The sequence below is a fragment of the Schistocerca piceifrons genome, unplaced genomic scaffold (genome assembly GCF_021461385.2).
Source record: "Schistocerca piceifrons isolate TAMUIC-IGC-003096 unplaced genomic scaffold, iqSchPice1.1 HiC_scaffold_2171, whole genome shotgun sequence".
NCBI classification, from domain to species: Eukaryota; Metazoa; Arthropoda; class Insecta; order Orthoptera; family Acrididae; genus Schistocerca; species Schistocerca piceifrons.
This window is the reverse complement of record NW_025728088.1, coordinates 2,782,057-2,926,235: the sequence shown is the minus strand read 5'-3', so window position 1 is coordinate 2,926,235 and position 144,179 is coordinate 2,782,057. Positions and strand designations below refer to the sequence as shown.

The following is a 144,179-nucleotide window of genomic DNA, read 5'->3' as shown; positions in this document are numbered from 1 at the left end:
CATGAAGTAGGCAGTGCACTGACAAAGCAAGTTTAACCAAGGAACATAGAATAAACTGACAAAGCGAGTTTAACATTTAACGATGCCTGGGGCCGCATACGTGCCAGCTAGCGCTGTGATTGGTGGAGAAAGTTCGTTCTGCGCATGCGCATAAGGTTTCAGCGCGTCTAGCGCCGTGGCCTGGCTCACAAACGGCTCCCGTATTGTTGCGAAACAGTCGATCAGAGAAGCCGCGTTCTCCGGCACTAAACTGTGTATGCGGTCTCACTTAGGAACCGCAAAGGCTGCTTAGGAATACGACATGAAGTAAAAAAAGTACACGTTTTTCGCACGAAAAAAGTGATGAATTTGATTTTCACATTTTTATTCAATAAATTTACTCATTATTTTACACGATTGGGTGAAAGGTGGCCGCGGACCCCCTAGAAAGAGCCACAAGTTGGGATCTACCACATAATAAGTTTATTGTATGTATAAAAAGAAACATACATTACAGGCCACTGAAGATGCATCCCAAATAAAAGAAGAAAAATGCGTATGGCAATAAACAAACAGCCTTCAGTTTGTTTGCGTGGCCCTCCTCCGCTGGAAGTACAGAAATATTTGTTTTGTAAATGAAACCGCCTTTTCCTGCTGCCACTTAATTTATTTTTCCCAGACGCGTTTCGCCTTTTTCATGTTTAAAAGCATCATCAGTGCGCTCATTTGCTCTGATCTGTGTTTTCTCTCAACTGGTCTGGTGGTCGCACTACCACTTTTTACCGACATGTAGGCACAATTTTGAGTTTCGACATTTTTCACACTGTTCGCCATGTTTCAACCACTCGCTAACCGTGGTTAACAAGTAAGTCGGAAATAAAGTGGTAGTGCGACCTCCAGACCTGTTGAGAGGGAACACAAACCATCCCACTGAGGATGCTTTAGAATACGAAAAAGGCGAAACGCAACTGGGGAAAATAAATTAAGTGGCAGCAGGAAAAGGCAGTTCCGTTTACAAAACAAGTATTTATGCCTTCAGTTAGTGTATTTATAGCAATGAAGGGAAAGACGGAAAACAGAAAAAAAATGAAGACTTTACAAATGTTGAATGGTATAGAATTTTATTGTGGTAACTTTCACAATCGGTAGACGTGTCGTTTTGTAGCAAACAACCTCACGTAGTGCATCAGTACCCCCTTCCGCCACCAGGAGCGCCAACACATTGCACAATTAAAGTGGCTTCTTTCACTGGTGTGGAGCATGCTCTCGGAGTGTTCTGGTTTCGTGAAACAAAGTGTGCAACAACTGTCCAGCGTCAATTTCGCACTGAATACGCTAAACAACCTCTAAGCAGACTTGGGCATACAATTTCGTCGAATCCACGTTGACGTAGCACATACACTAGTCTCTCGCTAATCCGGCCTCTCAGTAACCTGGCGCACATCCAAAAACACGGGCACGGTGAATTATCGTGCGCAACAATGCTTTATATACTGTATTTGAAATTGTAGCTTTCCTTACAGTTCGAAATAATGTCTTCTAAAAGGAAACACGTTATGCTAGACCTCAAGCAAAAACTAGAAATTTTAGACAAGTTAAATCGAGGTTCTTCGCAGAAAGCCATTGCTGCTGAGTTCAATGTTGGACGAGCAACTATTCGTGACATCAAAAAGAAAGAAGATGTTATTCGACAGTACTCGACACAAATCGATAGTGAGTTGGGAAATCGGAAGGTTATGCAAAAGAGTGAGCATGAAGAACTGGATGTTGCTAGCTGTTTATAGACTGTTCGTACAACAATGCAGTAAAGGAATTCCAGTCAGTGGCCTGATTACAAAGGAAAGAGCAGCTGCATTTAACAAACGACTTGACGGTAGTAGCCGGCCAGTGTGGCCGAGCGGTTCTAGGCGCTTCAGTCTGGAACCGCGCGACCGCTACGGTCGCAGGTTCGAATCGTGCCTCGGGCATGGATGTGTGTGATGTCCTCCAGTGAGCGATGGTTGGCTGTCAAACTGGAAAAAACGACACAGCATTCGGCAGCTAACAGTCACCGTGGAAATTCGCTCAGCTAACGATAAGGATGTTGATTAGTTTGTAAATTCAAATAACTCTGAGCACTATGGGACTTAACATCTGAGGTCATCAGTCCCCTAGCACTTAGAACTACTTAAACCTATCTAACCTAAGGACATCACACACATCCATGCCTGAGGCAGGATTCGAACCTACGACCGTAGCGTTTGCACAGTTCCAGACCGAAGCATCTAGAACCGCTCGGCCACTAAGGCAAGATACAGAAGATAATAGAGGAACAAGATTTAACTGCTGATGAAATAGGACTCTTTTACAAGATACTTCATTCAAAAACGTTACCTGCCAATAAGGAGAGGAAACCCGTGGTTACGAGCAACAGAAACAGTGTGTAACATTAATGGTGTGTTGTAATGCAAATGGGAGTCATAAACTACCGCTTATGGTGATTGGAAAATCTCAACATCCACGTTGTTTTCAACACACTGACATAAATACTCTACCAGTGCAGTATAGCGCTCAGAAGAAAGCGTGGATGGACAGACAAATATTCTCTTGGTAGTTCCATGAAACTTTTGTACCAGCAGTGACAAAAGAGCTAAAGAAGGAAAAGCTTCCACTGAAAGCTATCCTTATAATTAACAATGCTCCCAGTTGTCCTTCACATGTTTCTCTAAAGTCCGATGGTATGGCGTGTAAGGGGTGAGGAATGCCATCCTCACCTGCTGTAAATTGACGAGGCTCTGGTGACCGAGTGACTCCCGGGATAAGGAGTCGCCCTCTTCCATGCCAACGTCCTCCTTGCAGGGCGGATGAGCGGTTAGAGATTAGGGCATTAAGACATCCTATGTTCTTGGGTTGAGAAATCGTCCCTAAAGGCGGAAGATCCAAAGATGGGCAACGACAAAGGACACCAAGGGTAGGTGCGACTCTTGGAGCCATGGTGAAGGCAATTCACCTATGAGAAAGCAGTTGTGATCACAGAGTGGGTGGCTCAGAACCGTGTCCGATGGACAAGCACTCTTTCTCCCACCCGATGTGACAGCCTAATTCAGCCCACGGACCAGAGACCAGGGAATTTTGGAATTAATTAAACGTCATTATCGAAATTCACTTCTCGTCTCCTTGATGGACGAAAGTGAAAACGACTCTATTGAGACTATGCTGAAGGCGTGGAAAGCGATTAACATACTTGATATAGTTTTCCAAGCAGCCAAAGCATGAGATAAAGAGGAGAGCGCTACCATAATGCAGAGCTGGAGAAAATTGTGGCCATCCGTTGATGCAGAGTTAGATCCAGTAGTGAGTGACAGCGATGAGCCAGTCAATTCGGAATTATCAGTTACTTTGTACATTGACATGTTCTACAACCTTCCAGGAGGAGAAGAAATTGATGATGAAGATGCTACTAAGTGACTGAATGAGGAAAATTGTAATATGGACCAAACTTTAACAGATGAAGAAATAATCAAAAGTATGGAAGAAAGTAATGATGAAAGTAATGAAGAAGAGGACACAGGAGGAGAGAGCATGAAGATTTCTCGCATTGCTGGTGCTGAGCTGCCGATGTCTTCCTGGAGTACATTATGCAACAAGCACCACCGATGTAATGCTTGTAAAGCGGTTGCGTGATAAAGCATGCCACCGTTGCGTATCGTGATCGCGACAGTTAAAAATTAGGGACATGTTTCGTAGTGAGTGACACGACTGTATAATTACGTACAGTATACACTCGAGGACTAAGTTTTCACTGAAAATTAATGTATTTTTGAATTTAAAGCATATCCTCTATGTACAGTATACTATATCCCCTATGTTTTCAAAATAAATAAGAAACAAAATAAATGAATAAAATAAATTTCAGACACTTCCGGTAATCCGGCACCCATACGTGCCAGGAATGGTGGGATTAGCGAGAGTCTAGTGTATTACATCCGATTTTTTGCAATGAGTGTGGAAAGAAATTTATTACTGGTGTGGGTGACGCATCTCAAATGGCGAGGTTATTTGCTACTAAATGACACATCTACCGATTCTGTAAGTTACGTCAATACATTCCTATATAATTCCAGAGTTGTAATGTCCTTTTTGACTCACCCTGCATTCTGCAGTAACTCCTCACTCAGCCCAAAAGCGTTCATTTCTCAAAAGAAAGTAATCAGAAATATGTGTGGGTCTCACACACGTACATCTTGCAGGTATCTCTTGAAGCAGTTACGAAGATTAATTACGTCCACCTCCGTAGCTGAGTAGTGAGTGGGGCTGACTGTCATAGGCCGGCCGCGGTTCAAAAATGGTTCAAATGGCTCTGAGCACTATGGGACTTAACGTCTGAGGTCATCAGTCCCCTAGAACTTAGAACTACTTAAACCTAACTAACCTAAGGACATCACACACATCCATGCCCGAGGCAGGATTCGAACCTGCGACCGTAGCGGTCGCGCGGTACCAGACTGTAGCGCCTAGAAAGGCTCGGCCACTCCGGCCGGCCTGCGCTCAGAAGAAAACGTGGATGGACAGACAAACATTCTCTTGTTGGTTCCATGAAACGTTTGTACCAGCAGTGAGAAAAGAGGTAATTCCAAAATTCCCTGGTCTCTGGTCCGTGGGCTGAATTAGGCTGTCACATCGGGTGGGAGAAAGAGTGCTTGTACATCGGACACGGTTCTGAGCCACCCAGTCTGTAATCACAGCTGCTTTCTCATAGGTGAATTGCCTACCCTTGGTGTCCTTTGTCGTTGCCAATCTTTGGATCTTCCGCCTTTAGGGACGATTTCTCAACCCAAGAACATAGGATGTCTTAATGCCCTTATCTGTAACCGCTCATCCGCCCTGCAAGGAGGACGTTGGCATGGAAGAGGGCGACTCCTTATCCCGGGAGTCACTCGGTCACCAGAGTCTCGTCAATTTACAGCAGGTGAGGATGGCGTTTCTCACCCTTACACGGCATACCATCGGACTGAAGGACGACTGGGAGCATTGTCAATTATAAGGATAGCTTTCAGTGGAAGCTTTTCCCTCTTTAGCTCTTTTCTCACTGCTGGTACAAAAGTTTCATGGAACCACCAAGAGAATATTTGTCTGTCCATCCACGCTTTCTTCTGAGCGCAGGCCGGCCGGAGTGGCCGAGCGGTTCTAGACGCTACAGTCTGGAACCGCGGGACCGCTGCGGTGGCAGGTTCGAATCCTGCCTCGGGCATGGATGTGTGTGATGTCCTTAGGTTAGATAGGTTTAAGTAGTTCTAAGTTTTAGGGGGCTGAAGACCTCAGAAGTTAAGTCCCATAGTGCTCAGAGCCACTTGACTGTCATACGGGGGACCAGGGCCCGATTTCCGGTAATACCTGGGCGGTTTCCCCCCGGTGGGGGGACTGGAACGGAGGGTGTTACACCTCGCAATTCCGACTGGGGAGGTAGTCGAGTCTGTAGCAGCGGCTCCGGAGTCACGAAAGGCGACGAGGGCCGGGGGAGCGGTGTGCTCACCAGGCGCCCTGCACGCCGCGTCTGATGGCACGGCGCACGGTCGGGCCAGAGTGACCAGTCAGGGCCAGAACGCGGAACTTGGGCTTATATTACGCACAGCCTCACAGCCACTGTAGAGACAGGCACGGAGAGTTGCATTAGACCAGTCTTCGGACTTAAGGGGAGTAGGGCGTCAAACGGGACGACTTGGAGCAGGAGAGGCACCACAGGACATTTTAACTTCCACTGACTATACTTTTACAAATAAATTCACAAAACTTTGTCAACACGACCAGGAAGCATTCAGGATTCACACTCGTAGCAGTGAAAGTTCAAAAACATAACAAAATACGTTTTTTTACATGTGAAACTTCGTCTTTTTTTACTTACTATTGACTGCATTTGTTGCTATAGGTACCCTTTCCTTCATAAGTAAGAGAGATTTTTGAACGAATTTTGCACAGCATACAAACCACGCTTACAGATGTATGAAACTCTAGAATTTATTCAATTTATGAAAAAATGAATGAGTTGTTACATTTTAAACTTCGTGTTTGGAAAAAAACTTAAATTTTATAGCTAGTTTTTAATAGATTTGGAAAATTCTAGTGTTTTGAATTAAGTAGTTTGTGTTTAATGAGCATACCAAGTTTGAAAGCACTAGGATATTTATTTTGGATGTTACATGTACCTAAGTACAGAAATTTGTGTATTGCGGAAAATGGCCGTTAAAGTTTCGGCTTGTATTTGGCATTCTTTTAGAAATGTCCAGTATCATAAACAGGTTCTTTTCCATTTTCTAAATAAGTTTTCTTCCTTTTCACACTCTTATGATGCACTCTTCCTGATTTTATTACCTCCAAAAATGATTTATCTGCTTTCACTACCCGCTCTCTGTCTATGGCATACAAAGCTTTGGCCTTCATTCCCATTTTCTTCAAATGTTTAAATGTGTGTGAAAACTGCTAAGGTCAGCAGTCCCTAAGCTAACACACTGCTTAACCTAAATTATCCTAAGGACAAACACACACACCCATGCCCGAGGGAGGACTCGAACCTCCCATTTTCTCTAAAACATATTTCCTGCTTTGCACACCATCATTGAAACATGAAACTGCATTATAAACACCAATGGCAAGTGCATTTCTTCCCACAAAAATAGTTTTTGGCAATCTTTTCCCATACACATTTGTTAGAACTTTCATTTGGGTTTTGGGTACCGCCACAAAGACATTTCTCCAGAGAAAGTATCGATATCAATAGTCTTTTCTTTCACGTATGACAATCTCTGGCGCAAATATAAACAATCGAATTCTACAGAGCGAAATACACTTACGTATGACATAAGAATGGTGTGCAAAGGGGTGAGGCGCTGCATCTCGGTACCAAATAATGTGCCTTATAATCTCGCAAATATACAGGGTGATTATAATTAAAGTTAAACATTCAAAACGCTTTAGAAGTAACACCACTTGTCAGAATGACGTCAAATTGCAACGGAATATTATCGGAGAAGGGGGAAAACGTATGGCATAAGAAAAAGAACAGTGGTGAAGTTGGTGTGAACACGCCGGGTACACGGCTTTTCCTCCTCTCGGGTCTGCGACGTTCGCCATAAATAAATCAAAGCAGGATCGCGATCTGCTTGTACAGCTGCATTACAAGAATCATGATCAATTTGCTGCCCACGTCGCTCTGCATAAGTTCAAGGCATTGAAGGGTTTGAAAGAAGGCGTTGATCGGATGACTGCCGTGGGTCTGGAGAAAATGATTCTGAAATTCGAAAAGACGGCTGGCTTCTTTTAGTGTGGAACCTGGTAGAGGGAGGAAACGAATTGATTCGACGTCAGTGGAAGCAGTGGCCACAGCAGTGCAGGAGAAGGCGAGTGTGCAAACGTGTAGTGCACGGAGAATTGCCCGAACATGGGACATACCCGTGAGCACGATGCTTAAAATCCTACGAAACATCCTTCTTTGCTATCCATTCAAAATTACCCATGAGCACGAGCTGCTTCCTGTTGACTTGTCAATAAGGGAGACTTTTGCTTTAGAATTTCGTGCTCGCATGGAAGTGGACAACGATCGGCGTGGAAGATTTTGAGGACAGACGAAGCCCTCTCCCTTCTGACAGGATTTGTCAATACACAGAATTGTCCAATATGGGCAACGAGAAATCCAACACGCACATCAATCATCCTGTGAAGGTCACTGTGTGATGCGGGTTTACGGCATCATTTATCACAGGGCGATATTTTATCGAAGAGACAGGTGCTTCCGGTCCTGTTACCTGTGCCGTCACTGGTAAGAACTACGACTGTCTTGTGCGCAACCACGTCATTCCAGCTCTCCAACAGCGTGGATGTGATCATTTTTATGCAAGATGGCGCACTTCCGCAGATCGCAAATCTAGTTAAGCGGCTGCTGAAGCGCCATTTCTGAAAAGCTAGAATTATCGGCCGCCATTTCCCTACAGCCTGGCCGCCCCGATCACCTGGTCTTAATCCGTGTGACTTCTGGCTGTGGGGGCTGTCTGACAGATGTTGTGCTCACTGTTCCGACTGCAAACTTACCAGCTGTACTGAAGGCACGCATTGCGCAACACATTCTGAACGTGACCCAGGAAACATGCTGTTTCTCGACTTCAACTTGTTGCAGAAAACTGTAGGCAGCAAATTGAATATGTTTTGCGCCAGTCACACGGAAACTAATAATCCGATTTGATTTTGATTGATGCGTTTTATGCGGTTTTTGGCCTCAGAACAGCTAAAAACCGAATTTTCTCATCCGATGTGATTTGTTCCCATAGGAACTTACCACAAATTTCCAAATTTCTATAAATATGAAAGGAAATCCCCCGACTGAATGGTTACTCATCATCAACCAGCCCAAACCGCCAAACTTTGGAGGTGTTGATCTTATACGGAAGACATCGTTTAAGAAGGGATTTTTCGGAATTCCACCCATGTGGGGGCGAAATAGGGGATGGAACGCTTCCTGACAACATATCGCTATTAAGGCAATTTTGAAGCTAGAACTACGAAAATTGGTAGGCCTATTTGGTTTCTCGGCCAGAAAAAAAAAAATGATGTTTCAACATTTTTCGAAATTCAACTCCCAAAAGGGTGAAATAGTGGGTGAATTTTTTAAAATAAATAATTAAAGAACTGGTAAAACATTTTAAAGCTACGTCTATGAAACTGTATTTAGCTTCTTGGTTGGAGATAAAAAAAAATACTTGTTTCAGCAATTTTAGAGATTCAACTCCTAAGTTTGGAAATGGGGGAAGAAAGTTTCTATGAAAATATTTCGTTACATCAAAACATTTTTAAAGCCAAATCTAGGAAAATTGGTATTTCATTTAGCTATTAGAAATTTGTGTTAGGAGATGTCATTTTCCAAGAGTATGTTAAAACAACGCAGGATTAACAAAAACCTCCTACTCCAGCTATCCGAATCGCTTTTTGTAGTGTTTAAATGGCAAAAGAAAGCCATACGGTGCATAGCAGGGCTTAAACCATACAAATCACGAAGAGATTATTTTAAGAAACTAAATATAATTACAGTGTCTGGCCTGTATATTCACAACTCCCTCGTCTTCGTTAATGAGAATTTGAGTAAATTTGACTTAAGGAGGACATTTCATGACCATAACATAAGTGGACATACAATTGATTTGCCATGTGTTAGGCTTGCAAAGACACACAACAGGTACAAAAATCTTGGTCCTGTCTGCTTCAACAAATTACCTAAAAATGCCTACACAGCGCCAGTAAATAAGGTGGATCAAAAGTAAATTAATTTACGCTGCTCAAGAGTTCCTCGAGTATGTGAAAAATTACCCACTTTCCCTATAAGAAAGAATAAATTAACTGCAAACTGTACATATGTTAAAATTTTTGGATGTGAGGTCCGCGTTACGCAAAACACCGTTTTTCTCAGTACTCAAACATGTTTCGGCACCATCAGTGGGTTTTCGTTTTTATTTATTCTGCAATGTGAACATTTTTGGTAAATGATTATAAAATTATGTGTATTTCTAGTTCAAACAACAGATCGTTTCTTTTTTTGTAAATACCTTTACATTTGGTGTGTATGAATTTTATGTACCACTTTTGTGTTAATTGCTACAGGTTGCTTGTCATCTGCAACCAAACGATGTTAATGGGAAAGTTTTTTGCTGGGAGTTAACCTATCTTTTAGAATGTAATTTAGTTTTTCGCGCCTATTTTCGTATTTACTTACGTTTTCATGTGGCAAGCACTTGCATTCTCCGCATCACGCTGAGATGTTGTCATGCATACGTAACTATTACAAGTATTTTCCACAAATAACGTAGTAAAACACTTTTTCACTACACCAGAACACAGTGTGATTGTGGTTTGTTGTGTGTCTCAGCCCAGAGCGTGTTCATTTGTTTACCAGAGAGTTCGGCGCCAAATTTGAATTTTGTTTGCATTTTGTGTGTGTGTTGACTTTATCTGTTGTGCAGTTTTTACTTGTAAAGTTCCTTTAATGTGTTAAATAGTGTGCCATTGGAGAGTGTAGTGTATCCGTTTAAGACCTGATTTCCTTCTGCTATTGCCTTCTGTGTATTAAGTTTTCCTCAATAGTCAGTTTGCTGTATAGGCTGTGGCTGGGTTTTTAGTATTCTTAAGTCTGTTTCTATTATGGTTGGGTGGTGATTGTTGACTATAAGGTGGTCAGCAAATGTGCTATGGGAGCTGTTGCTTTTACAAGCTCTGAGATGTTCCGAATATCTTGTTTTGAAGTTTCTGCATGTTTGTCCTACGTATACTGACTGGCAAGTGTTGCATGTGAGTTCATATATTCCTTATCTGTTAAATTTATCCATGGGTGTTTCTTGTGTTCTTATCTTTTTCTGTGTTGTGTTCTCTGTCCTGTATCCTATTTGGAGTCCCTGTTTCTTTAATATGTTGCCTATTCTGTGAACGATCTTGTTATTGTTTATTTATTATTTATTTGTCCCATAGGTCAAATCAGTACAATGGCTTGTACAACTGATATGGGATAAGTCAATACAAATATACAGTTTACAGTAGTCTAAAACAGTAAACAAGAACACAGAAGAATGATTATATTACATTACCTACAAATTATGTTACTTAAAGTTACAGCTTCACGGAGAATTTTTACATGATGTGACAAAAGTGACTTAATAACATTCAGCTTTGATACATTATCTTGCACTAAGGCAATTTTGATTCATAATATTCCTGGATGGTATAAAAGCAGTCTTTTATTAAAAGAGATTTCACCATCTGTTTGAATTTATTTATTTCTTGTATAAAAGTTGGAAGATGGTTATATAATTTTATTCCCATGCAATTGACACCATCACTGTATAATTTTGTTGAGTGGGGAAGTATTCTTAGAGAGGTTTTTGATCTTGTGTCATAATCGATGTAATCCATATTTTTGCTAATTTTGTTGATACTTTTTTTGGTAAAGAATAATAATTATAGTATGTATTGGCATGGGAGGGGCAAAATATTTAGTTTCTTAAATAATGGTTTACAAGTGTCTCTTTGGTTTTTGAACATAATTGTTCTGACTATCTTCTTTTGCAGTTTGAATATCTTAATTGATTCAGAATTTTGGCCCCAGAACAAGAAGATTCCGTAGTTAAGTACAGAGTGAAAGAGTGCACGGTACATAGTGGTTTGGGTACTTGTGTTAGTGACGTTCCTTATTGATTTAATCATGAAGCATACTTTATTAAGTTTTGTGCCGGTAATGTCAATGCGCCTTTTCCATGTGAGCGTATCAGTAATAGTGACCCCCAAAAATTTTATTTCATTTTCAAGTTTAACATTATTTTGTCCAGTGATATAGTTGGTAATAATGGATTTCTGTTTTGGCCAGTGTGGAAGGTTATTCCAATTGTCTTTTTTGCATTAAGAAGCAGGCTGTTACTTTGAAGCCATCAACTTATTTGATCTGTGGTCCTATCTATATTAGACTGGAGAATTTGTTCGGGCGCAGATATGAGTACAGAGGTGTTATCAGCAAACAAAGGGTTTTTGTGTCTGGTAGGCTGTGAGGAAGGTCATTTATGTAAAGTAAGAACAGCAAGGGGCCCAGGACGGAGCCTTGGGGAACGCCTTGCTTTATGGTATGTATGGAGGAATGTACAGTGCTAGCTGTACCCGAGAGCTTAGGTTCATTTAATTCGACATACTGCTGTTGATCTTCCAGATAGCTTTTAAACCAGTCATAGGCATTTCCTCTTATTCCATAGGAATTCATCTTTTGCAAAAGTATACTATGATTAACCATGTCGAAGGCCTTTGTTAGATCTAGGAAGATACCTATGGCTGGGAGTTTTTTGTCCACAAGCTCCAGTGCATGATCTAGAAATTCTTGTATTGCATCAGTTGTAGCTTTCTTACTTTGGAAGCCGAACTGAGCAGGTGACAGGATATTTTCTTTGTCTAGAAAGGACATGATTCTGGTGGCCATTATATATTCAAATACTTTACTAAAAGTTGAAAGCAGTGCAATGGGTCGATAATTACTCGGATCCTCTTTGCTTCCTTTTTTGTGGACAGGTATAATTTTTGCAATTTTGAGCATACCAGGAAATGCACCATTCAGGAATGAGAAGTTTATTATGTGGGCTAGGGGTTTACTGATAGTTACTGCAATTATGGAGGAGGAAGCATGGAATTTGATCTTGTCCAGCAGATGATTTTTTTTAAATTTTGCTATGAAGTGTCTTTTCTATTTCAATTTCAGATGTAGGCCTTAAAAATAGTGTCTCAGAGCATAAGTTTGGTTCTAGTTGCAAGGGACAGCTATTTTTAAGATGGTCAGCCAGGTTTTCTATTGTTTCTGTAAAGTAGTTATTGAATTCCTCTGCTGTTTCTTTCCCACTGGAGACTAATTTTCCTTCTATTTTTAAGGTAATATCACTTTGTAGTTGTTTTCCTCTATTAGTATTCATATTAATAAGTTGCCACATGCTTTTGCTCTTATTGCAGATGAGTATGTGCCATTTCGTTTCATGTGTGTGTTGTTGCTCTGTTGTGTTTTGTGTTGTTCTGTGCTGGGTGAGGATTTGTGTGTGTGTGTGGTGTGTTCTGTGTTCATTTTTGTACTATTTGCATATTGTTTGATTTAACTTGTCTACCATATGAGGGTACAACCATTTTCTGCTGCTATTTGTTTTATTTTGTTTAGTTCTTGTGTGTAGTTCAGATTCATGCTCCACAGATTAAACAGAACACCCATGAAGAAACAGAAGTTTGCATGCTTATGTGTCAATGGGTGGTTTGATAGGTTGTGAATGGTGGTGCTTGTGGTTGTCAGTTTCCTGAATATTGTGAAGTTGTGTGTGTTGTTTGTTTTTTGTATGGTGAGATCTAGAAAGTGTAGTGTGTAGTGTGTTGCTAGTTTCTGTTTCTAATGTGAAGTTAATTTTTGGTGTAAGTTGCTTATTTCATTGTGTAGCTGTTCTATGTGTGTATGTGGTTCATCAATCAGGCATTGACATAACGGTACCAGTATATAACCTGTAGTTCTTTGGTTTTATTATGGGTCTGAAGATTGTCCAGATTGTGATCCCATTGGCAGTCCTTCGTGTTGAGAATAAAATTATTTATTGAATACAAAATTATTTTGTGATGTAATGGTCTTGAGTATGTTGGTTATTTCATTGATTTGTGTGTCTGGTATGTTTCCTTGTTGTTTTAATATTTGTGTGATGACAATGATTGTTTCATTTATTGGAAGGCAAGAGTACATTGATGTGACGTCGAATGATATGAGGGTTGCTGTGTCCGGTATGTGTATGTTCTTGATTCTGTCTATTAACTGCTTTGAGTTTTCCAGATTCCTGTTGTTATCAAACGTGTACAGCTTTTTAAGTAGTGCGTGTGTTTGATGGGCTATGTAGTAGGATGGAGCATTTCGGAAGTTAATTACGGGTCTTAATGGGATATTATCCTTGTGAACCTTTGGTAGGGCATTTAGGGTGGGTGCTTTTTCATTTTCCTGTGTCATCCTCTTTACCTGGCTTTTTGAGAATGTATTATTGATGTTTTACAGTGTCTGTTGAATGTTTTTTTCCGATCAGTTTTGTGATGTTGTTGTCTTTGAGAAAATCTAGTGTTTTCTCTGTGTTTTCCTTTTCATTCATAATTACAGTAATATTCCCTTTGTCTGCTCTTGTTACTATGGCATTGTTCTGTTTTAATTTATTTTAAGTTTGCTGGCTGTGATTTCCTCTGATGTTTTATGATTAGAAATAATTGTGGATTTGTGTGTTCTGATTATCTGTGATATTTCTGCAGCTACTAATTCTCTTGTCTAGTTTGCATTAAACTCTGGGGTGCTGAGTCTTTCTTGTTCCTGTAAAATGTCTCCTGATTCCGTTATTAGGTTTTCTATTGTTTTGTGTGATATGTTAGTGTTAATGTTGTGTTTTGGCCCTTTTTCTAGTAGGTTCTTTTCTTGTTCGGTAAGATTTATGTCAGGTAGGTTAACAATTCCGTCATGGAACTTATATTGTTGGTTGAGATTGTTTTTAGTGGGTGTGTTTGTGCTGTTGATTATTCTGTTGAGTTTTCTGTTTTGTTTCTCTCGTTTTTCTTGCATTACTTTCTGAATATATGCCTTTTCTCTCTCTGTTATTTCCTCAAAGTGAGCTGGTATTGTAAATTTGTTGGCCAAATCTAAATGTGTTTCGTAAAGTTTAGTGCTAAGCAACTACTTTTTAGCATATAATTCCCTAATTTCATGCTTTAGCCACAAAATCTCCACTTTCTGTTACACTTTCTTTGGTGCAGATGACATGCTATTCACAGAGTTTTTGATATAATATGGAATTACATTATTAGCTAGGCAATTTTTATTAAACTGTATATTGAGAGTTGTCTTCTGAAGCTTCATTAAAGTGTTCCTGTATTTGTTGTAGAGCTTGCTGGGGAATGCCTGGCTGGGCGACGAAATATCCATCATTTTGATTTGCAGCTCCTTGTATTGGCTGTGTTAGCAGTTAAAATTTTTGGGCGTGAGGCCCGCCAGGTGCCGGGAACCCACCTGGCACAAACCTTTTTTAACGCCAACAACTTCAGTATTCTGCAAACACTTCCTTCCCTATCCCAATGTAGCGCAACAATTCGTTCACTCTGATGCGTCTGTCAGCAGTCACCAATTCGTTAACTCTCTGCACATTGTCTGGAGTGTGTGCAGTACGAGGCCTGCCGCTGCGAGGACAGTCCTCAATATTGCCGTGCCCGCTTTCGTCACGTAACCTGCTTGGCCACCGACTAACTGTACTGCGATTGACAGCAGCATCTCCGTACACCTTTTTCAATCTCTTGTGGATGTTTCCCACTGCCTCGTTTCCACAGCACAGGAATTCTATGACAGCACATTGCTTCTGACGAACGTCAAGTGTAGCAGCCATCTTGAAGACATGCTGTGACAGCGCCACTCACAGGAACAGATTGAACTAAGTTTGAAAACAAGTGGGAAGGTTTGTATCTACACACTGTAAAACTTTCACACATGCAGAATGAAAACTGTATTTTTACAGAAATAGTGTGCATTTCTTTTGGAGTGACCCCTGTAGTTCATTTATCTTGTAACTGATCTGTTACGAAACTTTTTGTTGTTATTGACATTTGCATAAATATGTGTTGTATCCATCTTGGATTATTATATTGTAGTTGATGACATTTGTCCAAATTTATATTATTATTATTATTACTATTGTTATTATGTTAACACTGAAAGCACCAATTGCACGTAAACATTTTCAGAGGTGGAATAAAACACATGTATTTTGTATTTGTATCTGGTGCCCTTACAACATAACGCATGCAGGTTTCCATTATGGTGGTTACAGAGGTTATTAATGTACCAGTGCTTCACATTTTCAATGGCTTATCTCAGGCTTACATTAACCTGTGATCTACCAGTGTTAATCACTTAAATATGTTACCTAGACAAATGTATTCCCGAAATTATATTACTCTACATCGATTACTTTTTGGTGTTGCAATTTTTTTTCCATCAGTATATATCACCAAAAATATTTTCTTTCTGCCATTACAAACTTACATATAAGTCATAATCTGTAAAACATCTCAGGGAAGTACTGAAGGCATTTTGATCTCATTTCCAGCAATAGGTAAAATGACTGACAAGAAAAGTTTGCGTGTATCACTCACAAATATTTTGTGTAATTGCCTGAGCTAAGACGAAACGAATTCCCTCGCCACTGTGAAATTAATACCGTCGCCACAACAGGCATAGGGCCACCCGACTACTGCGCTGACAGTCTACGCCTACGACACGTACAGTCTCCGTAACATTTCAAAGTAAAGTAGTACTGGTAATTGATGCAGGAATGCACTTCAGTTGTTTCAGACGAGTTCCAGTACCTCATATAATATTCAGAGAACAATTCAATGTTTGTGTAAAAAATATAGTCCTATAGCCAGCTGTACCATTTTCTTCTTCAGGGACTTCCATCAGATCTTACCACTAATCACAATAGGGACAACAGCAGATGAAGTCAGTGCACGTGCAATTGCGTTGGCACGGCATATTAAAATAACTCGAAAATTAATAAAATAAATGAGACATTAAAATAGCAAATGCAAAATTTCAAAAAATTTTAAAATATAACACAAAATCATTCTTAAAAGTGTTGGAGTTCTCAGGAACAGTATATGTCAGTATCAGTATTGATAACGGGCAAAAACTGTCAATTTTTTTACAGAGCTCTCAGTGCCCAAGTCCTACTCACACAAAATCCAGCCATCCAGATATTTTTCCCTAAATGGTTGGCCACCTGGATCTCCCGCTTGGATCACTCTCATTTTTGGCAATACCGAGGAGCACGTGCCATAAATCTGGACGAAATCAGTGGTGACGAGTAGGCGCAGTCCTTCGTGAGCTCGGATGACTGGATGACAGCTCCCTGCTGTTGCATCTCTGTGCCAGAGATTATCGGTCACTGCGTGTGGCAAGTTGTGGCTCAACAACCCGTAACCGTGTGTTTCCAGTGGGTGATTGTACAGACGATGTCTGACTGTTACTCTGACCGAGGTGAGTCAGTTTGACCCGTGGGACGTCGAAAGAACTGTACTGGCAGGTGCATGTAGATAGACAAAGTTCCCCGAGAAAGCCAACTAACAAAGTTTCAAAATTGAGCTTTAAGTGACAGCTCTAGGAATACACCACAACCCCCTATGTATCGCTGTGTCATTGGACTTGTAGGTACGAGAGACTAATTACAGTGTGTGCACACAGGCGTTTAAACAATTGTTCTTCCAGTGCACCAAATGATACTGGAATGGACAGAAGCACATGCAGTATAAAATCAAAGTAAGGAGAAAAATCAATATTACAAATAAATCACTGCACAAAAGAAAGAAAAACTACTGTGGCAACAAAATACATGGGGCTCACTATAATGGCTTTTCTCTTTTCTTTTAACTGACAGGACTGTAACAGTAAAACTGGTGCCATATTTCCAAAAATGTGTTATATGTTCACTGAGCAAAATACCAACCAAAATACAAAAAAGTCACGAGCAATGGCTGTACGAGTTTGGATATCCAGAAAAATTCAGTGTAATTCTGGGTTACCATCTTCAGTTTACAGTCTTAGTATGATGCACTCTTATTTGACGACACCGAATCATCATCAAGTATTGAACACTGGTGACAAGAATTTGCTCAGGTCATACGTGTTGCAGTGTGACGCGGTCTACAGCATAACAATGTGCACTATTCTAAACACATTTTCGCGAATGCCAGTACGTCACCACTAGAACTGTGACTGAACTGTTCAGGTGTCAGTGGGAAATATGTGTAACTGTCTCACCTCTCATGTGTGCTGGTACTTCCAAAATAATACTGGCCAATTCTGCATTCGTGTGTGCACAATATCTGTATCTGTTGTGTATGTTATTACTTACATGCATTTTTTCCATTACAATAGAAGTTTTCATTTCATTCACTTAAAACATTGCCAATAATAGGGTTCTTTCCTCTGTTTTGTGCTTACGTGGGGTATGACGTGTATACTTACGGCTGACTAGAATTTTCCCCTTTGGCACCAGTACAGTACAAAAAAAAGTAAAAAATTAGGAGACCGTACAAAGAAACACAACAAGGAAGACGACGATGTTCGGACAACCGGGCTTAATAACCTGCAGCTTATTGCTGTGAAGGGAGGGCCGGTGGTGAAGCCGTAGTGAAACCACCTGCGCAGAGACTGCAATGCGGAGACGAGGGGAACAGAAGAACTGGCGGGCCAAGGTACGAGGACTGCAGCCTCGGCAGCAGCATCAGCGGCCTCGTTTCCTGTCAGACCGACGAGACCGGGAACCCACGTATACGTGACGGTGGCTCCGTCAGGAGTGAGCGAGTGACAGCTTTCGTGGACCCGTCGCACTAAAGGATGGACAGTCTGCAGCACACAGAGGCTATGAAGGGCACTGAGAGACTCTGAGCAGATGACGCAATCGGAAAGCCTCTGTCGCCAGATGTACTGCGTTGTCTCATACGGGGAGGAGAGCTGTGCTGTAAATACTGAGCTGTGTTCCAGAAGCTGAAACCGAAAAATGTTGGTGCTAATGAGGAAGGCACACCTGACACCACGGTCACTCTAAGAGCAGTCAGTGTACACTGAGGTACTAATTCGAAGTTCTGTGCAAAGGTCACGATACCGAATGCAATAGGGCGAGGCCGGAGTAGTGTCCTTACGAGGCAAACGAAGGCCGAGGTGAACATTGACTGCCGCACGAAACCAAAGTGGTGAAGGGTATGCATAAACGAGACACCCACAGTCTAGTTTCTAATGGACGAGGTACCGGTACACATGGAGGTGTTCCGATCTGCTCCCCGGGAAGTACCACAGAGGACACGTAGGACATTGAGAGACTGCAGTGGGCAGCCAGGAAAGACACGTGAAACGAACAAGAAAGTTTCCTATTGAGCACGAGTGCCAGGAATTTCGTAGTTTCGACAAAATGAAGAGAAACAGGTCTGAGGTGTGAAGACGATAGAAGAAACCAATTGCACCGGCAGAAATTCATACAAACTGTTGTGTCAGTGAGAAACGAAAGCCACTGTTGATGCTCCACGAGTAAAAACAATCGAGATATCACAGAAGGTGCCGCTCGAGGAGGCGAGTCCGTGGAGAACTGCAATAGATGGCAAAATCGTCAACAAGTAGGGAGCCAGAGGTGCAGGGCAGTAGACAGGCCATTGTAGGGTATATGGTGATAGCAAAGAGGACGACGCTCCAGACGGAACCCTGAGGCACACCGTTTTCCTCGATAAAGTCGTCCGACAAGGCAGAACCCACACTTACTTTGAAAACTCAAACTTTTAAAAATTCCTGAAGCAAGTGGGGCATGCAATTACGGAAACCCCACATGTAGAGAGTGTGGAGAATATCAGTCCTCCAGCAGATGTGGTAGGCTTTCTCCAAATCGAAAAACACGGCCACAGTCTGGGATTTCCACAGAAAACTATTCACGACACAGGTGGACAAAGTGACGAGATGGTCAACTACAGAATGGTGCGCTCGAAAGCCACACAGTGCAGTGGTTAGTAAATTGCGAGACTCGAGCCACCGTACCAGCCGGACAAGAATCTTACATTCTGTCACCTTGCAAACCCTTGGTCCCAGAGAGCCATTGGAGGTTGGCCCACACAACCGAAGAGGGAGTAGAACTGTTAAAAGAACTACCAAAGAAAATCCAGGCATGTTCCCTAAGGGAGGGGAAAACTCACAGCAAGAGGGTAGACATCCAGCACGGAAGGGAGAAGATGTTGCAAAGGCTGGGGCCACATGGTAGCCAAGCATGAACTCACCAAAGAGCAGCAAGCCCCATGCGTGCGCGTGTTCGTGTGGGGGGGAGATCATGCGTAAATCACATTTGTATTCGTTGATGCAATGGCACAGGCTCCAGCAAGGTAGGTGATACATTAATGAGAAAGTCCAGATGATACGCTCCAGTTAACCTTTGTGGTAGCACTTATGACCCTATTAATCTAATGCCAAGCACACCTGCCCATAACTTGATTGAGAATTGGTGCTGATGCCCTCTTTCCTGAATTGCTTGAGGATTCAAAAAATGGTTCAAATGGCTTTGAGCACTACGGGACTTAACTTCTGAGGTCATCAGTCCCCTAGAACTACTTAAACCTAACTAACTGAAGGACATCACACACATCCATGCCCGAGGCAGGATTCGAACCTGCAACCGTAGCAGTCACGCGGCTCCAGACTGTAGCACCTAGAACCGCTCGACCACTCCGGCTGGCGCTTGAGGATTCACACCTGCCTATACATGCTGGTTATGGGAATTCACAACACCATCTCAAGTGAACCATGCCTCATCGGTAAATAAAATCTCTGATGTGAACAGTAGATCTGCGGCGCACTTCTGCAACAGCCACTGACAGAACCACCATCTGTCGTGATGATCCTGTGGCCTTAGGGCCTGAATGTGCTGTAGACGATATGGGTAAAGTAACTGTTCATGAAGTACTCCCCAGATAAGAGAATGAGACATGCCTTCTGCTGCAGCTAATCATGGCAACTAGTCCCAGGGGTTTCTTCCACCAAACATAGTACAAGCTCCTCCTTGTCAGGTATTCAGACTCTGTGAGGCCTTCCACTGTCAGTCTTCTGAGGCGCAAGGATACCTGTGTCCCTCAGGCGCCGGAAAAGTCTGTCTAACAGCTTATCGGAAGCCATTTTGCACTTTAGATGCATTTCAGCATAGAGGGCAGGAGCTGACAGGCTATCTCCATTTGCTACACAGTAGCAGAATATCGTATCGGCCAGTTGACTTGTCGAGTAGCAGACTACCGTTGCTAACAAGTGGTGGAAGTGAGAAAATGTAAATGTACTATACCATTTGCACATACAAACAGTGCAATAACAGTAAATACATAAGTGAATCCGCATTTGGAAGAAGATAAAACACCGTGATACATACCCAGGGTTGACTGTAATGACAATAAGCACTCGAACATTATGAAAACTAATGCAGCCTACAACACAACTCTAACCACACAACTGGCTGCGGATCACTTAACGGTAAGACAACATAATACCATGCCGACACATTTGACAGGGCACCAATGCGATGACAGTGCTAATAACCACAACCGAGCATCGCGCAGCCATTCCTATAAACACGTCTATCTCAGAAAATATCGTTTGCAGACCAGTGTTTATTGTTTCTTTTTTTGATGATTACTACCACGTGTCGAAGTATCTGAAACTTTTTTAAACACGCTATATATATTTTGTAACAAACTTTTATCTAAAATTGTCAGTGCAGCTTAGTAGTCCAGGTGTTAATCATTACAGTGTAGTACGCCAGAGAACCGATTTAGTTTTTGCTAACTCCACTACAGATGTGCGAGAGGAAGTTTACCTCAGTGACAGAATTAAGCACAGCAATCTCGTCTTTAGGAATACAGACTAACTGCGAAATTGCTTGGCTAGGATATCCAGATTTACAGATTTTGCTTTGTGTATTGTAAAACAACATTGGTGCACTTCATTGGATAGGTTTTATTTATACTCTTTGCTAGGAAAAAATGAGTTTGTTAAATCTGCATTTTTATTTGGATTACTACTCACTACATTTCAATTTCATTTTGTTTACAAATAAAAATGCCTAGGAAACAGTCAAGTCTTTCTGATTACACTAGAATGGCTAATAGACAGGTCTATGCCATCTGAAGAACCCAATAAAGATCATGACGCGAGACTCACTTCGGGTTGAGAACATCAGGCTTTGACTAGCTTTTGGAAGTTCCTTTCAAGAAACATAACTCCGATCGGGAGTGTTGTGCATTATCTCGCACCTCTGACCTCTTCACTCACACAGGCTTTAAGTTACTCGTCCCCAATGTAACATCGTACAAACAGAAAATTTGACGGGAATCGGCACAAACGAGGGACTTCTTACACCAAAAATCCCACTTATTCTTATCAGTTTATCACTTCCCTTTAAATGTGTGCAATTCACGGTTATGCCAGACCACAAACAAAACACAACACCAGATGCTGCGTGATGCGGGTGTGGACCTTGGCGTTAGTCGCTTTTTGCACGGGCAGCTTTATATGGCTCTCTCCTGTGTTAGTGAAGCAAACAGTCTCTTTGTGCATGTCCCCAATCACACTGCTTCAAACACTGTATACAAAAAAGTCTGATTAGTAAAAAATATGTATGTGGGCAACACCAAGCTTGTCACCTAGTCAAATAATGAAAACAAACAAAAAATATATATACAATCAGTAAATAAGATACTTTGATTTCCACAGAGCAGTTATCAGTGTACAAGGGGGGTCCCAGAAGAAACCGGATTGTTGTCATAAAAAATTTATTGATGAACCTTTTTACAAAATTACTTCAGTCACCTTCAAAATACTCTCCATTACATGCGATGCACTTGTCAAGTCTCTTTTCCCGCTGTTGGAAGCATGTTTGGAACTCTTCAACTGTGATATTGTCCAGTGCCCTTTGCGAAGCTGTTTTTACTTTGTGGAAATAGGAAAAAGTCGCACGGGGCTAGGTCCGGCGAATACGGAGTGTGAGGAATGACAGACCACCTCTGAGATGCCAAATAGTGGGTCATTCGTAAGGCCGTGTGTACTGGAGCATTGTGGTGATGCAGAAACCAGTCACCTGATCGCCAAAGTTCTGGGCATTTCCTCTGCACATCCTCTTGCAGACGCCTTAAAACATCCAAGTAAAAGTGCTGGTTAACAGTCTGGCCAGGGGGTACGAATTCCCGGCGCACAATTCCACGAACACCAAAAAAGACAGTGATCAGCGTCTTCACATTTGACCTCACTCGCCTCGCTTTTTTTGGTCTGGGAGAGTTGGGAGTCCTCCACTGGCTTGACGCTTGCTCGGTTTCTGGGTCATACCTGTAACACCAACTCTCATCCCCTGTAATGACTATGTTCAAGAAGTCTGGACCACGTGCAGTCTCTGTTTTCAAGTCCTGACACACATTCATGCAGATGGTTTTTTGCTCCTGTGTGATAAGGCACGGAATAAATTTAGCAGCAATGCGTCTCATGTGCAAATCCTCACTCAAAATCCGCTGGCACGAGCTCCAACTGATTCCTGTCTCAGCTGAAATTTGGTCGATCGTTTGGCGACGATCCTCGTTGATCTTTTGGCGGACCTTTTCAATGTTCTCCTCATTTCGCGATGTTGAAGGGCGTCCAGAATGAACTCGGTCTTCAACACACATCTCACCATGTTTAAAGCGCCCAAACCACCCGTAAACCTGTGTGCGGCTCATAGCGTCGTCCTGGAAAGCTTCCTGAAGCATTTGGTGTGTCTCCATTGCAGCTTTTTTAAGTAGGAAACAAAATTTCACACACACTCTTTGTTCTTTTAAAGTTGCCATAATGACTTTGCAGAGGTAACCCGCCAACAGTGAGGGAAACACAATACCAGACTTGCACGTTCAGCTCTACACTGGCGCCGTCTGCACAGCTGTTTCATGGAGGTCTGCACTAACGCCATCTAGTGTGAGAACCTTTACGTCTACGAGTGACAGCGAACTCGGAGTCCGGTTTCTTTTGGGTCCCCCCTTGTACATCAAGTATAATACTAACAAGTAATATCTTGGACCTCTTCCTAGATAAACTTCCCAGTACATTGACAACATTATGACTTTCCATCTCACATGAAACTGTCTTATGTCTTTCCATCTAACATTAAGCTATCTTACTGGCAGATTTCAAGAGATCAATCAATAAAGAGAATCCAGAATGGAATGTATCAATATTATGACAATGATAGTTGCTACTCACCACATAGCAAAGATGCTGAGGAGCAGATAGGCACAGCAAAAAGAATATTAGAAAGTGAGCTATGGGCCAACAAGGCCTTTGTCAGAGATAGAAAACACGCAACTGATAAACATATGAACGTGACTGCAGTCTCTGGCTGTGGCCTCAGGTGCAAGTGAGCTGCATTTGTGTGTGTGTGTGTGTGTGTGTGTGTGTGTGTGTGTGTGTGTGTGTGTTCTACCTCCAACAAAGTCCTTGTTAACTGAAAGCTCATTTTCTGAAAGCCTTTTGGCTGTGCCCACCTGCAACTCAGTATCTCTGCTACATGGTGAAGAGTGACTATCTTCTTCATAATATTGCTACAATCAATGAAGAGGGTGTCAGATGATTTCTGCACATCTCCGAACCAGTTTCAGAACACAAACTAAATTCAATTACTAACAAATTCACCTTCATTAACAGTTTTTCCATCATCAAATCTGTTGTAAATTGAACTATAGTAAGACACCACCTCTAAATCGTATGCTGCATCTCGACCTGAAATACGCTGCCCGATGACTGAAGTGAAGTGTCCAGAAGACGTGGCCGGATGACAGTGTAACACTAATTATTTACGTGACAGCCAGTGGTGCATGTGTGTTAGAGTCACGATTCTTTGTGACACACAGAATGACCACCAGAGAGTGTTAATCTCGTTCGTGCTTCACGTTGTTATCGGCCCGGAAGGATATATAAGGGGCATAAACAGTGTCAGAAGTCGAGTAATCTCTGAGGAGGACACAGATCCTGTGAGACAGCGCTATCAGCACGTGACAAAGTTTGAAAGAAACTGCCGGCCGGCTAGTCGAGTCGTGCAGTACAGAGATTTGCCGGTCAGTCACGTGTGACAGTGGCCCGATGTCCGAGTGCGTGGGAACGTGAGGGCAGACATACTAGTCTAGTTTCTGGCCAACCACAACCAGGGTTGCCACAAGTTTCCCCAAGTGAAATTCCCTGATATTTCCCCGATTTCCACACAAGTTTTAGCATTTTTCCCTGACAAATTTTGAGGTATCGAGGGTAAGTTAAAACTTAAGTCAACAACCCGTCATTGCCACAGTGGTACAAGAAATAATAGTGTAAACGAGGAAATATCTAAAAAAGCTTGCAAGCAGATGGCGTTTCCCAATGTGAGCAAAAATCTTAAGTTCTAACATTAATATATTTTGTAATGAACTGCTTTTAGATGGAGAAAGCAAGCCACACGGTACGTGTGTCTCATTAAGACCACAATATTATTTCATTTCAATGAAATGAAACACATTCGGTGACAAAAGTACGCATTTCCTCAGAGTCGCAAGACAGATTTAAAATAGGTTCACTGACTTTGGAAATAACCTCAGAAAAAAGTAGGCCTCTCAAAAGAAGTGTATAAGAAGGGGAAGAATTGTGTAAATCAGCACTGTAGGTGACCACCAATACAATGTCGGTTCTACTACGTTCGTTATTGTCAATTATTAGCCACTGCGTTATATCTATTATTTTACAGGTATTTCGAAAAATACACGAGTAAGTGGCATACAAACTACCAGCGACTGACACAATTGTCTTCTTCTCATTGTCCGCACTTTCTAATATGTTACCTACTTTTGAAGTGCCAAAATGTACTAGAATAAATAAAACGTCTATAAAACGCGACACTGTACAATGTGCTTGTGGTGAGACAGTTGCAGTTCCTGAAATCCGTCGCCCGTGGCCTCTGGCCCGCCGAGGAGCACCGCAGTCCCGGTCCACGGATAAACCGTGAAAATTCGCTGCGTTTAAACCACGCACAGGAGTTGACTGGCCTGCGGGCGGGTCGGTGGGAGTAGATGTGACGAGCAGGGCTCGCACACCAGGGGGGACCGAGCGGCTTCAGGTCGGCGAGACTCACCCGTTACAGGTACCCCACACAAATCCAGCTATTCACGAGCCGCAGACAGCGTGTCGACGAAATGAGACTGGGGCGATCGGTCCGCACGACAGGTAATTTGTTCGATTACTCTGAGAATCGATAATGATGAGGATAGGTGGCAACTCACTGTAAAGATGATTGCCGAGGCACCGACAGGACGTATAAAAGACAATTGTCCTCTCACAACTAAATTTTCAGCCGTAGCTTTTGTCAGAAAACAAGAGCGCACACACACACACACACGCATTCAAACAATCACACAGACACAACAAGTGCACACATGTTGTTGTTGTGGTCTTCAGTCGTGAGACTGGTTTGATGCAGCTCTCCATGCTACTCTATCCTGTGCAAGCTTCTTCATCTTCCAGTACCTACTGCAACCTACATCCTTCTGAATCTGCTTAGTGTATTCATCTCTTGGTCTCCCTCTACCATTTTTACCCTCCACGCTGCCCTCCAATGCTAAATTTGTGATCCCTTGATGCCTCAGAACATGTCCTACCAACCGGTCCCTTCTTCTTGTCAAGTTGTGCCACATGCTCCTCTTCTCCCCAATCCTATTCAATACCTCCTCATTGGTTATGTGATCTACCCACCTAATCTTCAGCATTCTTCTGTAGCACCACATTTGAAAAGCTTCTATTCTCTTTTTGTCTAAACTACTTATCGTCCACGTTTCACTTCCATACATGGCTACAATCCATACGAATACTTTCAGAAACGACTTCCTGACACTTAAATCTATACTCGATGTTAACAAATTTCTCTGCTTCAGAAACGCTTACATTGCCATTGTCAGTCTACATTTTATATCCTCTCTACTTCGACTATCATTAGTTATTCTGCTCCCCAAATAGCAAAACTCATTTACTACTTTAAGCGTCTCATTTTCTAATCTAATTCCCTCAGCATCACCCGACTTAATTCGACTATATTCCATTATCCTCGTTTTGTTTTTGTTGATGTTCATCTTATACCCTCCTTTCAAGACACTGTCCATTCCGTTCAACTGCTCTTCCAAGTCCTTTGCTGTCTCTGACAGAATTACAATGTCATCAGGGAACCTCAAAGTTTTTATTTCTTCTCCATGGATTTTAATACCTACTCTGAACATTTCTTTTGTTTCCTTTACTGCTTGCTCAATATACAGATTGAATAACATCGGGGAGAGGCTACAATCCTGTCTTACTCCCTTCCCAACCACTGCTTCCCTTTCATGTCCCTCGACTCTTATAACTGCCATCTGGTTTCTGTACAAATTGTAAATAGTCTTTCGCTCCCTGTATTTTACCCCTGCCACCTTCAGAATTTAAAACAGAGTATTCCAGTCAACATTGTTAAAAGTTTTCTCTAAGTCTACAAATGCTAGAAACGTAGGTTTGCCTTTTCTTAATCTTTCTTCTAAGATAAGCCGTAGAGTCAGTGTTGCCTCATGTGTTCCAATATCCAAACTGATCTTTTACGAGGTCGGCTTCTACCAGTTTTTGCATTCGTCTGTAAATAATTGGTGTTAGTATTTTGCAGCTGTGACTTATTAATTCGGTAATTTTCACATCTGTCAACACCTGCTTTCTTTGGGATTGGAATTATTATATTCTTCTTGAAGTCTGAGGGTATTTCGCCTGTCTCATACATCTTGCTCACCAGATGGTAGAGTTTTGTCAGGACTGGCTCTCCCAAGGCTGTCAGTAGTTCTAATGGAATGTTGTCTACTCCCGGGGCCTTGTTTCGACACATGACCACTGTCTAAGGCCACTGCGTATACAGTCTCTGAGAATCAGATCCGAACAAACCACTCCTCACGCCTCCTGTCGGGAGCTCCTAGGCTGGCGACAAAAAGTAGTGGCAGCACTGACTGCGAGCTGAGGGGAGTGGTAGGAAGGGGAGGGGGGGAGTGGGGAAGAAGTGCACACACATACTCAGCCACATCTGGCCATCGACGATGCATGACACCTCAGCAAACAAACCATTTCATCTACTGAGACGAAAACGAGATTTTTCCAGTGTTTTGTTTGTTCAGATTCCCCTGATGTGTTTGGAATTTCCCCGATTTCCAGAACCTGTGGCAAATCTGACATCTGACTGCCACAAGTTAGGATGACCCTGTGCACCGAGCACACGTGACCCCTTCTCAGCTGCGTCTGCCGCCTGGGACACTGGGGAACTGCTCTCCGTGCACGGGATGCCGTTACACAAATTACAACGGTTGTACGTAGAAGAAAATAATTTAACATTACTCTTTAGTGACATAGTCCAAACATGCAGCTGAAGAAAATAATCTCGTCTTTAATCCATCCTAAATTACAAACAGACAAGATATAATACTCATATTACGCAGCTGTGGTTATACAAAGTAAATTTTACTTTAATGGTCTATAGTTCACCAGATAATGCTTCACATATTTTATTTAAGTTAAATAATCTTACACCACATTTACACTGAAATAATCCTTTGTTTGTTCCTTCTTGTAACATTAATTTTTTTTCACCTCTGGAAACAGAAATACTCTTTAGATGCACTACTTTAAAATCTTTGATCCAACCAATTTCACTTTACCACTTACTTATCTTCATACCCGACAGTGACTTATCAGCCAAAAACTGGTTTGTGTAACAAATAATAAATGCTGTACAGTATTACACTAGTGATGTGTGGTTCATTCGTAAAAGAGTCTGTCGTGTATTTTAATCACAAAGTGGTTCCTCCAAATGAAATTTAATATTTAAAAATGGTATCTAGCAGTATCCTGATAAATATAATTAACACTTAAAATAACAAGGTAGCAGTCCTCATTTATTATTGTTTCACAGGTTTATAAAAACAAAGAAGTTTTTAAATTCGACTTACTGCAAAAAAACATTGTCAGTGCTATTTATGAATTGCTACCTGATCTGTGTAGCCATTTTATCATTTAAAAAATTTGTTTCATTGTGAATCCATTGTTGTTACAACAAGAATCAAACATTATTGCAGATTATTACAGCAGGTATTCAAACAACATTACTGTTTCTTCTACACATTTCTAAAATTATTTGTTATATTCCTTCAAAACAGTTTCCGCTTATGTTGACAAGTACTGAGAATTGTACTTTCCTATAAATTTCACATCATTTTTATACATACAGATATAGTGCTCTCAACCTCTCTCACTGTCACTGCCGCCGACGCTACTATCACTGTCGCTGTCTTCGTCACTCTCCGAACGGTCGTCCACCGCTTCGTCTGCTTCGCCGGGCCCTACATCCTCGAGTGCCTCGAAGTAGAAAGGCTGTAGCTCAGCGTGGATCGTGCCGCGGATTACGAGATTGGGCATCTGCTCGGTCAGCCCGTCTGTGGCTCTGGGGTCACCTCGGCACCCTTCGACACTCAGCTCCCTGTGACAGGAACGGGAGCACTGCTGTTACTGTGACAAACTGAGATCCTTCTGTACTGTGAATGTTTGTACAACAGTATTAAGTATATCTCCACTTCTTAAAACCTCATCAAGTTTTGACACTGCCTTTTTACCAAACAGCAAGCGTCTCCACAATATCGAGAGATGCTCGCTGCTTGATAAAAAGTAAGACCTTGACGAGGTTTTAAGGTGTAGAGATATAATTTTAGCAACAAAGATCCATATTGTAAGGGCTACAGTCTTTCCAGTTGTTATATACAGATGTGAGACCTGGACCATTACAAATGTGGAACGAATGGTGAAGAATAAACTGCTTTGAGTTGTGATGTTGGAGGAAACTCCTTAGAGCCCCGTGGACTTCAAAGAGAATGAATAGGTTAACATTAGAGCAAATAAAACCAGAGCACTCCCTGGAAGGTCTGATGCTAAAACAAAACCTGACCTACTTTGGAGACATCATGAGAAGATATGTTTCACTGCAAAAAACTCTAATGGTGAGGAAAGGCACTAGAAGAAGAGGATGTCAGAAGGTGAAATGAATCAATCGCATCACAGAAGTAATCTGCTCCAACCTGGAAAGCCTACAGGAGAAAGTGCAGGACAAAAGAAATTGGCATGCTTTGGTTCATGTGATCACAGAGAATTGGAACTGTCTAGACAAATAGAAATAGAAAGAGAGAGAGAGAGAGAGAGAGAGAGAGAGAGAGAGAGAGAGAGAGAGAGTGTTACAAAATTCTAATAACGTACATGAAAATTCATATTTACTCAGAGAAAAAAAATCTTTAGGTAAGTGAAAAAGGAGGTGTGGCAGGAGCGACCGTGCACGGAGAGGGGGAGGGGGGGGGGGGGGGGGTGCCAGCATGGTGGGTAGGGACAGTGGTGGCGTAGGAGAGAAATTGGGGAAATTGATGGCATGGTGGTGGTGGTGGGGGGGGGGGGGGGGGGGGGTAGAGAGGTGCGGCCCCAATGATTTGCAAAGATATAAAGCTACTGGAATTTGTTGTTCTTAATTTCACAATCCTTGGATTGTATAAATAACATGGGGAAAGTACTCAATTCTATGAATTTTGGAGAACATTCTCAAGTTCACACAAATAAAACAAAGTGAGTATGTACTTCACCTGAGTGTGTTCTCAGCTTGAGTAAATGAGTGGGTAACCTTGCTCAACATGAAGAACATTTTCCGATTTCATACGAATAAACACAGCGAAGTTTCTCACGAGCAGAGAAAATTCTCCCCTTTTTGATATGAGCTCTGTAACATAAATCAGGCTGATTAAATTCTGCAGACATTAAGTCTTACCAAGTTTTTTTAGTAAATTTAATAAATCTATGTTGCTCAGATGGAAAAAGAAAGATATACGTAACCCGAAGACATATTGAGTAGAGTAACTGTGTAAGTTTATATGGGTTTAACAGTAAAAACATTATTAGGGTGGTGAACTTATTTCCCAAATATCATGAAGAAAAAATGAAAACATTTTTGTGCTATTTACGAGACCCAAGTTTTCCCGAGTGGTGTATGGGAAGACCAGGTACAAACCAGACAAATATGTCACTGACCTTTTCAGATGTTCATCATATTTTCGCACAGCACAGATGTTCCATTTTGCTATGCTAGAAATAAGTAGGCAAATCATAAAAATTAAAAACAGGTTTATTACAAACCTAGTGAACTGTTTCTCATAACAAAACCGCAAGATGACTACTTAAGTACTTGACGTGCCAACAGAATATTATGTGCCATTTAATCGAGATTACCACGTGTCAGAACACACTCGTTTTACAATCCGGAGTAGACGATAATGTGACGTATTGTTAAAATTTCATTCGCATAATGCGTTCACCTAACATCAATAAAAAAAAGTTCCCTGCATGTCGAAAATTTGTCAAGATTATCAGAAAATGTATTTTCATAAACCATCCGTAATCTTCTTAATAATCTGTTGCCGCACAAAAAAGTGAAAACAAAATGAAATTTTATGCAACTCTTCCCAAACACAGTGATGCTACAGTTCCATATTTGTACACTGAATAGTTTGCATATTTCAGCAAGCTGAACGAAATGCAAGATAAAGAGTACGGTCTGTGCCCGGTGCAGACAACACAACGCGGAGAACAGATTCGAGCAGGTGGTGAGATAGTGAGAATGAACTCCCTCATCAGAAAATATGCTCTGAACATTTTGTTCATACGATATAAAGAACTTCCTCAGAGCACGTTCTTTCACTCAGAAAATCTTCTCCAAAGAATGTTCTCTTTTTTATCCGTACGACCTCTTTAGTGTTTGCACCCTTATTCACTTCCTACAAAGCCAACAACTTCTCCTCTCCACTCCAGAATCACCTGTTCTAAGCATCCTCAAGACTTTCTTCCTCTCCTCCATTACAGATAACTCAGTAGGCTTCAGTCCACACTGTCATCGACAGCCCGATTGCACCACACGGGCCACACCTCCAAAAGACTATCGGAACTGGTCCTTCACACTGTGTACAGTAAGAAGATTGGTGATGAGGAATGTGGAACAGGTAAAACGAAGCAGATGCCATCCCCAGAGCCCAACACTGACTTCTCGGTGGTTTTGTCCGGGCCAGGCAAATCGCAGGAGGGACCATCAGAGGAAGAAATACTTGAAGGAACTGCAAAAGAAATCAGCAGAACTACAGCATCGGCACACTTCAGGGAAGCAATGACATAAGAGTTTTAAGACTGTACATATAACACCGTATCAATGTAAGCTGGCTTCAGCTACTAATTCAGATGTTAAAGGCATCAGTGCGAAGGATATTCTTGTATTACTAAATAAGTCATTTAGTGGAGCTCCAAACTTAGGGATTTCACAGACAATGTGAATGCAGGATTTCAAGTAGTCCAATCAGATGACAAACCATTGCTACTTCACAATATCAGTCTAAAATTATGGCAAAAGCTACAGCAAAATTAACTGTCCGGGATAATTATAACTAGAATCGAGTGAATATAATCAGGGAAGAAAATTATACAGATAAGTGCAGCATAGGCTATTATGCTTGTAGGCCTGTCAGACCAGACAACACACAGGGAAAGCAATTGCATCATCGGTTAATCGGATAGATGAAGTTTAAAAATCATTCAGAGAGGCCGTCACCAGTGACACGGGCAGCACAACCGTGAGGTGCATCGAGACTGGTGCGGATACTGGGACAGGGTCGCTCCGTGCAGGGCCTAGCGAGTGATAGGATTCGGGCAGCTGTACGAAGACACGCCGATTAAATTAGGTTAGGCACCACAGCAGAAGAGGTGTTGAGAGAGGAAAGTGCCCTACTCTCCGTGAAAGAAAAAGGATCTATTCCTGAGAGTGAAGGAAGTCTAAACTCTAAGTAACAGAGGGAAGATGATGACACTGAGTGCAGATGGGTCACATGGCTAGAGACTGTGGAAAGTCAAAGAGGAACACGAGGGTAGACGGTGAAGGCAGAAGAAGCAAAAGGCTCTCAGAAATATTGTTACCACTGTGACAAACCAGGTCACACAAATGCAGACTTAAAAAGATAACCATTTGTGAAAAATGTGAAAGGCTAGACCCCAATTCTATGAGAAATTAGGGGCTGTGCCCACAAGTGAAATGGAAAACTAAGAGTGTGTTACACGAGGAATACACATCTTACTGTGACAAAATGCCCAAATGTTAAGAGTCACAGATTTTGAAGCAAGAAACAAAATTGCAGTGGAATATTGCTACAAATTAGGAAGTCAGTTACAGTTATCAATAGATATCAGGGCACATATGAAGTCGGTTTGATAAGTCATTTAAAATAAGCGAGAAAAATGTTTGTTTCGTAAATAACTCAACTTATTTCTCAACATATTCTGCTTGGAAGGATATAAACTTGGTCCAGGGATCCACCAACTTTTTCATCCCACTGCAAAATACTTGTTGATTGCAACTATCACTTCCTCATTTGATGAAAATTTCTTCCCAGCAAGCCAAAGTGTCAAGTAAGGGAACAAGGTGAAGTCACTTGGGACTAAGTATGGTGAATAGGGTGGATGAGGAACCAATTCAAAGTTCAATTCATGCATTTTCACCATTGTTATCGCTGATGGGTGGGATGGTGCACTATCCTGGTGAAAGGACCCTTTTTTGTGGTTAAACTTGGGTCTTTTCTCCACCAACACAAGTTTCAGATGATGCAACAATGAAGCATAAACAGGTCCAGCTACGGCTGTGCCTTTTTCCAAGTAATCCTTGGGAATCCCAAGAAACAGTGACCATCACCTCACCATCTGACAAAATGGTCTTTGCATTCTTCAGTGGACTGTTACCAGCCTTTTGTCAACTGTTTTGTCTGCCATTTCGACTCTGGTGTGTAATGATGGATCCAGCTTTCATCAATAATCGCAAATCAGGAAAAGTAGATGGCAAAAAGGATCTATGAATACGACGGTAAGCTCCACATGACAGACAAGATGAAAAAGTGTAAATCACAGAATGGTGAAGGAAAAGTTAAAAATGCAAATTAAAGGCAAGTTGTGAGACGACATGTTATGAGTTACCTATAAGGCAAACTAGTGGGGCATCAGAAAGTGATGTGAAAGTAGCTCATAGCAAAGAAAAACATAAGAACGTGTGTAGAAACAGGGTTGAATCCCAGTAATGAAAAAAAAAGTAAAGATTATTCCCAAACAAGAAGAAATGCCAAGTGTGCATACAGTCAAATTTATGGTACTATTAGAGCAAGGGAAATATATTTTCAGTGTACTAATTACAAGTGAGGCCAAGTGGAATCTGAGTACAATGAAAGTTTTAGGTGAACTGATAAGACAAAGTGACACCAACATGAGCCACACAGGGAGCAATTAACGGCATGAGCACAAAAGGAAATCTCACTGCACAAGTTAGAGAAATGATCTGAATGGTCAGTTGGATAAAGAAGACTGATATGAATTGTATGGCATATGGTGAGGTATTTTATCTAAAAGGTGACAATTTGGCATTCACATAAATGGTAAGGCAAGCATTCCCTATATTGCCAAAACAACAAAGGAAAGGTACATCCCTACAGAATACTGGAAGCACAAAAGGTGGTATTACAGGAGCAACTTGAGAAAATGGTTAATGGGGATATAATTGTTCAGAGAACCTGAAAAGTACCCACGGACACCTGTGGGATAGGGAAATATAGAATGAAATCTCAGTGGGGGAAACTTTCCCCATCCCCAACATAAGTGAGATACTGGACAAACTGGGGAAAGCCAAGTATTTCTCCACTATTTTAATAGATTCAGCAGATAGAGGAAAACACAGCATTCACTGCAAATTATCAGCACTAAGAGTCCAAAAGGATGCCAATGGGGCAAAGAATGCATCAAGTATATTTCAAAGACTAGTGAATGTTGCTTTGGCAAGATTGCATGGGACAAAGTGTTTCAATGTACTCGGATGACGTAACTTGCTAAGGTAGTTCAGTAAAGGAATGTGATGAGAAGTTGCAGGAAAATATTGGATGGTTTAAGGGCACCTAGGTTAAAGTTACACCAGATTGTGTGAATTTCTGAGAAAGAGGTAATATTCTTAGGACACAAAATAACAAAGAAAGATGTGGAGCCAGGTGAGCATAATGTGAAGAGGTGGAGAACAGTTCTGAAATCCATTACAGGATTTAAAGGATATTTAGGGGTGGCTGAATATTAATACTGTGAATCCATTGTATAATCGCTGAACTGGGATCTCTGCCACAAGCAGCATTTGAGGAACTGAGAGATTAGTAAATCCTCCCATACTGAGCTACCCTGATTTCAAGAAACCATAACACTGGTGCTGCAGATACCAGTGCAGAACTGTTCGGAGCAGTTCTGTCACGAAGGGAGATAGATTCAGATTTGCCAGTCAACTGTGCCCCACGGTTGTTGGATAAGGCTGAAACTAAGGTAGAGTGCTTAGCAATTGTATGGCCACAAAACAGTGCAGACCACACATTTAGGAAGATTTTACCATAGTAACAGATCACAAGCCACTGACATGGACTTTTGGTGTCGAAGGTCTGTTGCCGAGATTACTGAAATGGTGGCTGGAACTAGAGGAATATTTTTTTTACACTGTGTATAAACCCAGAAATCTTAATGCAAATGCTGATACATCAGTGGTAGCCAGTGGTATCTGAAGCTGGGTGTTGCACCAAAGTTTCAATGTTACATTTTTATACGAGATGGTTACAAGGAAGAAAATTCTTTTATCGGTGCCTCGCTTCCCGATATTTGTTACGATTTAAACATCCTGACAATTTGTGTGTATGAATGCCAGAAAATTCAATTTTTTAAATCCAAGTTATGATCCTGAAAAAAGTGAGAAATATATCTGACAGAAAAATATCTGTAGCAAAGAGCATGCTATGATTTATCAACTATCTAGAAAAACTATTGAATGAGCTACATTCCTAGTAGAACTGAAACACACTCATCATTTAACGAACTTGTCTTACTTGTATTGAAACTTTGCCATTCCATTTTTCACTGACAAACTCTTCAGTCACACACCAATTGCAGTCTGTAATCTGCATCGCGAGACCTCTTTCGGCGGAAAGCATCGCCGAGGCCGTCAACCTTTCCTCACTCGGAGTTATGTAAGAATAATTTTATTATTTTCAAAGTTGAAAAGCAGCCTTTCGATTCGACCGATGTCAAGGGAATTGTGAGAATTACCTTCAACAGTTTAGACTACTTAGTGAACATCTTCCCTGGGCTGTTAGTTGTCAGACTCAACTAGACTAACTGCACCAGATAATGATCTACATTCTCGTGCTAGGTAGATAAAAGATAGTTAACAATATAGTTTCAGCTTATCCAAAAATGATGACAATGAACACATTTCCTTTAAGGTATCTTCAGGATATCTTAAAAAGATACAAGGGGAACTTAACACGAAAAAACAATGAAGCAGCTACAAGATGATGTGAAAAAATACAATGATCTATAACATCAATCACGTTGCACAGCACCTTTGCCTTTCTTTTCTACTCACATCAGGCTATTCCAACTTCATTCTCTTCACTGATAAATCAGTAGATTCATTAGTAATCAACAGATTCAATGCCACTGGTGATACCAATTACTTCTCAAATCTCGATAACATTTATTTTAAATGTCGAAATGATCTTATGGGCCAGCACGCATTGATTCTCCGTACCGTAACTGACCAAACAGAACTCTGACAAATGGCATAACTTAACTAGAAAATTCCAACCAATAACTGAAACGGGTACCGTGTGGCCCCCGCTACATAAGTTCTGAGAGTGCTCGCATTGGACAAATGAAACATGTAAAATAAATAAAAATTACATGCAACTTGTGCCGGCTCTACAATTTTAATTTATAACAGTTGCTGTTCCCCTGCAGGCAAATGTCTGTGCTCACTGATAATTTAAGATATGATTGAAACGAACATTTTTATGGCGAAGAGCCTGGCAAATTGTAGTTTCACTTCTTATAGAATCACCTTCCAGTATGTGATTTATACATTGTTGGAGTAATGAACTGCGTTTACGAATTGAGATCGAAAAATCCACTGGACAAGTTCGAGGGAAATGCTTTCTCACTAAGTCACCGAGGATAGTGGTCCACTGCGCACTCTATGAAAAGAATGGACATATTCTCTGAAAACTCTAAATAAATAAATAAATCATACTGCAATTGATTGATACCGCTTTGCTCATTATAAGATTAACTTCATCAGCATAGCAATGTACACATTCTGCATTAGGACAATTTTTACACAACAGTTTGTACCCCACCCGAGGAAACAGCCATAACAGATGCCTCATCACAGGTCTGTGCAAGTAATTTTTGGTGAGTCTTTTTGCCTATTCAATTCTTCTAGCAAAGTCGCAGCGAACATCTGTGCACCGTGTTCACAAGGAGATAGGAAACTCTAGAACCTCTGGGTCTCAATACGTAACAGTATACAACAGCCATCTGAAATATGTTTGATCTGTTTGTTTTATCTGCTATAACAGCTAAAAATTATGATTCCTTATTTGCTTTGAAATTTCTTCTTGGTATACATCCAACATAATTTGGAAAAGTTCACTTTGAATAGTTTTGAAGGTTCCTTTGAAAACAGTTGCCTTACCCAAATTATCTTTCAATGCTGCATTCAATCCAGAAGTAAAATTAGTCAGGGTTTGATAACAATTCAGTTTTATCATGATCCCTTAAGGCCAATTCGAAGGAACCACAGAAATATATTTAGCCCAGACCTATTACACCCAACTTCTTCTACTACGCAAACTGACGGTGGAGGGAGGAGAAATAAACATACGGGGATGGTACTAAGATATCAGTCGTATCAGGACTTTGTGCAAAAGAAGTTGTGACGAGGGATAATGTGCACGCAACTGGGACTCAAACCTGGGATCTCCCGCTTACTAGGTAGTCGCATTAACCACTGTGTGACCCGGACAGACTGTTTATCACAAATGCACAGACTATCTCAGCTGACCTGCACTCCCACCTAGTACCTATCCACAGCCCCCACCCGTGTCGTCCACACTCACTACATTTAGATTCCTGCTGGAGATTGAATGTAAATGTGCATCTGCACTGAAGGTTGTGATTTCAGTGCCCATCATGGCAGATCGGTTATACAAATGTGTGACGTCTGTTCTTTCGGACACGTCATTCTCGGCAATTTTCCTTCTCGATGCACTACTCGGTTGTTCACCTATTTTGTATTTGAGCAGCTGAAGATTCGTGCTTTTACACTTTGGTACTCAGATGGTTTACGTCTGTAACCCTCACTTTTGTCCACAAGGGTTCAACATCATACAGGCATGGGAAGCAAAATAATGCATTTTTAAATTCACAGCCACACAACCAATCACTATTTTTACAAATATTCATTTTAAACGCTGTCCTAAACTGTCAATTTCCAGTATTAATATTTTGCACGGTGTTTAAAACTGGTTACACTTTGCAAACTAGGAACTGTGTGACGAGCTAGTTCTCACTGTACAGAACGTATTATATGCAACAGTGCACAGAAAAATGCAGTATCGAGAACCGATACACTCGATCACCTCGAAACGCCACAACGTATACACACGAGGTTCTCGGAGATAATATTTCTAAATGTGATAAGTAAAAACATTAGGACTTCAGTAACAGCTACAATTGCAATATTCCAGTCATTTTTCCAAATGCCACTACATTAAATCTGCGCTCAATTTACAACTGAAAAACTATAAACTCCAGTTATGCTGATGAGAAAAAAATTTCTCCGAATTTCTACCTTCAAAACTAATTTGTCAAAAAACAAAACTATCACAACCGATGTTAAAAGATCGGTACTCTGAACTTTGTGGATGGTGGAATGGCACACTCTAGTGGCCTCGATGACAAATGAATGAGAGAAAGCTGGCAGACACGTCGTCCATAGAGTGGTGCCTTCTGACGGGACATTAGGAACTGTCTCGAGTCAGGGAATTTGCATGCCGACTGCGTTACTCTCCGACGTCACTGGCACATGAGCCACCTGTTGCCACGGATGGGCGTCGACTCGACTCGTACCCGCTCCGAGTACGGTGGTGTGCACTGTCTGCACAGAGTTGGAGTAAGAGAGAAAACTCCGAGTTTGCTTCGAGCCTTGCAGCATTTTCACGTCTGTTATCGAGGTGACAAGATGTCAGGTAACCGAAGACTGTATATTGTAACATCTATTACAGCACATATTAGGCTTCCTAAACCAAATAATTACAAGAAAAGTGGACATATGACGTGTAAAATTACTGGGAGCTGGGCAACATTGCAACAATAACATGCGTCCTCACTGTGATGCATTGAGCCGAATGTGGTCAGACGATGTAGAGGGCACGAAAGAACGAGACACAGAGTGGTTAGGGAAAATTAAGAACGTGTGAAGAAAATGAACTAGACACAGAGGAAAAGGTCGAACTAGTGTTAGGCAGTCATCAGAGGATGCACAGAAACTTAGGCCAAATAGAAAACTATAATTAGTGGAAAGACATGAAAAGAGGAACACATTAGGAACTATTACAAATCTCAAAGAAATAAGTTCACACAGAGAAGAGGGTACATAAGTTATTAAGGATCCAGAAAACTGTGACGACAGCATTTCACTGACAAACGGGGTGCTCTAGAGAACTCGTAGGACACTGGTGGAATATTTATGACACTTCGTTAGAGAGGACCACTGTACTTGGAATATATGGGAACAGTATACTGTTTCTGTATTTAATATGCCTCACAGTAGCAAAGTATCAACGAAAATAATCAGTTTTTGAAACAAACAAGTAACTGGATAGAAAAAAAATTTATTCATCATGTGGTGGCAGGAGAACACACATGAAAAAGGTATTACAGTTTGCAAGCTTTCGGAGCCACTTGCTCCTTCTCCTAACAGAAGGGTCGAAGGGGGAGGGAGAGCAGTGAAGGATCCTTCTCCTAGCAGAAGGGTCGAAGGGGAAGGGAGAGCGGTGAAGGAGGAGGACTGGTAAGGTTTAGGAAAAGGAGTAGAGTTTGGAGGAGTCACGCAGAACCTCTGGTCGGAGGAAGACTTACCGGACAGGAGGAGACGGAAAGACTGACCGTTATAGACTGCAGTGGACAAGATTCAAAAATCTGAGAGCTTAAACACGGTAGATACAGTAATACGAGAAACAGAGAATACTGCTGTAACATCGTGCACGAGCTAATAAATGCGGAAAGCTAAGTGCACTGTATGTGGTACAGGTGGGATGGGGATTGCAAAAAATAGAAGGTTAGAAAATGAAAGATGTGGAAAACTAATCTATCCAATTACTTATATTTTCACAGTAGCAATGGCTATACATTGTTGGCATAAATTTATGGGAGACAAGTACACATTCCAGGAGTCATAAAGACAGAGGAATGAACTGTTATGCATATCAGCCAACTAGAATGCCGCAAGCAGCACATCCAGTAGCACGAGAAAGGATAAAAGAAATGAAGGAAACCAGTAAAGCTCACACGAGGAGTTGGAGAATCGAAGAATATTTAGGATGCTTCTTTTGTTTGATGAGACTGTAAGAAGGTGTCATTCTAAGAAGCTAGCTGCACAATTCCGTGGACCGTACAAAGTGATTGCAGATGACCTATCCGATGTGACAATTAAGATGTACAGAACTACGCAATGGAAGTACATGCGAAATCCCAAAATTAAACTTTTTCTGTGGTGTGTCCCAATGTCAAGTGTTCAGATTATTTTGTTCTGCTGAAGCTACCATAGCAGGGGTAGCTTATCTGGATATGTTACCAGAACGGCTCTTTCATCAGTTAAAAGGTGACCCCGAAAACTTTACTCGGCAACAACATCGGGCCCCTATCCGTCGGCACGTTTTTGTACGAGCACAGTCGAACATCGAAGCCTTTGACCGCTGGACTGGTGCTAATAACTGATATGACAAGGACACTGTTCTGCTGGCCTCGACCCCTGTGATTTTTTTCCTTTGGGCTTTGTAAAAGATTTTGTCTGCTTTGTGCCATTATCTAATGATCTGCCAGAGTTGAGACACAGAACTGAAGGGGCTGTTGTTGCTTCCATTGCTCTGGACTTATTACCCAAAGTGTGGGAAGAATTGTATTTTAGGTCGAACTGAATATTTGTATAAAAAACTGTTATAATATACCACTGAAACGGGGCATTCCTTTGCAGACAGACTGTACTTTAACACGAACTTTATTATCTACATTGAGGACAGGAACTGATTAACATCAGCTACGTTGTGGGCGACATGTGCAGAGCAGTTGTGTAATGTTATTCAATACTATAACTGCAGTGACAGGATGCAGCGCACACACACTGAACATCACTTGCTTCATGACTCAAAGCACTATGGAGATGCATCAGGACCATTATTTCAATGAGCTTCTGGATTTAAATTCTTTACGACAGGGTGTACATGCGGACAATTTGGGGGGGGGGGGGGGGGAAATAAATAAATAAGAAAAAAACCACGTAGATTTTCCCCTGTTAAAAATACACTTTTTCTGGGTGAAAATGTACTATACCCTGAGAGAAAGTACATTTTTCCTTGTTAAGTGCCAGTATATTTTCCTTTGAAGCTGTAAAACTTTTCAATTCTTTGACTGGTAAACGTTTTATACACCAGCACAGAACTTCCAGCATTTTAGGAAACAAAATCCAGCAAGAAAACAATGCGTTCTGGAAAGCTCTTTGCCGTGGGGCAACATAAACATTGTATAAACTGGTATTACAAAAGTATAAATACAAATTCCAGCACGTACAGCACAGTAGCTTTCGGAGCAGTGAAATTTAGACTGTGCTGCACAATGCACTTCCGTTAACCAATTATAGCTTGTGTCACACAACCTAGACAGCCGACGACAGCAGATATTCGGAGCACGGTACGGAGAAGATGAGACAATTTACTTGTAAAATGAGCAGGAAAGAAGCAAACAAGTATTGCTACGACTGCGACATATCCCCCTACATGTGAGAAAACTTTGACCCTTTCATTGGAAATCCAATTACGTGTGAAATTGCTGAACTCATCCTTCAATTTTTTTTTTTTTTTTTCGTTTTCTAAAGGATAATCATACTTCTGCCATTGTTTTTGCATAATCTGTAGTCTACGAAAGAACTGAAATAAATATGAAAAACTAACCTTGAAGCTTGGTCTCTTTTTAGCATGTGTTAAACACAAACGCACCATTAAAATTTTAAATAATGGCATAAATGGCTGGTCGTTTTTAAAGTGGCTGGCTCTCAAAATGTTTAAGTTTCGAATGACAGTGATACACTTCACAATTTAATTAATTCATCACATATTCTCACATGTCTTGTGTAAAAGGAAATTTACTTTGAAAGCAGGGCTTCTCAAATAACCATTCACAATATTTTCCCACAGCTTGTTAGAAATGTAAACACCTGTGATGTCACTCTCATCGAAAGCAATTTGTTCTTACAAAGTTTTCACAGTCTTAACTTTTGCTTTGGTGTTATTCTCTGGTTTATGTTTTACTGCTGCAGTATTATTCTGCAGGAGTGGGCTACAGTAAAATTATTTGTTAGAATATCAGTTTTTATCAGTCAAAACTACAAAAATTGATCTGAAAATTAAAACAATGAAAAATTCCCAAAATTATAACAAATTGCTGGACTTTTCCCAGATGAAAAAGTTCCCCCATTTTTTCTAGATTTCCTGGCCGTGAGAATGAGCACATAACTCCACAGAATACAGACTGCCACGCAACTGTGATACCAAATAGGAGAACAGCAGCTGTTGTAATTCAGAGAAGTAGCAGTGATTCTGACTGACATTTCTTCAAATGATCACTGTGTGTGCACGGACTGGAGGAGTACATCATCAACACTTGCCACACTTTGGGACGGTACCGTATCTACAAACATCTACAGTGACATAAATGGTTGCACTGGTGCGTCATGTCCAATTTCCTATTCAGACATAAATCACAGCACCCTTTCAACAAATCTAAGCTTTCTGTGCACCTTTCCTAGTAATGTTTTGCCTGATCACCATATTTCATATAACTTCTTACTATTACCCATTAATGCATATACAATGTGATACACTCAAGACGTTTGCTACTAATCTTATAAGCAGATACTACACAGCTAGCTCTCTCTCTCTCTCTCTCTCTCTCTCTCACACACACACACACACACACACACACACACACACACACACACACACACACACACACACACAGAGTCATTATTTTTACATTTATCCTTATTTAACACTGATACAGAACTGCAAGAGAAGTTATTTATTTCCCCCACATGCTATCTGAGACAGAACACAGAGAAAGCCTGAGTGCTTCTATATTTTTGAACCCTTTGCCAAACAAACGTAAACTGCAGGAAAAGGATAGATTACTATTCACCATAAATATGACATGTTAACATCTCAGTCCATCCCTATGCCACTCCCCGTCCTGGGCCACAGCTACAGGGATCGTATCACTGTGGAGACCCTGGTGCAGGACCAGCCCAATCCACCTCCCAGCACTTCCAATTCCAGATCCGTCACAGCCTCGTCCTAGCCCACCAGAGGCCAGGCCGTCCGAGAAAGCAGCCATGTCATCTACCAGCTCTGCAATCACTGCACAGCTTTCTATATCGGTACGAGACAAACGGGCACCGCCAATCTGGGGGGCGAGAGCGAAGTAGCACCACGTGGTACAACTTGCAGGTGAACATAATGTGCTGGATTTTGACGGCCGCTTCACTACTCGAGCCGTGTGGATCCTACCCTCCAACACCAGCTTTTCCGAACTGCAAAAATGAGCATTATCCTTACAAGACATTCTCCACTCCCTCCCGAAATTATAGCTGCCTGAACATACAGTAACCTACTGTCGCTACTGTTTCCATCCCCTCTGTCCTTCCACCTCCTCCATTTTCGTGTCCTCTCACCCTCGCTGTGTGCCTCCCTCCGCCAATGCACCTGACCATCCTTTCCCCTCCTCTTCTCCTCTTTTTCAATCTTCCCCCTCCCTCCACCTCCCAACACTGCACCTGCCAGTATTGCTGTACCTCCATCTAGTCCCTGCATGCCCCGCCCGTCTTCTTCTCTCCCCCCACCTGTTGTTGTGGTCTTCAGTCCTGAGACTTGTTTGATGCAGCTCTCCATGCGACTCTATCCTGTGCAAGCTTCTTCATCTCCCAGTACCTACTGCAACCTACATCCCTCTGAATCTGCTTAGTGTATTCATCTCTTGGTCTCCCTCTACGATTTTTACCCTCCACGCTGCCCTCCAATGCTAAATTGGTGATCCCTTGATGCCTCAGAACATGTCCTACCAACCAATCCCTTCTTCTAGTCAAGTTGTGCCACAAACTCCTCTTCTCCCCAATTCTATTCAGTAACTCCTCATTAGTTATGTGATCTACCCATCTAATCTTCAGCATTCTTCTGTAGCACCACATTTTGAAAGCTTCTATTCTCTTCTTGTCCAAACTATTTATCGTCCATGTTTCACTTCCATACATGGCCACACTCGATACAAATACTTTCAGAAACAACTTCCTCACAAATCTATACTCGATTTTAACAAATTTCTCTTCTTCATAAAAACTTTCCTTGCCACTGCCAGTCTACATTTTATATCCTCGCTACTTGGACCATCATCAGTTATTTCGCTTCCCAAATAGCAAAACTCATTTACTACTTTAAGTGTCTCATTTCCTAATCTAATTCCCTCAGCATCACCAGACTTAATTCGACTACATTCCATTATCCTCGTTTTGCTTTGTTGATGTTCATCTTATATCCTCCATTCAAGACACTGTCCATTCCGTTCAACTGCTCCTCCAAGTCCCTTGCTGTCTCTGACAGAATTACAATGCCATCGGCAAACCTCAAAGTTTTTATTTCTTCTCCATGGATTTTAATACCTACTCCGAACTTTTCTTTTGTTTCCTTTACTGCTTGCTTAATATACAGACTGAATAACATCGGGGGGAGGCTACAACCCTGTCTCACTCCCTTCCCAACCACTGCTTCCCTTTCAAGCCCCTCGACTCTTATAACTGCCATCTGGTTCCTGTACAAATTGTAAATAGCCTTTCGCTCCCTGTATTTTACCCCTGCCACCTTTAGAATTTGAAAGAGAGTATTCCAGTCAACATTGTCAAAAGCTTTCTCTAAGTCTACAAATGTAGGTTTGTCTTTCTTTAATCTTTCTTCTAAGATAAGTCGTAGGGTCAGTATGGCCTCACGTGTTCCAACATTCCTACGGAATCCAAACTGATCTTCCCCGAGGTCGGCTTCTACCAGTTTTTCCATTCATCTGTAAAGAATTCGTGTTAGTAGTTTGCAGCTGTGGCATATTAAATGGATAGGTCGGTAGTTCAAACAAATTTCGGGCTTGCAGCCGGTCGTCGTTCAATACTTCGCACGATATGTCAACTGGGCACCTGCCAGTCACCTTCAGCTGAGCTGTCGCAGACGCGAAAACGTCCTCCATTCCACAATATATAGCGTACTGTAACTATTCTGCGCATGCATCGAAAGCTTGATAGTTGAACCACACTGCCCGCCGGCCGCGCCCTCGCTGGTGAATAGCGGAACTCAGTCGCCCTCTGCGTTGCTGTTTGCCACGGCCGTCGATGCACTCGGTCGTCTTCGATTTGAGCAAATTGTGGAGATGACAGGATTCCATGCACTGTCCAGCTGGTAGCCGCTGTCACAGTTTAACAGATTTTCTGCCAGTCGTATTTCTACGGGTTCTTCAATAATGGAGTCCCAGAAAGACGTTGCTGTAGACAAAATCATTGTTTTCTCATACTCCATTGAATGTCCAGTAGAAATACCATGTTCAGCAGAGGATTCTTGCTATTTTAAACGAAGTGTTACCAACAAAAGGAAGAAAAGCTAAAGATGGTTCTGGAATGTTCTCCTCTTTATTCTCTTCCTGCTTCTTAGTTTTAATTGTTAGTGCCCTGTTAATCTGCCGGATGGAATACCCATTTTCGCTGAGTACTGTCTTTAGATGGGCGAATTCTTGAGGTAAGCTATCTAGATCTGAGACAGTATGAGCTCTATGAACAAGTGTTTTAAGCAAATTCATGGTTTGTGATGGGTGATGGCAACTCGATGCTTGCAGGTACAAATCAGTACAAGTGGGTTTCCGGTAAACTGAATGCCCTAGAGAACCATCATTCATCCTTCGACCAGGACATCCGAGAAAGGCAAACAACCATCTTTCTCTATTTCCATGGTGAACAGGATGTTGCTATGAATGGAGTTGAGGTGATGTAGAAACTCCATTAATTTATCTTCTCCATGAGGCCACACTATGAAAGTGTCATCCACATACCGCCAAAAAACAGTTGGCTTCAGGGCAGCTGATTCAAGCGCTCTCTCTTCAAAATCCTTCATAAAAAGGTTGGCCACCAAAGGAGACAGGGGGCTACCCATGGCGACACCATCAGTCTGTTCAAAAAATTCTTGATTAAACATAAAATAAGTTAAAATTCACAGGATAGATCGGTAATTTTCACATCTGCCAACACCTGCTTTCTTTGGGATTGTAATTATTATATTCTTCTTGAAACCTAAGGGTATTACTTACGCCTGTCTCATACGCTTTGCTCACCAGATGGTAGAGTTTTGTCAGGACTGGCTCTGCCAAGGCCATCAGTAGTTCTAATGGAATGCTGTCTACTCCTGGGGGCCTGTTTCGACTCGGGTCTTTCAGTGCTCTGTCAAACTCTTCACGCAGTATCGTATCTCCCATTTCATCTTCATCTACATCCTCTTCTATTTCCATAATATTGTCCTCAAGTACATCACCCTTGTATAGACCCTCTATATACTCCTTCCACCTTTCTGCTTTCCCTTCTTTCCCTGAGAACTGGGTTTCTGTCTGAGCTCTTGATATTCATACAAGTGGTTCTCTTTTCTCCAAAGGTCTCTTTAATTTTCCTGTAGGCAGTATCTATCTTACCCCTAGCAAGATAAGCCTCTACATCCTTACATTTGTCCTGTAGCCATCCCTGCTTAGCCATTTTGCACTTCCTGTCGATCTCATTTTTGAGACGTTTGTATTCCTTTTTGCCTGCTTCATTTACTGCAGTTTTATATTTTCTCCTTTCATCAATTAAATTCAATATTTCTTCTGTTACCCAAGGATTTCTATTAGCCGTTGTCTTTTTACCTACTTGGTACTCTGCTGCCTTCACTACTTCATCCCTCAGAGCTACCCATTCTTCTTCTACTGTATTTCTTTCCCCAATTCCTGTCAATTGTTCCCTTACGCTCTCCCTGAAACTCTGTACAACCTCTGGTTTAGTCAGTTTATCCAGGTCCCATTTCCTTGAATTCCCACCTTTTTGCAGTTTCTTCAGTTTTAATCTACAGTTCATAACCAATAGATTGTGGTCAGAGTCCACATCTGCCCCTGGAAATGTTTTACAATTTAAAACCTGGTTCCTAAATCTCTGTCTTACCATTATATAATCTATCTGATACCTTTTAGTATCTCCAGGGTTCTTCCATGTATACAACCTTCTATCATGATTGCTAAACCAAGTGTTAGCTATGGTTAAGTTGTGCTCTGTGCAAAATTCTATCAGGCGGTTTCCTCTTTCATTCCTTACCCCCAATCCATATTCACCTACTATGTTTCCTTCTCTCCCTTTTCCTACTCTCGAATTCCAGTCACCCATGACTATTAAATTTTCGTCTCCCTTCACTACCTGAATAATTTCTTTTATCTCATCATACATTTAATCAATTTCTTCATCATCTGCAGAGCTAGTTGGCATATAAACTTGTACTACTGTAGTAGGCGTGGGCTTTGTGTCTATCTTGGCCACAGTAATGCGTTCACTATGCTGTTTGTAGTAGCTTACCTGCACTCCTATTTTTTTATTCATTATTAAACCTACTCCTGCATTACCCCTATTTGATTTTGTATTTATAACCCTGTATTCACTTGATCTAAACTCTTGTCCCTCTTGCCACCGAACTTCACTAATCCCCACTATATCTAACTATAACCTATCAATTTCCCTTTTTAAATTTTCTAACCTACCTGCCCGATTAAGGGATCTGACATTCCACGCTCCGATCCATAGAGCGCCAGTTTTATTTCTCCTGATAACGACGTCCTCCTGAGTAGTCCCTGCCTGGAGATCCGAATGGGGGACTATTTTACCTCCAGAATATTTTACCCAAGAGGACGCCATCATCATTTAACCATACAGTAAAGCTGCATGCCCTCGGGAAAAATTACGGCTGTAGTTTGCCCTTGCTTTCAGCAGTTCGCAGTACCAGCACAGCAAGGCCGTTTTGGTTAGTGTTACAAGGCCAGATCAGTCAATCATCCAGACTGTGGCCCCTGCAACTACTGAAAAGGCTGCTGCCCCTCTTCAGGAACCACACATTTGTCTGGCCTCTCAACAGATACCCCTCTGTTGTGGTTGCACCTATGGTACGGCTATCTGTATCGCTGAGACATGCAAGCCTCCCCACCAACGGCAAGGTCCATGGTTCAGATTGCTATTAATGTGACAGTTGCGTTCCAGTCAGACCTACTGGTGGGAGTGGACATGTGTGCATGAGGTGTGCTTCTCTCTCTCTCTCTCTCTCTCTCTCTCTCTCTCTCTCTCTCATCGAAAGCTATACTGTGTAACAGTCTTTCTGTCGCGCATTTCTGCTTCTCGACAGGTCACCTTTGTTGTGAGTAAGAATCTATCCTTTTCCTTATATTATTCTTATTCCAACCTGCAGTTTCCAAAGCTTGAACCTGCAAAGTAATTATGTAGACACAGATCTTTCCTTACCTGAGACTGATGAGATTCTCCGGAAACTTATCAAAAGGCACTCCAGTAACATCCGAATAATCGAATGTCAGACAGCGCAAACCTGACAATTTGAGGATGCTGCTCACACCTGGCTGCAACTCTGTAAAATACGTGGTACCGAAATACATGGTACCCATTCGCAACGTGTGAAGTCGCGGTAGCCCAACGAGGCAGGGGAATAGGCCTCCGCCGAGTCTCCTACAACCTGTCACATCTAGTCTGGAACAAACCACAAGTGCACTATCGTTTACATGGGAACAAGTTGTCAGAAATAAATATGATGAATTTTACTCCTAGCTGTCACCTTTGAGACAGAGCATTTTTCATGTAAATCAAAATTATTGTACATCTTCAAGTAAAATTGTTCCAAAATTAAACTTAAGTCTAAGGTGAGGGTGATGACAAATACACCTACAAAGTGGCATGACTGTCATAAAGGAAAAGTCACAAAAACAACACCTTACACAAGATCTGAAGCAAAGATTTGCAACATTGATGACGATACCCTACTCCTTGAGATAGCCTGAACATCAGGCTTTATAATCAGCAAGCCATTGTTAACACAATGGAAAAGAGCAAAATGCTACGTTAGCCACTATCTCACAATGAGAAACTTCAGGGTTATGCATTGAGAAGAAAAAATTTTCTTTATTTCTTTAACAAAAACACACTTTTTGCCTAGAGAAAATACACTATCCCTTGGGTGAAAGTACATTTTTTCCATGTTAAGAGACAATATACTTTTCCATTGAGCTATAAAATTTATCAGTCCTGGGAACTGTAAAGGCTTTTATGCTCCAGTGCAGAGAAACCACCATTGTAATATTTCCTTACATAAAGAATGTAGGTAGAGGTTTCGCTAAGAATTTTGCACGATTGCACTGAAATGCCGATTCTTTGCATATACAAATGTTTACCGCATTTACCCGATTATAAGATGAGGCTTTTCCCAAACTCATCACTCCTAAACTGCAGGATCATTTCATCTCGTATTCACAGTCAACATTTTCACATTGTTTTGTAGAGCATATAGAGGTCATAATACATTTAGAGATGAAGCTTTGACTCTGAGGTCACATGCAGGTCAATTCTGAAGAATTTGGAAGGGCAGGGAAAGGGTGGAGGGAGGGATGACAGATGCCTTCTCAGGTCCCACCAAAACCTTTGAAATTGCAATGTATTCTGAATAAACAGGCAAATAATTGTGACAGCAAAGATATAAATTTCACAGCTGTACTGTCAGGATAATGATTAAAAACAGTGGTACCACAAAAAAACTGGGTTAGAAGCAAAATAGGTAGAAAAGAAAACAGTCCAAATATTAATGAAAACCATATCTTTTCCTTTATTTTAACTCCTTATCATAAAACCCTGAGTTACCTCGGTTTTATTATTCTGACAGATACTAAAAATCCATAGTGTACTTGGGCAGCTTATAAATAGACCTGTGAAAAAGTAGAACTCCATTTATACCTGTTTCAGCACTGATAGTTAAGTGTTCAGCCACTATAGAGCATCTGGTACTGCGTTTGCACCTGGCTGTCGTGGTGGTTGCCACTCGGTACCATCTTTACTGTGTGCAGCTTTAGATGCTCGACAATTAAACACGTGCATTCCAGCCTTTCTCCTGTATTGTTGTTTAGGTTTACTACAGTGATCCTAAGTCTGACATTGAATTTAAGCACGTTGTTGTTGTTGTTGTTGTTGTTGTTGTTGTTGTGGTCTTCAGCCCTGAGACTGGTTTGATGCAGCTCTCCATGCTACTCTATCCTGTGCAAGCTTCTTCATCTCCCAGTACCTACTGCAGCCTACATCCTTCTGAATCTGCTTGGTGTATTCATCTCTTGGTCTCCCTCTACGATTTTTACCCTCCACGCTGCCCTCCAACACTAAATTGGTGATCCCTTGATGCCTCAGAACATGTCCTACCAACCGGTCCCTTCTTCTAGTCAAGTTGTGCCACAAACTCCTCTTCTCCCCAATCCTATTCAGTACCACCTCATTGGTTATGTGATCTACCCATCTAATCTTCAGCATTCTTCTGTAGCACCACATTTCAAAAGCTTCTATTCTCTTCTTGTCTAAACTATTTATCGTCCATGTTTCACTTCCATACATGGCTAACACTTAAATCAATACTCAACGTTAACAAATTTCTCTTCTTCAGAAACATTTTCCATGCCATTGCCAGTCTACATTTTACATCCTCTCTACTTCGACCATCTTCAGTTATTTTGCTCCCCAAACAGCAAAACTCCTTTACTACTTTAAGTGTCTCATTTCCTAATCTAATTCCCTCAGCATCACCCGACTTAATTCGACTACATTCCATTAGCCTCTATAGCGTCCCCAGTGCCATACTACAAAAAGACAATATTTCTAAAGAAGACATTCATAATTTGTAAGAGATTTTTTTTTTCGTGTAGCCGTAAAATAATAATTTCTCTGTGTAGGTTTAGATTGCAAAGAAATAATTTATGACAGAATGATCTAAAGAGACGCCCAGTTACACTCTTTTGTTAATTTTTTAGTCGCTTTTCACTTCTTCTTTTGTCTTGAATGTGTCTAGAGGGACATCTTGCGTGTGCTGACAAATGTAAGCATATTTGTATGAGTTAAACATATAATATAACGATTTAATATTATTGTGCACTTTTAATTTGTAAGAGGTGATCCCGATTTCATGTCCACCTTCCTTGAATTAACCTGCATTCAAGTAATTTACAGCTCAACAATCGCAGCGGCCGATGCAGCCAACGACGCCATTACGTGGCGATATTAACTTATGAAAAATTAGCGGAAGCGGAAAACTCGCCCGCTATTAGCATAATATTAATTTTTCTCCACAGCCGCACGAAGTTGCAGAAATACTTAGCTTTAAGATTCTTATTTTCAGTAGCATAGCCGAGACCCAGAGCCAGGACTCTGACTACAATACAATGGTTAACGGAGGTAAGAAAAATACTCTCGCGCGTGTGTGGGCCGCAATTTTAATTAATAACTAAAGATTTCTTGCTTTAAAGTGAACTGACTAGCCGAGTTTATTACATTGTTCAACTTAAATATCATTTTTATTAAGACCCACCACGTAAGTCGGCAACAATCAAAAAATAATAATAACAATAATAATATATACATTAAATTACGACGGCCGACGGACGCGAGATTGGCGCCGCAACTTTGGGGCCCGATTAATATGATTCTATTGTAATGAATGTAATTATGTATGTGTCTAATTGTTGTAAAATATTAATGCTTGTATGAATTCTTTTACATGTACAACAACAAAACCACACCCTGAGGAGATCTGGAGAGGAAAAGTGTAGAAAAGAAAAAGGATTGCGAGAAAGAAAAATAAGTAAGGTAAGGCCTATTGTGCAAGCATCCTGTGTAGCTCTGTGCGGAATATCGATCCCATGTGCACATGAGATACCTTCGGTGTTTTGTGTATTTATGTGTTTATTTTTGGAGGGGATAATTATTCGTTTTGTGTATTTATGTGTTTATTTTTGGAGGGGATAATTAATCGTGTGTGTATCAGTGTTAAAGATTCGTCAGTGGCTTAAAGTGAATTTAGTATGGGTAAGATAGGACAACCTAAAGCATCCGTACCAGAAGAACAAAATTCTGTTAATATGGAAAGTGAGGATCATTTGCAATACGTAAACGAATCCCAAGCCACCGCCTCGGATAACATAATTTCCGGAGCGGGGGGCGAGGATCGGTGGTCGGTGAATGACGCTCCACAGCAGAATGGGAATAGAGTAACAACTCCACTGCCTGGGCAGGGGGGCCAATCGAGTGCTAGATTAAGCGGGGCACCAGTATGCTCACCGATTGCAGACCCATTTGCAGAATTTCTGCGCAGGTTAGAAGAAAGAGATAGGGAAACAGATCAGAAACTGGCTCAGATGCTCCATGAGCAAGAGCAACAAAGAGAACTGAAAGAAAGGGAAAAGGAAAGAATGTCAGAACAGAGGGAAAAACAAAGAGAAGAAAAATACTCTCGCGCGTGTGTGGGCCGCAATTGTAATTAATAACTAAAGATCTTTTGCTTTAACGTCAACTGACTAGCCGAGGAAATTTATATGAAAAGTTTATTACATTGTTCAACTTAAATATCATTTTTATGAAGGCCCGCCACGTAAGTCGGCAACAATCAAAAAATAATAATAACAATAATAATATATTAAATTACGACGGCCGACGGACGCGAGACCTCATTTTGCTTTTGTTGATGTTCATCTTAGATCCTCCTTTCAAGACATTGTCCATTCCGTTCAACTGCTCCTCCAAGTCCTTTGCTGTCTCTGACAGAATTACAATGCCATCGGTGAACCTCAAAGTTTTTATTTCTTCTCCATGGATTTTAATACCTACTCCGAACTTTTCTTTTGTTTCCTTTACTGCTTGCTCAATATACAGATTGAATAACATCAGAGGAGGCTACAACCCTGTCTCACTCCCTTCCCAACCACTGCTTCCCTTTCATACCCCTCGACTCTTATAACAGCCATCTGCTTTCTGTACAAATTGTAATTAGCCTTTCGCTCCCTGTATTTTACCCCTGCCACCTGCTGAATTTGAAAGACAGTATTCCAGTCAACATTGTCAAAAGCTTTCTCTAAGTCTACAAATGCTAGAAACGTATGTTTGCCTTACCTTAATATTTCTTCTAAGATAAGTCGTAGGGTCAGTATTGCGTCATGTGTTCCAACATTTCTACGGAATCCAAACTGATCTTCCCCAAGGTCCGCTTCTACCAGTTTTTCCATTCGTCTGTAAAGAATTCACGTTAGTATTTTGCAGCCATGACTTATTAACGTGATAGTTCAGTAATTTTCACATCTGTCAACACCTGCTTTCTTTGGGATTAGAATTATTATATTCTTCTTCAAGTCTGAGGGTATTTCGCCTGTCTCATACATCTTGCTCACCAGATGGTAGAGTTTTGTCAGGACTGGCTCTCCCAAGGCTGTCGGTAGTTCTAATGGAATGTTGTCTACTCCCAGGGCCTTGTTTCAACTCAGGACTTTCAGTGCTCTGTCAAACTCTTCATGCAGTATCATATCTCCCATTTCATCTTCATCTACATTCTCTTCTATTTCTATAATATTGTCCTCAAGAACATCGCCCCTGTATAAACCCTCTATATACTCCTTCCACCTTTCTGATTTCCCTTAGAACTGGGTTTCCATCTGAGCTCTTGATATTCATACAAGTGGTTCTCTTTTCTCCAAAGATCTTTAATTTTCCTGTAATCAGTATCTATCTTACTCCTCTTGAGATAAGCCTCTACATCCTTACATTTGTCCTCTAGCCATCCCTGCTTAGCCATTTTGCACTTCCTGTCAATCTCATTTTTGAGACGTTTGTATTCATTTTTCCCTGCTTCATTTACTGCACCTTAGAAAGTGAAGAAGAATGTGGCGTTATTTAATTCGAGACCGAAAGTGACAACAGTTTGCCAGTCGAGCGACAAGTACTTGCTGGTGGTACGAGATAAATACGTCCATTGTGCTCTGGCCAGCTTCTACGAGATTTCTGTTCACAGGAAACCGTTGTGAAATCCACACTTAGAATTGACAGCTGCACAGAAACCTAAAAATGACTCCAAGTTTCAGATATTTCAATCGAAGTCTAGTGCACCAGTATCCTCAGGATTTTACTATTGGTGATTTTCAAAATTTTGTAACTTATAATTTTGAGCTCTAAAACCCATCTTTATATTTCAGTATGTAATGTCTTTCAGTATATAATGTTTTTCATTAATAAAAAATATCATTTTTGGAACGTAATTTGAAAAAAAAAAATATATATATTAAGGGGTTAATTCTCCTTGTATTATCAAAATGTAGACAGTCAAAACTGGAATTTTAGGCAGATACATAATGTCAATAAAACAGTTTGTTACTCTGATTAGTCAGGGTATGTTAAAATAAATGTTTCTAAAGAAGCCTTTCGGATCGTCTTATACTTGGGTAAAAACAGTAGTAAACTTCATGCGTGTTTGACAATTGTTGCACTCTACCTCAGTCATATTGCAGTTTTAATGGCCAGCTGCATATTTTATTTAATGTCTTGACTTACAATTCTTTTTCAACACAATTTCAGTCACAACATTTATGAGTAACTCACACGATTCTGTACTACTTCACCAGTTACGTTTTCATTATTCAGCAAAATACTCTGTCTGCACTACACTGCAAAGCCAGCAACATCACTTACATTTCAAGATGTTCTAGACGGTCGATCTCCGAGAAGGCAGCAGGTGACAGCTTCGTAGCGTGAGTGACGGAGAGCTGCCGCAAACCGGGACATCCATGGCTGATGGCAATTACTGTGTTATCTTCCACAATGTATCCGTGTGGTAGATCCAGCACTTTCAGTTGTGGCAGTCCTCCATTCCTTAAAAATAGAATCGAGTACATAGTTTATGTTGTGTCACATTATTTTGTCTTTATAATGGGGGGAAGAAATAAGAAACAGCAACCTGACACATTCTGCTTACAATGACAGAACACACCCTGCTCACCAATTTTGATAACTTCAGGACACTGATCAGTTGCCACAGCAAAGTAACTCTCACGAAAGGGTAGGGTCACAACACTACATTTTTTGGAAACATCCACGTCAAATGAACCGAGGCGCTATCTGATTTGCACCAAGTACAATTTTAGAACACTAAAAAATAGGGAAATTGTAACTATATTAATTTTCCAGGTATCAAAATTCTAATTTAAATTTGTTTCATATATGTTCGACTGATCACGGACAGTGGGGACACGCGGATATTGAGGTGATCATTATATAGTATGGGAAAATAAAACTGGCCATAACACGAGAGTGGAGCAACATTGGCGACCTCGATTTGAGCAATAGAGAACCACGGGTCAGAAATGCACCGTCGGGAAGCTCCCGCTGTAGAACAGCAGCCGGTCAGCTGCGAGGATGTGTCTAGTTGTGTAATTTTGTCAGAATCGGTGCTACTGAAGTTGTTAGAATAAAAGTTAATTCAGGTTATCTCTACATGACAAAAAAACAAACATGTAGCCTATACATTTCAGTATTAACAACACTGGATCTTACAGTACCTCATGTCAACTATCTACATGCAGTCCTGTTTCTCCAGTACCAATTAGTATCTTATTATTGACATTACAGTACTATTAGCATAATTGGATTTAACAGTCTACCATTAAACAGTAAACATAACAGAAAATTCGTGTGTCAGGTAACTAGCCGTGGATATGTATTTAAAGTTTTACCAAGTTTGACAGACCAGCTGATACTATCATCTGCAGCTAATTTAAGTAGTAACTGTGCTCAGAGCACACACTTTTCCGTGCTCTCGTCACCGATCAGCTGTAGCTCCACAACGGTGCAGTTATGACCTACAGTTATTCAGAAAATGTTTGTCAATTCTGTGTCCTCTTCTGTGGTCTGAATCGATCAGTCAGGTTGTTGTTCTCTGTCTTTCATATGACCAAACAACTCAGTCATTTATGTCATACAACTGAGTCTGTGAAAATAAAAGTTTCTTAAAATGTATACAGCAGTGGTATGTGTCACGCCAAAGTTTCACCCGTTACCACAGATGTGCCTCGAGATAAAGGCCTCACTGACTGTGGCCGACTGGTACGAGACCTGTGTTCATATTATTTGTTTACTTTGATCCTCAGTCCAGATTCTGCTTTCTGTATGCTTTCTGTTTTTTATTGGCAACAAAGTGTTTTACAATTCCTATTGCTGTCTTCTAGGACTTGGAGAGGGGACTTAGTATGCAAGTTTTTAATAATGAACTCGCGCCTCTTGAGATGTAAAATAAGTTTGAAGATTAGAACACTTTTGAATCTACCACTTCCCAGTGCGCGCACCTATTGAGAAGAATGTGCCGTTCTCACACGCTGTTGTAATTATGACATCACGTACTATTTTCCTCTGACTCCAACAATGGCTGCAAGTACGTTCACTGGTCAGTACGTTCACAACTACAGCGATCTGCGGTGTTTCACAGACCGGCCAAACTCTCTACTTTGAAGAGAATGTCCTTCACCACGTAGAATGGAACACTAAGATGAATATTCTAAACACTGACTGTATCGTGTGCTCCTACAGCACGCGAGTCGGAGCTCATTACCTCCACTGTGTGCGTGTCTGCACACAGTGAAGTGGAAGATATGAAAGTGATCCAACCTTCAAACTTATTTTACATCCAAATGGTAAATTTGCAGACATGGGTTCCTCATCAGATTTGTTCTGCCAAGTCACCTGCACAACCCTTAGGAACCTGCAACAGGAATTGTGAAAACTTTTCTTTAAGCGTTTTTTGGAAACATGAATATGAAAAACAAAAATTGTTACACTCTCTCTCTCTCTCTCTCTCTCTCTCTCTCTCTCTCTCTGTGTGTGTGTCTCTGTCTCTGTCTCTCTCTCTCTCTCTCTCTCTCTCTCTCTCTCTCTCTCTGTGTGTGTGTCTGTGTGTGTGTGTGTGTGTGTGTGTGTGTGTGTGTGTGTGTGTGTCCCCTCTAACTTGCCAAAGGGTTTCTTCTGAAAAACTCTACACTTCTGCTATCTAGTGCAGTGAGAGGCTTCCTTTACTTCATAATATTTACATTAGAACTGCCAGATCTTTGGCTGGTTGATTTGAAGCCACCAAATTTGTGAGTAACCCTGACAGCTGAGAGACCTAACCCCTGCTGGCTCAGTACATGTTTTCAGTAACAAACAGCACACCATACTGTACATATGCAAGGGTAAGATGACCCCAACTTTAAGACGAGCCCCCCTTTAATTTGACTGGCTTCTTAAGAAAAATTAATTTTTAACATATTCTTGACCAATCAAAATTACAAACTGTTTTATTGACAAAGTATTTGCCTAAAGAGTTAACATTATACCTGTTCTAAATTTATGCCATTTTAATTGAATTAACTGTGAGTTGTTCTGATGTGATGACCTCAGAATATGGCTGTTTTCATCCAAATACGTGTAGGATTTTGCTTTTGTACAGGTGTGACAATTCCAAACACATAATCTGCTCACTGCTCTCTCATTAGCTACATAGAACTGACAGCTGACACATATCCTTTCACACCCGTCATACATCACAGTGAACATCGATAACACTACAGCGGGAAACACACAACTACGCCACTGGCCCCTATGTAGACTAACTGTCTGCTGCAGAAGTTAATACTACTATTGTGTGTTTGTCCAGTTTTAAAGTCAATTCAGTTCTGAATACATGTGCATTCAGGCAAACTGCAGTTTAAACATGGAAGATGTACAAAAAGAGACAGAGTATGTGGTACAGATTACCACGGTTGGCATATCAGGTATCTTATGTGACCTCAGTAAGGCATTTGCTATGGTGAACCATACGCAGCTGCCCCTCAAATTAGCTTCTTATGGTGTCCATGAAAAATCTTTAAATTAGTTCAAGTCATATCTCAAAAATAGGAAACAGGGGGTAGTCATACAACATAAGGGCAAGAAAGCTTGCTCTAGTTGGAAGGAAATACATGCAGGTGTACCCCAGGGGTCCATACAAGGCCCATTACTATATAAATGACACACCAGGTAAGGTAACTTCAGATACGATTCTGTATGCAGATGACTCGACAGCAGTAGTCTGCTGTAAAAACACTGAAGAATTAGCACAGAAAACAAAACAGACTGATCATGTGGATTGCTTACTGAAGCAGTTAAATAGTTTTGTTTATGCAATGAGGGTTCTGAATAAAGTAACTGACTTAGCTGTTAGGAAAATTGTGTATCATACATATTTTATATCAGTTGTAAGGTATGACATAATTTTTTGGGGAGTTGAAAAGGAAGCCACCTAAGAGTGTTCAAGCTACAGAAAAAAAATTATCAGAGCTATGACTGGAACAAACCTTTATTTGCAAGCCTTGACTTTCTGACCATTCCTTCCATGTTTATATATGAAACACTTCTCTGAGTTAAGAAACCCACATCTTTTTGAGGGAAATTCATTTACACATACTTATCCAACAAAACACAAACAAGATTACATGTCACATTGCCGTAGACTACCATTATCTGAAAATACTGCATATTACATGGCTTTGAAGCTTAGCAAATAAAATCCATTCAAAGATGAAGGACTGTAAGCTAGAATCTACCTGTGCAAACATTGAAAATATTTAAAAAGCCAACTGCTACTACAGTGTGGATGATTTTATAAACAGAGACAAGTAGGAGATAATATATCTGTTTTGTTTTCCTGTTTTTTCTACATTACGTTCTATGTATATGCTTATGTTCCCTTTTACTGGAGGTATATGTTCTTTTTAAATGTGTCGATACTTGTAAACTATCATGAGAACTATGTATCTAAATATGTAGATGTAAACACATATATTACATTTATGGAAATATGTGGTCCTTGAGGTATGTCCATATTTATAAACTACAGAAACAAACATGAAAAATACTTCCATATGCGTTATTTTAATGTATCTTGTTTTAGGTATCCTTAGGTAGGCACAGAATTATTCATTGATGAGTGACCAATATTTCAATCAAACGACTGTATATAACATGTCATGTGACAATAAAGATGTTGTGTTGGCTGAAGAGTCAACACCGTGTTACGAGAGGAGGCCAAAAGGCACGCATTTTAGCTCATGCAGGCTGGCGTAAGGAGGGAAGAACTATATTGACGTGAGATCTGGAACATGACAAGGAATTAGAATTCAGAAAGTGGACATAATTAGTTTGATACTTAACTTTAATCCATTAATGATGAACACTGCTCTTGACGGTACATGATTCACAATATTATGTGTTCAGATTATAGTAACTGAATATGGCACCTTGCTAGGTCATAGCAAATGACGTATCTGAAGCAGGTCCGACATATACTAACGGACCGCAGCCGATTTAAAGGCTACCACCTAGCAAGTGTGGTGTCTGGTGGTGACACCACAAAAGATTCTCTTCTGTTCTATTCCCCTCCCCACACTCATCCTAGTTCCCTGCCAAGCTGTTCCCCCACCGAGCCTCGTATAGTGCTGCTCGAGACTGTGGAACGTGTACTACAATATTTTCAGAGTGCAAGTCAGATGTAACAACAATGACAACCACAACCGATACATAAATAAAGTTCACAATCATGATTCGGTCCAATTCTTTAACTATTGCTTACCCCACGATCTACTGACGTCTGTCAGTACTATCTCCTGATGAGTCTCGCCACTATAATTTACAGTCAACCTAATACGATTTATTTTGTTAATTAGAAATCTAATTCTGGATTAATTTTCCTCTCTTCTCATCTGAATGTCACCATGTTCTAAACCTGATTAAAAGTTGGTAATGTTTCACCCATTGTTCTAATACACGAACAGCAACTGAATTTCTCACTTGCAATGCACTTGATAAATCCTTCCAGTCTCTCATAATCAAATAAAATATTGATCTGGGGTCAGAATCGAGTAATGTTTTTTGAAGGACAACATTTCCGCTTTTGAATGTTATGTTTACTTAAAAATTAGTATTAATGTTTCTATCGGGAAACCTCGAGACTCTTTCGATGCAAATATCGTTTGCCCGGCCCTGCCCTTCTGAATTCTTCAAAATAAACCTGCACGTGACCTCAGCTAGCAAAGCTTCATCTGTAAATGTAGGATACCCTCTATATACTCTATTAAACAATGTTAAAATGTTAATCTCAGCAGCAATAGTTTAATCTGCCAATATTACTCGATCTCATATTTTCTGAATGGCAAATTTGGAAAAAAAAACCTCATCTTATAATCAGGTAAATACAGCAGTTACCTACTTGATGGGTCACTTACGTAAAAGCCAGAGCAGCTGTTCCGGGCGGTATTCGATCGGGGACGGACATCCTGAGTTCCCACAAGTGCTTCAAGCTTCCGACGGTAGTGAACGCCTCTCTGGCCGAGTTGCGGACTATGTCGTACTCATAAAGTTCCAGACGTTCCAAGCTGTCGGCATATACCGGCAGCAACGGTATGACGTGCCTGTGTAACAACAGAAATGGGGCTCGTGAAAATTATTCGTCTTCTGTCACATTTGAGGAGACCACACAAACGGCATACACTATATTCCAATTCCAAATTAAGGGTTCTTATTCTGCATTTGTAACATTTCTGTGTTCGACTCTCACCTTTACATCACTTGCCACTGAAATACGACATCATTACTATTACCACCACATTAATTTGCATCGAAAGTATACCTGTGAGGGACAGATTGCGTGGGTATACATCAGACATCGTGGTGAGTGTCAGGGCACTGGGTACTAGGCCTTCTGTTGGGTACAAAATAGTCTTTCCGCTCCCGGGATTGGAATGACTCCTTACCCTCTCCCTTAAAACCCAAATCCTTTCGTCTTTCCCTCTCCTTCCCTCTTTCCTGATGAGGCAACCGTTGGTTGCGAAAGCTACAATTTTGTGTTTATGTTTGTGTGTCTATCGACATGCCAGTGCTTTCGTTTGGTAAGTCACATCATCTTTGTTTTTATATATATAGGTGCCTATCGATCTGCCAGCGCTTTCGTTCGGTAAGTCACACATCTTTGTTTTTAGATATATTTTTCTTTCCCTCTCCACCCCTCTTTCCTGATGAGGCAACAGTTTGTTGCGAAAGCTTGAATTTTGTGTGTGTGTTTGTTTTTTTGTGTGTCAGTGCTTTTGTTTGGTAAGTCTCATCATTCCACGTGGGAAAAATATATCTAAAAACAAAGAAGATGTGACTTACCAAACAAAAGCACTGGCAGGTCGATAGACACACAAACAAACACAAACATACACACTAAATTCAAGCTTTTGCAACAAACGGTTCCTTCGTCAGGAAAGAGGGAAGGAGAGGGAAAGACGAAAGGATGTGGGTTTTAAGGGAGAGGGTAAGGAGTCATTATAAACCCAGGAGCGGAAAGACTTACCTTAGGGGGAAAAAAGGACAGGTATACACTCGCACACACACACATATCCATCCGCATATACACAGACACAAGCAGACATTTGTAAAGGCAAAGAGTTTGGGCATAGATGTCAGTCGAGGCGGAAGTACAGAGGCAAAGATGTTGTTGAAAGACAGGTCAGGTATGAGCAGCGGCAAATTGAAATTAGAAATTAGCGGAGATTGAGGACTGGCGGATAGTGAGAAGAGAGGATATGCTGAAGGGCAAGTTTCCATCTCCGGAGTTCTGACAGGTTGGTGTTAGTGGGAAGTATCCAGATAACCCGGACGGTGTAACACTGTGCCAAGATGTGCTGGCCGTGCACCAAGGCATGTTTAGCCACAGGGTGATCCTCATTACCAACAAACACTGTCTGCCTGTGTCCATTCATGCGAATGGACAGTTTGTTGCTGGTCATTCCCACATAGAAGGCTTCACAGTGTAGGCAGGTCAGTTGGTAAATCACGTGGGTGCTTTCACACGTGGCGCTGCCTTTGATCGTGTACACCTTCCGGATTACAGGACTGGAGTAGGTGGTGGTGGGAGGGTGCATGGGACAGGTTTTACACCGGGGGCGGTTACAAGGGTAGGAGCCCGAGGGTAGGGAAGGTGGTTTGGGGATTTCATAGGGATGAACTAAGAGGTTATGAAGGTTAGGTGGACGGCAGAAAGACACTCTTGGTGGAGTGGGGAGGATTTCATGAAGGATGGATCTCATTTCAGGGCAGGATTTGAGGAAGTCGTATCCCTGCTGGAGAGCCACATTCAGAGTTTGATCCAGTCCTGTCACAAGTGGGGCACTTTTGGGGTTCTTCTGTGGGAGGTTCTGGGTTTGAGAGGATGAGGAAGTGGCTCTGGTTATTTGCTTCTGTACCAGGTTGGGAGGGTAGTTGCGGGATGCGAATGCTGTTTTCAGGTTGTTGGTGTAATGGTTCACGGATTCCGGACTGGAGCAGATTTGTTTGCCATGAAGACCTAGGCTGTAGGGAAGGGACCGCTTGATGTGGAATGGGTGGCAGCTGTCATAATGGAGGTACTGTTGCTTGTTGGTGGGTTTGATGTGGACGGACGTTTGAAGCTGGCCATTGGACAGTTGAAGGTCAACGTCAAGGAAAGTGGCATGGGATTTAGAGTAGGACCAGGTGAATCTGATGGAACCAAAGGAGTTGAGGTTGGAGAGGAAATTCTGGAGTTCTTCTTCACTGTGAGTCCAGATCATAAAAATGTCATCAATAAATCTGTACCAAACTTTGGGTTGGCAGGCCTGGGTAACCAAGAAGGCTTCCTCTAAGCGACCCATGAATAGGTTGGCGTACGAGGGGGCCATCCTGGTACCCATGGCTGTTCCCTTTAATTGTTGGTATGTCTGGCCTTCGAAAGTGAAGAAGTTGTGGGTCAGGATGAAGCTGGCTAAGGTAATGAGGAAAGAGGTTTTAGGTAGGGTGGCAGGTGATCGGCGTGAAAGGAAGTGCTCCATCGCAGCGAGGCCCTGGACATGCGGAATATTTGTGTATAAGGAAGTGGCATCAATGGTTAGAAGGATGGTTTCCGGGGGTAACAGATTGGGTAGGGATTCCAGGCATTCGAGAAAGTGGTTGGTGTCTTTGATGAAGGATGGGAGACTGCATGTAATGGGTTGAAGGTGTTGATCTACGTAGGCAGAGATGCGTTCTGTGGGGGCTTGGTAACCAGCTACAATGGGATGGCCGGGATGATTGGGTTTGTGAATTTTAGGAAGAAGGTAGAAGGTAGGGGTGCGGGGTGTTGGTAGGGTCAGGTGGTTGATGGAGTCAGGTGAAAGGTTTTGTAGGGGGCCTAAGGTTCTGAGGATTCGTTGAAGCTCCGCCTGGACATCAGGAATGGGATTACCTTGGCAAACTTTGTAAGTAGTGTTGTCTGAAAGCTGACGTAGTCCCTCAGCCACATACTCCCGACGATCAAGTACCTCAGTCGTGGAACCCTTGTCCGCCGGAAGTATGGCGATGGATCGGTCAGCCTTCAGATCACAGATAGCCTGGGCTTCAGCAGTGGTGATGTTGGGAGTAGGATTAAGGTTTTTTAAGAAGGATTGAGAGGCAAGGCTGGAAGTCAGAAATTCCTGGAAGGTTTGGAGAGGGTGATTTTGAGGAAGAGGAGGTGGGTCCCGCTGTGACGGAGGACGGAACTGTTCCAGGCAGGGTTCAATTTGGATAGTGTCGTGGGGAGTTGGATCATTAGGAGTAGGATTAGGATCATTTTTCTTCGTGGCAAAGTGATATTTCCAGCAGAGAGTACAGGTGTAGGACAGTAAATCTTTGACGAGGGCTGTTTGGTTGAATCTGGGAGTGGGGCTGAAGGTGAGGCCTTTGGATAGGACAGGGGTTTCAGATTGGGAGAGAGGTTTGGAGGAAAGGTTAACTACTGAATTGGGGTGTTGTGGTTCCAGATTGTGTTGATTGGAATTTTGAGTTTTGGAGGGAGTGGAGCTGGAAGTGGGAGATTGAGTAGATGGGAGAGACTGGGTTTGTGTGCAATGAGAGGAAGTTGAGGTTTGCTGGAAAGGTTGTGAAGGGTGAGTGAGTTGCCTTTCCGGAGGTGGGAAACCAGGAGATTGGATAGTTTTTTAAGGTGGAGGGTGGCATGTTGTTCCAATTTGCGGTTGGCCTGTAGGAGGATGCTCTGAACAGCCAGTGTGGATGTGGGAGAGGAAAGATTGAGGACTTTTATTAAGGATAGGAGTTGACGGGTGTGTTGATTGGCTGAGTGGGTGTGTAGCTGAAGGATTAGGTGGGTGAGGGCAATGGATTGTTCAGTTTGGAACTGGTATAGGGACTGATGGAAAGAAGGGTTGCAGCCAGAGATGGGAACTTTAAGTGTGAGGCCTTTGGGGGTGATGCCAAATGTCAGACAAGCCTGAGAAAATAAAATATGGGAGTGTAATCTGGCTAGGGCGAAGGCATGTTTGCGGAACAGCCATGGGTACCAGGATGGCCCCCTCGTACGCCAACCTATTCATGGGTCGCTTAGAGGAAGCCTTCTTGGTTACCCAGGCCTGCCAACCCAAAGTTTTCATGATCTGGACTCACAGTGAAGAAGAACTCCAGAATTTCCTCTTTAACCTCAACTCCTTTGGTTCCATCAGATTCACCTGGTCCTACTCTAAATCCCATGCCACTTTCCTTGACGTTGACCTCCACCTGTCCAATGGCCAGCTTCACACGTCTGTCCACATCAAACCCACCAACAAGCAACAGTACCTCCATTATGACAGCTGCCACCCATTCCACATCAAGCGGTCCCTTCCCTACAGCCTAGGTCTTCATGGCAAACAAATCTGCTCCAGTCCAGAATCCGTGAACCATTACACCAACAACCTGAAAACAGCTTTCGCATCCGGTAACTACCCTCCCAACCTGGTACAGAAGCAAATAACCAGAGCCACTTCCTCATCTCCTGAAACCCAGAACCTCCCACAGAAGAACCCCAAAAGTGCCCCACTTGTGACAGGATACTTTCCGGGACTGTATCAGACTCTGAATGTGGCTCTCCAGCAGGGATACGACTTCCTCAAATCCTGCCCTGAAATGAGATCCATCCTTCATGAAATCCTCCCCACTCCACCAAGAGTGTCTTTCTGCCATCCACCTAACCTTCGTAACCTCTTAGTTCATCCCTATGAAATCCCCAAACCACCTTCCCTACCCTCTGGCTCCTACCCTTGTAACCGCCCCCGGTGTAAAACCTGTCCCATGCACCCTCCCACCACTACCTACTCCAGTCCTGTAATCCGGAAGGTGTACACGATCAAAGGCAGCGCCACGTGTGAAAGCACCCACGTGATTTACCAACTGACCTGCCTACACTGTGAAGCCTTCTATGTGGGAATGACCAGCAACAAACTGTCCATTCGCATGAATGGACACAGGCAGACAGTGTTTGTTGGTAATGGGGATCACCCTGTGGCTAAACATGCCTTGGTGCACGGCCAGCACATCTTGGCACAGTGTTACACCGTCTGGGTTATCTGGATACTTCCCACTAACACCAACCTGTCAGAACTCCGGAGATGGGAACTTGCCCTTCAGCATATCCTCTCTTCTCATTTATTTTATTTATTTATTTATTTATTTCTTGTTCCGTAGATCCAGTTAGTGAGTCAATCACAAGGATATGGAACGTGTCAAATTGTACAGGTTTCAATTTAAACTTACAATAAATACAAGGGCAATTCAATGGAAAATTGTACATAGTTTATAAGACATACTATAAATAAAGTAACAGATACAATGTCAGCTAGATAACATAACTACCATTTGACAGAAAAAGGAGTTTCAAATAAAGGTTAAAGATAAGAGCACAAAGTTAAATCAGATATTAGACCTACAAGAGTAAATACATGTACAGCCAATCTGTTGTTACAAAAAGTGCGCTAATGCCCAAATGCACAATAAAATCAATTGAACTACTTCTAGACACAATAAGTTTAGTGATGGTATACATTTTCTTTCAGGTATTCATCCACAGTATAATAAGATTTCTCTGTCAGGTAATCTTTGAGAACTTGTTTAAATTTTGGCAGTTCTGTATGAACACATTTGATATGTAGTGGTAGAGCATTGAACAGCTTAATGCTGGAGTAGTAAACTCCTTTTTGTACCAGAGTGAGACGTTTCATTTCTAAATGTAGATTGTTTTTGTTTCTGGTGTTATAACCATGGAATTTACTGTTGTCTTGGTAGATGGAATAATTTTTGCACACAAAGGTCAGCAAGGAAAAAATATACTGTGAGGCAGTTGTTAGGATACCTATCTTCTGAAACAAGTGCCTGCAAGAGTGTCTTTGATGGACCCCACACATTATTCTGATTGCTTTTTTTTGGATGGTGAAAACTTTTTTTGCAAGTGGTTGGTTCCCCCAGAATATGATAGTATATGACATCAATGAGTGGAAGTAGCCAAAGTAGGCAACCTTAATAGTGTCAACTTCAGCCACTGAAGAAATTACCCGTAATGCAAGTGTTGCCGAGCTAAGTTTTTTACATAGATGAAGAATGTGAACCGACCAATTACATTTACTGTCTATGTAAGCACCCAGGAATTTTGTGTCTTCAACTTTCTGTATTGGTTGATCTCTACATTTTATGTTAATTTCATCGGGATTACTTTGTGATGTATGGAACCTCATATAATGAGTTTTATCTGCATTGAGCGAGAGACCATTTGAGGAGAACCAATTTAAGATGTCATTAAAAACAGTATTTGTAGTTTTTTCAAGATCATGATCAATCAAATCGTCAATTAGAATTGTGGTATCATCGGCAAACAGGGTAAATTTGCTGTTTGTCTCAGAACAAAGAGGAAGATCATTAATAAAGATGAGGAAAAGCAGTGGGCCCAAAACGGAGCCCTGAGGCACACCACACGTTATCGTGCCCCATTCAGACGAGGCAGGTTCTCCAGAAGAGCCATTTAGCATTACAGTCTGCTTCCGATCCTGTAGATATGATTGTAGCCACAAGCCAACAGTACCACCTAAACCATAGTATTCTGCCTTTTTCCAAAGAATTTGGTGGTTTACACAGTCAAAGGCTTTCGTAAGATCACAAAAAATACCCACTGGAGACATTTTTTTGTTAATGGCTTCCAAAACTTGGTTGCTGAAAGAGAATATTGCCTGTTCAGTACAAAGACCGGCACGAAACCCAAACTGATTTCTCACTATCCGCCAGGCCTCAATCTCCGCTAATTTCTAATTTCAATTTGCCGCCGCTCATACCTCACCTGTCTTTCAACAACGTCTTTGCCTCTGTACTTCCGCCTCGACTGACATCTCTGCCCAAACTCTTTGCCTTTACAAATGTCTGCTTGTGTCTGTGTATATGCAGATGGATATGTGTGTTTGTGCGCGCGAGTGTATACCTGTCCTTTTTTCCCCCCTAAGGTAAGTCTTTCCGCTCCCGGGATTGGAATGACTCCTTACCCTCTCCCTTAAAACCCACATCCTTTCGTCTTTCCCTCTCCTTCCCTCTTTCCTGATGAGGCAACAGTTTGTTGCGAAAGCTTGAATTTTGTGTGTATGTTTGTGTGTGTGTCGACCTGCCAGCACTTTCATTTGGTAAGTCTCATCATCTTTGTTTTTATATATATATATAAAATAGAGGGAAACATTCCACGTGGGAAAAATATATCTAAAAACAAAGATGATGAGACTTACCAAACGAAAGCGCTAGCACGTCGATAGATACACAAACACACACAAACATACACACAAAATTCTAGCTTTCGCAACCAACGGTTGCTTCGTCAGGAAAGAGGGAAGGAGAGGGAAAGACGAAAGAATGTCTCATTTGTGCTGAGCTACTACCATAGGAGTTTTGCTCTCCCAAAATCTAAATCTAGCTCTATGCCAATTAACTGTACCAGAAAGATGAAAAGTGGGTTCATACAAAAAATATAATAGCTCAGAAAAAATGTGCACCTCCATTTCTTCTAGAATTCCTGTGCAAAATTCTTACCTTTTAGTGTGGTCATCAGATGCAATGCTTGCAACAATTCCAGTGTGTATGATTTCTGATGCAGTCAGTTTCCGAACTCACCATATCTCGAGTTGAAAGGTTTTAAGTTTATTGTTCACTCGTGTCACGGATTTCCTAGGGCGCCTTTTGTAAGTTACACAGATACCTTTGACATCTTCACTCTATGTGCAAGGATGACACTCACTTTTCCATTTGCAGATGCACCAATTTTCTGTGATTTTCAGTGGCACTCGTACATTTGTTTACTGGCAGGCAGCTCTCTGTCAAATTGTTATCAAAATACACATTTCACACTAACAGTGGACTCCGATTTTGCTAATTGCAGCACAGAAAACAAATGCCTCCGTGGTGTCTCCATTTTCCTACGAATGAGCAACAGCAACACTGCACCTTTAATTGAACTTCTATGTCAACTGCTCAAAAGTTTCCACTTTTCTCTGTCTGGAGTTGCATTTCTATCCTTTATAGTACGTAAAAGATTAATCCCAGAAATATGCCACTCCTCTTTGAATAACCCTGTATTTTGGCAAGTGTAGTCCTTTAAAATGACTGTCGTGTATGAGGCACAGACTGACAAGCCACAGTGGAAGAGATGCACCGCACTAGCTCCGAATACGAGTAGGTGCGCGATCGAATGCCGGGCACTCGTCGACAGGCGATACCGAGAGGATAACCTAGGCACGTAAAGCGCCAACCCAACTGATTTTTGTAGTTCAGTTAGGCCCTGATCAGTTTGTGAGTTCACCACTATGCAACTTTACAAATCTCAATCTGAGAATGCAGCATTTGCAGTGAACTTTGTGTTTCAGTGTGAAGCTCGTATCTCTGCCTCAAATCTGTTCCTCACTACAGGATAATAACCAATACCAAGCATCATTGCTTCTGCTGCTGCTGCTGCTGCTGCTTCTACTACTACTACTACTACTACTACTACTACTACCACTGTTATTATACAGTTATATCACAACCATCATCGTGTATCGGTATTTATCTACATAATTTAATTACATTTTTGTGAGTTCAATGTATCATTACAAGATATGAAATATGCACTTGTGCTGACATGAATGCATGAACAAAAGGTGTTTATGGTTTTCTTCTCTTCCCCCCCCCCCCCCCCCCCCCCCTCTCTCTCTCTCTCGCCTAAGTGTGAGGTTTACTTTGTTCAGATACTGTTGCCCCATGTGTCAGCGTTATCAACCATCACTGCAAATACATGTGCTCACTGAACACTATCTACAGAAAATTCTATACTGTATTTTTTTTAAATTTTGAGTGCATATTCCACAGGGAGTTATTTTTGTGTGTGCATAACAATGAAACAATGACAGTCCAGGCCACAGTGGTTCCTGATAATGGTTAATTATGGACAACAGTTAATGTATCACAGGTAAAGGGACTCTCAAGTGTGTAACTGAACTGTAGTATACTGAATTTTTACATCCAAGTGCTGGGACCAGCTCTTGACATACAGTTAAACCCCTGCTTACACTTTTCAGTGGAATGACACACACACACACACACACACACACACACACACACACACAAGTGTAAGTTGCAGGAAAGTGCAAAATACAGGAAAGCATTGGAAACAAACCAAGTAAAAAATGAATAAATTTATCTTACTGTCATTCTCTTTATATTGTTCAAAATCAGAAATTATAACAATCTAAATTTTGCCTATTTAAAAAAAACTGAAATAATTGTTTTTGCTTCTTTCTAACAGCAATTTGTTGTATTCTTTTGTTAAACCACATTAAAAGAGCATTTTAATTCTACTGTCAAACTTATTACTGGTAATCATTATAAACCTATGGTAAATAAAACTTGTAACACAATATTGGTTGAAACATTAATGTTGGGAGTCTTTAATAAATGGAGAACAACAGACACAAAATCATACAGCTTGTTGTCGACAAGGAGATCACATGGTTCAGGAACATCCTGGGCGAGGAAGAGGACGGAAATTGCAACATTATGGAGCATCTCGAGGAGGAATATTTACGTCTGACACTAAGTCGTACCGACATAAGACTGCGTGCCTCGTACGGATTCATGTATTTTACACTTAAGTAACAACAATTCATGAAAGCTCGTTATAGAGTGATGTCTTGTTTGTATAAATGACTGAAATTAAATCAAAGCTGTGGTAATACAAGACAATGAGCAGAAGGAAGGCTGCTACTACAGTCAATACTGTCAGGTCACGATCATCATTCGGGAAGTGCCTCAGCGTGCTTTCCCACCCTTCCAAACACTGCGTACCTATAAACAGGTGGCTGTGGCCAAACATGATGACAATGAAAATCTCACTTACTATGCTAACGCTGTCTGACACGATTATTAACTTTGTGTATAGTCTCCATTTTCTGCTTTGTTCCGAGGTTGACTTTGAGTAGGAATACAATGCACTTTTTGCAGATATCTGCATGAAAAACAAAGTCAAATGTTGTGATAATGTCAAAGAAAACTTAAAGGTGCGGGAAATGTCGTAACACGGAATCAGTGACGACAGGAAAGTACTGAATTCAGAGAATGTGACTCCTGATTGTAATGACAAAAATGAATATAAAAAGCAAGAAAATGTAAAATGTGAGAATGTAAACACAGTGGTTTACTGTATTTATTTTCGGGAGTTTAGCATGACATTCACACGGTCACACTTTCATATGCGAGCTGCAGTAGAAAGCCATTTTTGCCAAATGTTTCACAATAAAATTACATAGTACCAAAACATATGTTCCACTACAAGCTTGCACAGTAGCATGCACAGTCCCCTCACATACGAGTTGCCAAGTTTCTCATACTGTTGCTACTGCGCAGCAAAAAGTAGAAGAGCAGTAAAAGATGACAGAATATTGCTGATGTAAATGGGAAAGTAATGGGCCCAGAATTGTGCCCTGAGGGATTAACATTTCAAAAACTTCCTCTTCCACAGGCTGTGCATACGCAATCAATCGACAGTGGCATATGTTAAATTATAAGTCCCCATTCTGAAATGACACAGTCTACCCATTAATTTCACTACGAAGCCCCATCTACAGACTAATGTGAAAAAAACTGAGAAACCCAAAATGTGCGAGTGAGACAGGTCTGCCGGGTACTACCGAATCACACAGAACTGAACTGGGCACAACTGTTAAATACAGCAGCACTATTAGCTACGAGTGAAAGTAATTACGTAATAAACGTGACAGAAGATGTTTGAAGACATAGATATGTTTACTGAACTAGACCTAGCTTAAAAGCACTGTAACAATAATTAGATGTCTCCTTAACATTTTGTATCTCGTGTCCCTATGTATATGTAACGGTGAAATATGCCAAATGTCTTTTACATAGTGTGAAAAATACCGAACATACGAGAACAGTATTCGTCGAGCAAAAGTTGGCTCGAGTAAAAGTTAGACATTCGTACGAGGAGAGGTAATAGTACTCACCTCGTTCCACCCACCGACCACTTTATTCGTAAGCACTTTAGGGTGTTCTTCTTGGCATTCAGAAAGTACTTCAGATCATCCGTATCGACAGACATACGTCCGAAGTCAATCTCGACCAGTCGGGGGCACCCGTCACCCAAAGGTCTCAGCACACAAGGACGCAGGACGCAAGTCGTCCCCACGTATCTCTCTTGCAGACACAGCACACGAAGGTGCTGCAGACGTGACACCGCCTCTGAAAATTTCTCGGTCTTCAGCAGCTCGTCGGGTGCCGTCAGCACGTGTATCCCGGAGCACTGCTCGACCGAGTTCTTCACCGTCTGCAACCGCACACTTCCTGTAGTACAGTAACACTTCTGAGCTAAGGAGTGGGATACACTGAAACAAAAGAAGCACTATTAATGGTCGTTCAAACAGATGCTTTCTGCCTCTTCTGAAGCACCTGACCAATTTCCAGCAACAGAAGTTGCACAGCAGCTAAACAGATGGCCACAGAGGAAGTCAGTAACTGCGGTGAACGAGAGGAAAGCACCCGCACCGTCCACACTCACCAAACTGACTTCCTATCAGCTAACAGGTGTCCTCCCTTCTGACGACTCCCGAGTCAGTTCGTATTGTCGATGTCACAGCTGCTCGCACCACCGTGTGTCTTTTTTGATCCCAGGAAACACTCTGAATGGCCTACATTTCAGAACAACTGAACTCTACTCTTCTTCCTTGTTGTTAATTGACTATGTGCCACCCCAGTAATCATATATACATTGAGACAAAGTAGTTACTGGGCAAAAGCTCAATGGATCAGAATGGAAATACATTAGTGGAGTTTCCTCAGTTCAGAAGGAGTTTTTCAGTAAAAAATGCTTACTACCCAAAAGGTTCATTTAGGTCCATTATGGTTTATTTAATGTTTTTTTTTTTTGAGTTGTTTTAAGCTGTAATACGATACCAATGCAACACTTGACCAACATTATTTTAAGAAACAAACTATCACATACAAAAACGGCATTAAATGTGTGATTACATATGAGTTAATGTGTTAATGTTCAGCATGTGAACAAGAAAAGGTTTAGTAAAGGTTTGAAATTATGTTTGAAGTGTGCTGAAAGTCAATGGCCATCCTATTCATCAAACACTGGAGGAGTATTATTCGGATAACTTTTTTCTGTTTTAAGCAAAATGCAGTCTTTCAAACGTCTCAGTGCTTACGATTAAATGTCTCCCTGGATATCACAAGATATGTTTAATTCAGTTGACGAAAGGAGAAAATATAAAAATCCAGCAAATGAAGCAGTTGAAGGGGAGTACACACATCTAAAAAATGAGATTAACAAAAAATCCAAAATGGCTAAGCAGGAGTGGTTTGAAGACATAGGATACAGAAGTATATATAACCCAGTGAAAGATAGATACCACCTGAAGGAAAGTTAGAGAGACATTTTCAGAAAAGGAAAGCATCTGTACAAATAACAAGAGGCCAGATGGAAAACCAGTCCTAAGCAAGAAGGGAAAGGTGACTGGTGGAGGGAGTATGCAAAAGGTGTACACAAGGGAAATGAACTTGAAGGCAATATTATGGTAAAGCAAGAGGATACAGATGAAGACGAGATGGGAGATACGATACGATACTGCGAGAGTCGAAACGAGGCCCCTAGAATAGACAACATTCCCTCTGAACTAATGATATACTGGTATGTAAGATATATGAGACAGGTAAAGTACCCTCAGACTTGAAGACGAATATCATAATTCCTATTCCAAAAGAAATCAAATGCTGACAGGTCTGAATATTACCAAACTAACAGTTTCATAAGTTCTGGTTCCAAAATAATAGCACAAATTCTTTTCAGGTGAATCAAAAAACTGGTAGCACTCAACCTCGGGGAACATATTTTTGGATTTCAGAGAAATGTAGGGACACCCGAGGCAATACTGACCCTATGACTTACCTTAGAAGATAGATTAAGGAAAGGCAAGCTTACTCTTATAGATTTTGTAGGGTTGCAGACAGCTTTTGACAATGTTAAGCGGGATACATTCTTTAGTTCCGAAGGTAGCACATGTAACGTGTCAGGACCAAAAGGTTGTATACAACTTGTACAGACACCAGGTGGCAGTTACGAGTTAAGGGGCACGAAAAGGAAGGGAGTGAGACAGGGTTTTAGCCTATCCCCGATGTTATTCAGTCTCTACACTAAATGATCAGTAAACAAAACTACAGAAAAAATTGGAGTAGGAATTAAAGTTCAGAGAGAAGAAATAAAAACTTTGAGGCTTGCCGACGACATTGTAATTCTGTCAGGCAACAAAGAACTTGGAAGAGCAGTTGAACCGAGTGGATAGTGTCTTATAAAGAGAAGATAGGATACAAAGTAAAACAAAGGTAATGGAATGTAGTCAAATTAAATCAGGGGATACCGAGGGAATTAGATTCAGAAACGAGACACTAAAAGTAATAGATGAGTTTTGCTGATGAGGGCTTAAGTAAGAGAGGATATAAACTGTAGACTGGTAATAGCAGGAACAGAGTTTTTTAAGAAGAGAAATTTGTTGACATGAAACATGGATATAAGTGTCAGGAAGTTGAAATGTGGTGCTACAGAAGATTGCCAAAGATTAGACGGATAGATCATATAATTAATGAAAAGGTACTGAACAGAACTGGGGAAAAAATAAATCTGTGGCATAACTTGACTAAAAGAGCTCAATGGTTGACAGGACACATTCTGAAAAATCAAGCAATTACCAGTTTATTACTGGAGGGAACTACTGGGGGTAAAATCATAATAAAATAAGAGAAAGCAGAGTTCACACAGAAAGATTTAGGTTTGTTATTCCTGCACGCTCTTCAAGAGTGGAACGGTAGAGTGGTAGCCTAAGTGTGGATCTATGAACTCTCTGCCAGGCACTTAATTGTGAATTGCAGAGTAATCGTGTAGATGTCAAAGGCACATACAGAGTGTACATAAAGTCCAGGAATACTTTCAATTATTTATTGTGCAAGAACTAAACATTGTACAGATGTCATACATATTGCATTTTGAAGAGAAACTATGAAAGTTTTTTGTACAAAAATTCGATGTGCAAACCACGAGTGGTTATCAAATTCTTGCCGTACCCGTCCCAGCACGGCATAGTCGACTGTGGCAGTCGCTTCCCGTATTCTCTCCCAGAGCTCTGCTACATCACATGATACAGGAGGTACATACACCAGGTCTTTAATGGTCCCCACACAAAAAAGTCACACGGAGTGAGATCTGGCGATCAGGGAGGCCATTTCGTGAAACAGCTGTCCCCTTCTGTAGCACGGCCGATCCATCGATGCGATAGCTCCGTGTTCGGGTACCCACGAACTTCACGATGAAAATGGGGTGGAGCCCCGTCCTGCTGAAAGATGAACGGAAAGTCCGATTGCATTCGAGGCATCAGCCATCGCTGCAACATGTCCGGGTAGGAATGTCCAGTGACAGTGCTCTCGACCAGAAGAATCACCCGTACAGTTTTCGACATGACGAGGCACAAAAAAACACTTACCTTTGGGGAATCACACTCAAATTCAATGCCTTTGTGTGGATGCTTTGTAGCCCAGATTCGACAGTTACGCCTGTTCACTTTCCCATCAGTGTGAAAAGTAGCTTCACCGCTAAAAATTTAGCGATCAACAATGCCATCCGCATTCTCATTCAGTTGTTGCAACTGTGAACAAAACTCAAAATGCTCATCTTTGTTGTCGCCATTGAGCTTCTGCACTAACTCCAATTTGAACGGTTTCACAGACAGCTTCTGTCGCAGGACTTTCCGCACTGTCATCGGAGCCATTTCGAGTTCACGGGATGCGTGACCTACCAATTTCTTTGGACTGCTTACGAATGTCCCTTGTATGTGCTCCACATTCACTTCACCCACACTGGGACATCCGCTCGTCTTGCCGGGCACAAGAAATCCGTCTTAACGAATTTGCTGTGCCAGCGCTAAATAGCCTTCCTTGTCGGTGGCTTCTTACTGTACTCGGTTCTAAACATCTGTCGAACAGCTGTAGCACACTCGTTTTTGTCGAACTCCGACACAAAGAAAGCTCGCTCTGCACCTCAACTCACCACATTTGCGACTAGTGCCAACTATCGGCAAATTACCCAACTATGCTGTGGCGGTATATGTGAAAAAAACTTTCAGGTTTTCTCTTCAAAATTACATATGTATGATACCTGTACAATGTTTAGTTCTTGTGCAATAAATTATTTGAAGTGTTTTTGGGCTTTATGTACACCCTGTATATTGCAGCTATTTCGAAATGACGGAGCCTGCACAGGACAGAATAACTGTAGTGTGAAGAGCTGCATCAAACCAATCTTCAGACTGAAGACATCAACAACCATATCTCCTAATCTATCTGTGCTATGTGTGGATACTGTCTGCAAAACATGTTGAAAATAGAGTTAGTAGTGAAGAAGTAATAGAGTAATGCCTGATGTGGATGTTTCACTGCATGAACAGTGAAAATGTGATAAGTGATGAAATTTTTTCCTTTCATTATTTTGTGTGCGTGTGTGTGTGTGTGTGTGTGTGTGTGTGTGTGTGTGTGTGTGTGTGTGTGTGTGCGCGTAAGTATACAGTCTGGGTAATTTGTGTGCTGTGTGTTATGCAGCCTCAAGATGTGCACAATTTTGAACTGTAATACTTGTTTTATTACATTAAATCTTTGACTTAGGATTATACCTCTCAATGGGTATATTATGACAGCATTTTCTTTTAAGGTCAGACAGTAATTATATGAAGTACCGAAAATCAATTGTTTGTTGCCCCTGTAGGCTATTACGCAGCCAATCTGCAATGGGGACCATTATCGTGTCAGCCATTTAGTGATACGGATTTCAGCAGTTTCAATTAAAGCAAGCAAAAAACAATGCCACAGATATCTCTAATAAGCCAACCAGAAACTGTTTCATCCACAAAACAACACTGAAACCTATTTATACAGAAGCAATGCCAAGCTGGTTATTTCGGCTCCTAATACCCAATGTGAGTATTTGCAAGCACAGGAAAAGTGATGGAAAGGTGAAGAGAAAGCTAACAGTCTGAGCAAACAAGACTTGGTGGCTGCCAGTTCACTGACCCCTTCTGAAGTACACCCACAACTCCCACACTCATCCATCCCACGCACCCGCACGCAACTCACTCGCACGCAACCGCCGTCTCGAGCTGCTCGGGCCAGGGTGCAAGCTACTGCTGTGCAAGATGGGAGAAAATCTGGGTGGTGGGAGTAAGCTGGGGGCAGGAATGGGAAGGGATGGCAGGATAGAAGTTGGGGACGGTAGAGTCCTGCTTGTGGGAGCATAAGGGACAGGCTGGGTGTAGTAACCAAAACCAACTGCGGGAACGCCTTCGGCTGCAGATCGGAGCCGCCAGGTGGGGAAGCCGCCGGCGGTGGAGCACACAACACCGGGTAAACACGAGGACGAGTCGGACGACAGACCAACAACAACCGACAACAACCGACCACGACCGACTATGACCGACACAACGAGGAAGAGATAAACAACGGGGGCTTGTAGAAACCACAACACCAAACACCGACAGTAAATCCACTCAGAACCAGAGCCAGGCAAATGTCAACAACGAGCAATGACCAGAATGCAGTACTGCCGAGAGAGAAACGAAATCCAGAGCGAGTACCAGACTGGCCGGACTAGGGCAGAGCGGGTACCTGTATACGAAACCGGAGAGAGCGGCTATTGGCCGCTGTCTGCGGTGGTACCCTTGCTGCGCGAGAGCCGCTGCGCGGAATAGCCGCCGCGGACATGGAGCCCTCTACGGGCTGACCACGTCCATTTGTTCTGGTGCGTGTTCGACTTCCACAGCGGGAGGTACTAGAGTGGGGAGAGGGGAGGGCAACTAGGTGCAGTCGGCAGATTAGAGAAGGGGCAGGGGGTGGGAAAGGAGAGTGGAAAAGGAAGAAGTGCAGTGCTGAGGGGTAATGAGGAAGGGGACAGGCGGGTGAAGGACAATGGACAATAACTAATGAAGCTTCAGCCTGGGAGGGTTATTGGTACTCGGGATGTATTGCAGGGAGAGTTACCACCTGCAAAATTCAGAGAAACTGGTACTGTTAGGAAGGACACATGTTAGGAAAGATCCAGATGGCACAAGCAGTGAAGCAGTAATTAAAATGGAGAATGTCCTGAAGAGCAGCCTACTCAGCAACTGTGGGGTCCAGCCGTTTCTCGGCCACAGTTTGCCGCTAGTGGTTTGTGCACACAGACAGCCTGACAGTTGTCGTGCCTACTTAGAAAGCAGCACAGTGGTTGCGACTTAGCTCATAAATCACACGATCGGTTTCACATGTAGCCCTGCCTTCGATGGGATTAGGTAATGCTTGTGACCGGAATTTCATTTATTATCATCCTTTGCATCATTTACATGATATAGGAAATGTCATAATACTGTCCAGGATATGCACAGCAGAATATTACAAATTTCTATCAAACACATAAAATTAACATTGTATAATATGTTGAAAATTAAAACATGCTCCTTTAACATGTACCGTATGTGATGAATTTATATATATTTAGTACATTTTCGAAAACATATTGCACATAATTTAGAGTTAAAAGAGTATAAAGGAGACATGGAATTGACAATGAGAACAACATGATATTGACAATACAACTATCAGTTAGTGACTTAAGGATTCAAAATATTCCTCTATGCTATAAAAACATTTATTTAGCAGATACTTTTTTAATTCCGACTTAAATTTTCCTTCATCTTCTGTTCCCCTGATGCAGTGTGGCAGAGCATTATAGAGCACCCCCTGTTAACTTCCCAGAATTTCTTAAGCTCGAACCTTGCCTCACCGTAATTTAATCCACAGTGGCTCACATGTTTTTGAGTTTTTGTTTTCCTTGTTCTTTCTACATGCAGATTCTTACAGATATGTGTATTGTAGTCATGAAGATCTGAATTTACACGTAAACTACTCGAGTGTGTTCTTGTATGCAGTATGCTTTTTAATATGTGCAAAGATGGTACTGTAAGTATGTTTAGTGGCATGAACAAGGGATTGCAGTGTGTTTGTGGAGAGCTGTGTGTAATAATTCTAATGGCCCTTTTCTGTAATTTAAAAACCTCTCTCAAGCGACATTTAGTTGCACCCACAATGTTATTCCATAGGATATAATAGAATCGAAATACGCCATATACACTAATCTTGTACACTCTGCACTGCAAACTCTGGAAATTATTCTCAGTGCAAAACATGCTGAACTGAATTTGTTTGGATATGTATGTGACTCGGGCTTTCCAGCTCAAGTGTTGATCAATGTACATGCCCAAAAATTTTGTACAGCAGACTTTCTGTCTGTCTTATTACATAAAACCACTGTTGCACCCTCTTCACAACTTTTTCAGCTGTACTGAATAAGGATTTGCTGTCATCACTTATAATTATGCTTGTATCATCTGCAAATAACATAATTTTTGATGATCTGTTCGGCCTTTCAATGTCATTTATACAGATTAGGAATAATAGGGGGCCACTATCTTATGCGTATCCTCATTTTTGAATAATGGTTTAACCTTAGAAATTTTCAGCCTTTTGGGGAACTCACCTTCACTGAATGATAAATTGACAATATCTACCAGTGGTTCCAAGATTTGTGAGCCGACTTTTTCTATTATTGTCACTGACACTTCATCCAGTCCTGCAGACATTTTAGATTTCATACTGTTAATTACTTTCAATATTTCATATGTATTAGCGGGACTTCTTATCATGCTACTGACTACTTTTGGTGCTGTTGTTTGGTAAGGCTCTTGCTTAATTTGTCAGGTACACTTAGAAAGTAGTTGTTAATGTAATTGGGCAAGACTTCCTTCTTTATTTCAATGTTATCACTAGATTTAAGTACAATATCCTGGTCTTTAGAGCTTTTTCCTATTTCTCTTTTAACAATTTCCCATGTGGTCCTTGATTTATTGTCTGACTTCCTTATTAGTCTATCATTACTTAATACTTTTGCTAGATTAATTATCCTTCTATATGCCTTTTTGTAGTTACTAACATATTTTTTTAAAAGTAATGTCGGTATTGGTTTTCATTTCAGTGTTTAGTCTTTTCATAGTCTTGGAAGAGTTTTTAATGCCAGACGTGAACCAAGAATTTGTGTGTGTATGGCTAAATGAGTTGATTTTAACTAATCTTTTTGAAAAGCACATCTCAAAATCTGCCATGAAAAGAGAGAGAGCATCTGTATCAGTTTGTGACAATACTTCTGCCCTAGATTGGTTAGTCAGTGTGATACCAAACTGGCTGCAGTTTTCGGGAGAGAAAATTCTCTTATACATGTGATGTACTGTTTTTGTATGTATTGGAACTGTGAGCACTTTAATAATAAGTGCATTATGATCAGATATTCCTAGGTCAATATTCAAAACTTCTGTATCTGGGCTTTCTATATTTGAAATTATATTATCTATGAAACTTTTTTGAAGTGTTTGTTACCCTTGTAGGACTGTTTATGTTAGAATATAGGTTGAAACTATGTGAAATATTGAGGAATTTAATTTTAAATGAACTACCTACCAACATATTGACATTAAAGTCCCCACATACAATTACTGATGTCTTCTCATCATGTAAGAAGCTCAGCAGTTCTTGAGTCTACTTAAAAAAATTCTGGGTCATCACATGGTGATCTATACACTGACATGACTGTTATTTTCCTATTTTTTACACTCATTTGCACTGCTGTTGCCTCAAAATGTTTTTCTATGCTCAGGAGTTCAGCTTCGGGTCTGTTTTTCACTTTAATATCTGATTTTACATAAATGCAGACACCCCCATTCTTGGCTTCCTTCCTATAAAAATGATCAACCAAGGTATATGGGGAAATATTAATGTATTCTAATTCATAATTTTTGCACCAGTGCTCTTGATTACAAATGCAATCAACACAATATTCACTGGCCTCAATCTCGAGATCTAGAATTTTATTTTTGAGACACTGTATATTAAGGCTAAGTAATTTTAAGATGTTGCAACTTGGTTGAGAGGACCTCTTCCTTGTATTGTCCAGTGTCACGGTTTCTTCATATTGAGGCTGGGTACCAAAAATCCTTTAAGGACAGAGGTTTCGTGCATCTCGTCTTTCTTTGTTCTGTATGTGTCACAACTTTGATGCGACCCGCTGGCCGTAAGCACATTTCTTGCTAGTGATGCTGCTGTATAGTCTGTAGCTGTTTCTGATACTGTTGGAGCTGTTGTGGAGGCTTTATTTGCCTCAGCTACTTTTGTGGCAAGTGAAGATTCTAGTGCTGGATCTGTTGCCGGTGAATTAGTTTCATTTTTATGTTAGAGAATTTCAGTTGCTGTGATGGGTGGTGGTAGTGGTATGGTACGGATATTCTTGTCTTCAACTGCTAACACTGCATTAAGTATTTCTCGACTAATGAATGCTTTTCCAAGTTTATTTCTGTGTAGCTGGTAAAATGACTTCTTTCTGAAGACGGTACATTCACATGTGTGGCATTCGGGAAGCTTCGGCATATTTTTTCAAATTTTCTATTAGTAACAGCGATTTCTTTGTTGACACAAGATTTTTACATCAGATTGTGTCTTTGTGGTATACTTGCAGTATAGAAGTTCACATTTGTAATTTTCTGTAGAGTGCTTCTTAGTGCTCTTGTGGGAAGTTTACCCTCATTCCTATAAACGTCATTAGCACCCCCAATTATTAAACAGTTTCTTCCGGGCTCCAAAAAATGCTCACAGTGTTTTAGAATTTCACTCAAGGGAGCCCCTGGTTTTGTCATTCCACTAACTTTAAACACAGTTTGCGTGTTACACATGATACCAGCTAAGCCCTCTCCATGACTGTCTGAGAGCATGTAAATATCTTCTTTGTTCTTCTTACTTGTGTTCGTCACGTTCTCACAATACGTATGTTCACTGAAAATTATAGTACCGGTACTTCCTCGCTCGTTATTACAAGACTTCGTACTCGACTGGTTTTTAAACTCTGCATTTGGTGAAAGTACTTTGTTTCTTTCGCTATTTTCACATCTTTTAGACTCGTCACAGGTTTTTTGCCACTGGGAGACTGAAGTTTTTCTCGTTACGGTTAACACGAGGGAACTTTTTAGGCCATATGAAGTTATCATTTGGCCCATTTACAAAAGTGTCACTACACTCTGTATTGACTCCTATCACTTTTTCAAGCTTTGTACGTACAGTTTGGCTGACAAGATCGTATTTTAATGAAGCAGTCACACAGCCTTCTCGATATTCCTTTCGCAAAAACAATAAATCACGATAACTACAGTGCACATTCCCACAGTCGCAAGTCGCATTTCTTTCTTCTAAAGTATTTAAACATTGTCGACGGATCCATTTTTGGGACCGTGGGCATAATTTAACACCATTTCTCACCTTCTTACTACATTTTACACACACAGGATTTAAAAACTCTAGATCTGTCGAGTAGTACGTCTATACGCGGCGCCACCATCTCAGTACGTAGATGGTGATGGAAGAACATACGGAACAGGTCTCACATCTCGTTTTTTTTTTTACACAGATACGAGCTAGAGGTGTAGGGTAGGGAGCAGAGGCCGTCTAGGGACGGACGAGGATATCGCGTACATTCGGTGGACAGCGGAATACCAGCTTGGGAGGGATAGTGGGCAAGATGTTCCTCAGCTTGGGGCACGGCGAGAGGTAGCCGAAACCCTGGCAGAGAATGCGATTCAGTTGCTCCGGTCGTGGGCAGCACCGAGTCACGAGAGGAACGGTCCTCTGCGGTCGGACAGTGGGACTCCGGAAGGTGGCGGCTGACCGGAGAAATAAGGCACGGGATATCTGTTTCTGCACAAGGTCGGTCCGTGAAGGCGTCAGCGGGAGGCACTGCTCGTCACTACAGATGCGACGGCCGGGAGTGGCTGGGCTGTTCAAAGGGGACAGGGGTTTCTCTGTACGGAACAGGTGTCAGCTGTGCCTAAGTGGAGGTACTGCTCGTGGCCGGTAAGTTCTGTGTGGTTAGAGGTGCCGAAGTAGCAGCGCTCGAGGTGGAGGACAATATCGAGGAAGGTGGCTTGTCGGGTTGAGGAGTACCAGATGAAAGTCGGTCAGGGTGACAGGAAGGAGGTTGTAGATCTGGAATTTTTCAGGTGTAGCATTCAGTATTGGCTACGATGTGGGCATCAGGAATGTTAGTGTAATGGGAGGGGGCACCAATAGTGACGAGCAGGCACCGTGCAGTAAAGGAACTGTGGAGAGTCTGAGGAGGAAATGGTCGGTGTCTTTAAGATAGGAGTGTAGGTTGTAAGTAATAGGCTGAGGGTGTTGTTCTACAACAGCAGAGATTCTCTCAGTGGGGGCACAGTAACGGTGGGTGGTTCAGTTCGTGGAGCATATAGAAAGTAGGAGTGCAGTGAGTGGGGGAGTGGTGGGGGGGGGGGGTCGGAGGAGGAGGAGGAGGAGGGAGGAGGAGGAGCAGGAGGAGGAGGGAGGGAGGGAGGGAGGAAGGGAGGGAGGGAGGGGGAGGGAGAGAGAGAGAGAGAGAGAGAGAGAGAGAGAGAGAGAGAGAGAGAGAGAGAGAGAGAGAGAGAGGGAGAGAGAGACTCTCTGGGGAGAGGTTGTGCAAGATTTTAGGAGAGTCTGGAGACCCTGCTAGATTTCTAGAACAGGGTCAATGTGGCACGGTTTGTGGATGGACAAATCAGACAGCTGGTGGAGCCCTTCTGCCACGTAATCCTTGCAGTTCAAAGCCACAGTGGTGGAGCCTTTGTCAGCAGGTAGGCTTGCAAGGTCAGGATCAGTTTTTACATGGTGGATTGAGTTCTTTCTCCAGATGGAAAGTTAGTTTACACGTCGAGGAATTTGGGGAATGACGGTGAAGCGAGGTCCGAGCTTAAGAAATTCTGGGAAGTTAACAGGGGGTGAGTTGGGGGCAATGGGAGGGAACTGAGTCGGCCAGGTCCGACATTAGTCTTTGGTCGAGTCTGGTGGGTAGGGTCGGTAGCAAACAATTTTTTCCACTGCAGAGACCAGGAGAAGGAGAGAAGTTCCTTAAAAAGTCCAGCAGGACTGAACTTTGGAACCAGGCAAGAGGTAAGTCCTTCAGAAAGGACTTTCTGGGGCTAAGTCTTTCGGAGGAAAGATCACAACTGTGTTTCGGGTCTATTTAGGTTCTGAATTCCGGACGGTGGTGGAAGGGAGTTTTTGAGGGCGGGGGTAAAAGTACAACATTAGCAAGGCAGGGTTTATCAGCTATGAGGCGATGTGTGGGAGGTTCGGAGGCTTTTGTAGAGGTGGTACAGAGTTGCCGGGCGTGCTGTCCGACACGACATTCTTCATTTTAATGACTGCTTCACAGCCTGTGCCACTTGGTTCCTTCCTACAACCACCAGCTTTTTCTGAACTGCACAGCTGGGAACTCTCGCAATATATCCTATGTTCTCGTAACTCTCCTCGCCACAACCTCTGTCGATAATTGTCTTTAACCCACCTATCCTATTCTCTGTCCCCACTCCAGCACTACACAGCCTTTGATTCCACCAATGCACCCACAGTCCTTTTACTTCTCTCCTTTCCCGCACCCCCCTCTCCCCAACTCCCCGCTCTCTGTCTAACACCCCGGCTGCACCTAGCTGCCCTACCATCTCCTCTCCTCATTCCTGTATGTTCCCACAAGCAGCACTTTAGTGTCCCCCCACCTCTACATGCTATCCCTCCCATCCAGTCTCATTCTCACCCCCTCTACCCAGATTGTTTCTCCCATTACATGCAGTTGCTCACAATCTGGCCTCGGCAGCCTGAGACAGTGGGCATGTATGTGAGTTCTATTTGCGTGCGTGCATGTGCGGTGTGTGTGTGTGTGTGTGTGTGTGTGTGTGTGTGTGTGTGTGTGTGTAATCCAGAAGGAGGCCTTTCAGCCGTAAGTTTACTTGTTCAGCACTTTTTGTTTTATCTGAGACTCAGCATCTCCGTTATACGGTGAATAGCAATCTATCAATAGCAATCTTGTCATTACTCAATCCCGGATTTCCCATCTTTTAATAAAAAGAATGTAACACTTACCGAATAGCCGAGCTTCTGGGCGGCGTGCAGGCAGAGATCTGCGAGTCTCTGGCTGTCGCAGAGCACGTCGATGACGTGGGGGCTGACGGCGCACCACTTGTGTACTTTACGCAGGTTTCGGGCACTGCGGAAAATACGCATCGCCTCCCGCTCGGTCCTTCCGCTCTTACAGTTCTCCGAGTTGCAGTGCCTCGAGACCCTGTGGAATAGCAATATGTCGACAGTTCACTCCTGAATAGTATCTCCGACTGGCAGGACAGAGAATTTGTCAACACACTGTGGCAGTCTATTTTAGCACCCACAATCGAAGTGCTGTCCCGTGTGAAACCAGAAGTGAACAGATAGGAAAACCAAACAATAACAAACACAAGCACAAAAATAGGGGGGGTGGGGGGGCATATCAGCACAAATGTTAACTTTCAAAACCAGTGGTTCTGATGTTGATGGGAAGGAAGGATCATTAATAGTAGTAATTTCACTTTTATAAGGCATCCATGGAGAAGAAATAAAAACTTTGAGGTTCCTGATGACATTGTAATTCTGTCAGAGACAGCAAAGGACTTGGGAGAGCAGTTGAACAGAATGGACAGTGTCTTGAAAGGATAGTATAAGATGAACATCAACAAAAGCAAAATGAGGATAATGGAATGTAGTCGAAATAAGTTGGGTGATGCTGAGAGAATTAGATCAGGAAATAAGACACTTAAAGTAGTGAAGGAGTTTTACTATTTGGGGAGCAAAATAACTGATGATGGTCAAAGTAGAGAGGATATAAAATGTAGACTGGCAATGGCAACGAAAGCGTTTCTGAAGAAGAAAAAATTTGTTAACATCGAGTGTAGATTTAAGTGTCAGGAAGTCGTTTCTGAAAGTATTTGTATGGAGTGTAGCCATGTATAGAAGTGAAACATTGACAACAAATAGTTTGGACAAGAAGAGAATAGAAGCTTTCGAAATGTGGTGCTACAGAAGAATGCTGAAGATTAGATGGGTAGATGACATAACTAATGAGGAGGTATTGAATAGAATTGGGGAGAAGAGGAGCTTATGGCACAACTTGACTAGAAGAAGGGATCGGTTGGCAGGACATGTTCTGAGACATCGAGGGATCACCAATTTAGTATTGGAGGGCAGTGTGGAGGGTAAAAATTGTAGAGGGAGACCAAGAGATGAATACACTAAGCAGATTCAGAAGGATGTAGGCTGCAGTAGGTACTGGGAGATGAAGCAGCTTGCACAGGATAGAGTAGCATGGAGAGCTGCATGAAACCAGTCTCAGGACTGAAGACCACAACAACAACAACAAGGCATTTATGAGGTCTGTATCTTGGCTGAGGGGCTCCCTGGGTATTTGTCGGGATTATTGTGGGCATCGGGTCCACGAAGTACAGAAATATGCGAACTACAAGTTATTAGCCATCACCACTTTATTTCTATGAAAACATTTATAATAACGTGCTTGCTACACCGACCTGTCATAACATGTGACCTCCTATCATGAACAAATATAGATTTGTCAATACTTCATTGTGAGTTGAGAAAGACACGATTCTGCATCAGAACCACGCGCATCGGCAACTGTTGTGCCTGTGGAGGCAGCCAGTGACGCGACACAACTCCTGTGCATGTGTGTGTGTGTGTGTGTGTGTGTGTGTGTGTGGGGGGGGGGGGGGGGGGCTGCAATGTGAGAATAAAAGTGCTGAAAACCAAAGCGTAGGTTGAAACGACTGAAGGTTGTTAGACAAGGAGACATTATAATCTCCATCATTCTTTCCGAGCCATTTTGGACACGGCTTATTGAACTGAGTAGGTTTGACTTAACAAGTCTACGTAAGTTTTGTGAAGAAAATACACATTAATGCAATTGATATCTCACAAGTTATCTGGTACAGATTAAAAATGTGGTGTAACAGTTCTTAATAGCAATGCTAAAACAGATGGATCAGAAGTCCAACAAGCACATAAAGGCACAACTGTCAAGAATAAAAGGTAAAGGAACGCTAAACCATATTAAATGTTGATAGCACTTGAGATACTTAGACTTCCAAAATTAGACTGTATAATGATAAGCATTTTAATGAATAGGAACAATTACTGCTGGAACACTAGTAGTAGTAGTAGTAGTAGTAGTAGTCAAACAAAAGAAGCAAGGGAGATTAGCGTTTAACCTGCTGTCGACAATGAGGCCACTAGAGATGGAGCTGAAATTCAAATACAGTTTTTATTTTCCTTTGTGCATAGCACAAATTTTTGGAGACTGTCTACTAAAGTTTTTTCTTTCATTTTTGTACTTATTTTACAAGAACCTTCTACAAAGTCAATTATAAGTAACAGGCACAAACAACAACATCAGCTACAAATGTTATACTTTTATTTTTAAACAAAATTCTAACTATCTTATTTGTTTTTATTGACAATCACCTGTGATTATGCGCGTCATGCGTATATCAGATGCAGAATCTGCCAGTTGTCCACTGTGAACTAATTCCAGTGGTGATACAGTTGTCATGACAAGACAAAGAACATGTGTAGCAATAATTGTTTCTGTATATGTGTACTAAGAATAGACTAATTTCACTGTCAATTTAGCCATATGTATCTGCTTTTTCTTATGTTGAAAAATTTCATATATGAGACAGGTCAAGTAAACTATAATAAAACACGATCTCTCTTTCGCATTATTGTTCTTAGAGTTAACGTGTATCACTGTTTCTTATTAACAATACATAAATGAATTTTTCTTTAAAAAGTAAGTAGAGATGAGCCTTTCAACATAATTAATTATTCTGAGACTGTTTAATGAAAACGTGTTGGACTGTTATTGCAGTTTTATGTAATTTGGTATTTAAGTACTGTTGCTGCTGAGAAAGTTTCAGCAAGACCAAAATGTGCTTTTAATTTATTGTCATTTGTTATTTTTTCTTTTTTCAGTTTGTGTGGTTTTGTTGCTCTGAATGAATTTTCAACCTCAAGCACAGTGTGCACCAATTTGAAATCTAATGGCAGATTAAAAGTGTGTGGCTGACCAAGACTCGAACCTGCCAGGAAGTTGCTTATCAGTGTACACTCCACAGTAGAGTCAAAATTCATTGCAGAAACTACGTTTTAGGTAACAGCTGAGCCATTTCTGGGTATGATCATTTCTTTAGGGAGTGTCGAGACTGCGAGGAATGTGACAGAACTTGTGTAAAGTTTCGAAGGTAGGAGATGAGGAACTGGTAGAAGTAAAGTTGTGAGCACAGGTCGTGAGTCGTGCTCGGATTGTTCAGTAGGCAGAACACTTGCCCGTGAAAGGTAATGTACCACTCCGGCACACAGCTGTAACTTAACAGGGAGTCGCAGTAGTATTATAATTACATTCTGTACACTACAACTGCAAACTACAGACTGATTCGAGTTGATTTGTATATAATTTTGAGAGTGAACAATATACTTAGTAAGTTTAATGCTTTGAGTTACAATAGTAAATATGAGAATTGAGGAGGTTATCTGTATAAAAAACTGAATTCTCAACTACATTACAAGCATTTTAGTCACGATGCATACAAGTGGCTAATAGGTCTGTCAAGATCACAGTACAGGACTGTCGTCATTACCGGGCGATTGTAACACAAACTGTTAATGTTCTTTACTTTTGTTGTTGCAGTAAAAGTAGTACTATTTGGGTGCAACTGACACTTTGCAAAGTGCTCATACACTTTTTTGATTTCACCGAATGCTGTTTTTCAGGTACTACTGCTGCCGAGTGGGTGCTGTTCGACATGCAACTGATTGGAAACAGATTTGCGCAGAAAAACGGAGTTACACTAATTCTGCTACACGGAAAGAGCAACTCGCACGAATATTCGAACTTAGGCTCGTGAATTGACAATTAATGCTACACGGTGTCACTGTCCACTGCGCAAAGTGGTACTGAAATTTATAGATTCTAAGACTACGTATTTCTTCTCGGATGTTAGGTTTTATACCTAATATCCTAGCAACTGTCACCTTTTTTGCAATCTCCTTTGCTCGGATTCGCACAGTTGAAAATGTGAAGAGGTTACAATTACAGAAGCAGGACAACGCAAAGAAATGTGTCGGTTGGTCAGTAAGGATCGAGGGACTCATGGCGATGTATCGGACTGGGGTTGCCACAAGTTTCCCTGAGTGAAATTCCCTGATTTCCAGACAAGTTTTAGCATTTTCCCTGACAAATTTTGAGATTTCAAGGGTGAAAATTAAGACGTAAGTTGACAATCTGTCTTTGTAGCTACGGTACAAGAAACAATAGTGTAAACTAGGAAATATCTTTAAAAAAACCTTGCAAGCAGATGGCATTTCCTGATGTGAGCAAAAATCTTTAGTACTAACCTCAACATCTTTTGTAATGAACTGTTTTTAGATGGAGAAAGCAAGCCACACGGTATGTATGTTTCATTAAAACCACTGATATTAATTTATTTCAAATAAATGAAACATTTTTGGTGACAAAAATACGCATTTCCTTGGAGTTAAAAGAGATTTAAAATACTTTCACCAGTTTCATAAATAACCTCAGAAAAAAGTAGGCCTCTTGAAAGAAGTGTGTAAGATGGGGATGAACTGTGTAAACCAGCTCTGTCGGTGGCTGCCAATAAAAGGTTGGTTCTACTATGTTTGATATCGTGTTACATCTATTATTTTATTTATTTATTTATTTATTGTTCTGTGGGACCAAATTAAGGAGAAGTCTCCATGGTCATGGAACGAGTCAATACATAAAATTATAACACGATATTAGAAACAGATAAAATGAGATATAAAAAAAAAACATATTCAGGTGACAAGTCGTAAGTTTAAATGAAGAAAATCAACAATGTAACACTGGAATTTGCTTAATTTTTTAGCTCTTCCAGGAGCTCCTCGACAGAATAGAAGGAGTGAGCCATGAGGAAACTCTTCAGTTTAGACTTAAAAGAGTCTGGGCTACTGCTAAGATTTTTGAGTTCTTGTGGTAGCTTATTGAAAATGGATGCAGCAGAATACTGCACTCCTTTCTGCACAAGAGTCAAGGAAAAGTGCATTCTACATGCAGATTTGATTTCTGCCTAGTATTAACTGAGTGAAAGCTGCTAACTCTTGGGAATAGGCTAATATTGCTAACAACAAACGACATTAAAGAAAATATATACTGTGAGGGCAATATCAGAATTCCCAGATTTCTGAATAGGGGTCGACAAGAGGTTCTCGAACTTACACCACACATAGCTCGAACAGCCCGTTTTTGAGCCAAAAATACCCTTTTTGAATCAGAAGAATTACCCCAAAAAATAATACCATACGACATAAGCATATGAAAATATGCTAAGTAGACTACTTTTCGTGCTGAACTGTCACTTATTTCAGATACTGTTCTAATGGTAAATAAAGCAGCATTTAGCTTCTGAACAAGATCCTGGACATGGGCTTTCCACAACAGCTTACTATCTATCCGAGCGCCTAGGAATTTGAACTGTTCCGTCTCGCTTATAATATGCCCATTCTGTCTGATCAAAATATCGGTTCTTGTTGAATTGTGAGTTAGAAACTGTAAAAACTGAGTCTTACTGTGATTCAGCATCAAATTATTTTCCACAAGCCACGAACTTATTTCATGAACTACATTACTTGTTACTGTTTCAATATTACACACAAGATCCTTCACTATCAAGCTGGTGTCATCAGCAAACAGAAATATTTTTGAATCACCTGTAATACTAGAAGGCATATCATTTATATAAATAAGAAACAGCAGTGGCCCCAGCACCGACCCTTGGGGAACGCCCCACTTAACAGTGCCCCATTGGGACTGAACATCACTACCACTCTCAATATTGCGGAGAATTACCCTCTGCTTTCTGTTCTTAAAGTAAGAGGCGAACCAATTGCAAGCTACTCCCCTTACTCCATAATGGTCCAACTTCTGCAGTAATATTTTGTGGTCAACACAGTCAAAAGCCTTCATTAAATCAAAGAGAACACCTATCATTCGCAACCTTTTATTTAATCCGTCCAAAACCTCACAGAGAAAAGAGAATATAGCATTTTCTGTTGTTAAACCATTTCTAAAACCAAACTGAACATTTGACAGCAAATTATGTGAATTTAAATGCTCCAGTAACCTTGTATATACAACCTTCTCGATAACTTTAGCAAACACCGATGGCATAGAAATAGATCTAAAATTGTCAACATTATCAATGTCTCCCTTTTTATAAAGTGGCTTCACTACCGAGTACTTTAATCGGTCAGGAAACCGACCACTCCTAAAGGAAAAGTTACAGATATGGCTGAGAACTGGGCTAACATACATAGAACAATACTTCAGTATTCTGCTAGATACCCCATCATATCCATGAGAGTTCTTGGTCTTTAGTGATTTAATTATTAACTCAATCTCCCTCTTGTCAGTATCATGGAGGAGCATTTCAGGTAACAGTCTCGGAACACTTTTTTCTAAGAGCGCTATATGATTCCCTGTTGGGACTAGGTTTCTATTTAGTTCACCTGCTATATTCAGAAAGTGATTATTAAATACTGTACATATATGCGACTTATCAGTAACACGGACATTCCCACTACGCACTGATTCTATATCCTCGACCTGTCTCTGCAGACCAGCAACTTCCTTTACGACTGACCATATGGTTTTAATTTTATCCTGAGACTTAGCTATTCTATCTGCATACCACATACTTTTTGCCTTCCTAATAACATTTTTAAGCACCTTACAATACTGTTTGTAATGGGCTGCTGCATTTAGATTTTGACTGTTTCTAACGTTTTGATGTAATTGCCACTTTGTTCTACAAGATATTCTTATCCCTCTAGTCAGCCACCCAGGCTGCCTGTTTGTGCTAGTACCCTGTTTTAAACGTTCTAACAGAAAGCAACTTTCAAAGAGCATGAGAAAAGTCTTGAGAAGAGCATTATATTTATCGTCTACTGTATCAGCACTATAAACATCTTGCCACTCTTGTTCCTTTATAAGGTTTACAAAGGTCTCTACAGCAACTGGATCAGCTTTCCTGAACAGCTGATGACTATATTTAACACATGTTGCAGCATAAAAATCTTTTAAAGTTAAAATTTGCGCATCATGATCTGAAAGGCCATTCACCTTTTTGCTAACAGAATGCCCTTCTAGTAATGAGGAATGAACAAAAATGTTGTCTATGGTTGTTCTACTGTTCCCTTGCACTCTCGTTGGAAAGAATACGGTTTGCATAAGATTATATGAATTAAAGAGGTCTACCAACATCCTCTTCCTTGCACAATCACTTATACAATTAATATTGAAGTCACCACATATAACTAACTTTTTGTATTTCCTATAAAGTGAACCAAGAACCTCTTCTAGCTTTAGCAAAAATGTTGTGAAATCGGAGTCTGGGGATCTATAAATAACAACAGTTACAAGTTTAGCTCCATTAAATTTAACCACACCTGCACAACATTCAAGCACATTTTCAGTGCAGTACTTTGACACATCAATTGACTCAAATGGGATGCCGTTTTTCACATACATGGCTACTCCCCCACACTGCAAAGAGCTCCTCGAAAAGCAGCCAGCCAACCTGTATCCTGGTAAAGGAAGCCTCTGAATTATCTCCTTATTTAAGAAGTGTTCAGATATACCAATAATTTCAGAGTCAACATCTATAAGCAGTTCACTAACTTTATCTCTAATACCTTGTATATTTTGATGAAATATACTAATTCCCTTATTACTCGGATACCTAAGCTTTGTCAAAAGTGATTCCCTTGTTAGAGAAACTTCCCTTAAGCAGGAATACCTATCAGCTGACTTCAATCTAAAAAAGGTGCAGCTCTAACACCCACTACTGCAGGAATTATCCCACGAGTGATCCCACCAACCCCACCTATGCTGTCACGTATAAGCTTTGCCAACCTCCCCTTCCCATACCTGTTGAGGTGCAGGCCATGTCTAGTGAGTATTATGTGACTTTTCTTTTGACAAATACATGAGTACATAGTGCACAAGCTGCCAGCAACCAACACAATTTTTCTGATATATAAACTACTTTTGAAGTGCCAAAATGTACTAGAACAAATAAAATGTCTATAAAATGCCGCACTGTGCAACGTACTTGTGGTGAGACAGTCACAATTCCTGAAATCCATTGCCCACGGCCTCTGGTCTGCTGAGGAGCACCGCAGACCTGGGTCCGAGGATAAACCGTGAAAATCTGCTGCATCGCACCACACACAAGCAGATCCGGCCTGCAGGCAGATCAGTGGGACTAGATCAGACAGGCAGGGCCTGCACATTAGTGGAAACTGAACGGCAGGCCAGACACATTACAGATACTCGCAGAAATGGCCTGCAGTTTTAGGTCGTCACGGAAATCCACTCGTGTGGCCAGCTATTCAGAGTCACAGACAGCGCGTCGACGAAATGAGGCCACGGTGCTCGATCCGTACGAATACTCCGAGAATCGATAATAATGAGGATAGGTAGCGAGTCACCGTAAAGACGATCGCTGAACCAGAACGGGCACGTAGAAAAGACAATCACACTCTCACAACTAAATTTTCAGCCACAGCCAAACAAGAGCACACACGCATTCACACAATCACTAAGACGCAACTCACGTACGCAGGGCTGCCAGCTCTGGCCACTGCGTCTACAGTCTCTCAGAATCAGATCCGAACAAACCACTCCCCACACCTCCACGCCTCTCGTCGGCAGCTGCTAGGCAGCACCGACTGCGAACTGATGGGAACGGTAGGAAGGGGAGAAGAGAAGCAGCAGCAATGAGGGAGTAGGGAAGAGGCGCACGTGCTCAGCGACGGTGCACGACACATCAGTAAACAAACCATTTCACATACCGGGACAAAAATGAGTATTTCTAGTGTTTTTTCAAATTTCCCCAATTTCCCTGACGTGTTTAAAATTCCCCGATATTCCCCAATTTCCAGAGCCTGTGGCGACCTTGCAGACATTCTGTCACAGCTGAGAATTAATTTAAAGAGAGGTAAATGTCTACGGGTTGGGCAGATACAAAATTATAAGAGCATACGAGGACTCTCCCCACACCCATTTGTGGAGGCAGAAACTTCACTCCTATCCGATCCCCACCGACCACATAATGGGCTCACCAAGTTACAGAGGAAGAAGATGACCTAGCCAGGACATTCAAAATAGCAAAAGTCATAAATCTATAAACGTAATGAACATCAGATGGGCTGCCGACAAGAAAATAAGGTGAGAGTAACAGTGATGTCAAGAGGTGGGTGGGCGCGGGCGAGTGTCGCTCGAGGCTCGGCGTGTGGCGGGAGTCTCCCCTCCCTCAGCCGCCCCTCTCCGGAGAGTCGAAGTCTTAAAGAGGGGAACAGCACCCACTATCTTGGGGGAAGCGTGAAACCCTATTAAGCAGATACTCTGTCAACAGCTAGTACGGAGGGTAAGAAATAATGAAGGTCTTGCCCCTAAAACACAAAATAGGGTATGGCAGAAAAAAGGGCAAACCACACCTGAAAGTGATTAAAACAGAGTAGGAGAGGTATGACCGTGGCAGCTGATAGAGATGGTGGTGTTGACAATCCCACAGAACCAGCCAAACCATCCCGCACCATCCCAAAAGCACTTCAAAACCACCGTATGCTGTCCACCAACATTAGAGGTGAACAATCCGGAAGACTGTGCTACGTAGGATAGGAGATTCATTACAGCGGTACAGCAGCAGTCTCCTCGATAGTGTAGAGTTTGTTAAAAGGGACAGTAGCTCACCAGATGTTCTGTTTCTGAGTGAACAGAGGTCTGCAGATCTCCACACACTACTGTCTACGTGAATGTCGGGTGGGTAATCGCTTCTCCAGCAAAACAGGCAGCCGGTTCATTCCCTGGACTCGGGACCCGGAGACAGACAACTGAGCAGGCACTGCAACCGAGGTCACGGAAAAGATCGTAAACAGTAGGTGACGAAAGTAACATCGGTCAATAGCACGGAGACTGCTCACTGGGTCACTACAAATTAAGATCTCATCAACAGAAGTCTGTTTTATAAAACTTAAAGCTCTGTTAATGACTATCAGCTCTGCAGTAAAAACACTAGATGTTCCTGGTAGCAATTTTCTTTTTTAAAAAAAAGGGTTAGCACGAGGCGTAAAGCATATCCTGCCTTACTCGGGGTTTCAGAGCTACTACCATCCTGATACTCCTGATGAACTGACAAAAACAGACATTGAAAGATAACAGGGATGATGCAGGTTGGTCTCAATTCGTGGTCTGGGTGCTAACGGAGGGGGCAGAACACGGTGTGCACATTCTGAGCAAGTTACGTGGGGGACCTCCAGGTGCATTCCGACTGTTAATCACCCCCGAGGGTGGGTGGATCGGTGCCTCTTATCCGAGAAGAATCCGATAAGTTGGACAATTAGGAAAACATTCGAGTGCGATTGCGTAAGTGAGCTGGAGTTGGTACTGTGAGAAACGGAGAGGTAAGTTCTCTGCTTCAGCAAAGACTTTAAGCAGAACTGACCTGCTTATTGTAGTTCTTTCCTCAGTAGCATCATCACTCTTTTATCAGTGAAGTTGAAAGTCCAAATGAGTGAGGGATGGTGTTTACTCAAAAATGTACATATAATCTAGATTGCATTAACACACATACATGCATTCTTCACTAAGTTCAACTGTTAAGAACAGTGACCCGTTTATCAATTACAAAAACTTACTAGCCCACAAAACCAGATCGACATCTACAATAACAGTGGTGAAGTTAATTGTTTAACTGTGGTACAAAATACAGTCAGTATTTACACAAAAAAGTCACAGTTCCTTTTTAACACTACCCTGTAGTAATTTATTACAGAAATGATTACACTTCGGTAGTTCAATCCAGTCCATAACGAGCTTCAGTATTCAACAATCGGTAGTTTTGATGACCGTAACATTTCCTACCATTTTTCAATCACAACACAGTTTAGTAAAGATGTTCATTAATTTAGGCTACAGAAATCACTCAAAAATTATTAAGCATCCAAGTCTCGAGCTTTGCTGTTGTCAGTGGACATATTTTTACTCGCCGAACACACGTAGTAGTGGCACAAATTGACACTGGGGGTGCTCCCGACATAGGTCTTACTCGTGAGCTTTCAAACGACCGACTGCCAATTCTGGGTGAAGTCTGACTCTTTGTAGACTGGCACAAGAACAAACTGCTATTTTGGAGGCTACATTGTGGTTTAAGAATGGCTAGGTTGGATTTTTCTGATTTTCTTATATTACAAGAACTAATATGATTTTGGCTCACAGAAAATGTTGCTGGTCAGAAATTCAGAAAAATACTTGGGTGCTATTACTTTCACACAATGTAGATCCCTTATTTACATGCATCAGTGCCCTACTGCAAATTAGGGTAAATTATATGAAATTATTAATTATTAAATCAATTAATCAATACTGCATATCATTTTATACACAAAAATAAGTAGTCAAAAGTCATAATCTAACAGTAGCTATGATGAAATTTGTAATGGAAGACGGGGCTGCTGATGTATTTGAATGTCAACTGTCTTGTCACTGGTAATTTAAAGTACTTTCCATAAAAGTCAGAATGCTCAGCATTCTGTTGGTATGGGTCATTAAATTAAATTGTGCCGATTAGCTCACCAAGTTTCACACGTATCGAACTATGGTGTTAACCCCAATCGATTGTAATACTTAATCAACACCTTCCACAGCCAAACTGATGCCACCAATGCAATCAGCGTAGTGAGAAGAATAAACTAAACGACAAAGCTAAATGGAGAAAGCCCAGTTACACCTCTGCAAAAGCAATACATGTGCCATATATGACTTACAAAACAGTACTGGAAACATGGTAGAAAATTATAGGAAAGAAAAAAAATTTGCAATCAGCAGATATTCAAAACTTAGCAGATGGGAGAGGAGAACCATGCTATATCACAGAGTGTCAAAGGAAGTGGTCTCAATGAAGTGGTCTGATGATGATGATGATGATGATGATGATGATGATTGGTGTGTGGGGCACTCAACTGCGTGGTCATCAGCACCCGCACGAAGTCCCAATTTTTACACAACCCAATCTAGCCACAATCACAAATGATGATGATGATGATGATGATGATGATGAAGAAATGATGAGGACAACACAAACACCCAACCCCGGGCAGAGAAAATCCCCAACCGGTCCGGGCATCGAACCCGGGACACTGGAGCCCAGAGGCAGCCACTATACGACGAGCTGTGGACTGGTGCCAGTGACTCGACTTATTCCACGATGACAGACTGGGTGCAGTCATTTCAAATTTGAAGGTACCCCTGAAGCATAAACCTGGTGACCACCATCCAGTTAGGTCGAAACTGTGGCCCGGTACGTACGGAGTTAGGCCGAATAGGATGATTTGCTCCCCGAGAGGTGTGGGCGAGGAAGTGGAGAGGTTTAAGCTTACGCGTGCGGGTGACTCTTTAGTTAACAAATATGGGACAGCTGTGTCAGCCTTTTATCAAAGAGGAATCCCAAAAATTGAGACTGTGCAACAACATCCCGGCACTAAGTACACAAGTCGAGCTCTGGGTCCAGACGGACTGCGGTAGGACGACACAAATGCGTGTCTCACATTTTTGTCGAAGAGAATTGGAGGTCGCGGGAAAGGGTCCAAGTGGAGGCTCCGTGGATACACCTTGAAATTGTTGTTTGGTGAAGGCTACAGACTGGGAGCTGTTACAAATGCTAAAGTTGAAACAATGTGAGTGTGACGAGAGGTATGACAGGTTGTGAAATGCATGGAGCCCTGCCATTTTTTTGGACCCGTGCACTCTGAGTGGTGTACTGACTGTAACACGAAAAAATCAGTGGAGTAAAAGCCGACAAAAATCAGTAGGGCGTCTTGAAAGCCCCTGTCATTTAGGTTAAGTAAAATGTGATCATGCTGGGCAGTGATGTATGCCTCATGGAGATAAAAAAGGCTTCAATGAGATTTCACCATTTAGAAACACCCCATCAGATTGCTGTTTCCAACCTAACCACATGGTTAATTGAGGATTGTTCCTCCTGGAAACTGGGGGACAAAAGGCCCAGTGATTCGAGAAACCAGAACAACCGTCGGGCCACCATCTTTTCGAGCAGTTTTCAGAGCACACTGATGAGGCTAATCGGTCAGTAGCTGTCAATGGATGTCTGAATTTTGCCTGGTTTAAGGATAGGGATACTATCTTGACCCTGAAAAGCAAAAATACTTTCTGGCCAGGTTTGAGTAACATTCACATGTTGGATGATGAACTGAACCAGGGCCTGAGGCCACACTGTTTGATGCGTCAAGAGCCTGAGAGAGTTCCTGATCAGAGAAAAGTTCATTATATAATCAATCATGACCAGGGGGGGGGGGGGGGGATAGGGAGGTGTCATCAACATGTCTTATGTATTTTTTTTAAAAGAAAGAAAGAGAGAGATGGGGGGAGAGAGAGAGAGAGAGAGAGAGAGAGAGAGAGAGAGAGAGAGAGAGAGAGCTATATTGCTATGTTGTGGGATTCATATGAATGGTTCAAATCTTATCTTTCTAACAGGCACCAAATGGTAAAGATACAGGGAAAGTTTACTCATCAGAATACCAAAGAGTCGGATACAGGGTGCCACAAGACTCCCTGCTGGCACCACTGCTGTTCTTAATATTTATAAATGGCATGCCAAGCCATGTATCAGCAGCAGGTACAATATTGTTTGCTGATGACACCAATCTGTCTGTTAAAGCTATGAATGATGCTGGCCTTCAGAAGACAGTCACAGTAGCGCAGAAAGATGAAATGTATTGTTTATGGATAACATTTTAATTGTGAATGACAAAGAAAGAGTTTTGGTAGACTTCAGACATAAAACAAACTAGGAGCCACATAACAACAGAACTTGGGCAGTGTAAGATAAAGAAAACCCGTGTCACTAAATTTTTAGGAGTACGGATAGATGAAAATGTAATGTGGGGAAAACATACAGAAATGTTTCTTGCATTAAACATGTAAGTACACCACTGGCCCTATCGTAGACTTTTACGCCAGAGCACAATAGGAACTGGTGGTGGGCAGAAAGATATTTAATCGGCAGAGAGAGTCACTGATCTTTGGAATGTTTTGAAACTCCGTCAGGGAAAAATGTGCGCAAGAAAAAAATGAATGGGTACATTCTCGCAAGGGGTAGAAAAGAAAGGTAAAAATATGGCGTATACCCTGGTTCACAAACAGAACAGGGTACAAGACTAACGAAGAAGTAAAAGAAGACAGTTTATTACTAGCACCTGTGCACCAAATGACACTATCCAATTTAGCTAACACACTCAATCTAACAAATATACCAAAATCAAATAGGTATTAGCTCCTTTACAGGATTCTAAAAGTGGAACTCATTTTGAATACAAAAGCAGAATGACCTAAGTTGTGCCGACAGTGTGCTCACATCCAAAGTTCCCACGTCAGTTTTACAATGTTACAGCCAGCAGGTTACTTACCCGACATGGTATTCCTTGTCAGCCCACAACCTCAAATCTCGCGACAGCTTTCTCCAACGACGGCACACTTTCCGTACCACGTCCACTAGCTCAGTGAAAGACAAGTGAGAGAAGATCTTTATCAGTATCTCCTCAGGCAAGTCGTCAATGCTCGTACGCCACACTGCAGCGCCTTCTCCTGCGTGGCACAGTCCACTGTGCTCAGACACTGAAGCCATTTCACTGTCGAGCCTGCAGTCGGACCACGGTGAGGTGGAAGGCGCCAGGGGAGGTGACGAGCTGTCGAGTGGACGTCTGTCGGATATGCTTGCAGACACTGCAAAAAAACATAAACAGCATTACAAACCCGCACTCACACGGATTTCAGCTACTTCCCACTGTGTTAATGGAACAAATAACAGCAACGACATGCCAACATTATTTGACAACTGTCGCTGAAATCATTTCTTATGGCTGAAACTATTTCAGGACAAGTTAATAGTGTGATATTGAGCCAACAGACCGCTCACATCATTGATGTGATAGAGATATGTGCCTTAAGGAATAACTGACAGCTGACATAATAAAAAACAGAAACACTGCAATATAAATTCCGATGATGTCACAGGATCTCCATTGGCACTGAGAGTCAGGAATGCTGTTCTTGTTAATGCCATCTGATGTAGGTGTACCGTAGGTCTGTAGAAAAGCGTAGCGTTCCAAAAGATTGGAAAAGGGCACAGGTCATCCCCGTTTTCAAGAAGGGACGTCGAACAGATGTGCAGAACTATAGACCTATATCTCTAACATCCATCAGTTGTAGAATTTTGGAACATGTATTATGTTCGAGTATAATGACTTTTCTGGAGACTAGAAATCTACTCTGTAGGAATCAGCACGCGTTTCAAAAAAGACGATTGTGTGAAACCCAGCTCGCGCTTTTCTCCACGAGACTCAGAGGGCCATAGACACGGGTTCACAGGTAGATGCCGTGTTTCTTGACTTCCGCAAGGCGTTCGATACAGTTCCCCACAGTCAAAGTAAGGGCATATGGACTATCAGACCAATTGTCTGATTGGATTGAAGAGTTCCTAGATAGCAGAGCGCAGCATGTCATTCTCAATGGAGAGAAGTCTTCCGAAGTAAAAGTGATTTCAGGTGTGCCGCAATGGAGTGTCGTAGCACCGTTGCTATTCACAATATATATAAATGACCTTGTGGATAACATCGGAAGTTCACCGAGGCTTTTTGCGGATGATGCTGTGGTACATCGAGAGGTTGTAAGAATGGAAAATTGTACTGAAATGCAGGAGGATCTGCAATGAATTGACACATGGTGCAGGGAATGGCAACTGAATCTCAATGTAGACAAGTGTAATGTGCTGCGAATACATAGGAAGAAATATCCTTTATCATTTAGATACAATATAGCAGGTCGGCAAATGGAAGCAGTTAATTCCATAAATTTTCTGGGAATAGGCATTAGCAATGATCTAAAATGGAATGATCATATAAAATTGATCGTTGGTAAAGCAGATGCCAGACTGACATTCACATGAAGAATTCTAAGGAAATGCAGTCCGAAAACAAAGGAAGTAGGTTACAGTAAACTTGTTTGTCCACTGCTTGAATATTGCTCAACATTGTGGGATCCGAACCAGATAGGGTTGATAGAAGAGAGAGAGAAGATCCAACAGAAAGCAGCACACCTCGTTACAGGATCATTTAGTGATTGCGGAAACGTTACGGAGATGATGGATAAACTCCAGTGGAAGACTCTGCAAGAGAGACGCTCAGTAGCTCGGTACGGGTTTTTGTTGAAGTTTCGAGAACATACCTTCATCGAGGAGTCAAGCAGTACATTGCTCCCCCCAACGTATATCTCGCGAAGAGACCGTGAGGAGAAAATGAGAGAGATTAGAGCCCACACAGAGGCATACCGACAATCTTTCTTTCCGCGAATACGGGACTGGAATAGAAGGGAGAACCGATAGAGGTGCTCAAGGTACCCTCCGCCACACACCGTCAGGTGGCTTGCGGAGTATGGGTGTAGATGTAGATGTACTGAAAATCTGAAAATATAGCCACTGTAAGAAAATAGTGTCTTCACCAGCGACATAAATTTAACTCTGGAATGCACAATACAGTAGCCTATACAAAAAGAAAGCCATCACATTCATTGGCTTTGCCAACGCACAATCAGACTATCATCTTCCAATCTAACTTAGGGCTCAGGTTACACTACTGGTCAGTCTGTCACTACAAATTTCATACCTAGACCTAGAAAAAGCCTTTGATTGTGTGAATGTTGACATCCTATTAGACAAGCTACGGAACATGGGCATTAGAGGCGCTGCTTATGACCTAATAAAGTGTTATGTGAGCATTAGAAAACAGTTTGTTCTGCTTAAAACGGAAAGTGGTGTCTACAAGTCAGAGATCGCTTGCATAAAATATGGCGTGCCCCAGGGCTCGGTGTTGGGCCCCCTTCTGTTCTTTATCTATGTAAATGATATTAAATACTGCACTATAAATTCAAAAATTGTTTTGTATGCCAATGACACGTCCATTGTGTGTAAAAAGGAGTTGTGTAGTGAACTAGAGGCCAAGTGTAATAATGTGACAAAAGAAATTGTTCAGTTTTTTAATGAAAGCCACTTAAATGTAAGCACCAGTAAAACATGTTTGATGGAGTTTAACAAAAGTAGTTTGAATAATGAAATTAAATTATACATTGTCAACGAATTGGTAAAGAAAGAGTCTAGTGCAAAATTCCTTGGCGTAACAATCCAAAGCAACCTGAAATGGGACACACATATTGACTCCCTAACAACTAAGTTGTCAAAAAATATATTTGCAATCAGTACTATTAACAAGTTCTGTAGAGACACTGTAGTCCTATGGACTGCATACCGTGCTCTTTTCTCCTCTCACTTGAACTACAGTATTGAAATTTGGGGGGCAACAACCAAACTCATTCTTCAAAAAAGGGGTGTGAGAATAATCTGTGGAGCAAAATATAGGAAATCTTGTCACAACTTGTTTCCAAAAACTGAGGTGTTAAGTGTTGTAAACACATACATTCTAAAAGCCATATTGCTTCTGAAAAGACTGCACCCGAACACTTATTCAGATTTCGACCAGTACAATACTAGAAATAAAGTTTTTACATTGGCACCCACAGAACAGCACTTTACGAAAAGGGGCCTCAGTACGCAGGTATAAAATTGGCTAATGCACTGCCTAGTGCAGTCGTGGCTCTTCCTACAGTTAAATTGAAGCACCAGCTTAAGAAACTTTTAGTAAAACACCCTTTCTACACATTAGAAGAGTACCATACTTACTTACTCGAAGAACAACAAATGCTTCGCGAAATTATGTGAATAGAAATCAATAAACATCTTATTGTAATTTTGTTGTAAATTAATGACGTATTCAGAAGAATGTGTCTTGTGTATTGTACAAATAACTTTAATCATTACTGTTTCTTTGTACGTGTGCAGTGTACCATTCGATGTTGAAAAAAGCTATTATTATTTCTTTCCTTTCTCAGATGTTATATCTGGTTAAAAATGGAAAGTGACACGGACCTCGATCAAGCGTGACTTCCTTTTAACTGTACGGTATATGTTACATTGCATTTAGGAACGTTCGGGTAATTGAACATCAATAATTACAGATTTCTGTAGTTCTATATATAAGTTTGGATGCAGCTGTATTGCGTTGATGTACTGGTGGATATTGTGTGGTATGACTCCTGTAGTTGATGTATAATTGGTATAATGTCAACTTTATCCTGATGCCACATGTCCTTGACTTCCTCAGCCAGTTGGATCTAATTTTCAATTTTTTCTCCTGTTTTCTTCTGTATATTTGTTGTATTGGGTATGGATATTTCGATTAGTTGTGTTAATTTCTTCTTTTTATTGGTGAGTATGATGTCAGGTTTGTTATGTGGTGTTGTTTTATCTGTTATAATGGTTCTGTTCCAGTATAATTTGTATTCATCATTCACCAGTACATTTTGTGGTGCATACTTGTATGTGGGAACGTGTTGTTTTATTAGTTTATGTTGTATGGCAAGTTGTTGATGTATTATTTTTGCTACATTGTCATGTCTTCTGGTGTATTCTATATTTGCTAGTATTGTACATCCACTTGTGATGTGATCTACTGTTTCTATTTGTTGTTTGCAAAGTCTGCATTTATCTGTTGTGGTATTGGGATCTTTAATACATGCTTGCTGTAATATCTGGTGTTTATTGTTTGACCCTGTATTGCAATCATGAATCCTTCCATCTCACTGTATATATTGCCTTTTCTTAGTCAAGTGTCGGATGCGTCTTGATCAATGTGTGGCTGTGTTAGATGATACAGGTGCTTGCCATATAGTGTTTTCTTTTTCCAATTTACTTTCTTTGTATCTGTTGATGTTATGTGATCTAAAGGATTGTAGAAGTGGTTATGAAATTGCAAAGGTGTAGCTGATGTATTTATATGAGTGATTGCTTTGTGTATGTTTCTAGTTTCTGCTCGTTCTATAAAGAATTTTCTTAAATTGTCTACCTGTCCATAATGTAGGTTTATTATGTCGATAAATCCCCTTCCTCCTTTCGTTCTGCTTAATGTGAATCTTTCTGTTGCTGAATGTATGTGATGTATTCTATATTTGTGGCATTGTGATCGTGTAAGTGTATTGAGCGCTTCTAGGTCTGTGTTACTCCATTTCACTACTGCAAATGAGTAGGTAGATATTGGTATAGCATAAGTATTTATAGCTTTTGTCTTGTTTCTTGCTGTCAATTCTGTTTTCAGTATTTTTGTTAGTCTTTGTCTATATTTTTCTTTTAGTTCTTCTTTAATATTTGTATTATCTATTCCTATTTTTTGCCTGTATCTTAGATATTTATAGGCATCTGTTTTTTCCATCGCTTCTATGCAGTCACTGTGGTTATCCAATAAGTAATCTTCTTGTTTAGTGTGTTTTCCCTTGACTATGCTATTTTTCTTACATTTATCTGTTCCGAAAGCCATATTTATATCATTGCTGAATACTTCTGTTATCTTTAGTAATTGGTTGAGTTGTTGATTTGTTGCTGCCAGTAGTTTTAGATCATCCATGTATAGCAAATGTATGATTTTGTGTTGGTATGTTCTAGTAATATTATATCCATAATTTGTATTATTTAGCATGTTGGGTAGTGGGTTCAGAGCAAGGCAGAACCAGAAAGGACTTAATGCGTTTGCTTGATATATTCCACGCTTAATCTGCCTTGGCTGTGATGTGATATTATTATTATTATTATTATTATTATTATATTACTTAACAGAAACAGAATTTTCTGGCGAGACATTCGACAGGTTCGCTAACTCGGACGAACAATCGGCTTCCAACATAACCCAGACCTCCGCTACATTACAGCACAGTTCGTCACGGCAACCCCGTCCATGAGATCATTGCTGCCAACGGATTGTCACCTCCACTGTTCCTACAACACTTACGAGTCAAACGATTACGACCACTGACCACCGCGACATCCGTTGCTGCCTGGTGGCGTTGTGGGCATACGATGTGGTAACAAAAGTATACAAGTGGGGCAGACACGTAGAGAAGATACGGGTTGCAAATGGGGAAAGCCATTCAGATAAGTGACTCTGATAAAGGGTAGATTACTACTACGCAGTGCCTGTGAAAGAGTATCTCGAAAATGGATAAGCTGATCAAATGTTTACACGCCACTGTCTCGAGCATCTACAGAAAGAGGTAGAAGGACAGTGAAACTAGCACTAGGCACTAAACGGTTGGACATCCACTACTCATCAGAGAACGTCGGCAGGATAGGTGGTGAGCTGTGGCGTCTCGGCCAAACGAGCACAATGTCGGTGCACACACGAGTGTTTCATCGTACATTATCGATCACGATGTTATGCAGCAGACCATCCGTACATGTTCGCACTTTAACCCGACAACATTGTCAATTACACTACTGGCCATTAAAATTGCTACACCAAGAAGAAATACATATGATAAACTGGTATTCATTGGACAAATATATTATACTAGAACTGAGATGTGATTACATTTTCACGCAATTTCGGTGCATAGATCCTGAGAAATCAATACCCAGAAGAACCACTTCTGGCCGTAATAACGACCTTGATACGCCTGGGCATTGAGTGAAACACAGCTTGAATAGCGTGTACAGGTACAGCTGCCCATGCAGCTTCAACACGATAACACACTTCATCAAGAGTAGTGACTGGCATATTGTGATGAGCCACTTGCTCGGCCACCATTGACCACACGTTTTCAATAGGTGAGAGATCTGGCGAATGTGCAGGCCAGGGCAGCAGTTGAACATTTTTTGTATCCAGAAAGGCCCGTACAGGACCTGCTACATGCGGTCGTGCATTATCCTGCTGAAATGTAGGGTTTCGCAGGGATTGAATGGAGGGTAGAGCCACGGGTCGTAACACATCTGAAATGTAACGCCCACTGTTCAAAGTGCCGTCAATCCGAACAAGAGGTGACCGAGACGTGTAACCAATGGCACCCCATACCATCACGCCGGGTGATACGCCAGTATGGCGATGACGAATACACGCTTCCAATGTGCGTTCACCGCAATGTCGCCAAACACGGATGCGACCATCATGATGCTGTAAACAGAACCTGGATCCATCCGAAAAAATGACGTTTTGCCATTCGTGCACCCAGGTTCGTCGTCGAGTACACCATCGCAGGCACTCCTGTCTGTGATGCAACGTCAAGGGTAACTGCAGCCACGGTCTCCGAGCTGATAGTCCATCCTGCTGCAAACGTCGTGGAACTGTTCGTGCATATGGTTGTTGTCTTCCAAACTTCCCCAAACTGTTGACTCAGGGATCGAGACGTGGCTGCACGATCCGTTACAGCCATGTGGATAAGATGCCTGTCATCTCGACTGCTAGTGATACGAGGCCGTTGGGATCTATCATGGCGTTCTGTATTACCCTCCTGAACCCACCGATTCCTTATTCTGCTAACAGTGATCGGATCTCGACCAATGCGAGCAGCAATGTCGTGATACGATAAACCACAATCGCGATAGGCTACAATCCGACCTTTATCAAAGTCGGAAACGTGATGGTACGCATTTCTCCTCCTTACTCGAGGCATCACAACAACGTTTCACCAGGCAACGCCGGTCAACTGCTGTTTGTGTATGAGAAATTGGTTGGAAACTTTCTTCATGCCAGCTCGTTGTAGGTGTCGCCACCGGCGCCAACCTTGTGTGAATGCTCTGCAAAGCTCATCATTTGCATATCACAGCATCTTCTTCCTGTCGGTTAAATTTCGCGTCTGTAGCACGTCATCTTCATGGTGTAGCTATTTTAATGGTCAGTAGTGCACATGTGCAGTGGCCGCGGGACCGTCGGGGTTCGACTGACGATCGATGAAACGTGTCAGCTCTTCGGGTGAATCACATTTTTGGTAAACAACGGTCATGTCCACAAATGCCGCCATCGAGGTGAACGGCGGCTCAGAATGTGCAGCGCACCACGGACGCGGGCTGGTAGGACCAGCGTTATGCTCTGGGAGACATTCTCCCGCATTTGCTCAGCACCTGTGGCAGTAATCAAAGGCACTCTGACAAATGCAAACCACCTGCATCCCGTCACGCTAGATGTCTTCCCCAATGGCGGTGTTATCTTTCTGCAGTATAGTTGTCCGCATCTCGGAGCCAGAACCGTGGAACAGGAATTTGAGGAGCATTATAGCTCACATTAATGTCTCGCTGACCAAATTCGCGTGATGGAAATCCTACGTGTTTTTGTCACTATTAGGCACCTCCACCGCGCACACAAATCTGCAGCCCATTATTTGTGCGAATCACGTGACCTGTGCATGAACATCTACAGCCACAAACCTACCAATAAGCTGTCGGACCCTGGCATGCAGAATCAGTGATGTACTGCATTCCACAGACAGACAAAGCAGGTGGTCATAATGTTTTGGCTCTACAGCTGCTAAGAGCTCGCCTCAGCTGCTTCGCGCATCTACCGGGTGATCAAAAAGTCTATAATAAATTTGAAACTGAATAACGTCAACATGCTGCGACTGCTGGCGCATCAGATTCTCAGACTCTCATTACAGCTCCTTTTATACACGATTGTCATGCGCAGTCACTGACGTTTCGCTGTCCAGCGCCATCTGTCGGACATTTTGTGAACTTCGTTTTTTTTTTTGTTCTAATGAAACCCCATGTCATTCCAAGCATGTGTGTCAATTTTTACCTCTCTATCTACATTATTCCGTGGTTTATTAAGTTTCAAATTTATACCGACTTTTTGATCACCCGGTACTTCGAGCAGTCACTTAACGCGTTCCCTATAGGCTACCTCTCCCCGCCAACGACGCCACACCTCTGTAGTCGATTATTGTCTCACCTGCACCTGTTGGCACTCTACAACTGAAAGCTGCCAACAGTGCTGTCAGCTATTGGGGATACTTTGGTGACTCTACCACAGTAAACGTACTAATCTGAGCCACCACCCACACGAAATGAACAACACGAGGTACACAGGTAAAGAGCTACTACCGGAACTGAAGCTGTGAAGGCGAGTCGCGAGTCACGCTCGGATAGCTCAGGAAGCACAACACCTGCTCGAAGAAAGTGGAGGTCCCAGGTTGCAGTCACGACTTGATCCACAGTTTAGATATGCCAGGAAATATCGGTGACAACATATTATAAACAACAACTAGAATTGAAACATACAAACAAAACACCCTAGGCACCATTTACGTAAGGTATGACACCGCACTTCACTTCAAACATTATGGAATTCGTGATGGGACAATCTACTGGTTTTAACCACCACTTTGCCAGTCGGCCGCGCTGGATTAGCCGATCGGTCGAAGGCGCTGCAGTCATGGACTGTGCAGCTGGTCCCGGTGGAGATTCGGGTCCTCCCTCGGGCATGGGTGTGTGTGTGTTTGTCCTTAGGATAATTTAGCTTAAGTAGTGTGTAAGCTTGGGGACTGATGACCTTAGCAGTTGAGTCCCATAAGATTTCACACACATTTGAATATTTTACCCGTCGATTTTTTCTTTCGGTCGGTTTTTTCAGTCGAGTGCAAGACCAGAATGTCGCGGCTAAGGCCCCCGCAAACGATCAAATGTGTTTGACAAAATCGTTATCTGACTACGGATTTGCCAAGCAAGCCCGTATCGGATTTTGAGGCATTGTAGCACAACACGCCGAAAAGACAATGACGTCTCTCGGATTGGCCTTCAATGCGCTGCAGCGCTGAAACCGCACATTTGCGCGATGAGCAAGTAAATCCATCAGTACGGCACAACAGCATCGCAAAGTGTGGCGTCTAGATTGCCTGGACGATGTGGCTTTGTTGACGCAATCTGAGCACTGGACACGTGATCCAGTTGGCCAATTACAGCGAGCACAGAAGACGTGAACCGACCAGGCAATGGCAAAGTGACTGTTTCGTCTCGCCCGCACACACAAATTAATACACATACAGCAGCTACAGAAATAACTAGAGCTATGGCTTCTTATATAATTTTGGTTCCGCTTTTTTCCGTCATGTGTTTAGCCTGGGACGTAAGAAGACATGTTAAACGGTCACCAACGAAGCAATCACATTGCTACTCTTGTATGTAGAAATCTTTTTCATCCCGAATATACAGGGTGCGTCAAAAAAATGTATAAGACGACATGTGAAACGGTCACCAATGAAGCAATCACATTGCTACTCTTGTATGTAGAAATCTTTCCCATCCCGAATATACAGGGTGCGTCAACAAAATGTATACACACTTTGAACTGTTATAGTGAATTTATTTCCCGTTCTACAAGGTTTAATATATGTGAGAAAGTAATGTTATGTTTCTTCAACAGGTGGCAGCAGTGGCAAGGAACTACCTGCAACATGGCGGACGTGCGTTTGAGCTTCGAAGCGCGGAAGCAGATAATTAAGTGGTACTGGAAGTTTGAGAATGTAGCTGCGGTTCGAAGACAGTGGAGAAGTGACTATGGTACAGAACCACCTCCAAGGTTAACAATTACACGTCTACGAGAGAAATTCGAAATTCGTGGAACAGTGTGTGATGTGCATAAAGGTCGATCAGGGCGACCTCGTACAGCTACAAGTGATGATTCCCCACAACTGCGGTCTCGCAACTGTTTCAGCGTTCACCTCAAAAATCTTCGAGGCAAGCGGCACGTGAGAGTAATGTAAGTGCTGGTAGTGTGCAACGCATTCTGAAGAAAGGCAAGTTTCGTGTGTACATTCCGAGGCTGCTGCAACAGCTAAGTGACGACGATCCAGATAGAAGGTTAGAATTTTGTGATGGGTTCAGGAGATGGTGAGACGTGAACCGGGATTTATGGGTAGCATAATTTGGTCGGATGAAGTCCAATACAAACTCAATGGAGCTGTCAATAGCCACAGTTGTGTGTACTGGGCTGAAGATAATCGTCACATTACAGTTGAAAAGGCTGTGAATTTGCCTGGTGTAAATGTGTGGTGTGGTTTGTCTGCAAGGGGACTCATTGGGCCTTTCCACTTTGAAGGTACTGTTACTGGAGAAACGTACCTAACAATGCTTGCTGACTCCATGTTCCCTGCCATTCGTGCATTATACGGTAATGATGAGTTTTATTTCCAACAAGATGGCGCCCCGCCGCACTATCATAGGGACGTACGAGCATACCTGGATCACGATGTGCCAGGCCAGTGGATAGGACGCAGGGGACCAATCCAGTTTCCTGCACGCTCTCCACACCTCACGCCGCTGGATTCCTTCTTACGGGACACAGTAAAAGATGAGGTGTACAAACGTAAACCAAGTAACCTGGACACACTTTGGAATGAGATTCAGGCGGTGTGCGCAGAAATCTCTTTGGACACTTTGGTACAATGTACGGAGTCAGTGGTGACTCGTACTCAGAAATGTATTGATGCTGAAGGCCACTAGTTTGAACATTAATCACATTTGCAAAAGTACATTTATTTTTCCAATTGGACTTTAAGTTTTCAGAAATTTAACATTGTAGGCCGGGAAATAAATTTTCTATGATGCTTCAAAGTGTGTATACAGTTTTTTGACGCACCCTGTATAATGATTTTGATTTCGCGATTCCCGAGGGTGTGTCACGGCTTGGACATAATAACAGAACTTAATCCTAGAACATTAAAGGGGGACAGTGACGAGGGGGGGGGGGGTGGGACACATGACACTGACATTACTAAAACGTTCAAATGTGTGTGAAATCTTATGGGGCTTAACTGCTAAGGTCATCAGTCCCTAAGCTTACACACTGCTTAACCTAAATTATCCTAAGGACAAACACACACACACCCATGCCCGAGGGAGGACTCGGACCTCCGCCGGGACCAGCCGAACAGTCCATGACTGTAGCGCCTTAGACTGCTCGACGGACATTACTACTAACCATCTTAAATTTTACTATTCTTATTTTATTCGAAGGAACTCATAATTTATAGTTTACGCACTAATTAATTACAATTATAAGGTCTCCATCGGTTTGTTACATACAAAATGTCCTGTTTTACACCGTATACTGACGATCGTACTGCTAAGAGTGTTGACGGGAACCACGTTGGTGCCAACTGCAACCGTCAATTCTAGGAGGGTTCAGTGATCTTGGGTTACATTACTGGCAGTGAAGCTGTGACTTTTGTATTTTTTGTTGTTACACGTACTTGGCTGTTCTACGAATAGGTCGCGATTTGCAGGGGCGCGATTAAGCTCTTTTGGGCTGTATTTTCCGAATTTCTCGCGATTTCCTGTACTATTGTTAAGCCGGGGCATATGATCACAGCTTGAATCAGCAGCAAAAATCTGGCTTTGGTGACAGACTGATCTGTAGCGTGTAGCCAGAGGTCTACGTACAGTTGGAATACAACAGTCTGGTTGTGACTTGGCGCAGCGAAATTTCGAAAAAGGACTCACCAATGGCCGTGAAATCTCAGGAAACTGTCGGTGGAATTCAGGGAGGGCCGAGCTAAAAAACGCTTCCTTGAGCCCACTGAATTTCTGATGAAGTAAGAGTGGTTCAGAATAATAAAAGGAAAGATCCTCTCTGGAACGACGATCGTTAGTGACTGCTTCAGTTAATACAACACTCTAGTCGACACTGTAGGTTTTCAGCAGGTCAGAGTGAACCATAGTCTGAACCTTACAGATACGTAAGAGCGTTTCGTCCACACACAGAACGTGGAGAGAATGAAGTGGGACTCCAGAGGTGCCATTCCACAAAACGACAGTGAGACCAAATATTTCCAGGGTTACCTAGCTGAGTGTATGTTCTGTCGAGTACATAACCAAAAATAAATATTACATCACTTTTTTGTTGAAGCGGGTACAATTTACCCTTCCAGCGGAATTAAGATACAGGAAGTCTTTTGAAGAATGTTGCAAGCACAAGTCGCGACTACAACTCACTGCCTTTTTGGGGAAACCGACGCCTTCAGTTTCCTCGACATTACAGGTATGTTACAGCAGCATTTTGCTAGGTACTGTACGTTTTGTACAGTACACTGGACTATCCACTTTATTTGTGTTTCAGTTTTAACAATTTTTTTCGTCGATTGTGTGTACGCGCGTTGAGAATGAGATGATATGATTGGCTGATTACATAACGTGTAATGTACTCTCATTCTATGTTCTGATTGGTTGAAGCTATGACGTGTCCTCTGCCCAGACTGTAGAACAAAAGCACACCGTACAGCGCAATCTCACTTTCACATTTTCCGAAGTTATAGTCCCGCATAGACCAGATAGGTAGTGCTGTATTTGGTGGATTTCGTATTTATACATGCTTATCACGCAAATATGCGGTTTCGGTGCTACAGTGCGTTATAGATCTATCCAAGATAGTCCTGTTTTTCTAGGTTTGTTGAGCTACAGTGCCTGAAAGTGCGATACCGACAGACGAGGTGTGTTCAAAAAGTAAGGCGACTTTATATTTTTATGAAAAAACACTTATTTATTCATCAGTATTCATGCTGTCCCCTTCAGAGTAATCCCCTTTGATGCAATACACTTGTGGCAGCGCTTCTTCCAATCCTCGAAGCACTTCTCATAAGAACTTTTTGGTACAGCCTTGAGTACTTCCAGCAGTGCAGTTTTTATTTCCTCAATCGTTGAAAATCTTCGTCCTTTTATAGGTCTCTTCAGTTTTGGGAACAGGAAAAAGGTCGCAGGGAACCAAATCCGGTGAATATCGTGGCTGAGGAATGACTGTCGTGTTGTTTTTGGCCAAAAAATCTCCCAGAAGCAACGATGAATGAACAGGTGCACTATCGTGGTGCAAAAGCGGTGAATTGTTTTTCGTCAGTTCCGGACGTCAAGGTAATACCCATTGACCGTGCGACCTTGAGGCAAAAATTCACGATGCACTACGCCACTGTGATTGGAAAAAAAAAACAGTGAGCAGCAGAACTTTGACATTTGATCGGACTTGGCGTGCTTTGTTCGGCCTTGCCTCTCCGGGATGCTTTTCCATTGGGACGACTGGGCTTTGGTTTCGACGTCACAACAGTAAACCCATGTTTCGTCACCAGGTACGACCCATTTCAGCAAATCAGGATCATCATTATCGCAAGTCAAGAGCTCCTGAACGATGCTCAAACGACGGTTTTTCTGAACAAAATTGAGAAGTTTCGAAACAAACTTCGTTAACACTTGTCTCATGCCCAAAATATCCAAAAAACAACTGCATGACACGAGCCGACCGATATGCCAACATCCTCAGCAGCTTGTCTTACGGTAATTCGACTATCTTCCAAAACAATTTTCTTCACAGCTTCGACGTTATCATCTGTTGTTGATGTGCTGAGGTGGCCAGAGCGAGGTTCGTCAGTGGCATCTCGGCCATCTTGGAAAAGCTTGTACCACTTGTAAACATTTTTTTCACTTAGAGCAGACTCACCGTATGCCACTGTCAACATCTGAAGTTTTTTAGACCACTTGATTCCATTTTTCATAAAAAATTGATTATACAAATTCTTTGCTCCCTTTTTTGTAATAATCGGAAATAGTCGAGCACACTAAAACACGTCTAACCTTTCTATCTGTCAAAAACAAACTTGAAACTGTGAACGTATGTTCGGGACGTGTGTACCAACATAACAAAACAAAAAGATCGATAACCGGATGTACGTTGTCCGCGCAATTTGAAAAGTCACCTTAATTTTTGAACAGCCCTCGTATAAAATTCTGCCATTTTGACAGTAATGAGAATAGCGATAAATGCAGACAAAGCCATCCTGGTATTGACGTTGGTGCTATGTTTGAAGAAAAAGAAGAAGAAGAAGAAAGAAAGAAAGAAGAAGAAGGTCACTGGTCCAGGAAATGGCTTAAAATGAGAGATTTACACATCAAAATCAGCTAAACGGGCCTATTATTATCAGAACCCGATGACGAAATCAGCTTTCTTCGAATGGGCAATAAAACTCTCAAAAACTCGTTACGCGCAGCGTAAAAGAGGAAATTCGTGCGTCACATTCGCTCTTATCTAGCCACGCACGTGTCAAACAAGCCTATACACGTGCCAAGAAAGTTTGTCAATTTAACCTTACTTTTGAAGCAGACGCTTTTTTGTGTATTCTGCATTTTGGCACTTGCGGGAATGGCTGAAAGTGCAGATACAGTATTTGTAACAGGACTCTGGAACAATATTTAAAGAACGAGACCCTGGTACAGGGAATGGTTAAAAATGAGAGAGAAATACACACACACGAAAAGCCGTAAACGACAGTGACCCGTTAGTAACTTCGTCCTCACACTGAAAAAAAGAAAAAAAAGCGCCAAGTATTGTACGCGCAAAATTATTCTCTTCTACTTTGTCCTCTGACGCGGAAGAACCGAAGGACTTCGATTTATTTTATGTCATGGCACTCACTCTTGTATGTTATACGTAAAACATCGATTTTGTTCATAAACCCTTGCTACCTAGTATATGGCTGGGAAAGATGTGATACCTCTATCATTTTGATAATTGTCAGTGCTATTTTGTTTTTGTCCTCGATCGTATATTCCACAGTTGTGGAAACTCACAATACAGTGTGATAAATCGTAATAAAGCAATTTTCACTAAACATGCGCTGCGTATCATCGACACAACCAACGTCCGCCATCTTGTCAAATTTTCCGCACACACGTTAAGCACGATCTAAACTTGACAAACATGCCAAGCTTCACCGAACACGGCGAAATATACGCATCAAAAACAGTGTTGCATCACCTAAGTACCGAGAGTTTTGGACCTGTACAGAAAATTGGAACAGAGATCAACATAAACAGCATTTCCGCCCTTTTATTGCTCATGAAGAACACACATTGCGTGTTGTACCACCATACAGCGAGACCTTGGAGAGGTGGTCGTCTACATTGCTGTACACACCGGTACCTCAAATACCCAGTAGCACGTCCTATGGCATCTCGCGATTTCCTGTACTATTGTTAAGCCGGGGCATATGATCACAGCTTGAATCGGCAGCAAAAATCTGGCTTTGGTGACAGACCGATCTGTAGCGTGTAGCCAGAGGTCTACGTACAGTTGGAATACAACAGTCTGGTTGTGACTTGGCGCAGCGAAATATCTAAGATAAGTCGTGGGGTCAGTATTGCCTCACGTGTTCCAACATTTCTGCGGAATCCAAACTCATCTTCGCCGAGGTCTGTAAAGAATTCGCGTTAGTATTTTGCAGCTGTGACTTATTAAACTCATAGTTCTGTAATTTTCACATCTGTCAACACCTGCTTTCTTTGGGATTGGAATTATTATATTCTTCTTGAAGCCTGAGGGTATTTCGCTGGTCTCATACATGTTGCTCACCAGATAGTAGAGTTTTGTCAGGACTGGCTCTCCCAAGGCCGCTAGTAGTTCTAATGGAATGCTGTCTACTCCCAGGGCCTTGTTTCGACTCGGGTCTTTCAGTGCTCTGTCAAACTCTTCATGCAGTATCGTATCTCCTATTTCATCTTCATCTACATCCTCTTCTATTTCCATAATATTGTCCTCAAGTACATCAACCTTGTATAGAACCTCTATATACCCCTTCCACCTTTCTGCTTTCCCTTCTTTGTTTAGAACTGGGTTTCCATATGAGCTCTTGATATTTGTACAAGTGGTTCTCTTTTCTCCAAAGGTCTGTTTAATTTTCCTGTAGGCAGTATCTATCTTACCGCTAGTGAAATAAGCCTCTACATTTGTGCTCTAGCCATCCCTGCTTAACCATTTTGCACTTCCTTTGGATCTCATTTCTGAGACGTTTGTATTCCCTTTTGCCTGCTTCATTTACTGCATTTTTATATTTTCTCCTTTCATCAATTAAATTCAACATTTTTTTCTTAGTTTACATGTAAAAAGAAGTTACTTTGTTATGTTTTTGAACTTGCACTGCTACGAGTGTGAATCGTGGTTCCTTCCTGTTCATGCTGACAAAGTATTACGAATTTATTTGTAAAAGTATAGACAGTGGTAACTGAAATGTGCTGCGGTGGCTCTCCTGATCCGGGTCGGTTGATCAGATGGCCACGTTGTTCGTGCAACTTAAACTCGGGTGGTCTCCGTGAAGGGGGGGGGGGGGGGGGGGGGGGGGGTACGACGGCCGCGCCTCCCGGGCGTCTTTCGTGACACATGCCGTGCAAATTTTCGTAATACATGCGTATAAGGTGGTGGTTGCTTCTGACGCTAATTGGTTGAGAGAGAAGTAAAGTGGTGCCACAAAGTTACAGCGTTTTTAACTTTTCTGGCATGACGTCCTTCCCTTCATCTCATATTCGCAAATTTTGATTGGTAATTTTAATAACTGAAGACAGAGTTACGTTACCCGCCAAAGTCCTTTTTCGTGACACGCATTCGGCGTCTTTTTAATAGCAAACGGCAGTGCAGCGGTCGTCTCCGAGGACAGAGGCGTCGTGGTACCGATCCCATACTGCGGGCCTGACATACACCGAAGCGGCAAACAAACTGACACAGGCGTGCGCATTCAAAGAGACACACAGACAACCAGAATAGGGCGCTGCGGTCGGCAACGCCTATGGAAGACAACGACTGTCTGGCGCAGTTGTTAGATCGTTTACTGCTGCTACAATGGCAGGTTATCGAGATTTACGTGAGTTTGAACGTGGCATTATAGTCCCCGCACGAGAGATGGGACACAGGATCTCCGAGGTAGCGATGAAGTGGGGATCTTCCCTTACGACCATTTCACGAGTATACCGTGAATATCAGGTATCCGGTAAAACATCAGGTCTCCCGACATCGCTGTGGCCAGAAAAAGATCCTACAAGAACGGGACCAACGACGACTGAAGAGAATCGCCCAACCTGACATAAGTGCGACCCTTCCGAAAATTGCTGCAGGTTTCAGTGCTGGGCCACGAACAAGTGGCAGCGTGCGAACCGTTCGACGAAACATCATCGATATGCGCTTTCGGAGCAGAAGTCCCACTCGTGTACCCTCGATGACTGCTTTATGCGTCGCCTGGGCCCCTCAACGCCGACATTGGACTGTTGATGACCGGAAACGTGTTGCCTGCTGGGACGAGTCTCGTTTCAAATTGTATCGATCGGACAGATGTGTACAGGTATGGAAACAACCTCATGAATCCAACGACCCTGCACGCCAGCAGGGGACTGTTCAAGCTGCTGGAGATTCTGTAGTGGTGAGGGGCGTGTAGCTCTTGGAGTGATATGGGATCCCTGATACGTCTAGATACGGTTCTCGCAGGTGACAAGTACGTAAGCATCCTGTCTGATCACCTGCATCCATGGACGTGGGCAATTCCAGCGGGTCAATGCGACACCCCACACGTCCAGAATTGCTACAGAGTGGCTCCAGGAACACTCTTCTGAGTTTAAACACTACCGCCGCCCACCAAACTCCCCAGACATGAACATTATTGAGCATATCCGGGATGTCTGGCAACGTGCTGTCAGAAGAGAATCCATCTCGTCGCACTCCTACGGATTCATGGACAGCCATGCACGGTTCGTGGTGTCCACTCCCTCCAGTTAGTCGAGTGCATCCCACGTCGTGCCGCGGCACTTCTGCGTCCTCGCGGGGGCCCCACACGATATTAGGCAGGTGTAAGTGCTTCAAAGACTGCAATGATGGAATTTAACATACGGAAACAAATAGAATTTGACATGAAATTATCCATAGAAAATGACATTGTAAATAAGGAAAAATGGACAAAGTTCTTCGGAATTACAATCCAGGACAGCCTCAAACGGGACATGCATATCGATTCCTTAGCATGTAAGCTGTCAAAGAATGTGTTTCCTATAAATATGATTAGCAAATATTGTAACGGCATGTGTGTACTAAAAACTGCTTATCATGCCCTATTCTCATCAAATTTAAACCATGCTGTAGAAATATGGGGTGCAACAACTCAAGCCAACCTAAGCACATTATTAATACTACAGAATAAAGCTATCAGAATTATTTGTGGTGCCAAACCTCGAGAATCGTGTCGGAATCTGTTCCCAAAGTTAGGTGTGCTTACCATTATAGGTGTATACATATTGAAAGTTATACTGCTTGTGGAAACAATAAATCCAAATTTCAACTGTGACCTGCACCAGTACGATTCAAGGCTAAAGTTCAGATACCATGTAAATAGCCACAGAACAGCTTTATATGAAAAAAATGCACTTCATGCTGGGCTGAAGCTATCCAATGCCCAACCAAAAAGTCTCACAACCCTTCCCACTAACAAAAGATCAGCTAAAAAGAATTCTAATTGAAAACCCTTTTCATTCCCTAGACAAGTATTATACCTGTATGAAAATTGCTTCATAAGTATGTCAAGCTCATAGTTTTAACTAACCTACAACTAATATAATGTTGATAACAACAATATTTGTAATATTGTGATTGTATACTACCAAATGTAAAATGCATCAAAACGTAAAATTTATTAATACAAACAAATCTTTAGTTTGTAATTTATAAACTGACGTATTCAGAAAATAATCTGTATGATGTCCTGACACTGTATGATTTCTACGGATTGTATCTGATTATTCGATGTTGAATAAATACTATTATTATTATTATTATTATTATGAGTTTGTGAAAAAAATTTGTTCTGCCTTAGACAAGTCTAGCAAAGTTGCAGGATTGTTCTGTGACCTCATAAAAGCATTTGATTGTGTAAACCATCAATGGCTCCTGTATAAAATGGAAAAATACGGAACTGGAGGTCATGTTTTAGAGTGGTTCAGGTTATACCTCACAAAGAAGAAACACAGAGTAGTTATATCATCAAGCAAGGGAAATTGCTTCTCTGAATGGATGATTATTTCACAAGGTATTCCACAAGGCTGACTTTTGGTTCCAATTTTATTCTTACTGTACATAAATGACTTGCCACTAAACATAAATTCACACTCAGTTTTATTCGCTGATGGTACAGCTGCCCTCATCAAAACCAATCACTCACAACAAATTCCCTCAACAGCCACAAATCTATTAGACAGTGTAGAAAACTGGTTCTGACTAAATGTGTTAAAATCGCATATTGGAAAAAAACATTTACTACAGTTCAAAACTATAAACTCTAAGATAAATGAAATTCATATTACCTGCAGTAACCAAGTACTGAAAGAATCAGATTGTGTTAAATTTTTAGGAATCAAAATTTATCCTGGTCTTCATATATAGAAAGCAAATAAGATAAACAGCCTGACCTTTGCTATGAAGATTTTGTCATATTCAACTAGCATGGAGATAAGAAAAGTAGTTTATCACAGCTATTTTGAAGCTGTTATAAGGTATGGCATTATCTTTTGGGGTAATACAAGCAAAATCATTAGAATATTAAAATTACAAAAATCAATTGTTAGAAATATGTGTAATGCAAGACCAAAAAAATCTTGTCGCCCACTGTTAAGAAATCTAGTGGTATTAAGTGCCCTCTGTTTGTACATCTCTGAACTGATTATTTTTGTATAAAGTAACCGTATGTTATTCGTAGACATCAATATTAAGCATCAATACAGCACTAGGAATAAGACAAACTTCATGCTTCCTACTCACAGGTTAAAGTCATATGCACAAACCCCAGAATAATAGGCATGAAAATCTACAACATGCTAAAAAAGAAACAAATAAATAGCATGGAGCTAGAGCAATTTAAATCAAAGCTGCACAAGTTATTAGCGGAAAAAATTTTATTACTCTGTAGAAGAATTTATGAACGATGATGTGGAAGTCTGAGCAAGGAAACATCACCTGTAAATTAAGCTTAGCAGTTTTGTGTCAAATAAATGATTGTAAAAATATGTCCACTATGCAAACACTGTTGTTATATATTACTTTGTAATTCATGTAAACTGGAGTGTTGATATATTGTTTTTGTAATACTGTATATACAAATTGTAATTGTAATGTAAATGTAATGTTGACGAGTCCCCAGTACATCAGATCTGTGATTTGACTTTGTATGTTACGGGATAATAAACATTCTGATTCTGAAGAACCTCTGACTGAGTCATTTAAAGAATGTTTGATTAGGAAACTTCTTATTGACAATTTTCGTCCATGAATACCATGTTCTCATATTTCCCACCAGAAATGTGCTACAGAAATAATAACATCCACAGATCTATGTAAATAATATATGTAAGGTTTTGACTCATAGTTAATAAGCATCTATGCATTTACATTTTTACTGATGTTTGTTTATTGTATATATCTATATGCATTTTTATGTGAACACAATTTATGACACAGATAACTCTGTAGTAAAGTAGTATTAAGACTCATTTATATGCCTGGTTGTAAGCACAGTTTTATAAGACCATGAGATGAACCGATTATGCTTGGCGAGACACAGGCTTGACACACATGGTTTTTGAGGAAGGTTTAATTTCGCGACCACGAATTTCGGGGTTTTGGCTTTCTCTTTTTTTTTTTGGGGGGGGGGGGGGATCTCTCGTGCTTTGTTCTCTGCGGTCGTTTTCCCTTTGTTGCGACTAGGAATTTCACATGTACTGTGCAACATGGAACGGTCGTGGTCTCATATGTGTTGACAGTAATCTTGCACATATGAGCCACTCAGTAGGAATGTTAAACCAGACTGCTGTAGTATATAGCAGCATCATATTTCTATGCAGGCATGGTTTCAATGTAAACAAGTTTAATATTTATGTATTATGTAAATAGTTAGGTATTTAGTACGTCGCTTTCTGATATTCAGGTAGCAGGGACTCAATTGTAAATAAGATGTAAATTTGCAAAAGCGACTGTTTACATGTGTCGCAAATAGTGCCACAAGGATAAGTGGACTATCAACAGAACATAGGACACTCAAGAGAGTGCGAAATGTGGACTTCGAAGTGTTTACATATAATTAGGAGAAAGAGATTATAAACAATGGCTAGGTCCAACTCACCGTTTGTTGACGATGTGTAGCAGCCGACGGGAGAGGAACAAACGTCTTCAGCCTCTTCTTGTGGCCTAATCCAATGAGTGATAAAACATTCACACACGCACAGAAAGCAATATAGTGTAGTGCACCATAGTGACATGCTACTTTTCAGGCACAAACTGTCACTAATTTCGCTAAAGACACAGTGCTGGGACGATGTGTTATCGACAACACATAAACAATGCAATCACACACGATGAGACTTTACGGTGCGATGAATAAAATGTGTTAGCAGAGACGTTTAATAAATGCATGCTTAAAAATAAGCGTATAAACGCACTAAATAAGAAACACTGTTGAGACACTTTTGTTGTGGTTATTCAAACCGGGAACGATTTTAAAACAGTATGACAAGCTTCAGTCGTGTGAACTGTTGACGCGCTAGTGAATAAACAGTGACAATTTACATTCATGCTAGAGGGATACTTATCACACAACACAACACGTGCTTATCCGAACCTTTTTCCCAGGACGCTACAGTGTGTAGTGACATATAAAGGACTAATTCTGCCGCGTTTTATGCATTTCATGAACGCAAGAAGCTTCGCGTGGATTGGCACTGCGTGCTTCCGCGCAGCAATGCAATGCAACTCGAATCACGTGCGCGGAATGTGCCTGCCCATATAGTTCCACCGGCCGGCAGCAGGGCGAGCGGCATGCGGCGAGTGATCGGGTGACGTCATCGCTACGAGATGGCGCTAGCTGCCACTTGTTGCTAGAGAGCCTGTACAGGGAGAGAGTGGCCAAGCGGACGATACGGCGGCCATTTTTCTGCCAAACTCCGGGCGGAACTTTTGAATGGCCAGTAGTGGAGTACAAACTCACCGAATCAAAAGCACAAGACAATATGGCGAAATCATTCGTGAAATGCCTTTCTTTACAGCTATAATATACTCACAGTAGCCTACTACGTACAGCACAGGAAAATTTGATACAGTGACTGTAAAAATTATTCGTTACTTGCATTTATCTCCTTTAAAGTTCGTTTACTAGACATATTGCAATAAAAGTAACGTAAACAAAACAAAAATAGTGTATAGCATTTGTTTTGTATCGGAAGTGCATAACGCTAAAGATTTAACGTACCTGTATTACGTCAGATGAATGAAAGTCGTAAGTAGTTGAAACTTCCTGGCAGATTAAAACTGTGTGCCGGAGCGAGACTCCAACTCGGGACCTTTGCCTTCCGCGGGCAAGCGCTCTACCAACTGAACTACCCAAGCACTTGCCCGCGAAAGGCAAAGGTCCCGAGTTCGAGTCTCGGTCCGGCACACAGTTTTAATCTGCCAGGAAGTTTCATATTAGCGCACACTCAGCTGCAGAGTGAAAATCTCATTCTCGTAAGCACTTGTTTACTTGTGACATGCAAAAAGTGTGAGACGTATTAGTACTTCTTGTCACGTCTTCAAACTTTTTGCATGTCATAAGTAAACAACTGCTTACGACTTTACTGAACACCTCTCGTAGATAACAAACGAAAAAGATTACAAAAATCAGGTAATGTTAAATGTAGGCTACTGTAATAACGACCAAATATAACAAGAAAACTACTGTATCCCTTCTATCCCACAGTAAGTAGGCCTATTAAAAACTGTCTTCAAGAGTACCTACAATTATTTACTACGAAAAATGTTTGAGCAACCACGACAGCCGCGGAAAACGTGCTTACAACTTGCCTGCGTCCATGATGACTGGGTGTTGTGTGCTGTCCTTAGGTTAGTTAGGTTTAAGTAGTTCTAAGTTCTAGGGGACTGATGACCTCAGATGTTAAGTCCCATAGTGCTCAGAGGCAGTGCATTGCCTGCGTCAACAGTCAGGCAATAATAATACTGAAACCAAAATAATGCCTATTGTTCTGATTCGGAACGAAATAAAGTTTGACGCTATAAAGTCGAATGAGCGTGGCACAACAATTACAGGAACTTCCCGTTTCCAGCAAGGACGTCAGATAATGGCTTCAGAAAAGCTTGTGATGCTACCAGTATGCACGAACTGTTAAAGAAATAAAAGCTTACAAATGCAGTGAATTGTAATAGGCCTATCTGTTTTGCGTGACTAAAAGTACTTAAAAAAACTGCCCACTGCTTTCGTCTTTCTTCATTGCGTGGAAATGCTAACACGCGAAATCCACCTTCGCCTCTATTGGAACAACCAAATGCAGCACAACCTGGCATCGTTTACGAACGTCTGCAGAACGAATTACAGATGTCAAAAACAATACTGTGCAATTGCTAACGTGTTTACTTCAAACATGTAGGCCTACCGACTTCATCACAAAACGCTTCATTATTTCAACTCGTATTTTAGATCCCAAACGCTAATTACGTACTAAAAACGACATACAACTAAATCGAACATGCGTGCACACCGCATAACAAGTCTCTCAATAATTCAGATTCCTTTGACCCGTTTCCAAAAGTCCTCTGAACTTCAATTCAGCTCACAAGCACGGCGAACATAGGAAGCGCGAGAGACGTTTGGCAGAAAAATGGCGCCAAAGCTAATCAACCAGTCACGGCCAACTTCACCCGTGGCCACTCCCTCTCTGTACGCAGGCAGGCTCCCTACCTCACATCACACCAGCCGCTGCTGGTCGACGCTCTTCGCTTGTCAGCCCACTTGAAAGAGCGCCGGAAGCAATGACCTGGCACACCGCGCGGCTACTCTGTCCGCTCAGCCAATACGTTCGCTCGGCGGACTTTTAACTAAATAAATATGCAAAACAGACACTTTTTTTTTTTGACGAGACATAGACAAATACGTGCCAAGAGCACAGTAAAGAATACATTATGTGTGTTTTCTCATTCGTAAAAGGCGTTTACACATGAAGTAACATTTATAGGACTTGTATGATTTGTACAATAATTTGCGGAACTTTTAATGAAATGATTGATAAGTTGAACTTTAAAGATGAAAGACAATTTCCGTAAACATGAACATTAACAAAGCTATAATTAAAAAGTAAAACTATCTAAAAGTTTGCCCGCTACCTGACTTTTACATTCAACTGAATTCTACTTTATATTTTCTAACATGTAATGAAACTAAACAGTATCATTCAAGGGGGCACTGAAATGTTTCTTTTTACCCGTAAACAAATTTAAACCTCAAAAAACTAAAATAATTTATGTAAACCTACGTAAGAAACGCACTTGTAGTTGTTGTTGTTGTTGTTGTTGTTGTGGTCTTGAGTCCTGAGACTGGTTTGATGCAGCTCTCCACGCTACTCTATCCTGTGCAAGCTTCTTCATCTCCCAGTACCTACTGCAACCTACATCCTTCTGAACCTGCTTAGTGTATTCATCTCTTGGTCTCCCTCTACGATTTTTACCCTCCACGCTGCCCTCCAGTGCTAAATTGGTGATCCCTCGATGTCTCAGAACATGTCCTACCAACCGATCCCTTCTTCTAGTCAAGTTGTGCCACAAGCTCCTCTTCTCCCCAATTCTATTCAATACCTCCTCATTAGTTATGTGATCTACCCATCTTCTAAAGCTTCTATTCTCTTCTTGTCCAAACTATTTATCGTCCATGTTTCACTTCCATACATGGTGTTGTGGACTGACAAGACAGCCAGTCCACAGTGACGGGTAACCGAAAGGCACGCTCTTAAACTCACGCAGGCTGGCGTGAGGTCTGAAACAGGATACGTAATGAATGCTATAAAGAAAAGTACGTAGCTGCTGGAATACTTAAATCCACAATTGGTGAACATTGGTCTTGTTACTGTACATGCTTCATTAGATACATAGCAAAGGATAAATGGCGCCTTGCTAGGTCGTAGCAATTGACTTAGCTGAAGGCTATGCTAACTATCGTCTCGGCAAATGAGAGCGTGTTTTGTCAGTGAACCATCGCTAGCAAAGTCGGCTGTACAACTGGGGCGAGTGCTAGGAAGTCTCTCTAGACCTGCCGTGTGGCGGCGCTCGGTCTGCAATTACTGACAGTGGCGACACGCCGGTCCGTCGTATACTACGAGTAGCTGACCGCGGCCGATTTAAACGGCTACCACCTAGCAAGTGTGGTGTCTGGCGGTGACACCACACATGGCTACACTCCATACAAATACTTTCAGAAACGATTTCCTGACACTCAAATCTATACTCGATGTTAATAGATTTCTCTTCTTCAGAAACGCTTTCCTTGCCATTGCCAGTCTACATTTTATATCCTCTCTACTTCGATCATCATCAGTTATTTTGCTCCCCAAATAGCAAAACTCCTTTACTACTTTAAGCCTCTCATTTCCTAATCAAATTCCCGCAGCATCACTCGATTAGATTCGACTACATTCCATTATCCTCGTTTTGCTTCTGTTAATGTTAATCTTATATCCTCCTTTCAAGACACTGTCCATTCCGTTCAACTGCTCTTCCAGGTCCTTTGCTGTCACTGACAGAATTACAATGTCATCAGCGAAACTCAAAATTTTTATTTCTTCTCCATGGATTTTAAAACGTACTCCGAATTTTTCTTTTGTTTCCTTCACTGCTTGCTCAATATATAGATTGAATAACATTGGGGAGAGGCTACAAGCCTGTCCCACTCCCTTCCCAACCACTGCTTCCCTTTCATGTCCCTCGACTCTTATAACTGCTATCTGGTTTCTGTATGAATTGTAAATAGCCTTTCGCTCCCTGTATTTTACCCCTGCCACCTTCAGAATTTGAAAGGGAGTATTCCAGTCAACATTGTCAAAAGCTTTCTCTAAGTCTACAAATGATAGAAACGTAGGTTTGCCTTTCCTTAATCTAAGATAAGTCGTATAGTGAGTATTGCCTCACGTGTTCCAAAATTTCTACGGTATCGAAACTGATCTTCCCCAAGGTCGGCTTCTACAAGTTTTTCCATTCGTCTGTAAAAAATTCGCGTTATTATTTTGCAGCCGTGACTTATTAAACTGATAGTTCGGTAATTTTCACATCTGTCAACACCCGCTTTCTTTGGGTTTGGAATTATTATATTCTTCTTGAAGCCTGAGGGTATTTCGCCTGTCTCATACATCTTGCTCACCAGATGGTAGAGTTTTGTCAGGACTGGCTCTCCCAAGGCTGTCAGTAGTTCCAATGGAATGTTGTCTACTCCCGGGGCCTTGTTTCGACACAGGTCTTTCAGCGGTCTGTCAAACTCTTCACGCAGTATCATATCTCCTATTTCATCTTCATCTACACTCTCTTCCACTTCTATAATACTGTCATCAAGTACATCGCCTTTGTATAGACCCTCTATATACTCCTTCCACCTTTCTGCTTTCCCTTCTTTGCTTAGAACTGGATTTCCATCTGAGCTCTTGATATTCATGCAAGTGGTTCTCTTTTCTCCAAAGATATCTTTAATTTTCCTGTAGGCAGTATCTATCTTACCCCTAGTGATATGCGGCTCTACATCCTTACATTTGTCCTCTAGCCACCCCTGGTTAGCCGTTTTGCACTTTCTGTCGTTCTCATTTTTTAGACGCAGGAGAACCGCAACGGAAATGACCGCGGAGAAGCCCTATATTGAAATATTGAACATGTGACTGTCATTAGTGGCCGTGCGGTTCTAGGCGCTTCAGTCCGGAACCGTGAGACCGCTACGGTCGCAGGTTCGAATCCTGCCTCGGACACGGATGTGTGTGATGCCCTTAGGTTAGTTAGGTTTAAGTAGTTCTACGTTCTAGGGGACTTATGACCTCAGAAGTTGAGTCCCATAGTGCTCAGAGCCATTTGAACCATTTGAACTGTCATTAATAAACACTGAACCACCTACCTTTTCGCAAGACTGAATTTGAAAAAAAAAAAAAAAAAAAGATCCACTTCCTGATGATTCCATTCACACAAACCTGTCACTCTTTCACTCATTTCAACACCATACATCTGCAACTATCCCACGAGACATGCACCAACGAACGGCGTCGCTGTGCACTACTTATTCACTTAGATCAGTCCACTTTACAGCAATCCCTGCCACAAACACACACACCGAAAAACAGCAAACAAGACAGCGGTGTCGATGTCGGCGCTAGGAATACAGTGGCTCAGTAGTTGCCTCTCATAGGTTATGTCAAAGCATCATCGCATTGGCTACGGGAAACTGACGTGCCGCCAACCCATGAGCAGTAGACTGAAAACGCCGTTACTGCCAATGGCCCTGGTCCAGTGATCGTCGAAATTTTTTTGCTCAAGGGCCAACACTAAGAACACGATGGTGGCACCTCTTGCCGCAGAGTTCCACGACTTTTTATTAACTGCCAAACCACGTAAATGGTGTATTGTGAACCTCCAATAGACCAGCTATAGTAAAGAAGCGAGAGGTTTACCACTCACTTTCTAGCACTTATCGTTAAAGTCGATACTACTCGGACCACTACGTGTAGAATGTTCTCTGTTTCAGATTGTCGCCACCCATAAAGGGTAACATTGTAATCGCCCGACGAAATGTTGCTGCGCTGTCTTTGTAAACAGATGGTTAACAACAGAAAATAGACTAATACTTAAATGTTGGAAGTGAAACATGGAAGATAAATAGTTTGGACAACAATAGAATACTAGTTGTTGTTGTTGTTGTGGTCTTCAGTCCTGAGACTGGTTTGATGCAGCTCTCCATGCTACTCTATCCTGTGCAAGCCTCTTCATCTCCCAGTACCTACTGCAGCCAACATCCTTCTGAATCTGCTTAGCGTATTCATCTCTTGGTCACCCTCTACGATTTTTACCCTCCACACTTCCGTCCAATACTAAATTTGTGATCCACTGATGCCTCAGAATGTGTCCTACCAATCGATCCCTTGTTCTAGTCAAGTTGTGCCACAAACTTCTCTTCTCCCCAATCCTATTCAACACTTCCTCATTAGTTATGTGATCTACACATCTAATCTTCAGCATTCTTCTGTAGCACCACATTTCGAAAGCTTCTATTCTCTTCTTGTCCCAACTATTTACCGTCCATGTTTCACTTCCATACATGGCTACACTTCATACAAATACTTTCAGAAATTACTTCCTGACACTTAAATCTATACTCGACGTTAACAAATTTCTCTTCTTCAGAAACACTTTCCATGCCATTGCCAGTCTACATTTTATATCCTCTCTACTTCGACCATCATCAGTTATTTTGCTCCCCAAATAGCAAAACTCCTTTACTACTTTAAGTGTCTCATTTCCTAATCTAATACCCTCAGCATCACCCGACTTAATTCGACTACATTCCATTAGCCTCATTTTGCTTTTGTTGATGTTCATCTTATATCCTCCCTTCAAGACACCATCCATTCCGTACAACTGCTCTTCCAAGTCCTTTGCTGTCTCTGACAGAATTACAACGTCATCGGCGAACCTCAAAGTTTTTATTTCTTCTCCATGGATTTTAATACCTACTCTGAACTTTTCTTTTGTTTCCTTTACTGCTTGCTCAATATACAGATTGAATAACATCGGGGAGAGGCTACAACCCTGTCTTACTCCCTTCCCAACCACTGCTTCCCTTTCATGTCCCTCGACTCTTATAACTGCCATCTGGTTTCTGTACAAATTGTAAATAGCCTTTCGCTCCCTGTATTTTACCCCTGCCATCTTTAGAATTTGAAAGAGAGTATTCCAGTCAACATTGTCAAAAGCTTTCTCTAAGTCTACAAATGCTAGAAACGTAGGTTTGCCTTTCCTTAATCTTTCTTCCAAGATAAGTCGTAAGGTCAGTATTGCCTCACGTGTTCCAGTATTTGTACGGAATCCAAACTGATCTTCCCCGAGGTCGGCTTCTACAAGTTTTTCCATTCGTCTGTAAAGAATTCGTGTTAGTACTTTGCAGCTGTGGCTTATTAAACTGATTGTTCGGTAATTTTCACATCTGTCAACACCTGCTTTCTTTGGGATTGGAATTATTATATTCTTCTTGAAGTCTGAGGGTATTTCGCCTGTTTCATACATCTTGCTCACCAGATGGTAGAGTTTTGTCAGGACTGGCTCTCCCAAGGCCGTCAGTAGTTCCAATGGAATGTTGTCTACTCCGGGGGCCTTGTTTCGACTCAGGTCTTTCAGTGCTCTGTCAAACTCTTCACGCCTTATCGTATCTCCCATTTCATCTTCATCTACATCCTCTTCCATTTCCATAATATTGTCATCAAGTGCATCGCCCTTGTATAGACCTTCTATATACCCCTTCCACCTTCCTGCTTTCCCTTCTTTGCTTCGAACTGGGTTTCCATCTGAGATCTTGATGTTCATACAAGTGGTTCTCTTATCTCCAAAGCTGTCTTTAATTTTCCTGTAGGCAGTATCTATCTTACCCCTAGTGAGATAAGTCTCTACATCCTTACATTTGTCCTCTAGCCATCCCTGCTTAGCCATTTTGCACTTCCTGTCGATCTCATTTTTGAGACGTTTGTATTCCTTTTTACCTGCTTCATTTACTGCATTTTTATATTTTCTCCTTTCATCAATTAAATTCAATATTTCTTCTGTTACCCAAGGATTTCTACTAGCCCTCGTCTTTTTACCTACTTGATCCTCTCCTGCCTTCACTACTTCATCCCTCAAAGCTACCCATTCTTCTTCTACTGTATTTCTTTCCCCCATTCCTGTCAATTGTTCCCTTATGCTCTCCCTGAAACTCTGTACAACCTCTGGTTCTTTCAGTTTATCCAGGTCCGATCTCCTTAAATTCCCACCTTTTTTGCAGTTTCTTCAGTTTTAATCTACAGTTCATAACCAATAGATTGTGGTCAGAGTCCACATCTGCCCCTGGAAATGTTTTACAATTTAAAACCTGGTTCCTAAATCTCTGTCTTACCATTATATAATCTATCTGATACCTTTTAGTATCTCCAGGGTTCTTCCATGTATACAACCTTCTATCATGATTGCTACCCCAAGTGTTAGCTATGGTTAAGTTGTGCTCTGTGCAAAATTCTATCAGGCGGTTTCCTCTTTCATTTCTTATCCCCAATCCATATTCACCTACTACGTTTCCTTCTCTCCCTTTTCCTACACTCGAATTCCAGTCACCCATGACTATTAAATTTTCGTCTCCCTTCACTATCTGAATAATTTCTTTTATTTCATCACACATTTCTTCAATTTCTTCGTCATCTGCAGAGCTAGTTGGCATATAAACTTGTAGCACTGTAGTAGGTGTGGGCTTCGTGTCTATCTTGGCTACAATAATGCGTTCACTATGCTGTTTGTAGTAGCTTACCCGCATTCCTATTTTCTTTTATTCATTATTAAACCTACTCCCGCATTACCCCTATTTGACTTTGTATTTATAATCCTGTATTCGCCTGACCAAAAGTCTTGTTCCTCCTGCCACCGAACTTATCTAATTCCCACTATATCTAACTTTAACCTATCCATTTCCCTTTTTAAATTTTCTAACCTACCTGCCCGATTAAGGGATCTGACATTCCACGCTCCGATCCGTAGAACGCCAGTTTTATTTCTCCTGATAACGACGTCCTCCTGAGTAGTCCCTGCCCGGAGATCCGAATGGGGGGACTATTTTACCTCCGGAATATTTTACCCAAGAGGACGCCATCATCATTTAGTCATACAGTAGAGCTGCATGCCCTCGGGAAAAATTACGGCTGTAGTTTCCCCTTGCTTTCAACCGTTCACAGTACCAGCACAGCAGGGCCGTTTTGGTTAATGTTACAAGGCCAGATCAGTCAATCATCCAGACTGTTGCCCCTGCAACTACTGAAAAGGCTGCTGCCCCTCTTCAGGAACCACACGTTTGTCTGGCCTCTCAACAGATACCCCTCCGTTGTGGTTGCACCTACGGTACGGCTATCTGTATCGCTGAGGCACGCAAGCCTCCCCACCAACGGCAAGGTCCATGGTTCATGGGGGGGAGAGAATAGAAGCTTTCGAAATGTGGTGCTACAGAAAAATGCTGAAGATTAGATGGGTAGATCACGTAACTAATGAGGAGGTATTGAATAGAATAGGGGAGAAGAGGAGTTTGGGCAAAACTTGACAAGAAGAAGGGACCGGTTGGTAGGGCATATTCTGAGGCATAAAAAAAAATCGTAGAGGGAGACGAAGAGATAGATACACTAAGCAGATTCAGAAGGATGTAGGTTGCAGTAAGTACTGGGAGATGAAGAAGCTTGCACTGGATAGAGTAGCATGGAGAGCTGCATCAAACCAGTCTCAGGACTGAAGACCACGACAACAACAACTAGTATAAAGCCTTGAATAATCTACTCAGGTCAAACTTCAACATCACAGAAAAAAACTGAGAAGCAATTCTGTTATTCGATTGTGTAAGCAAACACGTTACCTTTCTTTTACAGCCAATCAGCTTCTAAAGAAAGAAACAAAGCACGAGACCAATAAAATTTTTGCATTCGTAGCGCAGTACAGTGTATGTAGTCGAATATTACATTCACTCGCGTTGATTTCCTGAATCCTTCGTAACAACACAATCTTTGAAAATAATACCTTAAGCAGTTCATCTTCAAAAAATTGAGAATTACTACAAGTTTTAAACGTCGTGTAATCTTAGTCGTCATGTAACACTTCATTTTCATCGTATGTAGACTCGTCAAGGGCTCTCTAAATCATTTTTTCCAAACGTTTCTTCTCTTCACAACACATTCTGAACACACAGTCGTACTAAATCCGCGAAACAGATAACTCTATAACGTCACCTAGTGCCTACGAAGCAACAAAGGTTTCAAAAACGACGAATGGTTAAACTGATACCGCTACGATGTCTGCAGATCTCACAGATCATTCCAGGAGCAAAAAAAGAATGTTAGAAACGACTGAAAATCATCGGAAGTGGCGCGACGTGATATTGCATCCGCCGCGTACTGCCATTTCCTCCTAACGACGAAGTATTACGTCAGCCGCGTGCCAGGTGTTGTTTACAGTTTTGCAGTTACTGCCTCGACAGCAACATCCGCACGTCGTGACAAATGTTAAATGCAGATGTTCACCGAGGAACAGCATCTCGGAACCAAAAACCGAGCATTACTAGGCGGAAAGTAAACACGTTGCCCTCGTTTTTCTAATAACTTCTCGAAACGTACTTTCCTTGGCACAAAAAACTTGTCGTCTAGCTGCATATACTGTACGAGCACAGTGTCGTAGTAACACGATAGTTAGTGAATTCGAAGCAAAAACTGTAGAAAAAGAAAGCACAGCACTTACCACGCCCAGCTTACGAGTGCAACACACACAAACAGCGCGGTGCGTTCCACGAGTCCGCACTCGCACACGACCTGCCGCTCAGAGCATTCTTCCACTAGGCTGGATGTCTTACGCCATTCCTGCACTGCGCATGCGCGAACAAGCTGGTAACTTTTTATAACAGTAGCACGCGGTCGACTTCGTCGCGCAACTCTTTCGTCCGTCCCATAACTAACTCGTCAAAAGTTACACTCGTGTCGAATGTTGAGAACACAGACCACTTTAAAACGACGTGTACTTGTCGACTGCACCGTAAAAAGCAATAGCAGCGAGTGTGGTTTCAGGGAACATTCGCCCACCGCGCACGCTGTCTCCCACAGGCCGAAGCAACGACGGAGCAACACAGGCGAACTTCCCCGACAGAAGGATGGGCCCGTCCTAATTCGAGTGTGGCGCCATTACTTTTTGTGACTTTCAGGCAGAGCGCTGAATAAAATGACCAGTCATATCTACATCCATACTCCGCAAGCCACCTGACGGTGTGTGGCGGAGGGTACCTTGAGTACCTCTATCGGTTCTCCCCTCTATTCCAGTCTCGTATTGTTCGTGGAAAGAAGGATTGTCGGTATGCCTCTGTGTGGGCTCTAATCTCTCTGATTTTTTCCTCACGGTCTATTCGCGAGATATACGTAGGAGGGAGCAATATACTGCTTGGCTCTTCGGTGAAGGTATGTTCTCGAAACTACAACAAAAGCCCGTACCGAGCTACTGAGCGTCTCTCCTGCAGAGTCTTCAACTGGAGTTTACCTATCATCTCCGTAACGCTTTCGCGATTACTAAATGATCCTGTAACGAAGCGCGCTGCTCTCCGTTGGATCTTCTCTATCTCTTCTATCAACCCTATCTGGTACGGATCCCACACTGCTGAGCAGTATTCAAGCAGTGGGCGAACAAGCGTACTCTAACCTACTTCCTTTGTTTTCGGATTGCATTTCCGTAGGATTCTTCCAATGAATCTCAGTCTGGCATCTGCTTTACCGACGATCAACTTTATATGATCATTCCATTTTAAATCACTCCTAATGCCTACTCCCAGATAATTTATGGAATTAAATGCTTCCAGTTGCTGACCTGCTATTTTGTAGCTAAATGATAAGGGATCTATCTTTCTATGTATTCGCAGCACATTACACTTGTCTGCATTGAGATTCAAGTGCCATTCCCTGCACCGTGCGGCAATTCGCTGCAGATCCTCCTGCATTTCAGTACAATTTTACATTGTTACAACCTCTAGATACACCACAGCATCATCCGCAAAAAGCCTCAGTGAACTTCCGATGTCATCCACAAGGTCATTTATGTATATTGTGAATAGCAACGGTCCTACGACACTCCCCTGCGGCACACCTGAAATCACTCTTACTTCGGAAGACTTCTCTCCATTGAGAATGAGAGGCTGCTGTTTACAGGCTAAAATATTCATTTTACGTTATCAAAACTTATATGATAAAAATACATATTGAAATATATCTTATTGTTCTGATTTACAGCGGGCAAAGCGGGATTTCCTTCTTACTTGTGTTCACAAAAAGCAAGGCATATTCCACATGTTTTCACAAAAAGTATCCCCAAACTCAAACTCTGCATACAGCCACTATACGTAATCACTTAGAAGATTCAAACACTCGATTCAATTTCGCTGGACGCCATTGTAATATTAGTAATTTTAGCCTCACAAACATTAATATACGCCCATTAGTAAACGCCTGATGGCCTAAAGTTGTCGAACAACTGTCAAGTAAAAGAAATGTACCATTGCACAGCAGCGACAGAATCTATCATTCTTTATCTTTGACGTTCTTGCGCGGTGCCTGTAAATCTCTATCTACATGTATCGATTAACGATATTAAAAAAGAATTCTGTTGTTTCAAGACAAATGAGGCGTTGGGCGCCTCACCTTTTACTGTTTGTATTCCATGAGAGGCGGACGCGGACTTGCTGCGTTCCGCAACGGTATTTTATATTTTATGTGAAAATATTGAGTGAATATGCTGTTATTTTTTCCAATCAGAAAACATGTAGTTTCTTGTAACTGATTACGAACAGACAACAGCAAGAGGACATTTTGACTTATGTATAATGTATTTAACCACAATGGTCATCTATTGTAATTTAATATGAAAAGGTACGTAGCATTAAAAAAAACTTGTGTTAAAGATACGTGTGCTTATTTTAGTAGATTAACCTTGATGATTTCCATCTCCTCATTTACTTGACTGTTAATTATTTTGTGTTAGTTCATCACCAGAAATTACGATCACGCTGATGGGCCGAACGCAACATCAGGCAGAAGGAACATTATCGTTTTCCTATTATTTCTGAACCAACTTTTTTGTGTAGTGTTGCATTTCTTTTAAAGTCTATAAATGTTCTGGTCCCTTACTGTTGATCCGGGTATGACTACATCGCGACTATAAAAATGCATAGAAATGATAATGTTTCTTCCGAACGATCTCAAATATATCAATATGCAGCTCTTATTCAGGTATAGATTTAAGTGTCAGGAAGTCGTTTCTGAAAGTATTTGTATGGAGTGTAGCCATCCATGTATGGAAGTGAAACGCGGACGATAAATAGTTTGGACAAGAAGAGAATAGAAGCTTTCGAAATGTGGTGCTACAGAAGAATGCTGAATATTAGGTGGGTAGATCACATAACTAATGAGGAGGTATTGAATAGAATTGGAGAGAAGAGAAATTTGTGGCACAACTTGACAAGAAGAAGGGATCGGTTTCTGGGGCATATTCTGAGGCATCAAGGGATCACCAATTTAGTACTGGAGGACAGCGTGGAGGGTAAAAATCGTAGAGGGATATAAAATTAATAAAATAAAATAAAATATTAATTATTTTATCTGTATGATGGTGGACGTTTAATTATTCGGTATCAGACGCTTGACAATGGCTTTTTGGTAAAGGCAATGTTACTCGTAGTTGACCGTGAAATAAAACTGAAATAATCGGACTTCGTAATTAAATCGTTTCCAAAGACTGCTGCGGTAGGTGCGGACTCATAATCTAAATCTCAATATTACAATAATTTGCCAGCCATGCCAAAACGTCGTACAGAGGTGATTGTCTACTAAACAAAAAAAATTACACAGTTAGTTAAATCAGATATATTCAATGAATAAGCCTACAGTTCATAATCCTACTTACTTTTATAAATATAAATTCTTTTCAGAATCGAGTGCCTAGTATGGTTGCAACTCGCAGTAATTTTCTATAACATGAAATATGGCGGTGTGCCAGACAATAAACTGAAATACGTGCTTCTCGCACCACTTCAACCAGAGCTCTCTTTTCTTAAACAAACATACGAGTAGCATAATTGTGCTTTTGTTTTATCAGCGACACAGCGCTGCAGTTGTGTGCCATAGGCTTTATTTATTTGTCACTGATTATTTATTTAATTAATATCTCGCGTTTCCGAGGAAACTCACGCTCAGCATGCAAATGTGCCTTTATATTGCCCCCTGAATTGCGAGGCGAAAGGACACACCTGCAGGCGAGCAATTCACCTAAAGGCACAAGAAAATCTAAGTTATCTACAATTATTTACGTGACATACATTATACACATTATACACATTATATACAACTTTGAATGACGCGGGTGCGCCGTAAAAGTTCTTATGTTGGCAGATAAAGTGCGCGCATGCGCAGAAGCGTCTGTGTGACTGCCGTTATGTCGTACAGTCAGATCACGCGGCACAGTATTGCAGTTCATATTGTTTGTGTGCGCGCGTTTCTCAGTCGTTGCACAAAGAAAATATTCAACCAAGATTACATATGAAGACTACATTCTATGACAGGTAACTTAGTTTTAAATTTACAATATTCGTTATAACACAATACAACTTAGATTGTTGAATGTTCTTAGTTACATAGTATTGTTTTGAAATACTTCAAAGAAAAATGTCCGTATTTTTCAGGTGCGTTGACCTATACACATCGTGTCGTTATTACAGTTCATATTCATCTGCTGCACAATAAATTTTACAGGTTAGTATCGTCGTGGTAAAGTGTTTTGATCAGAGTAACATCGTTGTATAACAACGTGATTAATACATAAGCGTGTCCATTTCCTATTTCCATTATAGTCGTTGTGATGCAGTTCGTTGTGAGTATAAGCATTGCTTATTACAGATCAGACGTGACCCGTCGAGTAATTGGTCCACGTGCAGTTCGTTTTTTACATTCTGTGGAAGCTTGGTTGCAGAACCTCGGACGGCACATAGCTGGCGTCGATCCTTGGACAGTCCAGGTAAGAGTGTCCGTCACATTTCGAGAACATTTCATTCCCTGAAGTTCCAACCAAAATTCTTCCACCCGTCGTGTTGTTTTCTAGACAGGCACTTTGTGTCCATTTAATCCAGTTAACATCTTGAAGTTGGGTACTGTAGTAATGTCACTAGACAATGCACGAATTATGCACTTCACAATTTCAGTTTTTTGCTGAATATAGCTCACCTAAATGTTCGTAGTTATTAATCAAGGAAATCGTTTATCGCGTTTACATAGGTACGATGCATAATGAATGGCATTAACCGTTTCCTTCACATAGGTTTCTGCGTAGTTGCAGAGTTAGTAATGTTCGTTAATGTCCGTGAACAGAGGTTCACTATGCAATGTCTTTTTGGCACTCGTTTTGTTCAAATTTTTACATGATACATCAGTTAAAAAAATAAGTAATTATACATACACACGTCACATATTTTCTTAGTATAAACATAATACAGTTGCACATAACATGTTTACATCATCATTACATCGCTATAGGTTATTACATTGTGTCACATTTGATTACATGAATTGCAGATATTTACATCCTCTTTAGCGGTTTTGCTGGGATATTATCGATGTTTTTTGTGATGTCATCTGAAATTAAGATAGGTTAGACACAACATTCATTACATCAGTAGGCAAGACCAGGCGTTTTCACTACTCAATAAATATTCAAAATAGTAAGAGAGAGAAAATGTTCGATTCCTCGCGTTTTGTGCGTGTGTGTAGAGTGTCTGTGTGGCCTTGACTACTGATAGATGCTTTTCGTGTTGAGAGATGTGCGTCTAATCTATTTCTCAAAGTAAAAGATCGCTTCACAGATGACGTCTGTCAGTTCGTCAGGTGTCATACCAAGTCAGTGGTACCTACAATAACAAATGTTCCGTGAAAAATTAAGATGTGATTCACTGCTACGTAATCATAAATTTTACTTTAATATTCAGTCTTCTCGGTGGAGCCGCGGCGTTGAAAGAAAAGTTCTTCTGTCTTCAACTGCGACTCTGGAACGCTGGAATGAAAATTTCTATACTACTTATTATCTGTGTTGTAGCAACAGAGTTTTTTGAGTTGCTTAGCAATATTTTGATGGGTATGACTTTGACATTATTCGGCATGAAATGCTCTAAGATCTCGGTGTGCGTATAGCCCAATAATTTTGTTAGTTCTACGATGTTGTAACAGATACGCACCAGGGTGCGGTATGTTAACAATTATATAAGGTCCTTCATATAGCAGACGCCACTTAGCGTTGCGTCGTTTGAGTGCAACAGATTTATGATGAGTACGAAGTAGTACAAGCATTCCTACCTCGAATTTTTGTTTTCTTTTTATTATGTTTCTGTGATGTTTGTTTCGTATCTGTGCGTGATGTGTCAGCGTAGTCAATACTTCTTTTATTTTCTGTTCAGGTGTGATTTCCTTGTCTGACAACTTAGGTAATGGTTCTATCCACTGATCGTTCTGTTTGCAATTGAACATGATCTCGTTAGGTGTGTAATTTGTATCGTAAATATTTAAGTTATTGTGTACGTCTTCGAAAAGACTTAGGTAGGACACCCAATTAGTATGTTTTGATGAAATATAGGTCCTCATGAATCGATTTAATTCTCGGAAAAGTCTCTCAGTCGCGTTACATTGTGGACTAAACCTCGAAATAAATATACTTTTAATGTTATTGTCCTTCAAGAAATTTCTCCATTTGTACCCAGAGTAGTATGCTGCATTATCTGATAGAATTGCTTTAGGTTTTCCCACGTGCGTCAGGTAATCACTTGAGAATCTTCGTATTATAGCACTTGCAGTGGCGGATTTTAAAGCATAAAGTTTAACATGTTTAGAAAATATATCGTAAAAAGCTAAGATATATTTGACGCCTCCAGAGCTTGCTGGATGCGGTCCACTGATGTCAGTACACAGAATTTCCAGGGGTTTACTAGGTAAAATAGAATGTAAATCTGTTTTTGTGGATAAATTCTGAGGTTTTGATTTTTGACATATGACACATGTTTTCAGTTCCCTGTAAATTTTTCTTCTCATATTGCTAAAATAACAGTATGTACTGAGCTTCGCTAAACACTTTTTTGTCCCATAATGTCCCCAAACTAAGTGTGTGTGCCAAATTAAATTACGTTCAGACTCTTTGGGAATGCATACACACCAGTTAGTAGCATTTGGATGTCGGCGGTAAAATAGCACATCATTGTGTAACTTGTAATACTTAGTCAAAGGATGATTGTGTTTTTCTAACAGTAATGTTATTATTTTATACCAGTGAGGATCAGATTTTTGTAATTCAGCCATGTTTCTGCACATATCAATATAATATTGGTGATACTGCTTGTCTTGCATTAAGAGAATCCTGTAGTCATTTATATTTTCTAAGTCACTGTTGGTATCATTCATACCTTGTGGAAGTCTAGACAAAGTGTCTGCAATGGTGTTGTCCTTACCTCTTATGTACTTAATTTCAAAAGAGTAGTTCTGAAGTGTAACTGCCCATCGTGATAGTCTAGGATGTACAAGTTTACAAGTTAACAAAAATGTCAGGGCCTGGTGATCGGTGTAAATTACTGTATGTTTTCCAAATAAATAATAATTGAATTTCTTGAATGCCCATACTATGGAAAGTGTTTCTAACTCAGTAGTGGAGTATGTACGCTCACATTCAGTTAGAGTGCGACTCGCAAACCCAATAATTCTTATCTGTTCCTCCTCTTTATTCTTTACAACTTGAAATAAGCAACAGCCCAAGCCAGTACGTGAAGCGTCACAAGTCATACAAAAATCTAAATTGAAATCTGGATGGCTCAATATGTTAGCATTCACTAAAGCATGTTTAATTGTATTAAAGTCATTCTGGCACTGTTCCGACCAGATCCAAACTTGATTCTTTCTGAGTAGATTTAGCAGATGTTTACTGTTCAAAAGTGGTTGTGGCAAAAAACGTCTGAAAAATGAACATAGCCCAAGGAATGATTTTAACTGCTTTTTAGTTCGAGGGCTAGGAAAGTTTCTGATAGCATCTAATTTACTGGGATCCGGACGTATGCCCTGTGAATTAATGATATGTCCTAAATACTTTATCTCACTGCAACCAAACTTTGATTTTCTAAGATTGGCTGTGACTCCAGCTTGTGCAAATTTTTCTAAAATTCTTTGAAGTGTGTCAACGTGTTCATTCCAGGATTGTGTAGCTATCAGTATATCATCTACATAGTGTGTGACTGTCTCAACTAAATCGTCGCCAAGCACGGTATCCAGGGCTGTAATGAATACCCCAGAGCTGACATTCAGTCCGAAGGGTAGAACACAAAACTGATAGGTTCGCCCCCCGAACATAAATGCAGTATATTTCCGAGAATCAGGAGTGATACCCACCTGCCAAAACGAATTAGCGAGATCTATTGTGGAAAAATATTTTGCATCTAGAAATTTCTGTAATTGCTCTTCTAAATTTTCAGGTTTTGTGTGAACCGGTAAAATTATTTCATTAATAGCTCGTGCGTCTAACACTAACCTAATGCTTCCATTTGATTTTTTGACAACAAGTAGAGGACTACAGTAAGGTGAGGTGGATGGTTCAATGACCTTCCAGTCTAACATTTGTTTTAATTCTTGCCACACAGCAGGTCGTTGAGATAACGGTACGTTATATGTCTTATGGTAGAAGATCTTGTGAGGCTTAACTTCAATCTTGTACACATACGTGTTGATAACACCTAATCGTTTGGTAAAAACTTGTAAATATTTGGATAACACTTCCTGTAGTTTTATACGTTCATGTACACTGAGAGTTGTAGCTTCACTTATCTTATGATCAAGCAATGTTTTCAAGTCCATTAGCCCTGCGTCAGATGAGTGTGTTTGCATGTCTTGAATGTCTTTGTCAAGTACTAACTGAACCTTGTACCCAGTACAGTGTTTGTCATGCTTTAGAGTTCTCCTGTCCAAATCAATAATAATTACCCTGCTTTTATCATTTAAAATACATTTTACCTTTGGAGAAGTCTATAATGCAGTCCTTCTTGCTCATAATATCTATTCCTAATACGCAATTAGTCACAAGGTTTTGTACAACCAGGAATGGCCATTGTACGGTTCCATTACCTATTTTAACGTTTACAAAAACTTGCTTCGTAACCCTACATGACTTATTACCTAGTGCAGTAGTTATTTTACAGTTTTGGGCAGGAAACTCAGGCACAGGTTCCAATTCACACATCTTTTTATAAAAATTAAAAGATAAAACGCTCACAGCTGCACCTGTATCTAGGATAATAGTAGTTGGAATCCCACCTACTACACCAGTAGTGGATGCTAAAACAATTTCATTTGTGTTTAAACGACATTGTGTACTGTCTTGTAAAAGTTCATCTGATATATTGTTATTGTGGTTGTATCTTATAAAACATGTAGTTTTTGTTTAGAATTACTCGGCATATCATTATTCTGTTGTTCAAGTGTGGTGTCAAATAACTGATTAACATTGAAGCCGCCCCCCAAGGATTCTTCAGCCACGACCTGGGGCAAAGTAGTGACTGTTTCTAGTTTGTTGGATTAGCATTTGTACTAGGTACTGACACAGATTGAGGTTGTGCATCAGGTGTCATTTCTATTATATTCACATTCGGATATTGCCTATTATGATCTCCAAACCTTTGCGGTTGTTGTTGCTGTTGCGCATTATAACTTACCTGTCGGTCGTAAGGTATGCTCCAATTTTGACCTGGTGGCCGCTGTGGTAAAGCAGAGTTTGAATGAAAGTACTGATCGTTACGAGTCCAACCTTGATGCTGTCTTGGCTCGTAGTTATTATTATTTCTATTTCTGTTTGTGTTTTTGTTATTACCTTTGTATCCGTTGTTACCGTTGTAGTTATTACCGCGGTGCCTTTTGTATGGATTGCCGCATGAAATGTTATTACTGTTGTAACTATTGTTTGTATTGGAATACGCGTGTTGATTTTGATTTCCGTACTGAGACGGCATGTGAGTTTGCTGTTTTTGTTGTACCGCGTATCCAACTGTGGGCGCGCCAGAATTGTGTTGGCAAGCCTGCATGTTTTGCATACCACTAGTGTAAACATTGTGGCTGCTGTTTTGCCGCGCGAAGCGCTGATCTTCAAGTAACATGTCAACCGAATCTAAAGCTGTTAAAAAATAATCTGAATCATCATCCGGGATATGTAGGAGTTTTTCTTTAATGTTGAAAGGCAATTTGGCCTTCAGCGCACGGAGTATATCTCGCGTTGCGACTGGTTCGTCTAAAAAGTGTCCCATGTTCAAGTATTTTTCAAAATATCTGCGTAAGTTACCATTTTTACTGTTAAAAGTTTCAGGTTCTAAAATTTGTCTTCTGAGTCGCTCCTGAACGGATTGCGACCAGAATTTGTTCAGAAAAGCACGCTCAAACTCACTGTACGTGGTACATACGTCAGCTTGACTGTATGCCCAGACAGCTGCATCGCCTTGGATGTAACCGACAATATATGAAATCTTTTTCCGGTCACTCCAAGTGCGTGGAAATGCGTTACTAAAAGATTTGAGAAAAATCACCGGATGAATGGTTCGTTTTTCTGGGATAAAAATCTGAAATTGCCTGTGTTTCATTAAGCTTTCGTCTTCCTTTGCATTATGATATGGATTTGTCCCACTGTAATTACTGCTATGTCCAGCTGGCGAGTAATTACGATAATGTTGCTGTGGTTTACCATGATAATAGCTTGTGTTTGTGTTTGCACATCGTGGTATGTGTTGTAGTTGTGGTGTGTTTTGTTCTTGTGTGTTTGTCGTGTGCGGTATGTGTGTGTCATACTCGAATGTATATTGGTTCCTGAACTGTGCATTTTGACTGATATTTTCGTTACATTCAGACTGTGGTCGATCGGTGAACTGTCTCATGGGTGCAGTGACGGATTGTACTGCGTCACTGATCAGCTGTTTGTTATTAGTAATGTATTGCGCTACGGAGTCGTGCACCATTGTTGGTAAATTTTCACGTAAGCATCTATCAAAATGTTTGTCTTTGTTCACTACCCAAACATGAAATTCTTTATTAATATTTTGAAAATGAGCTGTGGCATCAGATTGTAAGATGTCAGTCAGGTGTTGTTCAACATTGTCAAATTTATTCTGTACGTCAGTAATTCGTTTTTCAAGGTTGTCATGTACTGAAGGATATGTTTGAATTTGTTCAGTAAGAACTTCACACGTGACATTAAGGTTTTTTACTTGTGTCTGTAAAAGTGCTACGTCAGTTGTAGTCTTTTCTTGTCTCGTATTAAGCTGGGAAAATTTAGCACTGAGTTCAGTCATCTGTTTGGTCAGTGTGGCGTCTATAAGTTCTACACGTTTACATAAAGTGTCATTACTTGTCTTGAGTGCTATGAGATCAGATTTGATTCCGTCATTTTGTGTCCTTAACTGTTCATTTTGTGTCTTTAAGGTTGCCATGTTTTCGGCGTTCTGTTTCATTAGCATTTGTAACATGTCGGCAATGTTTACCGTTTGCAAGGTCTCTGCCCCCGCCGCGTCATTAGACGTGACGTCATGCATTAACATGGGCTCTGATTGAGACTTTGAAATTTTTGTGGTGGAAGGCCTATTGTCAAAATTTTCGTCAACACTTGCCTCAATGTTTGATGAATCGTCACTACCGGTTGCTATCGTAAAGTCATTTTCTAACATTTGTCTCTCGTCCGAGTCGGATTGCGTCTGAATAGTACGTCTTTGCTGTTCCATTTTTGCATATTGTTTTCTAGTTATTACCATGCCACACGTGATATACACTCCTGGAAATTGAAATAAGAACACCGTGAATTCATTGTCCCAGGAAGGGGAAACTTTATTGACACATTCCTGGGGTCAGATACATCACATGATCACACTGACAGAACCACAGGCACAGAGACACAGGCAACAGAGCATGCACAATGTCGGCACTAGTACAGTGTATATCCAGCTTTCGCAGCAATGCAGGCTGCTATTCTCCCATGGAGATGATCGTAGAGATGCTGGATGTAGTCCTGTGGAACGGCTTGCCATGCCATTTCCACCTGGCGCCTCAGTGGGACCAGCGTTCGTGCTGGACGTGCAGACCGCGTGAGACGACGCTTCATCCAGTTCCAAACATGCTCAATGGGGGACAGATCCGGAGATCTTGCTGGCCAGGGTAGTTGACTTACACCTTCTAGAGCACGTTGGGTGGCACGAGATACATGTGGACGTGCATTGTCCTGTTGGAACAGCAAGTTCCCTTGCCGATCTAGGAATGGTAGAACGATGGGTTCGATGACGGTTTGGATGTACCGTGCACTATTCAGTGTCCCCTCGACGATCACGAGTGGTGTACGGCCAGTGTAGGAGATCGCTCCCCACACCATGATGCCGGGTGTTGGCCCTGTGTGCCTCGGTCGTATGCAGTCCTGATTGTGGCGCTCACCTGCACGGCGCCAAACACGCATACGACCATCATTGGCACCAAGGCAGAAGCGACTCTCATCGCTGAAGACGACACGTCTCCATTCGTCCCTCCATTCACGCCTGTCGCGACACCACTGGAGGCGGGCTGCACGATGTTGGGGCGTGAGCGGAAGACGGCCTAACGGTGTGCGGGACCGTAGCCCAGCTTCATGGAGACGGTTGCGAATGGTCCTCGCCGATACCCCAGGAGCAACAGTGTCCCTAATTTGCTGGGAAGTGGCGGTGCGGTCCCCTACGGCACTGCGTAGGATCCTACGGTCTTGGCGTGCATCCGTGCGTCGCTGCGGTCCAGTCCCAGGTCGACGGGCACGTGCACCTTCCGCCGGCCACTGGCGACAACATCGATGTACTGTGGAGACCTCACGCCCCACGTGTTGAGCAATTCGGCGGTACGTCCACCCGGCCTCCCGCATGCCCACTATACGCCCTCGCTCAAAGTCCGTCAACTGCACATACGGTTCACGTCCACGCTGTCGCGGCATGCTACCAGTGTTAAAGACTGCGATGGAGCTCCGTATGCCACGGCAAACAGGCTGACACTGACGGCGGCGGTGCACAAATGCTGCGCAGCTAGCGCCATTCGACGGCCAACACCGCGGTTCCTGGTGTGTCCGCTGTGCCGTGCGTGTGATCATTGCTTGTACAGCCCTCTCGCAGTGTCCGGAGCAAGTATGGTGGGTCTGACACACCGGTGTCAATGTGTTCTTTTTTCCATTTCCAGGAGTGTATGTTTCAAGAAAATTTTTGACACTGATTTTAAAATAAAATGCAGTTGAGCATGAATCGGTCGTAGCAACAATGGCTGTCTGTTAATTTAAAAGTATAAACTGAATTTGAGATTATTGGTAATGGCTGCTGGCCATGTTACATGATATCGTACAGAAGTCGGCCATATTGTACACTCGTGTATTGGTATTGTTGCATACGTTATTGTTTAGGGAAAAGTACTGAGAATGAAATTTATCACTGAAACTGTTATGCGGAAAAGAAACACTACAGAATCTACTGAAAAGCTAATACACTGAATTATACGTCTGGTCAAGCCTGCTAATGCAAAGATGCTGCGTCTTACCTTATTTTGCTGGAAGCTTCATTGCGTCTTCCCGCAAAATTTTATAATTGGCAAATATCTTCTGATTTTTGTTATTTCTCATATAGTCAAGTCCAGGTCCAGAAAGTTGATTTTTCACATGAAACAAAGAGAACAATGTAACAAATGACAAAATAACAAGTCCGACACGCAGTCGCCAATATAAAATTAATAAAATAAATTAAAATAAAAATATTAATTTATTTTATCTGTATGATGGTGGACGTTTAATTATTCGGTATCAGACGCTTGACAATGGCTTTTTCGTAAAGGCAATGTTACTCGTAGTTGACCGTGA

The 144,179-nt window shown here is 41.6% G+C and overlaps 1 protein-coding gene across 4 annotated transcripts; it reads right to left on the bottom strand.

The window, feature by feature from the left end:
- Positions 1–27,561: 27,561 nt before the first annotated feature.
- Positions 27,562–131,077, bottom strand: LOC124742183. Of its 4 annotated transcripts, XM_047248763.1 has the most exons (9): positions 119,815–120,417; positions 98,397–98,712; positions 83,913–84,111; positions 70,838–71,157; positions 59,756–59,941; positions 54,159–54,338; positions 47,910–48,149; positions 29,740–29,873; positions 28,464–28,598 (listed from the first exon to the last, which is right to left on the bottom strand). In XM_047248763.1, the coding sequence occupies exons 1-8, from the start codon at positions 119,948–119,950 to the stop codon at positions 29,783–29,785; spliced, it is 1,668 nt and encodes a 555-aa protein (XP_047104719.1). In that variant the 5' UTR covers positions 119,951–120,417; the 3' UTR covers positions 28,464–28,598; positions 29,740–29,782. The 4 variants fall into 4 exon arrangements, with proteins under 4 accessions (XP_047104720.1, XP_047104718.1, XP_047104721.1 ...); XM_047248764.1 differs by lacking the exons at positions 29,740–29,873; positions 119,815–120,417 and adding an exon at positions 130,986–131,077 and having other exon boundaries at positions 27,562–28,598; XM_047248762.1 differs by lacking the exon at positions 29,740–29,873 and having other exon boundaries at positions 27,562–28,598.
- Between the last annotated feature and the right edge of the window lie 13,102 nt (positions 131,078–144,179).

Excerpts from the sequence above, each read along its gene's own strand:
- LOC124742183 (XM_047248762.1), bottom strand. The coding sequence starts at position 119,950 with ATGTCACTATGGTGCACTACACTATATTGCTTTCTGTGCGTGTGTGAA. Across the intron at positions 59,942-70,837 it reads TGGTCGGTGGGTGGAACGAG|GCACGTCATACCGTTGCTGC; the intron begins GTGAGTACTATT and ends GTTGTTACACAG. Across the intron at positions 48,150-54,158 it reads CGTCTAGAACATCTTGAAAT|ACTAGATGTGACAGGTTGTA; the intron begins GTAAGTGATGTT and ends GGTTTGTTCCAG.